General features: G+C 43.7%; 1 protein-coding gene across 4 annotated transcripts; it reads left to right on the top strand.

The window, feature by feature from the left end:
* The first annotated feature begins 21,155 nt into the window (after window positions 1–21,155).
* OGDH (oxoglutarate dehydrogenase) lies at window positions 21,156–98,413 on the top strand. Of its 4 annotated transcripts, none has more exons than XM_060250518.1 (24): window positions 21,156–21,284; window positions 29,869–30,117; window positions 46,002–46,190; window positions 56,458–56,560; window positions 64,125–64,169; window positions 67,791–67,906; window positions 73,813–73,967; window positions 76,928–77,074; window positions 77,433–77,523; window positions 78,283–78,462; window positions 78,700–78,828; window positions 81,468–81,647; window positions 82,558–82,710; window positions 84,069–84,171; window positions 84,889–85,017; window positions 85,774–85,924; window positions 86,450–86,577; window positions 86,677–86,855; window positions 88,837–88,908; window positions 89,577–89,699; window positions 91,881–91,953; window positions 93,496–93,659; window positions 94,633–94,787; window positions 95,765–98,413. In XM_060250518.1, the coding sequence occupies exons 2-24, from the start codon at window positions 29,896–29,898 to the stop codon at window positions 95,883–95,885; spliced, it is 3,108 nt and encodes a 1,035-aa protein (XP_060106501.1). In that variant the 5' UTR covers window positions 21,156–21,284; window positions 29,869–29,895; the 3' UTR covers window positions 95,886–98,413. The 4 variants fall into 4 exon arrangements, with proteins under 4 accessions (XP_060106501.1, XP_060106502.1, XP_060106503.1 ...); XM_060250519.1 differs by lacking the exon at window positions 56,458–56,560 and adding an exon at window positions 56,230–56,320; XM_060250520.1 differs by lacking the exon at window positions 64,125–64,169.
* The last annotated feature ends 19,483 nt before the right edge of the window (window positions 98,414–117,896 follow it).

Raw genomic sequence — 117,896 nt, 5'->3', positions numbered from 1 at the left:
TGTACCCATTTTTTCTCTGCATTTCCAACATTTTGGGGATAAACCTGAATTAAATTTAACTAACTGAACTGTTGTAATATACCACCTATGGAACATCTTTAATAGATTTTCTCTGAAGCTTACCGCCTTAGTAATCTTATAATTAGTCTGCCACATTTGTGCCCATTGTTCTAGGTCTATAGTTTTTCCAAAATTTTGTGACCATTTTACCATTACCTCTTTCACAATCTCATCTTCCAGCTTCAGTTGCATAAGACAGTTATAAAAATTTTTAATTAGTCTATCTTCCTTTGTCATTAACAATTTATCAATGTCAAAATTTCCTTTATTAAAACCAATTGTTTTATCTTTATTGAATTTTGCTTTAATCTGCGTTGTTAACCACCAATCCAGTTTTATACCTTGGTTTTCTAATTCCTCCTCCATTTTTAAAATATCCTCCTCATTTAACAAGTCTTGATATCTCACTATTTTTGTCATTTTAAACAATTGTGGTTGTATGGAGGCTTCACTGGGAGAAATCCATCTAGGAGTCTTGGTATATATAATTTTTTTTTACCTTTTCCCAAGAACATTGCAGTGATTTACGCATCAAGTGATTACTAAATTATCTATGTCCCTTACCAACATACCACATATCTGCATGCCAGCCTACTTTAAGATCATGTCCTTCTATTGCTAGAATTCTTTTATTCTCCAGATTCACCCATTCTTTTAACCACACCATCGCATTAGCAATATAATATGTTTCCCAATCTGGAAGTCCTCATTCAAAATATTTTTAAGCTTTCAAATCTCCAGTTCAGGAATTCTTTCTCTAATTTAAGCTCAATGGATTGGATCCAGACAGCTTTTTTTACCCAGTCTCCTCCTTACTACACCTCCCCACCATCCCACAACCATAGGCTGGCAACCATAGTGGGGAGGGTCAGTGGCTCAGTGGTAGAGCATCTACTTGATAAGCAGAAGGTCCCAGGTTCAATCCCCAGCATCTCCAACTAAAAAGGGTCCAGGCAAATAGGTGAGAAAAACCTCAGTTTCAGACCCTGCAGAGCTGCTGCCAGTCTGAGTAGACAATACTGACTTTGATGAACCAAGGGTCTGATTCAGTATAAGGCAGCTTCATATGTTCATATGTTCACATAGCTTTTGTCCATGCAGGTCCCGTGATCCCCAACACAGCAGGCAGTCAGCTGTAGGGAAATACCTGGAGACTTTGGGGTTTGGGGTGGAGGGACCTCAGCAGACTATGATATCATAAGAGTTCACCTTCTAAAGCAACCATTCTCTCCAGGGAAACCCATCTTGGTCATCTGGAGATCAACTGTAATAATTGGAGATATCGAAATGGTCGCCCATGTCTTACTTCGTTGCGATTTTTACGGGAAAGTGTGGGATAGAATAATCATGCCTATCCTGTCTGACCTTTATGGATTACCTGAGGCGAAGTTAATTTTCTTTCTATTATCTGACCAATGTTCCTATATTACAAACCTAGTTGCAAAGTACCTTTTGGCTGCCATAACAATTAGGGAGCAAAAGATTAGCTCTCCTTCTTGATGTTTGACTGGTTTTTATAACTGAATCTCCGTGTAAATTTGCCATGCTGTACTTTTTATTTCTATGCCAATAAAGGTCTTTGGATTGGATATTTGGATTGGAATTGGAGATATCCAGGTGCGACCTGGAGGCTGGCAACCATAGTCAGCTGAGACCCCTCCCTTTTTCCACCACCCTATGAATTCTGAACACCTCACAGACATCCACCCCTCAGTTACATCTTTCTGCAATGCACTCTACATGGACCGGTTTTTGTGCAACTGACTTGCATGTCTGTACTGGAATAGTAGCTAAGATTCAGCTTGGTTTCTCTGCTTGGACCTCACCATAAAGCTCCTCCATAATATGGCCTCCAAGTCACTATTCCTATTCTTCTGTTCCCCAAGAACTAATTGCTACCAACCTGGCAATTAATCCACAATTACATTGTGACACACTTAATATCTGGCAACAACTGGGACATCAAGTTTGGGCATTCATTTCTTCAAGTGGTTGTATCTTGCTCTTCCAAAACCAAGCCTGTCTGCTGCAAAAGTTCTGTTTGGAGGTGTCAAAAATTCCACAGAAGCCACTCCCAAAATACTTTAAAGACTTCTTTCCTTGTTTGGTCAATGCAGCATCCTTCCAGCATCAGTCCTTTACATTCAGAGCACCTAACTAGTACATGCTGGCTTACAGCTAGTCATTGCCAGGTTTGTTTGATTTACAATGCATCTGAGAAAGCTATATCACTTAAAAGTGTAGAAATCATCTATGTGTTTCAAATATTTTCTGTATAGCAAAATCTCCTAAAAACTTAATTTGTAGGCAGAAATTAATCATACAGCTCAGGGCTGTGTCAGGTGAAATATTACAAGAGCCAGATACAAAATACATGCATGCCACATCAACTATTTAGTGTATACATATATTTTTAGGTGCTTGTCCCTTTAAAAGATATCCGAGAGAGGGTTTGGGTTTTTTTAATGTATACTATATCCTAAAGGGTCAAGGGCCAAAACAATCCATGTGTTGTGTGTTTCACAGTTGATACACCTCACAATTGTTTTGTACATGGATATTGTGCCAGATTCCAAAAACACCACATATAAACCTGCTCGCTGAGCTTGGTCCAATTCATGCAATAATATATAGATAGATAGATGAATTTAGATGAATTTATTGTCATTGTTCTCAACAAAAAGAGAGCAACGAAATGAGGTGCTCTTCCACAAACATACCAACACATCAAACACACATATTCATAAACCATTTAAATACATCTGAAACCATTAAACCATTAAAACCATTTAAATACATCTAAAACGGATAAACATTCATAAAACCATTAAAACCATTTAAACCATTAAATAAACATTCATAAAACCATTAAACATTCATAAAACCATTTAAACCATTTAAACCATTAAATACATCTAAAACAGATAATCCTTCATAACCCTGCATTTAACCTAACCACAGCACTTGGATAGAAACTGTCCTTAAATCTGTTTGTCCTAGCCTTCAACACTCTATATCGTCTACCTGACGGTAAGATCTCAAAAAGCAAATGGCCCAGATGTGTATGGTCCCTTAGGATCATTTGTATCTTCCTTTTACATGCCATATTATACAGATCCACCAATGAGGGGAGAGAACATCCACAAATCTTTTGTGCTCTTCTCGTCACTCTTTGGAGCACCCTTCTCTCTGCTTCCGTGCAGCTCCCAAACCACGCGCAGAGGCAATAAGATAAAATGCTCTCAATGGAACTACGATAAAAGGCAACCAGCAGACTCCCTGACAGTTGTAGTGATCTTAAGAGTCTTAAGTAGTATAGTCGTTGCTGGGCCTTTTTCTCTAGAGCTAAAGTATTTGCCCCCCATGTTAGATCCTGTTTCATGGTAATTCCCAGAAACTTCCATTCTGTCACCTGTTCTACCATAACACCATCAATAAACAACGTCTGGGTGTCCAAACTACTCTTCCTGTAATCCACTATAATTTCCTTCGTCTTATTTATATTTAAAATATAAATGGGTGCCTTTTTATCCTGCCAAGGAACTACACATTACAGTGTTCCAAGGTCTTGTCAAGCAAACATGTACTGGGAGTTCCCAGTTAAAACATAAGACTGTTAAATGGCTGTTCTCAATCCAGGCTGACAAAAGATAATGTCAACTAAAGGATTCAAGTCTGTGTTTTTCAACTCTAATGAGCCAGTTTGGTGTAGTGGTTAAGTTCACGGACTCTTATCTGGGAGAACAGGGTTGATTCCTCACTCCTCCACTTACACCTGCTGAAATGGCCTTGGGTCAGCTATAGCTCTCATAGGAGTTGTCCTTGAAAGGACAGCTGCTGTGAGAGCTCTCTCTGCACCACCTACCTCACAGGGTGTCTGTTGTGGGGGGTGGGGTGGGAAGGTAAAGGAGATTGTGACCACTCTGAGACCCTAAGATTCAGAGTATAGGGCAGGATATAAATCCAATATCTTCTTCTTATAAAGCCAAAAATCTTGTTCAATATGCCTACCCCAATGCCTAGCAAAAATACACTCCGTCCACTCTTCCTTGCCAGATAGAAAGATGTAACAGACCCTGACTGGTTCCCACTGGCTCCCTAACTGGCTGGGAGATCTATATAATTTCTTCTAGGTCAGGCAATCTTCAGTCTTACAGTAGTGTACAGAGAGTAAGAAAATCTGAGCCCTTGGCAGCAAGAAACAAAATGGATTGCAGTAGTCATGCAATATATTTATAGTTATGAAAATGTTATCTGATTTTCAACATGGCCCCATATGTGGATACGACTCCAAAAACTGAGGCCATAGATGGACAAGATGGATCTTTCTACAAAGCTGGAAAAAGCCCCAGATTTGCAGAAAAATCTGAAAGCTTAAAAATATGATGGAGGGTAAAGTCCTCAAATGATAGAAGCAGCATCTGTAGCTTTAAGAAGTGAATGTCCTCTAAAAGTTATGTCTTGGAGTGAAATGGACAAACTTACAAGAATCTTAAAAGACTATGGGTTGGAGAAGTTTAAAATGGAGTGGGAGAAATTTCAAATCTACGTTGAAAAACATTGGAAAGTAAAGGGACATTTAGTGTTGTCTGAAAATAATTGAAGCTTTGTGGAACGGTGGGCTATAGTAATAATTATAAAGAAATGGAACTGTCTTTTTTTCTTTTTTTGGTTTTGGTTTTTATTGGACTACTAGTATCTTTTTTGATAAGGTTAAGAGGATAGAGTATAAGGGTTTTTTTTAGAGATATTACCTTGTATTTTCAGCAATTTAAGTAAACGGCGGGGGTCAAAATAAGGGGGATGGAAGGGGTGAAAAATGATGCATTGGTATTATTTTTGCTTTAGTGCCTTTTTTAGTGCTTTCTCTATAAATACTGTTACAATACATTGCAATAATAAAATTGGTTTGACAAAAAAGAAATGAATGCCCTCAGTAGCCATCGCTAGGCAATAACAACAGAATTGCCAGCCTTCAAGCTTTGTGGGGGGTTTTGTCAGTAAAAAGCAGAGGGGAGGTACATGACCCTTTCCAGGGCTATTTTGGCCTTTGAGGGAAGACTCATTGGGGGCAATTCTGGCAGCAACCAATAGGTGACATATTACCACACAACTTGCATGACTCCCCCAAGTAGGCTGCTTACTACTATTCAGCAGCAGACACCTCACAAAAGCCCAGCGGGATCTCATTTGCATATTAGGCCACACCCCCTGACATCACCATTGTTTGGTAGAAAAAGCCCAGCAGGAATTCATTTGCATGTTAGGCCACACACCCCACCACCAAGCCAGCCGGAATTGTGTTCCTGTGCGTTCCTGCTTTAAAAAAAGAAGAAGCAGCAGCCCTGGTTCCCTGCAAGCTTTTGTGGGTCCTCCATTTGTACTATCTACTGCAGGGGTCCCCAATCTTTTTGAGCCTGTGGTCACCTTTGGAATGCTGACATAACATTGTGGGTGCAGGAGGTGGAGCCAGTCACAAAATGGCTGCCATAGTTTATCTTCAGTCACACAGTGAAGATCCTTGTGCTGTGAAAGCAACGTTTTAAAAAATCTGCACAGCCAATGAAATATCCAGTGACCAATATGAAACCTGGTCCTAACCACATTCTAAAAATATTTAGAGGCCAATATTGGTGGGTGCCATGGCACCCACAGGGACCACACTGGGAATAGGGACCCTAATCTAATGTTTTCCTTTTGGAACAGCCACATTTTCAGGGTAATATATGAGAAACCAAATTTTGACTTGATGGGAGGCTGTATTGGCCCTGACTCCATCTTTGCTACATGCTGCTGCTTAGTTGCCCTGAGTCTTAGGAAAGGAGGAGAGTATTAGCTGCTCTCTGGGGACCTTTCTGCCTCTCCCACTTGGTTGCAATGCTTATCTTCAAGGCCTGCGTTGTTTCTTCCCCCCACTGCAAGCCAAGTGCAAGATGGCCTGGCTCATCTAAGTGTTTGGGATAACTTAATCAATCATCCTTTGACTCATAGCCAGCATTTAGGATATAAGATGCCTAATTTCAGTTATGCTGTTGGTCTCAAGGTTTAGCTAAGCTTTGCTCTCTCTGTGTGTAGCACTCTTGAGGCCAGCTGATTGCAGCTTAGCCTGCATCTGCTTTGATAACTTTATTGGGCTATTAAAGATCTCTTGGTTCGATTCTTTGGGAACTTCAGCAAACCTATGGAGCCCTGGCCAGGGTCCATAACAGAGGTTCAGTGAAGGCTGAAGGCTAAGCAGAGAGGTACTACTTCTAATGGGCTCTGTACATGCAGCCTAACACAGTACAACATATTTAGCCACAGAATACTGCCAAAGCAGCTGTGGAATAGGTTAACTGAAGACATGGTAATGCTGGTCAGCTGCTGCTGATCTGGACAACAGAAGCAAACATAATTTTTTTTGTATTTTTGCTTTCACACAGCAGCTCCACTGCAGAGCATCAACAACAGCCTGTCTGAGCAGTGAGATCTTAGAATAGCAGCTGCAATATCCAACCCCTTGTTTGACAAGGAATAACTCTTTTTATACACTTTAATTTTCTTACTTACAAGCAGGCCTCTGATTCAGTGGAAGCTCACAGGAGCACAGCTCCTGAACTTTTCTGAGAGTCTACCTCCTCCTTCTGAGAGTTCCACCTCCTTGTCCATTCAATAGTATGTGCAGCTGCATCACAATCCCTGGATGAGCTCCACCACCTATTTTTCTACAAAATGACCCCTGCTTACAAGTATGGTTGCCAATCCCCAGGTGGGAACAGGAGAGAACCGTGTTCTACTAAAGAATAAATTAGTTATGTGAAGTTGTTTCTGAACAATGCTGAAACCCTTTGCAGAATATACTTCTGAAAACTAGATGCAATAAATGCAGGATGTCTCATTATCTTCAGTGCTTAGCACTACATAGTTTATAATGTACAACAAACATTCTTGCCGTTTACAATATATATTTACATAAAGGCAATTGGCAATTTACAATTTAATGAAAGAGTCCACTCAGAACGAAGACTCCAAAAAGTGCAAAGTCCTGACAGATACGAAAAAGCCTCTCTAAATTAGTAATGACGTTGCCAACGAAGTCAAGGTTACTTTGCAGAAAATTAAGGCAATGTCTTTATACGTGTAGCTGATATGAAGTGCAGCTGAAAACACATTCCCTAGGTTTACAAAGCCGTGGTTTGGTGTCATCCTTCATCTGATCATTCACTTCATATTATCTGGAACCAATGCTCACAGCAGTATAAGTGCAGTTAGTCAGTTTTTCGAAAGGGCATTAGAGAACCAAAGATTTCAGGTTTTCACAGCTGGTAACATCATTAGGGTGTGTAGAATCTTTCGAGCTCAAGTGCCGTGTTCTACTGGAGAAAGTTTTTCTTCCAGACATTTCGTTCTCGGCTGCGGAGAACATCCTGCAGTGCTCCGGCTGCAACGCCCCTGAGGATGTTCTCCGCAGCCGAGAACGAAACGTCTGGAAGAAAAACTTTCTCCAGTAGAACACGGCACTTGAGCCCGAAGGATTCTGCAAACCCTAATCATTAGAGAACCGTTTGTTGTACATTACAGAACCGTTTGTTATACATTTTCAAAAGTATATTCTGCAAAGGATTTCAGCATTGTTCAGAAACAACTTCACATAACTAATTTATTCTTTAGTAGAACACAGTTCTCTCCTGTTCCTAACCTCACTGTGTTCATCCCTCTTGGTTTGCAAATCCCCAGGTGGGAGCAGGGGATCCCCTGGTTTGGAAGTCCTCCCCCTGCTTCTGGGTCATCAGAAAGCGGGGGGGGGGGGGGGAAATGTCTGCTGGGCACTCCATTATTCCCTAAGGAGACCAACTCCCATAGGCTATTATAGAGAATTAATCCGTGGGTATCTGAGGCTTGGGGGGGGCTGGTTTTTGAGCCAGAGGCACCAAATTTGCAACATAGCATCCGATGCCTCTCCTCACAACACCCTCCAAGTTTCAAAAGTACTGAACCAGGGGGTCCAATTGTATGTGCCCCAAAAGACAGTGCTCCTATCCTTCATTATTTCCAGTGGAAGGAAGGCATTTAAAAGGTGTGCGATCTCTTTATATGTGATGGCTAGAACTCCCTTTGGAGTACAATTGTGCTTGTCACAACTTTGCTCCTGGCTCCAACCCAAAGTCTCCAGGCTCCACCCCCAAAGTCCCCAGATATTTCTTGAATTGTATCTGGCAACCCTGCTTACAAGGAATAACTCTTTTTATACACTTTAATTTTCTTACTTACAAGGTACATGGTCCTTTCGGATCTGTGTGGTGTGAAGGCTCAGGGAGCAAGAGATGAAAAGTCGAGCACCTTGTAAGTACTTATGTCTGCCCCTTGATTAGAGTTTCCCCATACTGCGTATTTTGCTAGCTGAGAGGAAAACCCTCTTCTCTTTAGCAATGGTCCTTCATGCTAGTGAATTGTATTATGAAAGTGGCCCATCCCACAATGATCCAGCTAAGCAAGAATTATGGGAAACTTTGTCAAAACCTATGGTATATTCTGGCCCAGGCTAGCCTGATTTTTTCATGTCTAAGAAACAAAGCAAGGTTGGTCTTGGTTAATACCTGAACTGGACAAAGAAAAGAAAAAAGGAAGAAGAACATAAAGGGCTTCTGAGTTTCTCTACAACAAATATACTTTTGATTACAAAAATTTTCTTGCGTATATATTTAAAAAAAAAGAGCTCTCTCTTTTTGTTTCCCCTTAAACAAATTTCTTATCCAGAAAATCCACAAATAATCAAGCCATCTTTATCTTTTTCATGCAAAAAGCCAATCCTGAATAATTATCTTTAGCAATGGTCCTTCTTGGAAGGAATTATATTATTCATGATAGTAAATTATATTATGTAAATAGACATCCCAGAATGGTTTCTGCTATGCGAGAATTATGGGAAACTTTGCCAAAACCTACAATAGGCGAGCCTGATCTTGTCAGATCTGGAAACGAAGCAGGATCAGCCCGGGTTAATACCTGGATGGAAGACCACCAATGAAGTCCAGGGTCGCTACACAGAGGCAGGCAATGGCAAACCACCTCTGAACATCTCTTGTCTTGAAAACCCTATGCCATAAATGGACTATGACTCGATGGCACTTCCTACCACCAGTCATCTGGCTGGAAGGTGATTTGAGCAATAAGTTGTCTATTTTGTTATTAGGTGATCAGAAATTCCACATTTGAATTCTGTATTTTGGAGTCTCAGGTGAATGCCGTTTGGATCCAATGACTTGTACATTTTAAATTTGCTTTCCCCCAGCCTTTATCTGTTTGATTCAGTTCTGAAACTTTTCCTAAAAACAGGGACTCCAGCATGATAACCTTACGTTTCCTGCAAATTCTCTCTCTTCCTTTCACCTTTTCCTCTTATCTCTTTTAACAGGCTCACCGCCTCCTTGGCCAGTTTCTTGCTTCTGATGTACACAATTCTTATAGTATGTCTTATTGGTTTTAGCACCAAATTACATTTGTTTTGATTCCCCATTCCTCACTTGCACCTGCTGGAATGGCCTTGGGTCAGCCATAGCTTTCGTAGGAGTAGTCCTTGAAAGGTCAGCTGCTGTATGAGCTCTCTCAGCTCCGCCTACCTCACACCTGTTGTGGTGGGGGGGAGGTAAAGGAGATTGTGACCACTCTGAGACTCTGAGATTCAGAGTATAGGGGGGATATAAATCCAGTATCTTGTTCTTCTTTTACCAGAAACTGTGCTCTTTTTCATTTCATGGGCAAGGCTGTCTTTTTATGGCCTCTTTACTTTGTTCACTGGCCTCTTAAATTTTGATGGTACCTTTCTTGATCTGTGGTATGCTTTCAATCTGAGCTTCTGTTATGGTGGATTTAAACAGTTTCTGAACTGCCAAAAGGATATTACCTCTTACTTCAGCTTTCTTTTGACTGATCCGCTCATTTTAAAAGAAATTCCCTCTTCTGAAATCAAAATCTTCCAGTAAATGACAACTGTTGTCCATGGTCCATATTTCTATAATTTCCAAGTGACCGATCTAATGATCAAGCACAACAATCAGCAAAAGGCGGGGGTGTGGGATATGTTCTGGTACAAAGAAGACTTGGGTCCCAGCATGTACAGAAGATTCTGTCAGTAGGAAGTACCAGTACATGATAGCATCATTTTGGGAGCTGTATTTTGGCTGATATAAATGTCTCTGCATAAATATGACACTGAAGATGATGAATTGAAGCGTTAAACTTTATGACAGTCTCCACTACAAGTAGAAGCTAAAGAACATTTGCCAGTTTTAATTGGACTTGATTTTTATTCAAATCCAATCCATTTCCAATGATTTTTATTACTATTTGGGATTACTAGAGACTGTTGGGTTTGAAAATTGTTTCAGGCTCAAATAGACAAGGCACTGTGAATTCCATAAATAGAGCTCTCCACAGTGTTTTTACTCTAAAAATAAGACCTGATTCCTGTCAGGACCAGTGTTCCCTCTAAGCTGAATTAGTGTGAGCTAGCTCACAGTTTTTTCAGCTTCCGGCTCACACATTTTAGTCTTAGCTCAGGAAGGATGGCCCCAGAGCAAACTAATTTATGCAGTAGCTCACAACTTTAATACCAGTAGCTCACAAAGTAGAATTTTTACTCACAAGACTGCACAACTTAGGGGGAGCATTGGTCAAGACTGCAGCATAATGGGTAGGATGTGTGTGTAAACTTTGCCCTAATATGGATACCTATCTGTTTGCCCCACCTACGTCATATAGTGGAAACCTGGAAGCATTTCCATCTAGAAAAATGACATGATCTTGATCACCTTTAGGCCTCAGCACACCTGATATTCAGATGATAAATGCACCATTCCTGCCAATGTCTCATCTAGTAGACCCAGGATTTATTAACGATGGCAATTGCATGTTTGTCATTGGGTAATTAATACTCCATTCAAGATAACCAATTAGGGCATTTTCTTAGAGCAACCTGTTTGTGAGTATTGATCTCTCCGCAATATTGCAACAGAGAGGAAATGTGTCATCTGAATATGTCCAAAGAGAAGCAATTGTCTTGGATGTGGATTTCCAAGCTTAGAAAATGTCCATGTGGGAGAACCTACTTTTAAGGGTACTCTAATCTGGGAAACCACAGCCAAAGGGGGATATTATATTGGAGAGCTATTGCCAATCTGAGTAGACCAGGGCAGGGGGGAGAAGCTTGCAATGCCATTTCAGAGCATTTTATATTTTTAGTTTCTATTGCGATCCTTGTGCTTTTTCTTAATGTTTTATTTTAAAAACTGCATTACCAAATCCCACTATTCCCCCACCTTTCCATTTTAAACAAAATTTTGCAGATGTTTTAAGCATGCTAGTATTTTAAGTTCAAAATAATATCTTTAATTGTGTTTGTCTGTGTCCTTTATAAAGTTTATATCTCCACTACCTCACATTACATTTTATGACACACATGGCCCGGCCTCACAGTCCCATTTATGTCATATCCAGCCCTTCTAACAAATAAGTTCAACATCCCGAGTTAATCTTTTCTATGCTTGCACCAATTTTATTAATTTAGTTTCTTCTTCCTTCTTCCCAAGGGTTGCTCTTCTGAGGAAGACATATGTGTGCCTATAGGATGCTTGCGTATATCCTCAATAAGGTAAAAAGAGGCCCCAGGAGGGTATATGGAGGAGACTGTGAATATGGCACGGAAGGAAATAATCAATTTCCTTCCCTGTGCTGGCTGTGACCCAATTTCTCTCCACCCCCAGCAGCTATTTACCGTTTAATCTTTTCATCAGTGATCATCAATGGTTGTGCCCTAAGATGAGAATGACTACCACTCTGACCTGGATAACCTAGGCAAACCCAATCTTGTCATATCTCAGAAGCTCAGCAGGGCTGGCCCTGGCAAGGATGAGAGACTTCCAAGGAACACCAGGACTGGGAGGCAGGGGCAGGATTTATTTGGCCACCTCTCTGAGTATCCCTCATGCCCTCAGTAGGGGTTGCCAGAAGTCACCATGACTTTCAGGCTTCCAGGCATGCACACAAATTTAAAAAAAACAGAGAGAGAGAGAGAGAATATGGCTACCAAAGCTATGTTTTCTAGAGAGGACTGAGCATCAGCAAATGGTAGCATAACTCATGAGCCCCCCGGGAAAAGGGAGACTATAAATACTATAAATGAATAAGTGTGAAAATTAACCACAGATCCACTGAAGGTGAGGGCACTCCCACTTATTCACCACTGTGGAAATTTCCTTCTCCCCTGGTCACCACTATGGGCCTACGTAATATGGCTGTGCAGTGATTGGGTTGGATCCAAGCACCTGCCCCACTCAATATAACCCAATTCCCTTCTGTATTACAGCCTCCATCCCATATGGCTTTTGTACATGCAAGTCCCATGATTCTGCTCAGCACAACCTTTCTGAGTGGTCAAAGATGGCTTCTTTTTCTCCAGCAGAGAAGCTGGTTGGATCCAACCCAGTATCTGAGTGAAGCACTTTGAACACTGGAGGTGCTGGATAAATTACTGTAAGTTGAGTGGTCCCTTCAAAATGTTAGAAATATCCAGTGCAGAAGTTTTTTAAACTTTCTGAACTGGGACCTGCTTCTAACTTTTCAGGACCTTCTTGCAAAGTAGATCCATGTAACTTCCCTCTTTCCTGACATAAAACACAACAAATTCATATGAGTTAACACTGAACAAGCTTTATCTTTTTTTCATTTTTAGCTTGTAAAAAGAATATAGCGTTATTGAGCAAAGAGACATTTTCTGCATGTTCTGCAGAGGTGAAGCAAGATTTGCCTCTCCAAACTTCCTCTCCCAGCTCATCCTGTTCCACTTCCTCCCTCTTAACCTCACAACCTATCTGCAAAAGAATCGCATCCCACTTTGGGGTCCCAACTCCCAACCCACAACTTGAGAACCAGAGGTATTTGTTACAATCTACAATGAAGGAAGTGAGTGTCTGAGAGGGACTGGTCCATCTGATCTGCCTTACAAACTGAGCTGTTTCCATCTGATCTGCCTTATAATGGTTTATGACACACACAAAAAGTCTCACAAAATCCCATTTGTGTCAGATCCGTCCCTTCTAACAGATAAGTTCACCTTACAAACTGAGAGCCAGTTTGGTGCAGTGGTTAAGTGTGTGGACTCTTATCTGGGAGAACTGGGTTTGATTCCCCACTCCTCCACTTGCACCTGCTGGAATGGGTCAGCCATAATTTTCACAGGAGTTGTCCTTGAAAGGGTAGCTGCTGTAAAAAGCTCTCTCAGCCCCACCTACTTCACAGGGTGTCTGTTGGCGGGGGGAAGGTAGAGGAGATTGTGACCGCTCTGAGACTCTGAGATTCAGAATATAGGACGGGATATAAATCCAATATCTTCTTATTCTTCTTTTTTCTAGTGGCAAGCAGTAATTATGAAAATGTCTTATTCTGCATATCTATGGAATTTCATTGTTTTTTGTATATTCTGTGCACTGTAAGCCACATTGTATAGAGAAACGACAGTTAAAAGTGTCCTAAACACAATACAATGCAGTGGTAAGCAGACACGGTAAGGAAAATGCCATCGTCAAAGCCTCATAGGGAAGGGGTGGCCAACGGTAGCTCTCCAGATGTTTTTTTGCCTACAACTCCCATCAGCCCCAGCCAGCATGGCCAATGGCTGGGGCTGATGGGAGTTGTAGGCAAAAAACATCTGGAGAGCTAACATTGGCCACCCCCGCCATAGGGTTTTCAAGGCAAGAGTTGTTCAGAGGTGGTTTGCCATTGCCTGCCTCTGCATAGCAACCCTGGACTTCCTTGATGATCTCCCATCCCAGTACTAACCAAGACTGGCCCTGCTTAGCTTCTGAGATCTGGTGAGATTGAGCTAGCCTGGGCCACCCAGGTCACAGCTAAGCATGCATAAACCTACTGATTTCAGTGGGCCTAAGTACACTTAATATTAGCATATTGCAGCCTCCATCTTCTCTGCCAATTCAATTTAAAGGTCAGCGGCTCCTGTTTTTTATAACCTCATTTTGTTGAGGCCAGTGGGAAACAGCATGATCCAGAGAATCTCAGATATTACTTTGAACTGTCTTTTGTAGTCTGATCTCCCCCGCCCCCGCTTCCCAAAAGTTACTGCCTGACAAAAAATTGCTTCAGTTAGGGCTCTGGCATCCTAACAACAGCATTTGAAAGTCATACAGCAGTAACTTGTGCCCAAGTGGTCCTCTCACACCCTCTAGAGGATCAAAGTGGAAACAAAGAGTGGTTATTTTCATGCCTGTGGGTAAAGCGCCGGATTTATGGCAACCCCATAAGCCGGGGGTGTCAAACTTGTTTGTTATGAGGGCTGGATCTGACATAAATGAGACCTGGTTGGGCCGGGCCATGACAGGTTGGGCCAGGCCATGTGTATACCTATTTAAGATTAGGTAGCAGAGATATAAACTTTAATAAAGGACACAGACAAACACAATTAAATATTTGTGTATGTGTTCTTTATAAAGTTTATATCTTTGCTACCTAATCTTAAATAGGTATACACATGGCCTGGTCCGACATGGCTCGGCCCAACCTGACATGGCCCGGCCTAACAAGGTCTCATTTATGTCAGATCCAGCCCTCATAACAAATGAGTTTGACACCCCCGGCCTATGGGGTTGCCATAAATCAGGCACTTTACACACAAGCATGAAAATAACAACCATGTATAAAACCAATATGGGAAAGGTATACTTTTTACAGCTCCACAGTGTAGATTTCCAGGACATTTAAATTCAGTTAATATGACTGTTGGGTGATTTTCGTTGCTCTTCCAAATTGCTTCCATATTTTATCAGTTGCTTGCCTTAATTCAAGGCCTTACTTGTGCAACCTTTTTATCCTTGGGAAGACCAGATTAATGGCCACAGTGTTGTGGATGAAGTCTGCTTGAACACACAGGTTTTATTTATAGCGGGGGGAGGGACACAAAGGTATAGAACTGGGAGTTTTGGAACAAAACTGGGGACTTCTTAGAACAATCCAGTGCAAAGCATAGCTACTCCTAGGATTGCCAGCCCTCTTATGGTGCTCACGTGAAAGCAAATTACAAAAGCGCTACCTCGTTACAGGCAAGTAACTGAGTCAGGCATCTTCTCGTCAAGAGAGACTGGTCTAGATGTCCTCTGGATGCTGTCAGCAAGACTTGATAACAGAGGCCTTCCCCTGTTGCTTGTTTTCAGCATTCAGAGATAAGCATCTCCTGAATATAGAGGTCTTATCTGGTCAACCAGTGAATGTGAATGGCTGTGATGATCTTCCATCCTTTGCGAATTCTATAGGAATGTAAGGAGACATCTGGGCTTCTCTTGACCTTTCACTTCTCTGCTTCAGTCCATTGCTAAAGCTTGCTGCTTATGTTCTTAAACCTGATTCTTTATCAATAAGGATCATAGTAGCTTTGTTTCTCCCTTCCTCTTATTTCATTGATTACTGCACTACTTTTCTCTACTTCTCATTTTCATTTGCTTATTTCTGCTTCCTTGCTTTTCTTTCATCACCAAATTCCAAACACATCTTTCGCCATCACTTTCTCCACTGATCTTCCTTCAGCTATACCACCAACTTCACCTTGCATTGATCTTACTGTTTCCTATACATCCTTTCTTCTCTGTTTCTATGCTCATTTTAATTCCCTTCATCTGACTGTAGTTAAGCCTCTTCCTCTTTTCTGTTTTTCTTCCTATATAATCCAGTCACTCAGAGAAAAAAACAGTGATGTGATGGGGATTATCACTTGATCCTCTGATTTTATGTTCAAGTTTGTGTTTGAGAAATAGCAATTATGTGCAGGGCTAGTCTAGCTAGTTCAGGAGTAGAAATATGATGGTGTCTTCACCACTGTTCCCTCTAAGCTGAGTTAGTGTGAGCTAGCTCACAGTTTTTTAGCATCCAGCTCACACATTTTTGTCTTAGCTCAGGAAGGATAGCCCCAGAGCACACTAAGACAAATTTTCACACTAGCGCTTCATCTGGAGCTGCGAGTTGGCCTGCCACTTTTCCGTGGCAAGCAGAAACCACTTGTAAGAGGATCTTGCTTGCTGCAGAAAAGCAGTATGTTGGCTCACAGCTCTGGGGCAGCTTGTGTGAAAACCAAGAGAAGCCCTGGGAGCAAAAAGGCTCTCCACCCGGATCAAGCCTAGTACAAAATCGGTCTAATTTATGTAGTAGCCAGCTCTCTCACAACTTTAATGCCAGTAGCTCACAAAATAGAATTTTTGCTCACTAGATTTCACAATTTAGAGGGAGCATTGGTCTTCACATACATATCCCCTTTGTTTCCATAAGTATATTCCAAATGTATAATTTACCTGATCTTTGTTATCTGACTAAAGGGGACTCTCATCCACAGAGACCTAATTCACTCAAGAAATTACCTTTAATGAACGAATGCATATGGATCAGTATGGGAAGTGCCTTGGGCCAGTCACTTTCAACCAGGCCTTCCTCACAGGGTTATTGTGAATATACAATGGACATGGGAAAAATAATTTACTTGTATTTGGAGGAAGGGTAGGAATGTACTTAAAAAAAATTATTATGATGAAGAATGTGTGCAAAGCTGCTCTTAGGAGAGGCAGTCTCTGGTTCCTAGGATTGCCAGGTCTGTGTTGAACAATATCAGGAGACTTTGGAGGTGGATTTGGGAGAGGGCAGTGTTTGGGAAGGGGAAGGGCCTCAGCATGGTGCAATGCCATAGACTCCACCCTTCAAAGCAGCCATTTTCCCCAGGGGAGCTGATCTCTGCCAGTTGGAGATCAATTATAAATGCAGGAAATCTCCAGGCCCCACCTGAAGGCTGGCAACCCTACTGGGTCTGCCCTTTGGAGGAGCCCTGCCCATTGGCATTTTGTTAAACTGCTACAAAAAAGAAGTCTTCCTTTTGAGGAAAGGAGGTGGTAGCAGTTAGTTTAGAATTTTAAACTAAGTTAATAAGAGTTACATTTCCATACATGACACATCTCTTCCCCACAAGCATTCACTTTCTATACTAACGTTCACAGATTCACAAAATAGCATCAGGTATCTTTAAAAAAACAAAATCCCGCTGTGTCCCTTTTCACGATAAGGAACTCCATACAAGCTCAGAGGCTCACTGCCAGAGGCACTAGAATTTTTTGAAAACTAAACTTGGAAGGAACTCAGCACCCACAGTAATAAAGATTTTTGATAGGTTTCTGTGTAGTTAGTTTTCCTGTTTTGCAAGCCTGCGGTGCATTTCTAGGTGTTTTGTGGCTAAGATGAAGGCTGCTTGCTATCTTCCCATTCCTTAGTCTCACCCTTCTCCCAGGCTCAAGGCACTGTTCCCGTTCTCATTTGATCCTCACAATAATCCTGCGAGGTGAGTGAAACCAGCCCAAGGTGTGACTCTGAGCTTCATTATGGGAGAGCTGAACTCCATTTCCCCATCAGTTTACATTCCAAGCATGCTGTGACAACACAGCCCTCTCCCCCTGCCGTTTGCTACTTAAACTATTATTACTGTTGAAAAAGGATATCGAAGGGCCTAGAAATGGCAGCCTCCGGTTCTCAACACGTTCGAACCTCTTTGTGCTAACTGAAATTGACAAGCTAACGCAAATGGGAGCAGTTGCCTTAGCACTGGTTCCTAGTTTATTAATGCGGCCAGTGGAAGCCTGAATGAAGCACAACTACAGCCGATTTCATGTGTTGCTTCATGGTATCACCTGCGTCTGGAAAAAGTTATAAAGCACAGGAGTTGGTACCTCATCTTTCATTTTCAAGCATCCAGAGTGGATAAACATAAATGTTTATGAACTTTGGATGCAACAAAATGCTGAAGTTGTACTAATATGGTGAATGTGTGATGATAAATTTGTATTTACTGACATAGCATGAGTGCTTGCATACTTTAGCACAGCGGTTTCAGTTTTGAGAATCCCCAAGTGTGTGTCTTCTGGGCACTCCATTCCCTATGGAGACGGATTCCCATAGGGTTGATCCGTGGGTATCTGGGGCTCTGAGGGGCTGGGTTTTTTTGGTAGAGGCACCAGTTTTTCAGCATACCATCTAGTGCCTCTCCTCAACCCCCCCCCCCTCAAGTTTCAAAAAGATTGGACCAGGGGGGGTCCAATTCTATGAGCCCCAGAAAAAGGTGCCCCTATCCTGCTCCCTTCAGATGTGATTGCTAGAATTCCCATCGGAGTTCAACTGTGCTTGTCACACCCTCATTCCTGGCTCCACCCCCAAAATCCCCAGATATTTCTTGAGTCAGAGTTGGCAACTCTACACAGATGATGGGATCAGCTGTGGGAATGAGCCCATCTTTTCCGGCAGCAGGGGCTGGCAACCCGCCTGGAAGCAAAACCAGGCTAGACGGGTTGCCGTGCGAACTTGCGGCTGCACCTCCCCCAGCCAAGATGCCCAGGGGCAACGCCGGCTTGTAACCGGAGCCCTTCTGCCCGCGGGCTTGAGGAGCGGTCACGTGAGGAGCGGGCGCGTCCCGGGACAGAGCCGTGTCACGTGGCTCCCCGAGGCCCTGCTAGGATTGGCTAGGGCGGCAGTTCTTTTGTCTGCAGTTCGGGTTTCCAGGTTGCGTTGGAAGCTTTTGCTCTCTTCGGAGACCCACCAAGAGCTCCTCGCGGAAAACTGAAATAATTGATGGGTTTTGCGTGAGAAAAATCAGTGTGACGTAGCTTGTTATTTGTCGTTTGGCCTGCGCAGCAGATATGAAAACATCTTCATTAAGTTGTATTCTAATTTGTTGTTCACCCACGTAGAGGCATCTGCCTATATATATGAGCTGATGATGTCCATTTAAATGTATCTGAGGAAGGGTGTGCGCACACAAAAGGTCATACCTTGAATTAAACTTTGTTGGGCTTAAACCCACTTCAAATCAACATGGCTGCCCACCAGGATCTAAAAGATGCTCAGTGTGAGCCTGTGTAGTGAAATAGCTAGACTGTTTTGGGAGAATTGGGTTCAGACCTCCGCTGGTGGCCACTGGCGCTCTTTGGCAGCATTAGCTACTTTACAGGGTTGTGGTAGGAGAAAAGAGCTGTGTGCCACACCCTGACGGCCTTGCATTCCTGTTAAGTAGCTCAGTAGAACCACTATCTTTACATTGCAAATGGGTAAGGGTAAAGTAATAAGTGGCTTTTTGATAGGGAAGGGTAAAGTAATAAATGGCTTTTTGACACCTTTGAAGGGTACAGATAATTATCCCTCATGTTAATTAGGGATACTTCGGTGCGAAGGGCGGGGTATAAATCCCAATATAAATAAATAAATAAATAAATTATCCTCATGTTAAAGGCAGTGGGAATGACCTAGGATAACCCAAGTCTAACCTGTTGCTGTCAGATACACGGAGAATTCTGGGAAGTCCCTGTTTTTCAACAAGCTAAGTCAAATAGATGAATTGGTTCAGACATTCCACAGGACCCCCTCTCCCGGTTGACTTCAATCTAGACAGTAAATATCCCGAGATGGATAACCCCGGGGGTGGGGGGTGGATGTCAGCTCGCAGCCAGCTTATGGCCAGCCGGTAGGGCTTCCAAGGCAAGAGATTCAGAGATGGTTTGCCACTGTCTGCCTCTGGCTGCACTCACACAGGCTAAATAATGCAGTTTCAATCCACTCTCAATGCACTTTCCAACTGGTTTTTACTGTGTGGGCTGGCAAAATCCATTGGAAAGTGGGTTGAAACTCTATTATTATGCAACAACAACCCAGTGAAGTAGGTAATGCTGCCAAAGAGTGACAGTTCCATCCAAGTGCTGACCTTGGCTGATTCTGCTTAGCTTCTGAGGCCTGATAATAACACCAGACTATCTTGATTTAATGAGATCTACAAAACTAAGCAAGGGCAGCCTGGTTAGTACTTGGATGGAAGGTCACCATGGAAGTGCAAGGTTGCTATGCAGAGGCAAACCACTTCTGAACAGCCCTACTGAGTCGCTATAAGGTGGTTGTGACTTGAGGACTGAGGGAGGCTAGGAACTATCTTTGCAAAATCTGATCCTCACCTTTTATACTTGTTAAATTGTGAATGGGCCCTGTACTTTTCATGATTGTGTTTGAACCTGCCTTTCCATTTTACATTTATTTGCTGCATATCACGATCCCTTTCTCCTTGCATATAGTTTGGTTTTTTCCATGTAAAGTATTTGCATAGTTATCCAAAGAAGTGAGCTATATCCACAAAAATATATGCTGCAATAGCATTTAGTTGATGGTTAAGCGCTTTGAGAATAATGGATGGAAGTCTCTCTCATCACTCTCTAAAGACTCTCAAGCCATACAGTTAGATTGAAGTCCAGTATCATCTTAAGAGACCAAAAAGAACTTCAGGGTATATTAGCTTTCAAGAGTCAAAGCTCCCTTCATCAGATACAGTAGGGTTGAAATTGAAATCTCTTAGACTTTTTATCCCAGTCAGAAGATAGGAGCAGTGCTGCAAAGAATGCTGCTAGAACAAAGTTTGAGTCCAGTGGCACCTTTAAGACCAAACAAGTTTTATTCAAACTATGAGCTTTTGTGTGCAAGCACACTTCTTCAGATACAATGGAATGAAAATAGAAATAACAGTCATGCATGCTGGAGAAGACTCTTGAGAGTCCCTTGGACTGCAAGATCAAATCAGTCCTAAGGGAAATCAATCCAGACAGAAGGCAAAAGAAGAAGGGGATGGCAAAAGATGAGATGGCCGAACAGTGTTACTGATGTAACAAACACAAATTTGAGCAGACTTCGGAGGAGTGAAAGACAGGAGGGCCTGGCATGACTTTATCCATGGGGTCGCAAAGAGTCAGACTCGGCTGTGGGACTGAACAACAAAATATAAAGGGTGAATAGTCAATTAGCATACAGAATAATTAAGGTATTAAAAGAATAAGTAACTTAATAATATAGGGTTATTACGCTTTTAACGGTTGGAAAGGGATAATGCATATTATCCTCTTGATTAGAGCCCAGGGGAAATGCTTGGGGGCAGAAAATTAACATCTACCGCGTAACGAGCCATACCGGAAATCGAGAGACGTCTTTTTTTCTACCTCTATACCCGCCTGAAGGACACGAGGGCGCCTCGGTCACGTGACCGTTCGGGAAGCGGGTTGGTGTGTGTGCGCGATGACGCTACCGATGACGCAGGGCGGCGAGCGAAGAGGGCGTGGCCAGCGGGCGGCGCTGTCAAGCGGAGCTCAGCGTCGCGAGAGGGACGACTGTCCGGGCGCTGGCAGGTAAAGGGACGGCCTGAGGGGAGAACGGGGCGGGCCGCGCCGCGACTGAGCCGAGACCCCGAGGCGGCGTGGCCGGGGGAGCGCGGGGACCCCCGGCCGGGCCGGCGTCTGAGTGCCGGGGCTGGACTGGAGTGTCCTTGGGAGCGGGATGACGGGGGGAGGTGAGAGCCAGGAGGGCGGGCCAGTGGCCACATGCAGGCTGGCGCGGAGCCTGAACACCCACCAGCCCCGCGAGCTGCTTTCCCACGCCTTAGTGATGCCCTGGGGTTTCTTTCACCCGCTTTTTCAACAACAGCGATTAAGAACTGAGCTCGGCCGCCAGTTTACTAAGGGAGAGCTGTCCGCCAGGGCTGGGCATGAGAAGAGGGTGCTGCATCCGGCTTTGGTGACTAGAATCAGTTCCCACCTCTTCCCAGTTGCCATCAGCAAGGGGTTCCTGTCCTGTCCTCCTCCTCTTGTCCTATGTCTTCGTGGCATCAAGAAATCAGGTGCTGGGTTTCCAAGTAGTTCTATCTGGCTCTCGGGTTTTTAGGTCAAGTTAACATTTTTAAATGTTCCTTTTATATTGCTCTGCAGGTTTGAGAAACCTGGTACATAAATCTAGATGAGTACTGAATGGTGGAATTCACTTGATGTGCAAGAAAAGTATTCTGCATGTGGCTGGTGCTAAGAGTTCCTATGGCTGGGTGTGATTGTTCTATTTTCCTTTTGTTTCCCATTCTGTGCTTCTTCTGATATTTGCTTTCACTTCTCAAAATGAGGGTTCTTCTGTGTCCCTTTTTTTTCCCCCTGCTGGTGATGGAGCCGTTCTGATGCAAAGTAATTTTAAGCAAATAATGAAGAAAACGGAGCCTTTTGCACAGCTATGGCTTCTTTGTACAAAACCTCCCCTCCTCCATCCCCTTCAGTCTCAGTGCTTCCACTACATTCTTACAGTGTCTTTAGCAACATCTTGACTTCATCTTGAGAAATGGTGATGGGGGCAGGCAGGAGGCTGAAGGCTGTTAGGATAAGGAAATGTGATAAAAGAGAGAGTGTAAACAAAAGACCAAGAACTAAGGGACCTGAAAGGCCCAGAAGCAGAGGCAGTACATGAGTGCCAAGAAACACATTTGCACGTGCTGTTTCAGCCATGGGTAACACGTTGGGGATCACTTGTATAGTGTGCTAAGGATTGTAAATAATTACTGTGTTCTGAATTGAAGATCCTCCTTGGTTATTGTTGCTTGTCCTATATATGCACTCTTGCACCAGTTTTGTAGCGGTAGAGAGAAACCTGCAGACTGGAGATCTCGCTGCCCGTTTGTTCTGTGCTACTGTACAAGTTGCCAGCAAGCTTCCAAAATAGTTAATGCACACTCAGACCTACAGAGTTCTTTCTCATGCAAGCCTGTTCATCAGGATACTTTCCACCTTCAGCTGAAACATTCACTTCATCTCTGTGTGCGCATTCCTCTGCTAGAGTACACTTGGTTAATTTAGCAAGACTTATTTTAATGTCTGTCTTCTTCCTCTTATGTGGCTTCAGTTATTGCGTATAAACAAATGCAGAGCTCTCAGGAATGTTTCCTGGTAGCCTTCACATGTACCTAAAGATTAGAAATGATGATTATACAAAACTGAGCTAAGTTGTAGCTTGCAGGCAGTGTCCATTATATATAATGATTGTGTACAACTGGCCTATAATGACTCAGTTTAATGTGTACATCCTGCCTGAGCAGACATATCTGGACATGGAATGTTTAACTTGTGATGTAAGCAGTTATGCCCTGACCTGGATTTCATCAGATTTTGGAAGCTAAGAAGAGTTGGCCCTCTTTAGTATTTGGATGGGAGTACACCAAGGAAGTCCAAGGTTGCGATGTAGAGCTAGGCAATGGCAAACCACCTCGAAATGTCTCTTGCCTTAAAAACCCTTGCAGGGTCACCGTAAGTCAGCTGTGATTCGATGGCGAAGAAGATAAAGGCAGTTATACCATGTACTAAAATTTGCTCCAGATCAGTGATTGAGGTCATTCTTTAACATACTTAATGTGTCATCCAAGGTAAGTCCTCCCCCCTCATCATTTGATTACTAACAAAGGGGTGGTTAGCCCTCCTGTCCCCCTTCAAAGCACCTATGGGGCATAACTGGAGCTCAGAGCTACTTCTGTTTCTTTTATGGGAGGTTTCCCTGTAGTTTGTCTCTCTACAAATTTCATAGGCTCCCAGGTCTTGTTTCTATGACTTACATTTTATGAGATGAACTTGTGTTCTTTATATGCAGAGCTGTTGAAGTTCCTCGTATATGGAATACCTGCATTGTAAGACACGGTGGAAAGAACAATTGCTACTTATTGACATGTGGAAGAGCAATTAGTTGCAGATTGAATTGGGCACATCTCGAAGTAAAATCATAAATATATGAAGCTATATGTGAAGCATCCGGTTCTCTCTGTAGATGTGGTGCCTTACATTATGTACCGGTCACAGTTGCTGTGGCTATGTGTGTGTGTTTTTATGGCAGACGCTGAAGTGTGAACAACATATGAACATATGAAGCTGCCTTATACTGAATCAGACCCTTGGTCCATCAAAGTCAGTATTGTCTTCTCAGACTGGCAGCGGCTCTCCAGGGTCTCAAGCTGAGGTTTTTCACACCTATTTGCCTGGACCCTTTTTTGGAGATGCCAGGGATTGAACCTGGGACCTTCTGCTTCCCAAGCAGATGCTCTATCACTGAGCCATCGTCCCTCCCTGACATTTTATGGATGTTCATTTTTGTATATTGCTACTCAAAACTCCACTGTGCCCATAACAATTGTGCTTACTGAGCATATAAAGTCTGAAAAGGTTTCGTCTCCTCTATGAAGTGAATGTTTTTAAAAAATCAAAATCCACTGAATGCGTATGGTTGACTTTGTTCTTAAAAAGGGGAAGTGTAGCCTATGTAGGATGGCTTAAGGATTGTTCCTTAAAAGGATTCCCCATCTCCTTTCTCAGCTATGTGTTATTGATACTCAGGTAGTTTTTTTGGAATATATAAGTCGTGGAACTTTCTCTGCAGGACTTTCTGTACTAACAAACTACCTATTAATTCAATTGTAATTCTTTATTAATCTCTGTTTATTTGGTAGCTGTTAAAGTAATTCCCAATCAGTTGCTTCCATTAATGACTTTGCTGACCAGTTGTTCATCCTCTTCCAAAAAAGTGGCTGGATGAGAAACAGAGCTCAGATTACAAGAGGAAAGAGGTGGCTGTCTCCATGCTTTCTGTAATAGCCTTCAGGCAGTGCTGCTGGTAGTAGAAAGTGCTGTCAAGTCACTCCTGACTTACGGCAACCCAATAGGGTTTTCAAGGAAAGAAACGTTCAGAGGTAGTTTGCCATTACCTGACTCTGTGTCACAACCCGGGACTTCCTTGGTGGTCTCCCATCCACCAAGATCCACCAAACCTCCAAGATCAAATGAGGTTGAGCTAACCTGGGCAGCCTGATTTAGCTAACAGTAGCTAAATTGGATAGGAGCAGGAAAATTACGATTTCTCATTCAGTTACTGTTGAGAAATACATGTATATATTTGTTTACTGTAAAATGACCTGGTAAAAGAATGGCTGCTTCCATCTTTTGTGATGTGGCCTGAAGACAACTTAGGGTTGGGTTGTTTGTCAATAGATTGCTGGTTATTTGACCTTGCATAATAGCAGCTCCTCAGTGAAACCAAGGACACCCTTATGTAAGTGTCGGACTACTTTTTAAAAATTGCATTGGATGTCATCAGCTATAAATAACAAATGACACCCTCTTCCTCCCTAGGGCAACAGAAATCAGGTCCCACATGAGCTCTGCCATTTTTGTTTAGGAGCAGTGCAGGGTTCAGGAGGAAACCTGGAGCAACCATGTTGCTGCAGTACAGGTTACAAGTACCACCAAGTCAACTCAGCTCACAGGGTCCAAGAGGGGCTTCTGCATTATTTGGTGCTCGGTAATAGCTTTGAGGGATTGGCTGCTGAAGTCCACTAGAAGATACTGAATGTTGGCAACTGCGCTGGTTCATTCAAAACCAATCCAGACAGCAGCCATGCCATAATACTTGTATTATGATCATTTAAGTCTTAAAGTAATACACTTAGTTTTGGAGCTTTACCTGATGGCTCCTCAGGCTGGATATTAAATGAATTAGGAGAAACAACAAAAGTTTCGGTAAAAATTGAGTGAATCTGAAAGATGCAACAGTCCTAAAATGATGATGTGCAATGCTATTTGGATACTAGTTAAAGTAATTTGTGCCCAGATTGCAGGCTGAGATAAAGAAACAAGACTAGCTGTCTTTGGAAATTAAAAAAAAAATGCAACAGTTACGTGGTTCTGTCTTAAGTACTAATACTATTATACTACATTAATGATGAGTGTACCCTCTTTATTTTTATGAGCAAAATAGCACCTTTAAAATCAGTTGTTTTCCTGCATCAGGAATGACCAGCTGATAATCCGTGGCGCCGTGTTATTGTTGTTAATTATTGAATTCCCCTTGCCCAACTTGGAGTCTAAGGCAGCACTTTTTACCAGTTGCCCAGGTTTTTTGGAAAAGTCATTCCTCTACAGCAGTGGTGATGGGAGAGAGGGTTGTTTGCCAGGTTCCTGAGCCAAGAGGAACAGAACTATGATGTCATTGGGGAAAGAGCTCCAGGGTGAAGAAAATGGCCACTGGCTGCCAGAGCAGGCAATGTGCATTGTTCCAAAGAACCTTATGTCATGGTCTTAGCCGGGAAATTGCCATATAAGTAGTAATTAACAGTTTGGGACAGGATTGATTGCTTTACATTGAGGCAAGTTAAAACATTGTTTTAAACCAAATTTTCTTCTTTTTTTGTAATTCATAATTTTTAGAACAAACATGCTTGTTACTTAGTTGGTAAAATAGTGGTAGTGGGACAATATTAGCTTGCAACTAAATGGCACCTTTATGCAACCTAGGACTAAAATTCAAAATTTTGGTAATAGGACACATGCTTTATGTACTACAGAATTATAGACATCACAGAGCAAGACAGCAGTTGTGAAACAAATCTGTGTACATGAAGTCACCAAACAAATTACATACTTTAAGGCTAAGGACACAATTTAAGGGTTCTCCCTGATACACACAGTTCAGTTTACTTACAGAGAGAGAGAGAGAGAGATACAGAACATAAGAACATAAGAGAAACCATGTTGGATCACGCCAATGGCCCATCCAGTCCAACACTCTGTGTCACACAGTGGCCAATATATGTGTGTGTGCTTTATAATATTTCTGACACACCTCAAGTAGTGATTTTTGCTCACTCTTAAATAAGTCTGAAAGATAAATCAAGTGGTGGGATATGATTGCAGAAACTTCATAGATAGAAACTCTTAAATTGAGAGTTGTAGTAACCACTGGTGTGCCTATGAAGTGTGTTATGCTTGTAGGTTACTAAATTGACTTTCGAGTTTGCTTGTTTGCAAAAGTTCTAGTTCTTTTAGATATTGAATTGCCCTTTCAAAGAACTAGTTCTTTCCACCTGCTGATATTATTATTATTTATTAATGTTATAATCCGCCCTCCTTTGAAATGCTCAGGGTAGCATACATCATAGTAAACAATTAAAACAGTCAATAAAATTAGTAATAATTCAGCAAATAAAACAATATACAGTGTAACATACAGTACACAGTCAAGGGCATACAAATAACTTCACTCCCCCATAAGGTGGATCCCCTGTAGGGAGACTGATAAGACAAATAGAGGCCTTATCTAAATGGTCAGGAGCCATTGCTGTCCTCAGTCATAGGCCTGATGGAACATCTTTGTTTTGCATACCCTGTAGAACTGAGCAAGGTCCTGCAGGGCACAGATATTACTAGGTAGATCCATCAGGGCTGAAAAGGGCCCGGCCTTGGTTGAGGACAGCCAGACTTCTTTTGGGCCAGGGATCTCTAGTAAGTTTTGGTTATCTGAGTGTAGAACTCTTCAGGGGGCATACCAGGTGAGATTGTTCCACAGGTACCGTGATAGATATTGACACAGCATTGTATAAAGTGATTATAAAATTGTAAAGTGATTATAAAATCCTAATATTATTGCTATTTGTAGTAATAAGACTACTTACCGTACAATCCTAAACACCTACACCTGTATGAATCCACTGAAGTCAATGAGCTTTGAAAGGTATAGCTCTGATTATGACTACACTGTTAGTGGCATAATGAAGATCATTTAACCAGTTTTCAGACAGAAGCTTTTCAGATCCTTTTACCTCCCAGAAGGATCTCATGGGAGAGGCAGTCTCTAGTGGTCCTTTTATGTGTATACCTGCTGGTAGATCTTTCAGTTCTTTCAAGAATTTGAGGCATCCTCTCTTCTCTAATCCTTAGATGTTCCCCCCTAAAATTCCGCTTCTCCATCCTTTGACAGAAATCCTTACCATGCATATTTTCTATCATAGTGCTCTTTTTGGAAGACATTATGCAATAACGTCTTTTCATGTATGTAAGAAGTGGACTTTAAAGCTTAGACAAATTACCAGGTGGGATAAGTGAGCTGCAATTGTAATTGGCAGGGTCTAAGGTAGACTGATGCCTTTGATCTGATTCCTTTCATTGGGACCTTATCTCTGGTTAAAGCACAATTAAAGGCTTTCTGGTTTGGGAAGTATTCAGTCACACTCCAGTTTTCCTAGGAATCTGGACAAATTTGAGTGGGTGCTGTAGAATCCAGATTTGCAAGGAGGAAGCAAATACCATTTTGCCCTAGTGCTCGCTTTAGAACATTGTGGCACACTGGGGTTTCTGGACCCAGAAAGCCTTCAGTTGTATTACATCTATTGGGGGGAGGGACATCATATAAGCACAGCAAGAAGCCAGGTTCGTGTTCTTTGCAAACAGAGGTTTGTTTGTTTGTATCTGAATGCAGCTTTAACAAATAGTTCTTCTGTGGTCTGACTTAAAGAAAGGGATTTGATGGATCTACAGTTGCTAGACAGAATTAGGCCCTGTATAATTACTTTGCAGCCAGAATTGACTTTAAGGGAGGGAAAATGCTGTACTTGTTAATGTTTGCTCAATAGAAAAGACATAATAGGTAGTGTCTCCAAGACTGATTTATACAATTGAACTTACGTAAATCTTCCAGTGATATTGTGAAATGTTTTGAGCTTACTGGCTTCATCTAAGATAGGTCAGGAAGCTATGATTTATGGCATTGGAATTTTATGTTACTCATTTGTGCTCCAACTTTCCCAGACCCTAGTCCAGCACTCTAATCACTACCACACTGGCTCTAGGTTAGAATCTAGGCTCCAATAACCTTATAGGAAGTGGTTTTATTTTTATTCTATAAATTATTTGATTGGCGGTTTTGTTTTTCCAAAATCCTGTATTAGCATAACTTCAGTGCCAGAGGTACTTAAGGTACTATTCAAGGAAGATCACTGATAGAATAGCTTGGTTTCAGTTAAGTTTTTTAATTGCCTTGTATTACATGATCTAAAGTCTTGCATGATATCTGTTCTGTAGAAGCTATTAATGTAAATCTTTTGGGAGGGTGTAGAGAGCTTTCGTAGCTAATTTGCATCCAATTTTGACCTACTTTGACACTTTCAACCTCTACAACAATTGGAATATTTGGCTGTAGAAAAACCAGGCTTTGTCAGGAAGAAGGGACTGAGTTTTAAAGTAGTTGTTGGTTAAAGTATAATTCTGGTTAATCCTGTACTCCATGTACCTTAGCATACTTTAAACTAAAGAACGATTTGAAAAACTTACTACTGAAGTTGATTTTCCCAAGTGTGACATTTTAATAACTCTACTGGCTCATGCAGGGAATAATCATGCTTATGCTGTAGAATTGTATGCTATTTACATAGTAACTAGATCACCCTTTCTTTGCTGGAAAAATTAGACTAGTGCAGTGAGAAAAGACAACATTCAGTGGAAACTAATGCAGATGTTAACATGCTTCTACCATACTACAGTGATATATCCACCTGTGCAAAAGTTTTGAGTTCATTTCTTGGCAGCTCCAGCTAAGATGATCCTAGAATCATGTCTGCCTGCAACATAGAAGAACTGATGCCAATGAGACCAAACGGTACTGATTTATATTCAGAGAGGCAACATGATTGGCCTCTGTTGGAAAAAAAATGTGCTGACCTAGGACTTATCAAGTGGAGTTCATCTCAAGTTATACCTGGGCAGCATTTGCCACAGTTTTTTTCAAATGTAAATTAAATGTTATCATTTGGCTTTGTATTTTCTGGGTTTTGTCCTGGGCCATTGACTTCAATTAGTTTCACCGACAGTGTCTCCTTCACAATCTAGCAGTCAAAGTACTGAAGCGTTCACTGTATCATTTATTAGATACAGTTCAGAAGAACTCACTGGAATCAGTATGCTCAGCTGTGCAATAGACTGTGGCCATGCTTTTACTGCAGCATCAGGTTTTGACTTGATGTTTGACCAGCTACTGAGATAAGTGAGGTAGAAATAAGGGAGAAATTTAGTTACAGTGTTCCTTTGCAGATATGGAAGATTTGCAACTTTTCTTGAATAGTTAAATCATTCTTTCTTTCTTTCCCTACAGGAACCTGTCTGTTGCTGCAGAACAAAAATGTTTCACTTAAGGACTTGTGCTACTAAATTGAGGCCTCTTACAGCCTCACAGACTGTTAAGACAATTTCTCAAAACAAGCCAGCAGCACCAAGGACGTTTCAACAAATCAGGTGCTACAGTGCGCCTGTTGCTGCTGAGCCATTTTTGAGTGGGACTAGTTCGAACTATGTAGAGGAAATGTACTATGCTTGGTTGGAAAATCCCAAAAGTGTACATAAGGTAAGGAGCAGCCTCTCTACGGTACAGCTTTCTCTCTTCCATGCTGGTGTGCAAATATGAGCTCTGATTTTTCAGGTAAGTACAGGTGTTCTGAGAGTTGAGACCAGCTGGACAAAGATCCTGGAGTTGTTATGAATCCATCCTGCTTTGCAAAAGCTAAAAACATCTGACGCATGGAGGACAACACCCTCGACCCTGGAATGGATTTGGCAAATTTATAACTGCTTCCCCAGAGGAATGATTTCCTGGCTTCAACGTGGATACAAACAAAGAGGAGCTGCATCTCATCAGTCTCCATTGAAGAACTGCTGATGATGATCTTGTTTGCAGTAATTGGAGTAGGCCATTTTGGATAGGAAAGAGGCTGTAAGATCTGTTCTATCATTATGTAAATGCAAACGACGTTCAAAGTCTGGTAGCTTTGGGTCATGGGTTTATATTTTAACTTTGGTGATATCTGATTACATGCCATTTCTGAGTTTACAATAATCAGTAATGGCTTGTATTGCCCAGTGGTACTTGATGGTAGTATCATTGTTTTCTGCTATTATAAAGTTATATGTGACTGTTTATGCTGCAGTGAGTTTGAAACAACTGCTATGACCTGTAAGTCACTGTGCATTCAATCCCATTGAAGTCCTAAGCCTTAATATAGTATTTTTAGGTTCTTGGCCTAGCTCTGTATGGGAGTTTTCAAAATGGTAATGGAAAATATAAAGAATGGACTGGGTCAAGTTGACTGGTATTGAATTTGATTAGATGCAGAATCTGGTGCTAAGTACACCTCCCCTGTTTTTGCCCATGCATTGGAGAGACTCTGGAAGTTAGGAAGAAGATTTTAAAAGATGTATAACCAGTTATCAAGAGAAGATTCTCTCCTACTTGATGTATACTGGCCTTCTGCGTCAGCATCCATATTGGCAAAGGGCAGATAACATTCTGTTGGACTACCCATCACCTGCTGGTCCTATGATTTTTTTGTAAAGAATATTGGACTATGATGAATCCTGGTTTAGATCAGCAGGGCAAGTTGTTATGTGACAGGATAACAACATGGATTGTTCGAGTCTGGAGAGGGCCTAGTGTTCATTCTTGTTTTGTCAGTTCTTGCTCAAGACTGTATATAGATCCCAGTTGGGGGGGAAACAGTAGGTCATGCAGAACTGAAGATAACACACCCTTGCTTTAGTGTACTAAAGTATTAGTTATTTGCATGCCTGGTAAGACAGGGCGTCCGACTTCAGTTCAATGAACTGTATTGCTCAGAACCATAAACATGCATTTCTCTTAAACCATGGGCTATCACTGAGGGGTACTACTTGAACATTTCTGCCGTGGTAAGTGCCAGTACATTCTTATAAATGCACTTAGGATATATGGATATTTGGCAAAACAGAATCCTGGTTTAGTTCTGTGATGCGTACAGTGTCAACATATCTGGATAAATGTTTTATCTTAGAAGATAGCAGAGCGCTTTCCTCTGAGGAGGATGCCCTCCTATATTTCTTAGTCTGCACATCATGACCTCCTATCACAGTTAGATATGTGAAAGCAATAACTGAAAGTCCTCATTGTCATCTCCATAAATTGAAAGTCCTGAATAGTTTAAAAACAGCAAGAAGCCAACAACAGCCGGATTGCTGCAGAATGGGAAATGGCCGAAAAACAACAAGTGACAGCAGATTTTTGATTGCAAAGGAAACTCCTCCTTTTGTGATAAAGACTTTGTGTAATTCTCAAACAGAGAAGGGGCCATGCAGGTCTCCCTTAATGACTTTGGTAAATGTGACCCAACAGACATCTCATGGTTGCCATCTATCTTATCTCAGGAGACGGGGTGTACAAATAAAAGTCTTGAAGGATAATCTTAGCATGTAGGCAGGCTTGGGAAGGAGGAGGTGGCAGTTCTTTAGCTATCCCCAATCCAGACCTTCTAGCCTTGCTTCAGACATCAAAACCAGGACTTTGAATTTTTCTGAGAAACAAGCTGGAAGCCAGTGAAAACTTCATAGTATTTTGTGTCATGTGCTTATTAAGGTCGGGTTAATAAGCTAAATAATGTATTCTGAATTTTCCAAAGACCATGTCCAATAAATGTTCGAAATCTAGATGTTACTAGAACATGGGTGACTGAGGTAAGACCACTGCTTTCCAGGAGGAGCTGCAGCTAGCAAACCGGCTGAACCTGGAAGAAGGCACTCCACACTATATGGAAGTTGTTTGCGGAGTTAAAAGCAGTGCTAAATCTAGGAGCTTTCCAAAGCTTTTGCTACACAATCCAACAGTAAAAGAACTTTTCAAAACCAACCTGTTTAGAAAAATAGAATGCTAAATGCAAACAAGTTACAGTAGTTCTGCAGAAGTTTGCAGTTGCCCCAATCTGATTTCACTGCTCAGTTTGCAGGATGTTTCAGTGGGATCTATCTTGTATAGGTAGTCAGTATGCAAAGCTAGTATCTACATATGTTTTCTGTAGAGGTGAATGTGCAGATTTTGTATAATCATCAACTTTTCTCTTGTGAATAGAGCAAAAACACTAGGTAAGCTTATTTCAGCCTTACAAAGTCAATTTTTTTAGCAAACAGGGCCAAGCCTTATATTTGGAAAATGGCAAACATAAAGTAAACCAAGCTGACACTTGTGGAAATTGTGGGCAAATCTGCTGATCTGAGCCCAGAATCTATTGCGTAGACTTTTGAAAGAGTAAACTAAACGGTTTAGGGAAAGTAATGCAGCAGCTGGATTTTTTGGTTTGTTTTGGTGCTAAGGCTGCTTTGGCAGAAAATAAAGTAAGATCTGTTCATGTGGCAGCTACGAATTAAGAGCTGCGATCAGCTCTGGAACACAGATACTGTAATTCCTGACTATTTAGAGGTCTTTCCCATATTCCTTTTAGCTACATTAACCTTGACACACTGAGATTCTCAGATAGTAAAATTCTCCAGGTGAGATTCCACATAGATTCATATGAATACATGGTTCAAAGTACAAAGCTTTATTACAGCCTTTGAAAGCCATGAAAGTTTGTTTTGAAATATTTATGAAATTAAATGCAGAACTGGGCAGTATGACTACTGTGGGAAAGCATGACATTTTTACTGGTGTCTCCCACAAACCTGTGAAGCTTTCATGAACACAGATATTTAAGATGTATGTGCAATTATTTCAGAATCCAATGCAGCACGTGTGCTTTCTGTAGGAGTTTCTATGTACTGTGAATTCCTTTGTTTACTGGGATTCTGCCACCCCAAGGCAAGTGAGTGATATGGAGCAGATTAAGAAGAGCTCAGCCACACAGTTTTCAGGCGTTATTAGTCAAGGTACAAGCTGGAATTTATGCGCTATGCATTTTAACTCCAAATATAAAGCAGCTTGCAGTTGCATTTTGTTCTGTTTTCCCAAGCTATTTTCAAGCTCACTGAACTACTTGACTGCCATGCTTCCATGTGGCATTAAAGTTGTTCTAGTCCTTGTCCTTGAGCTACCTCCGACCTGGCTTTCTTCCAAACCTTCCTTCAACCTGATAAAAGGATGGTGTTGTCTTGGTAACTGTCCTGTCATAGCTAGTTCTGCCCCCACCCAGCTGATCGGGTTCATGTGCCAGTGTACACCGACCTTCACATGGTCACCTGGCTTTCACTTTTGTCTTATCTCAACATACTGGAGTTATTTCCCCTCAGAGAAGTTTAGAAGTGCTTTGTGCTGGTGCAGTTCTCCTGAGTTGTGAACTCTCAAAAGCTCAAAGTTCAGAAAGCTCAGGAGTCAACTGTTTAACCTAATTATGCTGTGACTTGCTACTCCTTGTATCCAAGGGTCTTTCCCAAAGATACGTTTCATTTCCTGAGCTTAAGGTTGATCTTCCTTGTTGTTTTAATGGAGTGCTGAAGCTAAGTAGCCCACCTAACCACTGTTACACCCTACTAAACCTATTGACTTCTGTGTTCTTAGACGAGTGTAATTCTGTGTCGGATTGCACTATAGATCAGCTTTGCAACTAAATGCAGAGGCAGCTGCAGCCTGTTATTACCAGCACACCTTGCTGTGTATACCTATAGCAGCTATAAATCTATAAATATTTCCGACTGTGATTGCTTGGAAAAAAACCTTACTCTCTTTACTTCAGCCAGTGTGGCATTGCAGTTGGTGTGTCAGACTAGGATTTGGAAGATCCCAGTTTGGTTCTTTGTTCTGCCAGGGAAGCTTGCCTGGTGACCGTGGTCCAGTCACACAGTCTCAACCTAATCTACTTTACAGGGTTATCAAGAGGATAAAATGGAGAAGAGGGGAATGATGCAAGTCACTTTGGGCCCCCACTGGGGAGAAGGGCAGAGGTGTAAAAGGAAGTAAATACAATTCTTACATAGCCTTTCTCACCTAGACTCAACGTGGATTACAAAATATTTTTTAAAAATCAGCATGAGCAATCCAATAAAATATACAGCAGAGCTAGAATGACAGAAGACAGAATTGGAAAACAATGCAATCAGAACACTGTCTTAAGGTGTGACATCTAGTGTAGAAAGTGGATTACAAAGGTATAAGACAATGCAGTAAAAACATAATGATACATACAATAAACTATGATAGACTGCAATTGTACTGTCTTATAAGTGACCACTTGAGCTATTCCGTTATACAACAGGTCTGTAGGCAAATATGCCTGTAAGTGTTTATGAAGCGGGCTCATAAAATAGAATACTAAACTGCCTGATTATCAACATAGATATATTCAGCTATAATCTAAGCCTACAGACTACAAAGAGAGCTGAAGATTTTGTTTGGCATTGCCTTTAAATTAAACTGGGGTGTCACTCAGTCTCATAGCTCGTTAAGGACTAAATGCCAGTCACTAAGAACAAGTTTAAACAGGTTGTTTGCAATTTAGTATTAGTTTCCTTGATTGTTTCATCTTCATACTGTGCAGCATGCAAAATCGTTAATGAAGAACTGTTGAATATGTATTTTTGTGCAACAGTGATAGGAAGAGATGGAACATGTACACAAAAAATATGCTAAGGTATCAGGGTTTGATAGTGTGATTTTTCCAATAGTATTAAATGCTTGGAGTTGTGTGAGATGCCAACACAAAATGATTTAATTCCATTGCAGTGGTGTTTATCAAATACTACTGGAACAGAGTGCCAAATGAAATCTCCAACCACCTGCTGAAAAAAAAATAAACATGGAACCTCTAACATACCCTAAGAAGATGTTAGCAGGTCCAGTGACTAAAAGGTTGCCCAAGGCTATCAGCACTTAACATGTGCAGCTAAGGGATCCAGTTAGGTTTGTAGATATACCATATAGTAAGGAATCTTATATTTAGAGCAAAGGTTTGCTTTCTGAGAATCTCCATACATTTTAAAGCAGGTTTATGTCCAGCCAAGATAAATGGAGTGAAAGCCTCAGGAAAAGAAAGAGGGAATATGAGGAAGATCTTTAAATGAATAATGTTATGACTGTGCAAGCCTGTCATTTAGTGCTGATTTGGGCGCAGGTAGGTCAAAAAATTGGCATAACTGCTACTGCTCCTTGAGGAAAAATGCTCGAGGATCTGTGCTGGTCAGACCAAGCTGCCTCTAACATGGAATGAGAGGAAGGTGTAAAAATTGGTGTTTGGAGTCAGCAAGTCACCCATCTCTGATTCAAACTTCCGTATTGATCATCACTGTAACCTAGCTGCTCTGCTGTTTTTCCTTTGACTTTACTACCACACTGTCAGAATCATTTGGGCCTGGTTTTCTGAAAGTTAAAATCAACTGCCTGGTTTTTTAATGGGGAAGTCAATCCAAAGAGGATATCAAAAGACAAGACTAGTCAGGCAAGGGGAATTGTCCACTGAAAAGGTCAGGAAAAGATTTCTTGATCACCACAGTGGAAATTTCCCCTTTTGACTTGCATCTACCTTGCTTTTCTTACATCCCTCCATATCTCTCTCTGTCCCCTGCCTGCAGAGGTGAGGCAGGTGGCAACCAGGAGAAGGGCTTTTTTGGTGGTGATGCCTCACCTTTGGAATGCTCTCCTGTATGAAACTCACCTGGCTCCCACCTTACTTTCCTTTAGGCACCAGGCCTAAATTATTCCTTTTAAGCCTTGCTAAGAGATTTCATTTTTTAGCTGGTCTGATTTTAGCTTTAAGATTGTTTAATGTACATTCACACAAATGTAATGTATCAGTGTAGATAAATCAATGTTTGTTTTATGCTTGTTTGGATTTATTTATCATTTTAGTTTGTCAGCCACAGGTCTTGGAAGAGGTGGTTATGAGGGATAGGAGGCTGCCTGCCCCTGAAGGGGAAAACAGCCACTCAGTTGAGCCTATGAGAGAGCTGCTCCAGCATCCAATCACCTTTCAGAAGGGGATGGAATGTTGGAGGGAAGCATAGCAGGAGTTCAGTTCAGGTCTGCTTCAAGGGGAGGGTAGAGGGAGTTGAGTTCTGCCGCAGGGAGAGAGCAATTAGAACTCAGGTCTGGCTCAGAAAAAGAGCAGAGTGAAGGGTAGTTCTGCCTGGTAGTGTGACAGAGTGGTTTAGTTCTACCTCTGAGAGAGAGTAGAGTACCTGATTGTTAGGCCTGTCTCTGGTATTGAGCAGACCTTGTACCATTTAGTCTGACCCTTGGGAAAGGGCAAGCTGGCGTGGGTGGACTCCTGTGTGCGTGTGAGGATCCAACTGAGTGACTAGTCAGTAAAAGCCTGTTTATGCCTGAAAGCATTGAAGAAAATTCAGACTGCTCTCTGAAGCCATAACTAGTTTAAAGCAGTGTGTCTCAGCTAGGTTTCTCCTTTGTCTACCTGAAGGCCTGTGCTGTTGATCAAAAGAGTTTCCGGCTCAGTGTTAGGAAGAACTTCCTGACCGCTAGAGTGCTTCCTTAGTGGAACAGGCTTCCTCAGGAGGTGGTGGGCTCTCCTTCCTTGGAGGTTTTTAAACAGAAACTAGATGGCCACTGACAGCAATGAAAATCCTATGGATTTAGGGGAAGATATTTGTGAGTTTCCTGCATTGTGCAGGGGGTTGGACTAGATGACCCTGTAGGTCCCTTCCAACTCTATGATTCTATGATCTGTTCTTTGAAGCCAACTTGTAAATAAACAGGTCTTCCCTGTTAATATACAATTCCTGCCTCAGTGATCTCTGTATTCTGTTTGGTCACCTCATGGCAGTGAACCCAAAGCCTATACACTTGCTGCCTTTAAAACACCTGGTAACTGAGGGGAAGGTTTAGAGTTTAAAACAAACCTAGTTCCCCCAAAATTATTGGACACTGTGTGGGTTCCCTCAATTTATAGAAAAGGCCTGTCACAGCAGCATTTACATTTTCTAAATAAATATACAAGAAAGAAGAAGAGATTGGATTTATACACTGCCCTTTACTACCCAAAGGAGTCTTAGCTGGTCACAGTCTCCTTTCCCTTCCCCTCCCCACAACAGATACTCTGTGAGGTACGTGGAGCTAAGAGAGCTTTCCCAGAACTGCCCTTGAGCAGAATAGCTCTCTGAGAACTCATGACTGACTCAAGGTCACATCAGCAGGTGCATGTGAAGGAGTAGGGAATCAAACCTGGTTCTCCCAGATAAGAGTCCGCGCTCTTAACCACTGCTCCAAACTGGCTCTTTTAATCACCACATTTGAAAGAAGAGCACAGTAATAGGGATTCCCCCCTCCCCCCCCCCCCCTTGCGAATGCCTCTTAAATGCAGAGATATTTTCCAGGTAATTTTGGATTTCATTTCTTCATTGCAACCTCAAGAGGAAGTCTACAGCTCTTATTTCAGGATGTTTTCCTTAATGCCAGCATGGCATTGTCTGTTACCTGTTGTTGAATGTCATGCCCACTTAGAGCCTGTATGGTGCCACCCTCATTGACTGCACATTTTCTTATGGGTTCAATTCAGCAGTACTGGTTTTAAGCAGTCACAGCCCGGAACCCACATATATGAAGCATTCTCCTCATGTGCCCTGCACTAATGGAGATTAGGGCAGCAAGTGGTTTTAACAATTCCAACAATCTACCAGGTAAGATCAATGGCAGCAAATAACATTTTGTTCATAGAGACCCTTCTCTTTGAAACAACCTTCCTGAGAGAGTGCATCCCTCTCGTCATTCTGCAAAGAGTGGGAGGAAGATGTTTTTATTTATTCTGGCAAGTATTTGGCATATAGGGTGGTAGATGATTATGTCATTGTTTTATTCATATACCTTGAATGGTTATTACCGCTGTATGACTTGCAAGATTGTGTTACGCTCGATGATTTCTGTTGTAAACCCTCGTTTGAGTGCAGAAAAGGTGAGATACTGTTTTCTTTAAATATACAGATCTGATTATTTCTTGATACTTTTTCAGTCAGTGTAGAACTTTAAGTTTATATGACACCAGATATATTTTTTAAAAAGTCCTTGAGCATTAGTGTATTTGAGCAGAACTTTGTGGGAGGGCAGATCCCAGTATATATTGAGGTAGAAGGTGATAGTAGAATAATAGCTGATAATTTTGTCTCCTGTACTTCAGTGATGGCATATTTTTGTTTATAGCTAAAGTTCGTTGTGCACATGTGCTTAGTCCACTTGAAACGCACTGGGAAACATTTGTTTCCAAATGTTTGCCAGCTGTCTCTTCCCAGAAGTCATGTTAGTCTGTTGCAGTGAAAATAAATAGAAATCTTATGTGTCCTTAAAAAATTATCCCAACAAAAGTTTATGTGAACTGGGCCAGTAGTGGTTTGTTTTGCAATCAAAGGATATTGCAATTAGTGGGATATGCTTTCAGATATAAACTGATGTGCTTAATTATAAGAATTTGATACTGGATGCTTACTACTTAGCTAAATCTTGTAGTTTAGTAAATGTTGAGCACTCACTCATGCAATTAAAAGGTATTTCTTATGGAAACTGATGGTATTGCAGGTTATAGTTGTGAAGGAGAGGTTTGCCTTGTTTGGCCACAGTGTCAGTACGTTGGACATGGACATCCAACGAGCTTTTCTGCTAGAGAAAAAGGAAGAAGATATCCTCTTTCACCAATCAGAAAGACTGTGCTGAGAATCATGAAACCTGTAGGCACAAAAGCCATGTGAGATGAAGGCTGTATTCTGGAAGAGAATTGGATGAAACTCAGCAGAAAAGCTGGTTGGAACCAAGCCAGTGTGTTCCCATGAAATCAGATATTCCTAGAAGTGAAGAACCTGAGTACATTTAATGCCACTATAGTCAATGAGAGAACCGTGTGGTGTAGGTTCAGTTGCTGGAAGCCAAAGTTTTTTCATTTGGTTTCCAGCCATGCTCAAATCAAGCAATTGATTATCACACAATTGCTAGTCTTATAACAACTATTTATGAGCAGTACTAGGAAAGTGGACTGCCCCATCTACTGAATGGAGATGCCACTGGGTAGCATCCACTATTACTGCTTTGCCTTCTCTGTAAATTATATGCGTCCCCTTGCCCAGATCGCCCAGGAATATGGGCTGGGTTGTCACCAGTATGCTGATGACACCCAGCTCTAACTATTGATGGGCGGCTGGGCTGCCGACGTCCCTTTAGATCTGGACCAGGCATTGCAAGCCGTGGCTGATTGGATCAAGCTGAGCGGGCTGAAATTGAATCCACTGAAGACAGAGGTCCTTTGCCTAGGTCGCAGCGGTCCAGAAGGAGGGATCCCCCTTCCAGCTTTCGACGGGGCGCCACTGGTACCAGTGCACGAAGTCAGGAGCTTGGGAGTGCTACTGGAGTCTTCCTTGACAATGGAGGCACAGATAGCTGCCACTGCCAAATCTGCCTTTCTTCATCTTAGACGGGCGAGGCAGTTGGCCCCCTTCTTGGAACGAGGCGACCTGGCAACAGTAATCCATGCGACGGTCACCTCGAGATTGGACTACTGTAATGCCCTCTACATGGGGCTGCCCCTGTACCGAACTCGGAAACTGCAGCTAGTGCAGAACGCAGCAGCCAGGCTGCTAGTGGGACTACCTCGGTGGGAACATGTGCGGCCTAGGCTGCAGGAACTGCACTGGCTGCCAATTGTATACTGGGTTTGTTACAAGGTGCTGGTTATCACCTTTAAAGCCTTATATGGCTGAGGACCTGCCTACCTTAGGGACCGCCTCTCTCCATATGTTCCCCAGAGAGCACTGCATTCCAGCTGACAAAATCTTTTGGAAATCCCTGGGCCTAAGGAGGCCAAACTTAAAACAACCAGGGAGCAGGCCTTCTCCATAAAAGCGTCCCAGTGGTGGAATCAGCTGCCGGAAGAGGTGCGGGCCCTACGGGATCTTAATCAATTCCGTAGGGCCTGCAAAACTGCCCTCTTCCGATTAGCCTTTTAAGATGGAACCAGAACTAATATCATGCTAGGGTTTGTAGAATCTTTCGGGATCAAGTGCTGTGTTCTACTGGAGAAAGTTTTCCTTCCAGACGTTTCGTTCTCAGCTGCGGAGAACATCCTCAGTGGCGTTGCAGCCAGAGCAGGCGCTCAGACCTTCTTGGCTGCTGTGCATTGAGTGGGGCCAGGGCTGCTGGAGAGCTGCTATTTGTAGGCTGGAGGGGGTGTGATGAAAGGGCAATTGGTTTGTGGATGTGCCCATTGTTTGGTGGGGCTTCCTGGAAGGGTAGTGATAAGGAAACTGGCTGTTGAATGTGACCATTGTTCTGTGTTAATTGCTTGGAACCAACCTTCCCAGCAACCTTCCAACCTTCCCAGCAACCTTCCAACCTTCCCAGCAATTAACACAGAACAATGGTCACATTCAACAGCCAGTTTCCTTATCACTACCCTTCCAGGAAGCCCCACCAAACAATGGGCACATCCACAAACCAATTGCCCTTTCATCACCCCCCCCCCTCCAGCCTACAAATAGCAGCTCTCCAGCAGCACTGGCCCCACTCAATGCACAGCAGCCAAGAAGGTTTGAGCGCCTGCTCCGGCTGCAACGCCACTGAGGATGTTCTCCGCAGCTGAGAATGAAACGTCTGGAAGGAAAACTTTCTCCAGTAGAACACAGCACTTGATCCCGAAAGATTCTACAAACCCTAATGATGTTACCAGCCGTGAAAACCTGAACTCTTTGATAATATCATGCTATCTTGAACAAACAGAAATTGTAGCACCATTGTATTGTTTTAGCTTAATTTTAATATTAATTTATATATTGTATTTATGCTGTTGTGGATTGATTTTATTATCTATTTATTGTTATACCATGATATTATATCATGCTTTGTAAGCCGCCCTGAGCCTGCCTCAGCGGAGAGGGCGGGGTAAAAATAAAAACTTATTATTATTATTATTATTATTATTATTATTATTATTATTGAGAGAGAGAGGCACACAGCTTTTTATAGCCGTTTATAAAATTAATCTTATCTGTGTATTCTAGATTTATGCCAGGGTCATGCAGGAGCCATCTCTGGCAAAGCAATTACTACATTTTTCATTAGAAATGTCTGTTTTCAGCCGCTGCCGTTCCTATCAGGCTTTTCCTCTCCTTCTGCAGGCTTTATTAGTACCAATTGCTTTATGTTTGTCCTTGAAGGAAAGTTTATGGCAGAGGAGGGAAATGAGATTTGGAGTCCTTATCTGCTGATCTTCAGCCTCAGTGTTTGTAATTAGGCCTTTATTTCAGTGATTTTAAAACCCCAGGATAATCCTTCAGGAGTATTATATGTAACTTTTATAGAGAAGCATTTTGTGGGAATGGTGTACTAAGTCATATACTAAGGGAATTAGACTTCTGTAGAACTACATTTTTTTCCTTTGAGTTATTTTCTAAATAGGCTACTGATGTGCTAAACACTAATGGTTGCCAAGGGTAAAGCCTTCACTAAAGGAGATGTGGGTGGTATATCAGGAAAGATTTAGCCAAGCTTGTTAGAAGGATGGGCCAGCATCCAAGGAACTGTGAAAGTATTTCCATGATCCAAAGAGGGGTTTTATTTAGATTTGTCTGTTCTTGAACAGTAGCCCCTTATAGAAAACTGGATTTTGTTTAGAGTTGCTACTTAAAAAAAAGAAAAAGAAACACAGGGGTATTTCAAAAGCATAGAATGGTTCAGGGGCTGCTTAGAGAAGAACAATTAGAAATTCTATTTTGCTAGCACAAATGCCCTGTGTACGCATGAAGAGGTCTCCAGAATCCAGCCACAGGAATGAATCTATTTGAAAATTTCAATGCAATGCCCATAAGAAGTTTGCTTTCATTACATTCAGTACTGGAAGTGACCTGTAAAGAAAATTGCTGAATAATTTCCTTGTATCGCTCAGTTGTGAGATTTCAACTGGTAATAACTAGGTTTAGTTATTCTCTGGCTTTTACTGCTGCTGCAAGTATAGCACAGTGAAGGTGGACCTCAACATTTAGCAGCTGGCAAAGGATTCCCAATCCCATGTTTGGCTTTCAGCGTCCCAAAAAAGTGTGGCATTGACAAGTGAGAAACAGTGGTCGAGGGGGCTTCACCCTTCTTATCTATTGCTTTTATGTTACAGCCCTGCCCCTTTCCCCACTGAGTTTTCTAGTCATGTGTGATGGGCAAGTAGGGGGAAACAGATGGGAAGAGGAATGGCAGAAGAAAAGCAGTAGATGGGATAAGAGTAAAGTGGTAAACGCAGTAATAAAACTGTTCGAAGCTGCAGTTGGTGCGCTTAACTCTATAGGGTTTTTGTTCCTTTGAATATCTGTCAGTTTGAGTCAACAAAAATACTCCTCACTATATCAAAATGTATTTATTATTATTATAGGAGAGTGAGGACAGGGAACAGTCTTTTTGCAACAGGATTTCTTCTTGCCATCGCAGTCCATTACATGGGAACAGGATAGCTATACTACTGTGATGGGATGAGGCTACTATTTGTGTGACACTGAGAATGAAATTGTCTCAGATCCCTAGGAACCCAGTCTGATTTGGGAGCTCCTAGGGCAACTGTGTATATTTGTGTAAGGGGGAAAATGGCAGCCTGCTGGATTGCATTTGAATGGAACAGAACTTGGGTCATTGGTTTTTGGCTTTGATTTGCTTTATTATATCTACTACTGTTAACGATTTTTTGCAGTTTTTCAGTTTGCTAACATGCAGTGGTTGAGAACTGTACATTAGCTGTATTAAATGCCATTAATTGGAACTATGGAAGCTCCTGCCTTTGTGTGCACTCTAGACACAGGTTTGTTTGTTGGTTGGGGTTGGGCGGGTGGTGGCTCTTTGTGAATGTTCTACCAAGTGAGTCAGCCTTTCCCATAGCTTTTGAAAATTTGGCAGCTGTGTAGAGAACTCTCCATTGATGACGAAGTAAATTTTCAGTTATCTTAATTTTTGTGCAATTGGTTGAAAATGCCCTTCTGTATCCTGGCATGTATACTATCATGAAATCATTGGATTTATTTTATCCAAAAAAGGGCACAGATCATACCAGTTCTCTCCTGAGAATTATCGATTACCTGTCATGTGGCCTCCAAGTGTATTTTAAATCAGCAGTGAGAGCAAACATACATAAACAACCTAGCTCATATCCATGAAACTTCGTAACAGCTGAGCATGGTCTGTGGCCACAGGGTGCTCCCATTAACACTCCTTGCTTGCTTCAGGCGTCTTTTGTATAGCACTGCTATCACCAGTTTAACAAACCAGAAAAGACTGTCTTCTGTTCACACAATGAGTGCTGTGTTAACTGTGTTTTATAAAGCTAATCGTGGCTTGACTTCTAAATGAGTGAGGATAAAATACTAGGAGATGGGGGGAGAGGCTTATTGGCAGGAGTGGGGAGAAATCTTTGCCCTCGTATGCTTATCAGTGCTGCTTATCAGGTATTACCACATTAGCTCTGTGCAGCAGGGAACTGTATTGGTCAAAATAGAGCTAAGGCTTTTGGGTCTTGGGCTTTTGGGACTTTACCTGACAAAGAAATAAGGTGGGTTTTTTTTAATGTGGTGTTTATTATTTTGATAGATGTTGTGAATTGTTTTAAAAGTTAGCCACGTGCAAGATCAAAGATGTAATTTCAAGACCTTGGGTGTGCTCCCTGCAATGGCTGACTTCTTCCTTTCTGCAGCAGATACATACCCTGCTGCCTGCCATATTGCAAACTGCCTGTTACAAAATACGTCGGGGCAACAGGGCTTTGTGTCCAGGCCTGTTCTGAGGCATTTTTATTTTAGGCCTGTTCCTCAGTCTCATCGTGCGGCTTCCAGTTGACATAAATAGGAAATGCTAGAAATAGTTGCAGTAGCATGTGACCAGGATTGATATTAGCACAGTAGCACATGATGTGAGTTCACAAGGTGCACTTCCCTGTGTCCGAAGACTTTTTTGTTTTCCTATAGGAGCTGTAGAACTAGAGTGTTTTATCAAGGTTTGTTCTGTACTTTCCATTCTTCAAGAGTACAGAGCATTTCACATACATTATGCTATCTTTACAGCCTGTATGGTAGTATTAATATCGCCAAGGTGCAGATACAGGTGGGGGAAGCAGAAACTAGCTTTAAATGAGGGATTTCCTGGTTCATAGCTCAGTCTGTAAATCACTATAGCAGATTTGCTTACACCTTGTTAAAAACTGCTATAACCTGTTCACTGTGGGCCTTGTATACATCTCTTTAGAAACAGGTACCTCCAATAATGACATAGTATTCTTGCTTGGAGCAGATTATCTGTTTTGATCATAGGGTAAAAGTGCTGTTTGCTGATTCATTGAGAGATATAAGCTTGAAGGGTGGGGGAGAGAATTGATTACATAGTATGATGCCTTTGGCTTCTAGGTCACTGAAGTGGGAGGTGCTAACCATAATCCTATGGTTCATTATTTGCCTGTTTTTTTCACTTACATCTCTAGGCTCCTAGTCACCTCTGCTTATTGCTTTGTCCAGAGCTGCTGTACATGCTGCATGGCATCAGTAGTAGTCTAGCCAACCCTTCAGTCTACATAGTCTTGAGAATTCAAGTGCAGGTCTCCTTTAAGCGTCAGACTTTTCCTTGTGGCCAAACATAAAGATGATGATGATGTTGATTTATCTCCTGCCTTATACTCAGAGTCTCAGAGTGGTCACAATCTGCTTTACGTTCCCCACTCCCACAACAGACACCTTGTGAGGTGGGTGGGGCTGAGAGAGCTCTTGGAGCAGCTGCCCTTTCAAGGACAACTCTGCGAGAGCTATGGCTGACCCAAGGCCATTACAGCAGCTGCAAATGGAGGAGTGGGAAATCAAACCCGGGTCTCCCAGATAAGGTTAACTACAGGGTTATAATTGGCCGATATTACAGTTAATTGCTTATTGAATTAGTTTCAAATTATGTAGGTATAGTGGGACAAACTTTGCTAAAATTCCACTAAACCATGTCCGCAGTACTGTTGCCACTTCCTAAGTAGCTACAATTAGAACAAGGTCAGTGGGAAAAAATCATGTTTCCTTTGTTTCCTACCCATTGCTCTTTCTCCTGGACCAGTGTGTGTGTATATACCTGTGCTTTGGTGGCTTTGCTTCTGTGTACACAGGAGCCAAACCAATCAATTTATATTTGATGTGATGTATTTCTCCATGTCAGAAGCAAGACTGAGAGTGGGGGTGGGGGTGGGGGGTGGAATCAAAGATGCTTGACCAGAAAGGTACTGAAAAACTTGGTGGTGGTGCATGGTAATTTAGAGGGCTTTTTTCACCACCCTTCATCTCAGGGGTATCTGAATATAAGGTAGTGATTAGCAGTACAGGGGAGAGAATACAAGACTTCTGCTGGAGATGTCTCTGCATTTTTAATCATTCTAGCTTTCTGTATAAGATAACATTTAGTTGCGATAGAAGAAAACCTCGAGCTGCTGTTGACAATGTTGGAAAGCAGATACTGAAGTGGAATGACTTGGTGATTTCCCTGTTAGCAAACTTTTATTTTTTGTTTTTATTTTTTAGTCATGGGATATATTCTTTCGCAATGCCAATGCTGGAGCTGCTCCAGGTACTGCTTACCAAAGCCCCCCTCCATTAAGTACCAGCCTGTCGACTCTGACACACGCACAGTCTTTGCTTCAAGCACAGCCAAATGTAGATAAACTGGTGGAAGATCATCTTGCAGTCCAATCGCTTATTAGAGCGTATCAGGTAAGGCTACCTTTGCTTTCCTTTTGGCTATGGATGGGGGAACACTGTCCATTCCTTTCATCCACTGCAATTCTAGAGAAACTGGTTCTTTCTTTCCTTACCGAGCACAGCACCAGAGGCAGTTTAGTGCTTTATATCAGTTGCTGGGGAGCACGAACAGCAGGACACTGTTGCAGATAATCCTGTTGGTGGGATTCCTAAAGGCAACCAGTTGGCCCCTGTGTGAACAGGATGTTGACCTTGATGGGTCTTTGGTCTGATCCAGCAGGGCTGTCCTTATGTTCAAGCCTGAATCAGCTGTTAAAGAGTTAAAAAAATTAGTAGGGGGGAGGACTAGACTAAGATTACAGTAGACAACTTCCAGCATTTGGCATCCAACTCATTTGATCTGAATGGTTGGAGAGATGGGTTGAAATGCTGAGTGGAGTTCATCTGGCCCATCTCATGGTTCCACAAGCTTAATTGCTTGCACCATTGCACAGGGTGAAGGCATTCTCAATTGGGTGTTTAAGCAACATGGACCACTCTTAATCTAATTCAGGGCATGCAAGAAGTCTCCCTCATTAGTGTGTGTCACTTGGAATTCTAGACATAACAAATCAACACACACACTGCCTTTTAACTACTAGCAATTCTTAGAATTTAACAACATTGTTGAAACATCCATGAACATTCTGCCATCTTTCGTGTATTTAATGTATTTGTCCAAAACTTAAAGTAGGTTTTTTGGTTTGCCAGCATATCTGTTATATCATTTTGGCTAATTAAATGCCCATGTGGTTTCAGATACAAAAATTAGCCTAGTCTACAGCAGCGCCATCTGATGGCATGTGAGACTGGAGTTTCAAGAAAAATCTCATGCTGACTTCAAATTGGTTTAATTGCTGGAAAATAAATCTCAGCAGTGTCTTCATGTATATTCACGCAAACTAAAAACTGATTTAAACTTTGTTAATCTGTTTCCGAAAAATTATGTCAGGATGGGGGAGGACAGCTGCCTGGCCCATAGCCATCTGTTGTCTTTAAGATGGGGTGAAAGTAACAGACTTCTATTACCATCTTTATTGGGAATCTCAAAGCAGAAGATGGGAGCTGCCACTTCAATCACTTCCTCACTGGTGCTTTGTACCAGCCTGTACTGGCTTACTTTCATCCCTGTGTTTGAGAACTTTTGCAAAAAGAATTAAAATTGCATCCATTTTCAAAATAGAATTTAACCCTTGAGAACCACTTAGAATGTCCCCCCGTTGATTTCCCTGGGTCCCTAAGGACAAGGAACCAAGGTTTGAGTGGTGGTCATTGTCCTGAAAACTTGACATAACCTTTAAGAGTTTTAATTCTCTTGCTGCAAATGGGCTTCCTGCTTTTAGGTTATCACAAAATCATGTGTGCATGTTTGTTTACTGATATGCCTGAAGGAGAAGGGAATGTACTAGTGGAAGGAATCCAGTGAAAAGATTGCATCCTTCACAGGATTATACCCTGGCCCCTGGGGTACCTCTGCTCATTGTAACCTCTTTATTTTAACCCTTTGCATGTTTATAGCACTTCAACTGTAAAACAAACTGGTAAGTCAGAATGCCTTCAGTGTATAGATACTACAATGTTATTATCTTCAACATAAATTAATACTTCAGCCCAGGTAGTCATTTTTTTTAATTGTAGGAAAACTGGAGGAACAGAAAAGAAGAGGGAGAAAGTTATACTACATAATTACATTTGTCAATCATATAGTACCTAATGTATAGGACAGAGAATATTTTCCCTTTCATCCTCTTAATTATATTTTTAAGATATTATCTATAAAATACAATAAGTCTTATTTCTGTGAGGTACAATTGTATCCATCATTTAAGTTTCATACTTCATAACTAATCTGTTTTGACTGCACCACTGGTTTTGTTCATTATTACATATTCAAATGGCTTGAGGGACATATTGCTGGATGAACAATTCTGGTGCTACTGAGGATAAATTAATAGGACTTTTTTTTTTTAGCATGCCGCCTTGACAACTATTGTGCAAACGCCAAGCTTTTAAAGATGAGCGTATCTGTTCATAATTTAATGTATAACTGATGTTGAAGATTCTTCATCATAGCCAGGGACAATAGCCTAACCATAAAAACAAACAGTCCTGTTGCACATTGATGGCATACTACAAGTTTCAAGTTTATTTCAATTTATATTCCGCCCTTCCCACCGAAGTGGCTCAGGGCGGCTCACAGCACATAAACTCTTAACATAAAAATATTGAATTTAAAACATCTTACACAGTTAAAACAGTAAAATAAAACATATAACAGCGGTCTATTAAAACTACACTCAGTTTCCAATGGCAGTTAGTTATAAGCCAGCCGGAAGAGGGCTTGTCTGCCCTAGTACAACATACTAGGAAATTGCGTGCATTGGCATCTGAGATTTTTAGCATAAGTTGCATTGATAGTAGAGGTATTAACAAAATAGGAAATCGAGAGCTGGAGGTTTCAAGAAAATCTGGGAGTGAGTTGTATTCTTCTGTTGCATTCCCCAACCAGTAGGCCTTTGAAACAGACTCTACAAAAGGCTTATCCAAGTCTGCAAACAAGAATAGGTATCACCCCACCCAACAACATGGCCCATCACACTTGGCCTTTTCTACACAAAAGAGGCATTTTGGTTTTTATCAGGAACCTGAATGCTATTATCTTCATCGTGGTCTCTGAGCAGTCCCAGACATGGGTTATCCGCCAGGATCAATCCCAACCTCGAAGAATTCAAAGCAATCTTAGAGTGTTAATTTTGGTGCGCACTTCCTCTCATCCCGGGGAGGAGGCATCCACTGCGCATGCCTAGACGAGAGGGTGGCACTTCACCCACCCAGTTTCTTCTTTACTGCCGCCCAGGATACACCTACCTCACTGAGTCTCCTCTATTCACTGCGATCTTCACCTGTTTTTCCTGCATTTTTCTCCTCACCGTTTGTTTTCGTCTTCTCCAACTTCACCGGTATCATTAAAAAATATATATCTTTCTACCCTCTTTCTACCTTCGTCCCTTTCCTCCCCCCCCCCCACTCCCCCAGGCGGATGGAAGAGAAAGACAAAGACAAAATCACTTTTAAGAAGTGTGTTTGGTGTGCCTCAAAAATCCCATCCACAGATGGACATTCTTTATGTCTTTTTTGTCTGGGTGAGGCCCATCGCACCGACACTTGCCTGCATTGTAGTCAATTTGGAAAGCAAGCAAGAAAAAACCGCACAGCTAGACTCAGAAGTCATTTGTTGGAGTTGTCACTGCGCCCTACTATGTCGCATACTTCGGGATCCCAAACCTCGCCATCTTCCCTATCTACTCAAAAGGAAGTGGCGCGACTGGCAGCTTCCGTGGCTTCGGTTTCCAGCAAGCTTAAGTCCGGGAAGCACTCAAAAAAGTCTGATGATTCTAGAAAGAAACATCGCACAGAATTGACTTCTAAAGACCCTTTGGTTTTGACATCACTGAAGACCAAATCTAAGACGGGCCATAGGTCCTCGGATTCGAAGTCTCCCACCATGACTTCTACATCGCACCCGACGGTCAGTACCTCAGCCTTGATACAGACAGCACCGACTTCATTGGAGGTCTCAGCGTTCATCGATACCGTACCTCTCAAGGTCGTCCATATCCATTCTTGGTCCCAATCACTTCATGGGTCTTTGCCAGAAAATATCCTCGACACCAAATCTCCAGAATCACGCAGAAGTCAGCATGCTAACCTTCTCGCTGCACGTTCCTTCTGGGAAGTTTCGCTGCCTAGTAGACAGACGCCTAGCAAGCAACAGATAGCGACACCCACATCTCCACTCCTAAGAGAACCCTCGACACCGAGAGAGCCATCCACTTGGGTCCGAGCCAAGAGATCTTGAAGTCATCATAGGAAATGCTATTACTACTATAGCCCATCGCAGTCCAGATCACCATCTCCTCGCAGGTACCGATGATATTATAGATCACCTTCCTCAGATTCCCATCGGTACCGTGAGGTGCTTTATCATCCTACACATCGGGAGCACGCTTACCGTGAGGATCGTCCTCAGTACCATGAGGACGTGTCTTGTCGACCGCGTAAAAGTCCCTATTGACGCCCTAAGCATTACACTATGGTATCAAAGCCATTGTATCCAGCTAGATGGACTTCGGTGTGCTCGGGCTCTCCTAAGCAACAGGTGGAACAGCCTCCCCTGCTGACCAAACAGATATCAATGCCTAGCAAGCTCATTGATACACCCATTGAAACTCAGGAAGAATCTGAAGCGGAACAATCAGATTCCTCCCATTCTACAGCCTCAACTGCTCCTTCACCAGCCTCCAACATCATCAAACCTGCTGACTTCTCGCCCTCAGAGGGTTCTAAATCTTACCTAGCTTTACTATCCAACATGGCAAATTCACTCAATATTAAACTGATTACTGACGCAGCTAGAGTTTCAGATTTGGTACATGCAGACCTGCCAGCAGGCTCTTTTCTCCCGATGCTTCCAGTTCACTTGGAAACCGTGAAAGAGGCATGGGACAAACCCGCTTCAGTGCCACCGACACCTAAACGAGTTGAAACCCTCTACAAAATTCATGCTCCTGAATCAAAATTTCTCATCAATCATCCGGCACCAAATTCCATGATCGTGCATTTGTCCTCAAAATCCAAACAAACACGACACCCGGTCCCACCTGAAAAGGAAGGAAAGAAAGATCTATTCACTTACCACTGCTACTTCCAAAATTCACAATTATTTGGCCTATTTTTTGGCATATGCTTTCAATCTGACCTCCCAACTTAATACTTTGGTCCTCTCCCTACCAGATGCAGCACAGAAGCAAGCTTCGCACATCCTTCAGGAGCTCTCTCTTGTCAACAAGCAACAAATTAATACAGTGCGTCATGCTGTTGCATGCTCATCTAGGACTATGGCTACATCAATTGCTCTATGCCATCATGCCTGGCTCAGGTCCTCGTCACTGCAACCTGACATCAAATTCAAGATAGAGGACTTACCTTTCGACGGACAGGGTCTCTTTAATGCCACCACAGATGATATTTTAACTACTGTTGATGACAGTAGGAAAAGGGCAAAAAGATTGGGAGTTACTCAACAGCAATCCCAACCTAATTGGCAGAGAACCTGGCAATCGTCATGCTACAAACGTTCCCGATCTCCCTGACAAGCTGAATTCTGGAAACGTAAGGCTCCTCTGGCAAAACAACCATTTCAGCAAAGAGCACGTCCACAAACCTCAAAGAAGACAACGTCTGCTCCAAAGCAGTCTCTTTGACTCCTCTCATCTACCTCTCAATCAGTTACAACACCATTCAGACACCACCAGACTACGACCATTCTACCCCATGTGGGAATCCATAACATCGGATTCATGGGTCTTGGCGATCATCCACAGAGGCTACATCATAGAGTTTGATTTGACTCCAAAACTCCACAGGTTCATACCTACACCCCCATCTGTTCCACTTCAAACAGAAATCGCCGCCTTGCTGGACAAGAGAGCTATAGAACCAGTTCCACCGCAGTTCCATCACATGAGATTTTACTCCCATTATTTTCTGGTTCCAAAGAGGGACAGGGGGCAGCACCCTATACTGGATCTTCGAAAACTCAACCTCCATATTTGCTACAAAAAAATTCCACATGATTACTCTGCAATCTCTCCTACCACTGATTCCAGAGCAGGCCTGGCATCGATAGACCTACAAGATGCCTACTTCCATCTCACCATCAATCACCATCACAGAAGATTCCTCAGGTTTGCTATCGGAGATCAACACTATCAATTCCGCGCTCTCCCCTTCGGTCTTTCGACAGCACCAAGAGTTTTCACGAAATGTATGGCAGTGGTGGCAGCAGTACTCCAGCAATAACAGATCTCCATTTACCCTTATATAGACGATTGGCTGGTCGTATCTCAAACAAAAGAACAACTTCAGAAGGATATTTCGTCCACTCTGTCCCTCCTGTCTGCACTAGGTCTTCAGGTCAATCATACAATATCCAACCTGAATCCCACTCAGAACATACAATTTATAGGGGCATGTCTGTCAACGATATCACACAAGGCCTACCTTCCAGCAGACAGAGTGCATCATATCCAATCCGTGGCCAATACCATAATCGCGCACCGTACACAAACAGCCTTCATCTTTCAATGGATGTTAGGTCTCATGGCGGCCACCACCGCCGTCCTCTGTTTTGCAAGACTTCATATGCGACCTTTTCAACTGTGGTTTGTCCGGACATTTCATCCACACCGGCAACACCAAATGACTTTACTTACAGTCCCATCTCACATTAACCCATCTCTGAAATGGTGGGTGATGGATCATCATCTCCTGGCAGGAATGCCGTTCGTATGAACACCGCCCTCTTTGATTGTCACGACCGACGCCTCCAAGTGGGGATGGGGAGCCCACTTGGGAACGTTGACAGTTCAGGGCCCGATTACAAGAGTTCCCTTCACATCAATTGCCTAGAGCTCCTGGCGGTCCACAGCGCTCTGAGATCCTTTCTACCGTCTCTTCACAATTGCCACATTCAGGTCACCTCCAACCATGTAGCCACTGTTTTCTACATCAATCGGCAGGGAGGCACAGCCTCTGTTCGTCTGTGCAAACGAGCCCTATCCTTATGGCATGGCATTTTCCTGACAGCAGTACATCTACCAGGAGTTCAAAACGTCCAAGCAGACACACTGAGTCGTCATCTAGTCAACGACCACGAATGGGCCCTCAACCGTCGTTACCTGCACACAGTGTTTGAGACCTTCAGAGTTCCGAAAATAGATGTATTTGCATCTCCAGACAACGCCCAGTGTCCGCACTTTTACACTTGGGGTCCTCCATCCCCACTATCTGCGGGGGATGCCTTCCTACATCAATGGTCCAGGACGCTACATTATCTATTTCCACCAATTCCTCTCATTGCAAGAGTATTGCAAAAGATAAAGCTAGATCGGACCAATTGCATCCTGATTACACCGTGGTGGCCCCGTCAACCTTGGTTCACCACTCCTCCTCCTCTTGGACAGCAAGTTCCTCCGACTTCCTCAAGTTCAGGACTTGATTTCCCAACAAGAAAGTAAGGTTTTGCACCACAATCCAGGACTTCTACGACTGACTGACTGGAAAATCAGTTTCTGAATTTTCCTTCGGACGTGCGTCATGTCTTACTCAACACCAAAAAACCTGCCACCAGAAAATCTTATTCTTTAAAATGGAAACGTTTTTCGGCATATGCTGTTCTACATAATTTCAAGCCTGAACTCTCCACTATAGCTCAGATCCTGACCTACACCTTATCCCTCTCTAACTCAGGACTGTTGTACTCTTTTCTGAAGGCCCACTTAGCGGCCATCTCTGCATTCCATCCACACATCGAAGGGTGCACTGTTTTCTCCCACTATGCTACTAAAGCCTTTATGAAAGGGATCCTCCACCTTCATCCTCCAATCCGTCAGCTTCATCCCACCTGGAGTTTGTCTCTTGTGCTGAGCCAACTAATTAAGCCACCTTTTGAGCCCATGGCATCCATCCCTATGCATCTCCTGTCCTGGAAGACAGCTTTACTGGTAGCACTTACTTTTGGCAGAAGAACCAGCGACATCTGCGCTTTCAGAGCAGACCCGCCATACACTATTTTCCATCATGACAGAGTTATTTTACGGTCTGACCCTTCTTTTCTACCCAAGGTAGTCTCACCATTTCAGCTAGGAAAGTCGTGTACTTTACCTGCCTTTTTTCAACATCCTGCCGACGCAGGTCAACAGACTTTACACAACCTGGACGTATGTAGGATGTACTTTTACATTGAGAGGACACATCCATTTCAAAAAGACACTAGACTCTTTGTAGCATATGCAACCCACAACCAGGGCACTAAAATCTCAACACAGAGATTTTCAAAATGGATTGTGGCTGCTATTACATTATGCTATCAACTGGCTAAACAGCCTGTACCTGAACATTTACGAGCTCATTCTACTAGAGCCGTTGCCACTTCATCAGCTTTCTGTAAGGGCGTTCCGATGGAAGACATCTGTGCCGCTGCGGTCTGGTCGTCTCCATCTACGTTTGCCTCGCACTACGCTTTAGACATCCATGCTCAGCGTGACGCATCCTTCGGATAGGCTGTACTACAATCCATTTTCGACTGATATCTCCAGTCGTCTACACTGTAAGTACACTATTGCTTCTTATATGCATACTTAACTTTGTCCTTTGGTTACAGATCCAGCACCCGCCTCCGGACAGATTAGCTTGCCAGTCGCCCATGTGTGGGACTGCACAGAGACCACGATGAAGATAAACAGGTTTCTTACCTGTAACTGATGATCTTCGAGTGGTCATCTGTGCAGTCACACACGCCCGCCCAACCTTCCCCGCTTCTGGTTCCTTGTTCCTATTTCAAAATTTTCCTCCTATACGGCGGCGGGAAGAAACTGGGTGGGTGAAGCGCTTCCCTATCATCTAGGCATGCGCAGTGGAGGCCTCCTCCCCGGGATGAGAGGAAGTACGTGCCAAAATTAACGCTCTAAGATTGCTTTGAATTCTCCGAGGTCGGGATCGATCCTGGCAGATAACCCATGTGTGTGAATGCACAGATGACCACTCGAAGATCATCAGTTACAGGTAAGAAACCTGTTTTTTTAAGCTGCCTCCAGTAATCTCACCTTCATATAGGAAATGTAAACATTGTTTTGGCTTATAAATGATGAGAAGCTTAAATCCTTAGAAAACAATCTGTTTTGTGTTCTGTTTTTAAACCTGGAAATAAAGATCACACTTGAACATAAAAATTAAAGTGACAGCGCTCGAAAACGATCTCTTGAAAAATGTACTGTACCTTAGTACAGAGTAAGGTTGAGCATTTGATCTGTCAAAAGAGATTTGATCATGTGATTGCAGTTAACACTTTTTTTGAAACAGAAATAAAGCCAAATAACAGCAACTATTAAAAACAAAGGTTTATTTTTAAAGACTGTTGTGCTAAGAAGGCAGTAGATCCATTCTCCTTGTTTAAAGAGGCCTGAAATAAGGCTGAACTCCTGAACTCACTTACTAAATCCCATTGAGTTCAGCTGGAGTGGCTTCTTAGTGAATATGCTTAGAATTATGTTGTAAATTTGCTGCTGGACTGCAGGGCAGCCCTCACGTGCTAACAAATGGACAGCGTAATCAATTTTTAAAAATAAGCTATCACCCTACAGTGGTATTCTCAGATCTGTGGAATTTTTAAATATGACTTCAGTTAAACAATATGTGGTCACTTGACCAGCATAAAACTCTGATGCAGGGGATTCTTAAGTCCCAGAAGCCACAGGTTGGTATGGATACATTCCAGAACAGAAATCCATGTAGATTAATGTCTAAGTTTGCAGTTTTGACTGGCCTGTAAGTTTGCATGCCCTGAGCTGAACACACAACCTAGGCTATAGAAGCAGTCCTTGTCTGGCTGGGGAAACCTGTATATCTGAACAGCTAAGGATACTGGAGCATTTCACAAGCATGTGTTATCTCATGGGCAGTAAGACAAATTAAAGACATTAAAATCTATCAAGCACAATGTCACAAAAATTGAAGTCATGGAGTCTAAAGTAAAGAAAAGCTGCATTCTTCTGTAGGAAGCTGTTCCTGAGGAATTTGTTGACTAAACGCTCAACAGATGTATATAGGTGTACTAACACAGCATTGGAAGACACTGCTAGTAAGAACCTCTATAAAGCAAAATGATTTGTTGGTGCCCTTGGCCCATTTTTAAATGCATCTTGAATGTATTTACAGTGAGTCTCATTTCCCCAAGAGTTTGTAGTGGGAAATATTTTTACTAAGTTAAAATGACCTGGATAATAAGATAAAATTAGTTTGATTTCTAACTTGCAATGCAGGCCAGGATGAGTGTTTAGAGTGAAGCAGTGCTGATTGACAGGAACTTGATACCCTGAACTTATAAAAACGCTGCAGCATTAAGATGCTTGTTAACCAACTTTGTGCTGACTAATTCTGTTGTTACTTCTAGGTCAGGGGTCACCACCATGCCAAGCTTGATCCTCTCGGCATTAGTTGTGTAAATTTTGATGATTCGGCAGTATCCGATTCTCCAAACGTCGGTGAGAATTACTCTGCAAATTAATTCTAATGTAATTTTAATTTTTATATCCCTTTCCTTTCTGCCCACCCCACCCCACCCCTTCCCTTCTTTCTTTTGGTGTCCTCTTTCTCCTTTCACTCCTGGCCCATTTCATAGATTCGAGGGCATCATGTAGCACAGTTGGATCCACTGGGCATCTTGGATGCTGATCTGGACTCTTCCGTTCCAGCCGATATTATCACTTCTGCAGACAAACTGGGTGAGGGCTCCGAGAGCAGTTAGTGCCGCATCGCTTGAGCTCCTCTCTCACTTTCACAGCTTCTAGGTAGATTGCTTCACTAAAGCCCGAAGGGAAAGGTCTTAAGTTTCCTTAATAATGATCACTTTTTCAAAACAAAAATTGAATGGCAGCAACAATAGCCTGTCCTTTTTACTAGTGTAGCCAGAAGTCGTTGTTTTATATGTATATATTCACACACGCCATACAAAACAGCTCTTCTCTTATCAATTCTTGTTTATTTGAGTTCAGTTGAAAATGATTTTAAGTGGGCTGGTAATGAAAATGATTTGCCTTCCTGGGAAAAATGTCTGGGTTGCAAAATGCTCAGACTTTCTTCCTTCTAACATTCCTTGATGGCGCACACACACTACCCATCATTCTAAAGACCAGTGGGGCTTTTGCTTAGGATGATGGTGATTTGCTTCACCACATGAAGCTCTACAATTATGCCTGGGGTGGGGGGGGGTGCGATATACAAATGCCTCCAGGCAAGTCTGAGTGGCATTTCCTCAGATCAGTTCAGTTAAATTCCTGAGTTATGGAGCTTGCCTTAGTATCCCAAGAGGAGTTGACTACCTAGTTTAAATCCTAGCAAATGACAGTTGGTGATCATGACAAGGAAGCTTTGGAATGCATTCCCACATCTAATCGAGAGGCTGAAGTTACAGGGCCTTTGGCTGGAAAGTACGTGTGTGTGTATGTGTATTCCAGTGAGGGCGTGTGCGGTTGTGTTTGTAATTCAGTTTTCTAGTGTAGGTCAGTGTGCTCCTAACTGTGATCACTGTAGCATTTTCAAGTGTAGAACAAGGTTATGGTGGCTGAGCTCTATCGATTGCTGGTGCTTTCCACAGGTTAATGAACCTGGCTCTGCAAGTGCTTCTAAGTAGCATGCTTCTAACTTAGAATAGAGCAATAATAATGACCACTAACAAGGTTGAAATGTGATTAGAATGTTTGTGCATGAAATGTATGCAAATAAGGGTGTTCGGTATTGATATGCAAATAGAATGTCTTTGGGTGCAGTGAAGGGCAAAGAAAGACAATGAAATAACTGTGATGGTTCTTTTTCCTTGAAGCACCTCTTTCATAAGGTGTCTGAGAACATCTCTCAGGGCACTTGTCACCTGTACATTGTATGGCATTAAAATGGCTATATTTGACACAGCGGGAATTCTGGATTTTTTGCCCCTTCTCTATCAGGGATCTGTTAGCAGAGCAGAGCTGTTAAATACAAAGCTGAGGAATGTGACCAGGCCCTTTAAAGATCCCCTCTTTGGATGTGCAGACTCCTTTCCCCACTCATGTTCTGCATTGCATGTGTCAAGTCTGCTTGTCAAACCACTAGGCCATTCTTTGTAAACATGTGAGACATAGTAATACTCAGGGCTTTTTTTTTTACAGGAACACACAGGAACGCATTTCCGGCTGACTTGGTGTCAGGGGTGTGGCCTAATATGCAAATGAGTTCCTGCTGTGCTTTTTCTACCAAAAAAGCTCTGGTTAATACTGTTATAGTATGATGTACTGAAATAAGGATGGTAATGATTAAAGCTAAAACTGCCCTTTTTTACTTAAGAGATAGGGCAGAGAATTCCACCTTGTAATCCATCTGAGTTTGTGGCCCCCAGCAGAACAGTTACTGTATTGCTGCTAAACAAAGTGCGAGTCCAGTGGCACATTAAGAACTCAAACTTTGTTCTGCTGCATCAGACCAATGCAGCTACCTACCTGAATCTATGTTGCTGTTAGTAATCAGTCACCATTACCTCACCTAGGCAGCAAGGTAGTAACTTAGAAAACCAGATATGATATAAATTCTCATCTCTCAACACTCATATGTGAGATTCATAAGATTGTAAACAGTAGAGCCTTGTATAAAGTCAGTATCTGCTGCTGAATGTTTCTAATCAAGAGAGATCTTAATGTTCCGAAATTGAGGCTATGATAAATAAACCCATTTTTTAAAAAGATGGTATTTTTACTAATGAGAATTCTTGTGTCATCTGATATCAGTATTTTATTGTGGCTGTTTTTATTATATTTTGATACGCTGTAATCTACCGTGGCTGTAGGCTGAATTGAAAAGTGGGTTCTAAATGTTTTCTTCCTGGGCTCTCAGAACAGTATTCAGTCTATGGCATTGGTAATCCCAGCTCAGGTATGTTTTGAGAAGTGCTTGGCACATATTGCTGTTGAACAATGATGATGGGACGATGTTTGAGTTCAGTGGCTCCATTAAAGACCAACACTTCTGAAAGCTTATACCCAAACTTTGTTGTGCTGCTTCAGACCAACAAGGCTACCCACCTAAATAATGATGGAAGTGCTTTATTATATACCCTGTGGCATTGTCTTTTTCTATGTGGAAAAGCCAGGGCTATGAATGCTTTGTGGTGCTAAAAATAAATAAAAGCAGTGTTCGCAAAAGTAACTGAAATCCTGGATCCAGAAAAGCTGGTGTCTGCAACCTGTGTACATTACACAAATTTTAAAAATTCCATGTCTGTTGCAGAGCACACAAATGCATGCATTATTTCACTTTGACAGTGATTATCCAGGCCCTACTGGCACTGCCCAACCATCTTCTCCACCGATCTACTCCACTGCAGCTTGTGAGGTTCACTGGGCAGTAGCCATCTCCTTACCAGCTTACTTTTGCTGCCATGAGGGCATTAGGCAACTAAAAATTGGAACAAATGGTCTCATGATGCAGCGTAATTCTGGATAAAATCTTTATGCCTGGACCATACAGGCAATGGAGTATACAGCTCTGGGAATATGTACCATTTTCTGTTCTCCCTAGTGTGGTCTTGACTCCATTGTACTGAATCAAAGCTGGACATTACAGAAGATTTGCTGCTCTTAACGTGAAAGTCTCTTGCTATTTCAGTTGTTTGAAGGATTTTATTGAATGTTTGTTAAAGCAGTCCTTTGATTTGGAAGAAGTTAAAATGCAGTTTTGCTAGCTTTGAGGTAGGCACAGCAAAGGGCTTTGAATCTGTCAGCCACATCAGGTTAATTCTTAACACTGAAGATAGAACATTGGTAACACTGGAGATAGTTATCCAGGATGCTATTACTGCATTCATGGTTAGGTTTTCTCTCAATCTGCAGAACTGCTGAACTGCTAAAATACATGAGTATTATAGTAGGATAAAGCTAGCTATAAGAATTTCTGTCAGTAATATCACTGCTGAATTCCTGTAGGGGTGCCCTTTTGACAGATCTAAGAGAAGCTCCTCGGTTATATATATTACACATGTATTGTGCCAAATATCACCCATATACTCCCTCTCTATAGCTTGTATGTGTTTGGAGTAGAGATGCAACAAGTAATGTGCTTGTATATATCATTTATATTTATGATGCACTATGTGCATGTTTGGCATTAGGTATGTATCCACGTCAGGGAATACAAAAAGTAAGAAGCCATTCCCAGAGACTAAGCATCAATTCGAAAAAGATGTTCCACTGTTGAAGGTTCCCAAGGTGTGCTGTGAGGAATCAAAACTTAGCAAATCTAGTTTAGAGGGAGTCACTTCCCAGTAGTTAATAGGGTTTGGGGAGGGAATTTTTTGCAGAGAACTGTTTTGACTAGAGCAATACAGTAGAGGTTTGATGCCTTATATCTCATAAACACACAACAAGCTAGTCACACAGGGCATCAACACCAGCTGATTTTCCTGATAGATGTCCTGTGAATAGTTGTACACTCTGAATTTCACTCCAGTATATTGGGGATCTGCAGGCTGTGCTTCATTTTCATGAGAATGAATACCTTTGAATGTTTGCCTGCTTCGGGTGTATGTGTCACTTGAGACATCAGCCCAGCATCAAACTTAGCTTCTAACTCAGTAATGTGTTTAGAACAACACGAACTAGATTTGAATTTTACATCAGGATAAAGGTCAAATGCATGGTCTTATTGAGGAGTGATGCTGGAGTAACTGGAGCCCCTTTTCTGCTGATTAGAAATGCTGAAAGAATGAATTAAAATTGCAGGAGTCCTCTAACATTGGTAAATGCTGAGCTTGTGTGTGAGCGTTATGCTGAACATGGTGTTTTCTACTGAAAGCTGGATGATACCTGCTTGCTGTTTAAGAGTTAATAGAGGCTTCAGTGAAAGAGGCTGTTGTGAAGTACAGTTTCTTATCTTAGCAATAAACTCTATGTTTGCCACAGATAGTCCCATAGTTTGCTTTCAGAGCTAATTGTTCGAATAGATATGGACTTATTACATCCCTGGATATGAAAATGTCAGCTGAGGACACCAGACAAGAATCACAGTGATACAAGGGGTTAGATAATCAGCTTAGAATGTCACTCACATTTCACTAGGAAATGGTACGTTTTATATCAGGGGTGGCCAAACTTGCTTAATGTGAGAACCACATAGAATAAACATCAGATATTTGAGAACCACAAGACATGAGTGTCAGATGTTTGAGAACTGGAAGGAAGGAAGGAAATAGATGGGGGCGGAGAGGTGAAAAGAAGGCAACTTTAACTTTAAATCCATTCTCCAAGCTGCCATCTGGCTTGGCTTGAAGAAGTGATTTTAAAAAGAGAAATGCCTTCTCCAGGCAGGCCTTCAAGAGCCACACAATATGTGTGAAAGTGCCACATGTGACTCCCAAGCCACAGTTTGGCCACCCCTGTTTTATGTAATTAGCAGCCAGACTTTAGTTGTGACTCTTAACATACAGTTTTTATGCAGTGTTTCTTTTAGTCCTTGCATACAAGTCTTTAAGATTAGCAAATCCATTTCTACACATTCATACCCATTTAAATTGATTGCGTTAGCATGTTTACTTTCTGTGTTCACACTTCCTGTTCGGTGGTCTTTTTCATTAACCCTGACTGTACAGAGATCCTGCTCAGGTCCTGATCTCCGAGAACACATTCCTGCTTCCACAAAAATGTGCATGAACTTGGTACACTCTTTAGATCAGAGGTACTCCTTTCACAGCTCACAGAGAGCCATGTTCACAATTACCATCAACCCAAAGGGCCAAATTTACTTCCATCCTTGGCATGATACCACAATCCATTTTGAAAATCTCTGTGTTGAGATTTTAGTGCCTTGGTTGTGGGTTGCATATGCTACAAAGAGGCTCTCTATTTACCCGTTCTTCCATCAGCGGCTATTTCAAGGTGGGAACTACTTGTAGGCCACAAGTCATGCCATGCTATGGCCTTGCTCACTCTCCTGGAACATAGGGCATGTGCCACAGTGGGGATCAATGATCAGAAAAGCCCCATGTGGATCCTGAGCCATTGAGTATCAGATATTCACAAGTGCTATTCCAAAAAAGGATCATATCTCTCTCATGCTTGCATGAGGCTTCTGAGATCCACCTTATAGACATCTTTCATCTATACAGTAGTTGGCAGATTCTCTCAGCAAGCCTCAAGGCTTAGCAACAGTTCTGCAGCTGGAGTACATAGTATGAGGAGCACATGGGGAGGGTGAGGCCTCAATCCCCAGAGGCAAGTAATCTTAGTCTTAAAATGCAGAGACAGCATCCTTCTATAAATTAAGGTTGCCTTTTTCAGTGCCATTAGAAGGATTAGCCTTCTGTCTGGATGCTCTTCTGTCTGTCTAGTCCAGTTAAGCATAGTTCAAAAGATTATCTTTTGGCTGTATCCTGACCTTCATACTCAAGGTGATTTCCCTGTTTGTTTAATCATCTCAAGATCTAGTGCTGCCATCATCCCTAGGGTAAACTCCAATCCACTCTACAGTGTGGGCAGAAACTTTGTAAGCCCTCCAGTCCAGGCTTCATGGAAAGGAGATATCCAGAAGATATCCAAAATAGCATTTGAGCATTACTCTTCTGTCAGGCTGTACAGGATAAAACCCTTGTCGCAACCAAGGTTGCATTTGGATCTAGACTGTTCTAAGCTAGCTAAACTAAATTTATGGATTCCTTGGGAGTCCATTATGGGACTACTAAGAGTAACGTCCGTTGTGAAGAAAAATACAGCGGGCTCTAGAAGGAGGCTGTAGGCAAGGGGCCACCACCCTTGCTGTCTTCCCACCCATCCAAGTGAAGACATTGACTCACCTCCACCTCAAGGGGAGCTATGTCTGCCTTTTAGAGAGCAGTTGTGAGCAGCACCTGAGACAATCTGAAGAAAAGTCGACTAAGAAGTCACTTGTTAGTTGCTCGTTTCAGTGTCTCTCAGGTACCACCCATCTGCAGCAACCACAAGAGCAGAAGAAGGGGAAAAACCACTATGTGTGCCATGAGGTTGAGGGGTTGAGGTCTGCCTTGACCTCATGAAGTATTTTCTGAGGATATTGCTTATCTCAGTGTTGTGCTTTTGGGATTTAAAAATGTCACATTTGTTATTTCATGCTCTGGGTTTGCCCATCGCAGAGACATTGGCCAGGGATCCAGTGATAGGAGGAGAATCCATCAACAGTATCTGAGGTTCTCCATTTCTTCACAATGTTGATCTTAGTTTGTCAAGTTCAGTGTATGCAGGAAATAATGGTTAGCATGGGATGTTTTGAAAGTACTCCTTTGGGAGACTGCAAAGTATTCCTAGAGACATCTCTAATCAGTTATCGTTACACAGTCATAAACTCAGGAGTAGAACAGTCTTATGAAATTGCATCTGAGAGAATCTGAAAAGGAGAACCTCATGGTGAGTACAAAGTTAGCTGGATTTGTTTTGCAATAAGGTCTGTTTCAGCTGAGAGATCAGTAGTGTAACTGCTGTCCAGTGGTTGACAAAGTCTTCCCAGTAAATTGTCCCTCCTTAGCAGCATTTATAACCAAAAGTCATAGCACGGCCAATGACCGGACAGTTTCCTGCCTTGATAAACTTAACTCTGAAGATAAGAACAGAAGAAACAGTGGTTATGATAGTGGATTATACGGAATTGTGCTTGGCCATTAAATAGACTGGCTCTGTACAGTTCACATTCTTCCAATCTAATCTTCACAGAAAGGATACAAGGAGATAACTTTATTTTTGTTGTTCTGTGCTTCATGGCAGAAGAGTCTGACAAAATTTGTGATAAATAACTAAATCTTAAATCATGTCATTTGTAATCGCGCTGAGAGACCCTGTATTAAGATTTTCATTTCTTTTCAACTGTGACATATCTTGAAATTTGAGATGTATGATGGTTTATTACTTTCCATATGGTTTTCTGTGCTATTTTCATTGGACTATTTCAGCTGAGGAAACAAAGAGGAGATCTCAAACTATGTAGCTTAACTGCTGTCCAGTGTGTAACCTTCATGCCTTTTACTCTCTACAACTGTCCATTTTGGCTGGCTCTGAATGATTCCCATGAAGATTTCTTTGTCTTTTAATAGTTCAGTCATCCTCCCCTCTAACCCTCTCCCCTATGGTGGTTTTGACAATGTGATAATACTTTTTTCTTTTCTGTTTTTTTTTTAAAGTTAGCTTTCTCTTTAGATGACTACATTCAAAATACTTTGGGTTTAAAAGAAAAAAAACTAACTTTGACTGGGTCTCTCTGTCTTCTCCTTTCTGTGCATCCCACCTTTCCCTCCTTCCTCAGACCTTGCAGTATTCAAGGAGCGGCTGAGAGTGCTAACAGTAGGAGGTATGCAAACAATGGGCTTTTAACCCTTCTGGAGATTAGGACTCTCCTCTGAATAGTTGACTCTGGGCACGTAGAGGTTTGGTAAAGCTAAAGTTTGCCCATATTATATACAATGGGTTTTCCTGCCCTCACCCCGTCCTCCCGTTTTTCCCCAGCATGATTCTAAATGTTGCAAGTGAAATGGAGCCTTGTGTTCAAAGTGCTTCATCAGTCATGCTCTTAAGATTTTGTATTGAGAGTGGGTAGCCATTTTCCTTATTGTTTGCTTGCTCTGGTTTTATTTGTAGTGGTTTTATTGCGTTCTGTACTTTATTTTGGTTGTGAGCTGCACTGGACAGTTTAGTTTGAAAAAGCTGGGTAGAAACATTTTGAGTGAATGGATGAATAAACATGATTATTGCACTGAGGAGTTTAAAAAACAGGCTAACACAACTGTGATTGGATGTTCCTCTGTACACACACTCAGGTGCCAATGAACTTTAGGCCCAGTTGTGTGAGTTAATTTGTTTTATTTTGTACAAGTCAAAATTGTTCCATCTTGAATTTCTAATTTTATTTAGGCAACAGCATCGTGGTATCCATAACAGTGGGCTGAAGTTCAATCCTAAACAGAGTTACACCCTCCCAAGCCCATTGAAGCCACTGTGCTCCAAAAGGGGTAACAATGCTTAGGACTGAATGGTGATTTTTCTGCACTGCTATGCAATTAGTATCACTCATGTAGTCTTACACAGAGCCTTTTTTAAAAAGCTGGATAATTAACAGCCAGAATTCTTAACTACATTTTTCAGCTAGGAAATCTGGAATGAGTTTAACGCTGTGAATGAAAGGGGTAGTATTAGGAGAAAATAATGCCCTTATAGGAAACAAGGATCCTGAGCACAATCTGTAATGCATAAAATTTAACATCTGTTAGGCTAGCTATGTTGTAATAGACATAGCTCTTCAATGGGAAGCAAAGGACATTACAGTAATTCTTCCTTGATGCACCCCTGAGAATGAATAGTCTTCATATTTAATACTGCCCCATAAGCCTCATCTGGTTTGGCAGTGTGAGATCTCAGCAGCTCGTCTGCTCACCCAGTAATTTGGGTTCTGATGTCCCTTATTACCGCGCTTCTGAAGATTTTGAACATAACATATGATCTGGGGGTTTAAAACAATGTCTGAAATCCGATCATAGAGGACTTCTGCAGTCTGGCAGCCACCAGAAAATTCGAGTTAAATGAAGAGCAGGAGGCTGCTGGAAAACAGATTGCTGCTGCTGCAGCAGCTCTTTTGTGCAGATTGTGCCTCCGCTCATTCTATCTACCTTCTCTAAGCTTGGATAGTTAATTTTTTTTTAAAAAAAACCCAAAAAACTCTACAAACTTTTCCCCCCTTGCTGTCTGGACATCTTTAGCACAGGGGGATTGACTGACACACTGTTGAATGAGAGCAACAACATTTGCCTTCACCTTAGCCTAACCTTCTGCCTTTGGCATTAGTAAAGTGACATTTCTTTCCAAAGTTTGTTGCTTTGCAGCATGAATTAAATGTACCTGAGCAAGAGCTTAAAGAAAAACACGCAATCTTGCACCAGTCTGTGAGAGGCTGCAAAGAGACCACCACATTTGACTTGTTCATGCTAAGTAGCTCAGGAGAAATCCAGTAAGGGGTACACTAACAGATTGTGTAGTTAATAAAGAGTTAATGCTTGAAGAACTATCTGCCTTCTTGTGGAGTCTGAGAGGAAGAACAATCAGGACACTTCAAAGATCTTTGGACTCAATTTATTTTTATATTTTATATGCAATGTATTAAAAGAAACAGTCTGGTTTCCTTCATAAGAGGCTGGGGTCTGTTCTTTGGGGAACCAGGAGGACATTGCTGAAGTCCATTACAAATGCAAGCTCTGAGTCAACCACAAGTGGTGTGTGTTTGTTTTGTTCTGTTTTTTTGCTGCAGCCTGTGTCTAGGAACTCAAATTGTTGCACACTTAACTTTCACTCTTCAGGAATTATAAAAACCCTTGTGAAGTGCAACATGAGCGTGCTTTTGTTATGGATCCATGCACAGAATTTTCTAAAGGATTAGGACTCCTTTTAAGTAATAGTTTCTAGTATGTGTATCCTCCCATTAAGATGAATTTAAAGTCCTATAATTCTCCATTAAAAGATTTTAAAGGACATTCATTAACCTTGAGAATAAAATGCAAGAGAGGCCAGCAGAGTCAATTAGCACAATATATTCCAACTCTAAAAAGGAAACAGGAGGAATTAAGTTTCTAATAATAATGTTTGGCTTTTTGGTGCCAAAACTCTGCATCATGGAAGAATTTGTGCTCTAGATTAAAGCATATTTTAAATACATAGCCCACCACTCCTCACAAAAACAGGAGGGGACTTTTGACAAAAGTCTAGTCTCAGGCTGAGTTTGTCCTCTTCCCACACTGTTTATTCAGACTTTCCCCTATCCCCCCCCCCCCTTTTCATATAATTGCTGCTGAGGGAGTATGGGAATAAAATGAAATGTCTGACTAAACAATATGGGCTAAGTTGAAATGCTCATTGTGGGGTTGCAGTTTTTGACAGATGCTGTATGGAGTTCTGTCTCTACATATTTCAAAAGCACGCCGTTGTGCCCTTCAGTAAGGAACAGAGTTTCCAAAGCAAAATTATTTTTGTGTGTGTGAAAGCGTGTGCAGTCGGGTTGCTATAAGTAACAGAATGCCCATATGGCATTGGTCTATATCAGCTGACAGAATTTGCTAGATGTCAAGCAAATATCTGCCAAGAAGGCTGTCCTGAATGTTGCAAAGTTCTTGTCCAGGTGCTGTGTTGTCTCCCCATTCGTGCCAGCTATTGTAGCTCTTTATAGAAACTATTTTTGCCCTCCAAGCTGCGTTGTTGCCTTCAGCTGAAGTATGCTTATTTATTACTGTATTTGAGCATCATCTGGTGGAATATTGGCAACATGAAGTTGCTGGTGTGTCATCTTGTGCAGTAAATGTGGCCCTAGAAATAAGGTTGAAATATTTGTTGGACAGTTTTGAGGAATTAACCCTTTGCCAGGCTGTAGAATGCGCTTTGTTATAGGCAGAGAGTCTAATTTTATTATACATCTTAGTTCCCTGGGATGAGCTATTCAGGAGAGTCCTCTGCAGAACCCTGAACCCCCCTCTGCCTGCTTTTCTAGCTTTGGATCTGGGAATTGGTCATTTCTTATTTCTTGCTTCAGTTTTACTTTTAATTCTGAACATATGGAAATGTGGTGAAATGTATGTTCTCTGTACTTTTTTTTTGTTTCTGTTTTTCTCCTCATATTCTGGTTTGTCTGTATGTGGGTCTGAAATTTTTATTGATTCCTCCATCAGATTTAATTATCAGTTTTCATGGCAAAGTGTATTTATTTGTGTTTATATCCTGCGTGCCTCATAAATAACCTTTTTTGTTCTTGCTTTACCTGTTCATTGTTTAATTGCTGCTTGGTTTTAATTCATGTAAACCTTCCCCATGCTTATTTTGTGCTGCTTTCTCATCCCTCCCCCTCCTCACAAAAACCTGGTTCCTGTACTGCTGTCTGCATTCAACACCCTCCCCTGCTCCTTTTCTGCTTCTCCTACCCACAAAAATCCTGCAGGGTTTTATGGACTGGCTGAATCGGACCTCGACAAGGTCTTTCATTTGCCTACTACCACTTTCATTGGAGGAAATGAGTCTGCTCTTCCACTGCGGGAAATCATCCACCGTTTAGAGGTAAGAGAACTGCAAGGAGTACTGGAGAACTGCCTGGGGTGTTGAGAAGGACTAGAAGGAAGCTACCTAGAAGCTCACTCTCGATCTCACTATGAGTTGGAATATGAGTGGGTTATATCCAAAGAGCCCCGCCCCCCCAATCAGAAGCAAAGCTGTTCTTGAATCCTAAACCACATTTTTTTTCTAGCTTGGCTACTGGCGGGGGTGGGGGAGGTTTTAACGTGTTATTTTTTAAAAGCCAGAAAACTTTCTTCAACAAAAATACATGGGCTATAAATTCTTGTTCATGTAGAGACGAAGAAAAAAACTGAAGACTGTGATTATGTGAAACTGATCTACATAAAGGTCAAGTGTCCATCACCACTTGCACCTTATTACCCAAGTTCTGCCATGCATGTACTTCCCACATAGATTGCTTTTGAGAACAACAAGTATGGAGCTCCTCTCAGTGAGGCACATTATGAAGCAATGCTGCAGTCATTAGAAACAAGATTTCCATCAGTTGTGTTGACTAATTCTCCTTTGGCCTATGAGCCCAGGCAAGTTGATGCACAAGTTGTTCCAAGAGCAGTTTGCTGTGAGCCCTTTATAGGGGTTAAAAAAAGCCAAACAGGCATTGATGGCAGTGCTGCTGCTGGTGACAGGTGCTGCTTCTGGAGGCTGTGATGGAGGCAGGCTTCTGTAGGAGCAAGCTGCTCAGGGAAGGCTGTGGAAGCCCACAGACAGATGCAGTTCCAGATTTATATGCTCTCTTAATCTGAAATACAACATTCACTTAACTTGAGCTTCAAAACTTATGCAGATTATTTTTAAGGAAGGCAGGTAAGGTACCATCATCATGCATGGCTTGTCTCTTAGAAGCTCTTTCAGAGAAACACTGTGGTGGAGAATGGAGTCCCAGGGCCAGTCATCACTGTGCAGCTGTTGGAAATCCTGTTTTCCTGGGAAGGAGTAATTGCAGTCTGTGCTTGAGTAGAGGCATTGGGCCACCCAGGGAAGACTTGCCCACCCGTCCTCCCTTGGCATAAAAATAATAAGTTGTAACTGACTTATGACAACCGCTCATGGGGCAAGAGATGAGCAGAGGTGGTTTGCCATTGCTTTCCACTGCATGGCCTCCCATCCAAGTACTAAACTTGAGTTGACTTCCAGGCTCTGATGAGATTGGGCTAGTCTGGGCCATTTAGGCTTCCACCTTCCCTTGGCATGCACAGCACCCATTTGAGAAAGAGATGGTGGCTCCTCCACCACATAGTCTGAAGACAAGGAGTGGGCTGCTGCAAGTTACCCAAACAGTGGCAATCAGGAGCCAGTACTTGCTTGCCTTTCTCTGTCTCTCTGTGTTAAAACTGTGTCCACAGGGCAGCATCTTGCCAAGGCCTCCCAGAACCTAAAACTGACCTTGTTTCAAAAGGGAATTGAAACAGCCCTGTACTTAAGGGGAAGAATGGGAGTAATGAGCCAGTACCTGCAGAATTCTAGAAAGTATATAAATACAGAAGCTAAAGTTTTTGTGGCCATTCCTAACAGGTGCAGAAGTCTCCTTTTCCCAGCAGCCATGTCGTTTCTTTAGCCACTGTGGTTGCATCATGCTCAGCAATGCAGAAAAACAGGTGCTGCTGACTCAAAAAGGTGGGAGGACAGAACAAAATCTCAAGGGCACTGAAAACACTGTCCAACCTTTGCTGTAGCTCTGTCACTTAGACCGGAAGCAGAGAACCCAACAAACTGGGAGCAGCTTCTCACCCCCCACCCCGTCTGTCTTGACATCTCAGCATTGTTTTTTCTTTTACTGCCAGCTGCCTTTTAGGCTTAACAACCTTTGTCAATGACAAGGTTCTAATCCACATGCTTTAACGCCACTTTCATTCTGGTAAAGGAAATGGAATTTTGTGTCCTCTGCCTTCATTGGCTCAGAGTGTCATTACTATGTCTAAAAATAATTCCCAGCAAGGCTGCTTAAAGGCCAGCCTTGCCACCCTTTGCCAAACATTCTTTTTCTGCTCCACTTAAATCTCCTGCAGTCCCCTCATTTGGGTTTAGAATCTGAACATGAGTGATCATAACACACAGCTAGTATGATTGTTTCTATGAAGTCTTTGTTCAGCGGCTTTGTCTTCAGGGAACACTTTCCACATTAACCCTTCTCCCCATCCCCATCCCCTGCATGCACATCCTGCAGTGTGGAGCAGGGGTCCCCAGTGTGGTGCCCATGGGAACAGTGGCATCTGCCAATATCTTTCCTGGAACCCCACCAAAAGCTTTCAGAAAGTAGGAGGGGTGTTTCTCAGCAGGGCTTCTGATTGACTGCGCAAATTTAAAAGCATTCTATTAAGCAGAACTTCTGCCTGAAACATCAACGAGTCACTATTAGAGTTATTTTGTGGTTGGCTTCACCTTCTGTGGCAGCCATTTTGTGACTGTGCCCACCACGTCAGAATTCCAAAGGTGTCCACAGGAACAAAAAGTTCAGGGGTCAGTGGTATTTAGGGTTGCCAAGTCCAATTCCAGAAATATCTGGGGACTTTGGGGGTGGAGCCAGGAGACTTTGGGGGTGGAGCCAGGAGACACTGGGGTGGAGCTAGGAGCAAGGGTGTGACAAGCCTAATTGAACTCCAAAGGGAGTTCTGGCCATTACATCTAAAGGGACGGTACACCTTTTAAAATGTCTTCATTCCCTCCACCAGGCGCTCTCCTGGGCCTCGAAAGCGGCGGCCTCGGCGTGGTGGGGGTGGTGGCCGAGCTGCTGCAGTCTGGGCTGGCGGAGGCGCGGCGGCGGCGGCTGGGGGTGGCAGGAGGCGGCCAGCTGCTTCATCATCAGGGCGGCATTCTGGTGCTGCTGCTGCTGCATAGCCGCTTGGTGCTCGGTGGGGGGCTGCAAGGGAGGCGGCTGGGGGAAGCCGTCGGGGCCCGGGGGCGTGAAGTCTTGGCAGGCCGGAGTAGGCCGGCGGCGAGAGGTGGCTGTCCAGGGCGGCGGCGTGCATGGTCCCTCCACCGCCACTCCAGGAGTCGAAGCGGGGCCTCTTGGCCACCGTCATGGAGGAGGAGGAGGAGGCGGCGACGGGGGGCCCCTCGAAGTGCTGCAGCCGCTGGCTGCCCAGGGACGGCAGGTGGTGGTGATGGTGGTGGGGGGCGCTAAAGACGGGCTCGCCGGCGGTAGGGGGGGTGCTGCGGCGGTGGCTGCTGCAGGCTTGCCACGCTCCTGGCCTGCCTCCACCCTCCCCTTCTCTGATTTCACCTCAGAGGCGGAGCAGGTGACGCCGCTGCACTGCCTCCTCTTCTTCGCTTCACCATAGCTGCTCCTCCAAGATGGGTTCAGGCTGCCAATAAGATTGTTAGAGCTTCCTTCTTGGAGAACATTTTCTTATCGTAAAGATGAAGATATTGGATTTATACCCCACCCTCCACCCCAAATTTCAGAGTCTCAGAGTGGCTCATAATCTCCTTTACCTCCCCCACCCCCACAACAGACACCTTGTGAGGTGGGTGGGCTGAGAGAGCTCTCCCAGGAGCTGCCCTTTCAAGGACAACCACCTCTGCAAGAGCTATGGCTGACCCAAGACCATCCCAGCAGGTGCAAGTGGAGGAGTGGAGAATCAAACCTAGTTTTCCCAGATAAGAGTCCATGCACTTAACCACTACACCAAAGTGGCCTTACTCTTATTGAACAAATCCAAGCGGGTCTCTACACAGAATCTACAGTGCATTAATGCTCCCATCGGGTTAGAAACGAGCCGGAGAGTCCAGGAGCTCCTGAAAGACTACCGCAATTTATAGTAGGCCAGGAGCTGCCAAGAATCCCTGCTCCTTCTTCAGATACACTGAGCTGGCTGCTCTCACTTTCGTTAGTCTTGGAGGTGCCCTTGGATCCTGACTCTTCCCCACTGCTGCAGACAGCCTAACCCAGCGACTAAGGCTCCCTCCATCACATCTAGGCTTGGAAGGGATGTTTTGGTCCCTTCCTGCGGTTGGGAGCGCAGACGGAAGACGCCTAAATGCAGGAGGCGAATCTCTGGGGTCTGCAAGTGCAGCGGCGCTTTCCGAAGGGCAAGGTACCTGCCTGGCACAAAGGTGTCACAGCGTCGGTCGTAGAGCATCCCCAGGTGCAGCGGGCGGCCCAGGGCCGGCAGCTCGTTGTCCTACGTGGCCTGGAAGGGCATGGCCGCCGCGCCGTCCAATGAACCCGGGAGCAGAGCCGGCGGCAGGGAGGGGGTCCGACGAGTCCCGCCCAAGGGCCGGCAAGGGGATCGAGGCCACCAGCCGTCTGCGCTGGGCGGGGGGCTCTCCCCGGGCGACAGAAAGGCCAGCAAGTCCCGTCAGCTCAGCTCGGCTCTCCTCTGGCCCGGGCCGGCCAGGAGGCAAGCAGGGAGGCGGCCCGGGGGAGGGGGTGGGCGGGCAGCCGCCCCTTCCTTCCTTGCTCCTCCCGCGCCCGTCGGAAGCGGGACCAGGTTTTGGGAAAGGCCGCCCTAAGCTGGCAGCCGCGCCTCCCCTCCTCTCTTTGGAGGAGGACAGTGGCTCCTAACCGCCCACCCCCGGCAAGGAAGGCTGCAGTGGTCTTGCCCTGGGACCCGCTCGCGGAAGAGGCAGGACCCAGCTCCCCCCCCCCCCCCGCTTTTCAGAGGAACTTGCGCCCCCCCCCCAAAGCCCTCTTTTTTTAGGGGAGAGGAGGTCGTCGCCCCCCCCCAATACCGTCACGCCCAGCGACAACAGCCTGGAGGAGCAGCTACGGTGAGATGGGGTGGCTCGCCACGCTCCTTGGCGCTGTTCCCCCCTACCCCCGGTTCCATTTTCTTGGGGAGCGGGGGAAGAGGCTGGAAAACCTGGAGTCCCCCGGCAGAGCGGGAGGGTTGGGAAGCCTAGTGGTATTGAGTATTTAAAGTGCACACTCAAGGCACTGCCCAGAAAAAGTCCCAAGTCCCTTGCAGCAGCTGCAATGGAGTCCCATGCTGAAAAGAGAAGTGGGTAGTGAGGGTCAGGGCATCTTTCACGAAGGCTTAGCTGCTGTTTCTTGTCTTACTGAGGAAAACCAGATTATTCTTCAATGGCAGTTTTTCCTGAAACATATTGGAACATCGCTACCCTTAATGGAAGACTTCAGTGGTACAAGACTGTTTTTCAGTCTCAGAATTGGGTTCAGGTGCATGGAGAGACTGAAAGTGACTCATGGCCTCAATATAACCCCATCTTTGTGTGGAACTAAGCCTTGTTGACATTAGTGGAACTTATTTCCACATAAACATAGTTATGACTAAGCAGCAAGTAACTGCAAGAACAAGCATGATGCAGTGGATAATGGTTTGGGTGTGTATTGATGATCAAGAGATTTAAATCTTTGCTCATCCAAGGCTTATTAAGATGGCTTTTATAAAGCTGATTGGGCTCTATAATAACAAAATGGCTTAAGAGGGCACTTTTATGAAAGGAATGGGACTGTAAGCTATACCACTGTGTATAGTATGTATTATGTTTACTTATACGTATTATGCTCTCAGTGCTGTGTTAGTTATAGTTTAGTTTTATATAATACTATTTTCTGCGTTAACATATTGTGGCTAATTCTTTATATGCTTTGTTTCAGACTTATGTAATTCTCGTCCTAATACACTGCTTATTATATGTCTCATCCTATTAATTGCATTTACTTGAACTGTATAATCTGCCTTGAGTCGCAGTGAGAAAGGCAATTATAAATAAATAAATGGCTTTAGGCCCCTCTCTCCACCTTGTCCACTTCTGAATAGAATGGGATAAACCAGTGTGTGTTGTCCTGTAGCGTGTGGCGGAAGGGCAAGATAAATCAAGCATGACACATTTTTTACTATTGGCTCATACAACTACATGTTTGTGTTTGCAGATGATCACATTTTTAGCTTAATCTTGTGTCCTTATTGTCTGTGTTTAAATAGATGGCATACTGCCAGCACATCGGTGTAGAATTCATGTTTATCAATGACCTGGAGCAGTGCCAATGGATAAGACAGAAATTTGAGACCCCCGGCGTCATGCAGTTCACTAATGAGGAGAAACGCACCCTGCTGGCTAGACTAGTCCGGTCAACCAGGTACTTCGTATTTCTTCAGCCTGGTCCAGTGTAGTTTGTTAGCATTTTCAGCAGCGTGTACGGTGCCTCTGTGTGTTAATAGCATTTGGCTTTCATAGATGTAGGGGTTCTTCTTGACCCATCTGTGTCTTTTTTACATATGCTGCTATGAAGCTTTAAGACTAAGAGCCTTAAGCTTTATAGCAACATATCTAAAAAAGACACAGATAAAGCGGAAATAGGGAGCCAAGGTTCATGGTCCCAAAAGGGCTATCTCTAATAAACCCTGTATTAGAGATTTGGTGCTCTCAACTGATTAGGGTGCAGAGGTGCAGGTCCAAACTACCTGTATTGGCTCCCCGGAAGAATGCCACTGCTTTGTACAGCATGTGTCTTTTTCTGCTTAAGCAACTAACCATGCCTCCTCCCAAGCAGAGAGTGTGTGTGTGTTTTAGTTAAAAGGAACACCCAAAAGTCCCATGTTGTGTTGAGCTTTGCATGTGACTGGTGGTTAAATGTGCTTTTTCACACATTCATCATGTTACGTGAAAGTTTCAGCTTTGCTAGCAGCCGCTCCACTGTTCTTTTTCTGGCAGCTGCCTTTTTCTGACTGCATGAACTGGGACTTGTTAGAGTCTTCTGCTCGACCTATGCCACCTTCAGTATATAATTAATATGGCAAAATGGTCCTAATCTTGTCCCACACAGTGTGGGTGGTGGGGATGTTACAAAGAGGCCAGTTCAAAGCAAGGTCCAATCTAAAGAGTAGTCAGCTCACTTAGAGAGGGTGTGAGACACTTCCTGCCGTTGATAGGCGAAATGTAGAACTTAGTTCAGGATGAGATAAACAAATGCAGTAGAAGTGCATGTGTGCATGTTATCTTCAAAAACATGTGCGATGGAGCCAGCAAGGTTGCACTGTATTTTTACTTATATATATGGGAGATAAGATTAGTCACTGCTGGACTGAATTTTGGCTAATGCGAGTGGGAAGCCCACATTTAAAAATGTATTCAGGGAAGCCATGAGGTGTTGGCTTGTCCCAACTTGCAGACGTACAAATGTCATAATCTGTTGTCTCCTATTCATCTCTAGAGATGACTTGTAGAATTCCATGTGTTCATATTCTGGCCTCCCTCCTGCTTCCTCCAGGCTATTTTGAGATACGCAGAAGGATATAATCTTGCCTTGCAAACCCTGCAAGGTTGCCGTAAGTCAGCTGTGACTTGACAGCAAAAAATAAAATAAAAAGATGCTCTTTTGATGCTCTTTTTCTTAAACGCGGATTCTTTTAAAAATGCAGCTTGCTGTGCCATGTCCAGGTGCTGCTACTTCCTTTTGAGACTGATACTTTTTCATCGCTCTAGCCAGTCCAGCAGATATTCTTCCTTCCTTGTTCTTTGCCATGTGTTGAATACATGTGTGTCCGCATTCGTAATGCTCCAACTGGTCCATAAGAGAGACCTGTACATCTTCCTCTCTGATCAAGGAGGAAGGGTCATGAAGACACCTTTAGCAAACACCCCCTCACATTGTCTTATGGGCTGTGATAGAAAATATAGGAAAAGTCAGGATTTGAATACAGCCTTCTACCTAAGAGGTACAGGAGATGGATCAACTGTCCCTGGCATCTGATTTGCTCATGAATTTAAGGAGAACATTGGAATAAATGTTTGTGCTATTAGGGTAGAGGAATTTCAGAGCAGCCTCAAATCTTTTGCAAGAGATACTGTGATGGGGAGGAGGTGGATGTGATATTCTCCTGTCTCCCATCTTGGATCTTATTTCTCCTTTTTCTTTTCATATAAGTAGTGTTGCAGTGTCCTTTCTGAATTGATCTTTCAGGGTTCTATCATGGCTCCTTGAATTCCTTTTGAAATCTCTTCTGCTATGATTCCTTTCAGGAATGTAATCAGCTGGTGTTGACTTGTTAAGAGAAGAGTCAAGCATCTTTTTATTGTTATTTTATTTTTGCCATCAAGTCACAGCTGATTTGTGGCAACCCTGTAGGGTTTTCAAGGCAAGAGATGTTCAGAAGTGACTTGCTGTTGCCTGCCTCTGTGTCATGACTCTGGTATTCTTTGGAGGGCTACCATTCAAACAGTGGCCAGTCCCGACCCTGCTTAGTTTCTGAGATCTGATGAGATTGGGCTAGCCTGGGCTATCTAGGTCAGGGCAAACATTTATATTAAATCACTTAAATATTGGTACACACATTTTTATCTGGATGTTCCTACCAGGGATTGGCACGGAACATGAAAATGGTGGCTCATTTTGTTTTGTGGTTCGTTGGTTTGCCCGAATCAGTGGTTCAGTTCATTTTGTGTTTTTTTTTTCATTTTCTAAATAAATTGTGGTTCTTTGGTTCATTTGGTTCAGGAGAGCTAGAAAGTGCTGGCGCGCCACAAACATGCCCAGCATGATGACATCACCCAGAACTGACATCATCACTCCAGGCACATTGCTGTGTGTGAGGAAGATCCCCCACTGATAACAACACTGACAAACCACCAGAAGCCAAGCAACTTCATTTTGCAAGTCTTGCATAGCACAAGTACATAAGAGAAGCCATGTTGGATCAGGCCAATGGCCCATCCAGTCCACCCTTTGGGTGAAGAAGACTTCCTTTTATCTGTTCTAACCCGACTGCTCATCAATTTCGTTGAATGTCCACGAGTTCTCATATTGTCAGAAAGGGAGAAAAGTACTTATTTCTCTACCTTTTCTATCCCATGCATAATCTACCCGAACTGATTCAGAATGAACTTTGAATAGGCTATTTTAGACACAAATCATGATTCATACTCTAATTCATGTGCATCTCTAGTTCCTACATTTCTGTCCTGTTGAATTAGGCATTCAGCAGCATTAGCGACTTTATTATAGCATATTGATTTATATAACTTGTGGAATTTTTCAAGACCCTTGTGAGTTCTTTGGCAGTTGTTGTCCTTCAAATGGCTTTTATATCTGCCTTTCAGATTTGAAGAGTTCCTTCATAGGAAATGGTCTTCTGAAAAACGATTTGGATTGGAAGGGTGTGAGGTGCTGATACCTGCCTTAAAGACAATAATTGACAAGTCAAGTGAGAAGGGAGTGGATTATGTTATCATGGGGATGCCGCACAGGTAATTTTGTTCTTGGAAAAAACTGATTAACAGAAGGGGTGAGGTTTGTAGGAATACTAAGAACTACTGGATAGAGAGCTGTACTTGTGTCTAAGCAGGACTGGATAGGACATTCCCCTCTGACAATGACTTCTTACTGTGTAACCTTAGCAAAGTCCCTTTTCTCTCAGCATCAGTATCCCATTCTTAAATTGGGAAACAATAAGTCATTAGCCTGTGGATACAAAGACTGAGAAGTGAATTATAAGCAGCTTCAGTTTTTTAACAGAAAATGCCATAATTGTTCTTTACTGCAAAAGAGGAGGAATTTAAACTAGACTGGCCTAGACTGTTTCTTGCTAAATGTAATTATTTTCAGGGGGCGTCTGAACGTTCTTGCCAACGTGATCAGGAAGGAGTTAGAGCAAATTTTCTGCCAGTTTGATTCCAAGCTGGAGGCTGCAGATGAGGTGAGTTATTTAACAGGTTTGGGACAGGATTATGTTTTCCTGTTTCACAGAATTATTGTTCACCAAATGGCAATTACCCTGTGATATTCTTTCTCACTCAGCCCATCCGCCTTTTGAACATCTATTTTAAGAGTTCATCCTGTGTGACTCAAAAGCTTGCTTCCAGCATTTTTGGTCCTGTGTGCCCGACTTGGTGGTTTCATTAATGTTGTTCAGAGTTCAGTAGGTTTTCCTCAGGGGCGAAGTCGTGGCATGCTCTTTTCTTCTTGTAACTGGACTTCTGGGTAAAATTCCCAGTAGCACTTTCCCTTCCATATGAACCTAAACTTCAGGAAAGGATAGAAATTTTAAGATGCCATATTTCTTCCCTTCCTATATGGCAGTGTCTTTAATCAGATCAAGTTGCATGTGATTTTCCACCATCTTCAGGTGGTTCACAATAGCTGTTGAGTTCAGCTGTGATATAAAATCACAGCAATCCTTCACAGTAGCTTTTGGGGCCATCTGCATTTGGGGCGGAGGTGCTAATACGGTGTATTTTGAAATCTCATATCTGGATCAGTCACCTCTAAAGGCCTGCAACCTCTTCCTACACCAGCAGGAATATAAAGTCAAGAAGGGATGAAATCAAGCCAAGTTGTAAGCAGCAGCACTGTTTTTTTCTGCCTCCTTGTTTTGCATTTTGGCAACTCAAGTGTGAAAGTTAGTTGGTCATCTTGAGGCTCTGAAAATTAAGTTAATCTGAATCTCTTTCCTCAGGGCTCAGGAGATGTGAAATACCATTTGGGAATGTACCACCGGAGGATAAATCGTGTCACTGACAGGACCATCACTCTTTCCTTGGTTGCAAACCCATCCCACTTGGAGGCTGCTGATCCTGTGGTTCAGGGCAAGACGAAGGCCGAGCAGTTTTATTGCGGAGACACTGAAGGGAAGAAAGTAAGCAGACATGCAGTCTGTATAGATCACTGATCATGTTTCTCCACAGTTGTTTGCACATGGTTAGTCAAAGGGAAGAATATTTTTCATCTCCATGTCAGGAAGTACATCTAGCACAGGCTGTTCTTTCTGTGGCCAATAATCTGTCCTTTACTGGCGTTGCTACTGCTGTTTCTGACCCTCTGGTGTTCCCACATTCCTGAGAAGCATTTTGTGTTGTTGTTTTTCCCCTTCAAGGTGATGTCCATTCTTTTGCATGGTGATGCTGCTTTTGCTGGGCAAGGTATAGTTTATGAGACGTTCCATTTGAGTGACCTGCCTTCCTATACAACACACGGGACTGTTCATGTAGTGATGAACAACCAGGTAATATGTGAATCATTTTGCTACAATGTCGGATGTTTTCTCTCTATCCTTTGTTACTTACCATAATCTACCAAAAGTACCTAACTGAAGTTTCGCTTCTTAGTTCTTGCAAGAACTCCGGTACCGTTTTGATTTTGAAGCTTTCAGTTGCAACTGTGTACTGATGTTGAGTCTGATTTCTTGGTACTATTCTTGGAAAAATGTCTGGATAGGCTGATTTAAAGGGCATGCAGGAGACTGTACAAGTGATGCTGTCTGAAATGTAGTGAGTTCTTATACTGATCTTTTAAATTGATCATTAAACTTTGCGCTAACTCATTGAAATAATAATCCAGCTTGTTAGTATAACCCTCAAGCCTTGAATTCAGCAGGAGCTGAATTCTGAGGGTTTCCCCTCTTGTAACTGGACTTCTGGGTAAAATTCCCAGTAGCACTTTCCCTTCCATATGAACCTAAACTTCAGGAAAGGGTTTCTGAAGGTTTCCCCTCTTCCTCCCCACCTACCTTGTCCATTGAATAGCAGGTGCGGTTGCATAGCAATCCCTGGATTAGAAGAGCGGGCAGCCAGCCCAGCCACCGGAGTTTTGCCGCACCCCCAACAGCCTTATCAATCCCTGGAGAAGCCCACTCCACTCTTTTTCCACTTTTTATGTGATTTTTGGGCAGTGGATAGCTTGCTGGCCTTTGGACTTGGGGGGGGGGGGCAAGGAGAGCCCCAGGTCAGCAAGGCCTGCTTGGGCTGGATGAATCTCTAGCCAGCCCAAACAGGCCTCGCTAGCCCAGGGCTCTCCTTTCTTGCCTCAGGTGCTTTGGGCTAGTGGGGGGGGCAGCATATGCTAATGAGTTATGCTAGTGAGCTCCATCACCTATTTTTCTACAAAACGACCCTGATAACCCTCATGTTAGTATTAGCTGGGCTGGTTCTTTTGAGAAGCCACTGAGAAAGGGGAACTTCTGGAGCTGTTGGCCATCTTACTGAATTAGTTTGGTTTCTATCTCATCTCCCACATGTGCACTCTTCAAAAACTCTTTCCCATTCTCTTTTAAAAGGCAGTAGCCATCATGTTGCTTGTTTCTTTTTGCTTCCCTCTCTACTGATTCATCGGACAAAGAATTGAAGCCAAATTCAGAAACAATGCTGAGCTTCTATCTGTTGAATAACTAGGGCTCCTTTTATTAACCTTTCCCACCATATTATCAACCTTAAACTCAGAGAAATTATTAAATAGCTGGGGATTGAATAAAAAAATTAAACCTTGTCTGATAAAAAACTATTTTCTAGTTATTAGACTAAGAGAACTTATTTCTACTTGCCTGTTGGGTTGCTCGGGCAGGGGTCCCCCATGGACAGACACTATGCCACTCACTGACGCCTTTCCTGGCACCCACCAAGAGTTTTGAAAAAGTGAGCAGAACCTGGTGGAGCATCTGCCCAGCAAGGCTTCTGATTGGCTATTGGAGATTTGATTGGCTTTGCGGATTTTTAAAAAAGGTTGCTTCACGGCACAAAGGTCTTCAGTGTGTGACTGAAGATAAGATGCAGCGGCTATTCTGTGACTGGCTCTCTTTAAGGTTGCCATGCCCTTCCTGGCCACCGGCAGGGGATGAAGTAGGGTAGGGTTGCCAGATCCAGATTATGAAACTCCTGAAGATTTGGGGACGGAACCTGGGGAGGATAGGGACCACAGCGGAGTACATTTCCACAGAGTCCACTTTCCAATTACCTATTTTTTCCAAGGGACCTAAACTGTAGTCTGGAGATGAGCTGTAATTCTGGAGGATCTCCAGGAAGTTGACATCCCTACTCTGCTTCCTATGGCAGCCATTTTGTGGCTGTGCCCACCAAGCTGTGTCAGAATTTCAAATACGTCCATATGTTCAAAAAGTTTGACGATCACTGTGCTAGGGGAGCTTAATACTAGTGGTTCCAATGCACATTACTAATGGGCCTACCACCTACGTCTATGGTTTTCATTTTTTTATTTACTTTGTTTATAGCCTGCTTTACAGAATTAGAAAACAGTGTGTTGTGTTCTGTGTTCCTCTACTAGTTTTAGACCAGACTCTTGGCACTCTGTTCAGTCATCACAGTTCCTATTTATTTATTTATTATTTGCATTTATACTCCGCCCTCCCCAGTTGGCCTCAGGGCGGCTAACAACAAGTAAAACAGTAAAAACAATTATTACAATAAAATTATTAATTTAATGTTCAATTATTACAATAAAATTATTAATATAAAGCATTATTAAAAATATGACAATATAAATTAAGATATAATTTGTGGTTCCAAGATGGCAATAGCGCTAGTTGTTAAAATTCTTTGATGTTTTAAGCGCTTTATTTTTCTGTCTGGCTCGGAAGAAAAGTTTTTGCTGTGGGATGATGGGTACTAAGTGCCGCTGTCAGATGTTAAAATGCCTCCGGTTAGACATTAAAGGCCTGTCTAAACAGGTATGTCTTACAGACCCTGTGGAATTGTGGCAAGTCCCACAGGGCCCTGACCTCTTCAGGGAGGGCATTCCAGAGGAATCATTGCTTAAGCCATTAGCTGCATTTGTGTTCCATCCAGTGGTAAGAATGCATGTAGTCTCCTTATTTGTGGTCATTATTAAGTGGCTTCTGATTATGTTCTCCAGATTGGATTCACTACCGACCCTCGTATGGCTCGTTCATCTCCATACCCAACAGATGTGGCCCGTGTGGTGAATGCACCCATTTTCCATGTGAATGCTGATGACCCGGAGGCAGTGGTTTATGTATGCAATGTGGCAGCTGAATGGCGAAGTACTTTCCACAAAGATGTAGTGGTGGACCTGGTAGGTGGTTCTGTTGGAGATATAGGTATATCTCTGTGACTGCAACTCAGAGAAAATGCGTCAGAGGGTGCAGTTTATAGTAAGCCCTGTGCTAAACCTCTCAGTCTACAAGACATTGGCTCCTTTCACACACACTAAATAACACATTTTCAGTGCACTTTGCAGCTGTGTGAAATGGCAAAATACACTTGCAAACAGTCGCTGAAGTAGATTGAAGTTGCATTATTCAGCATGTGTGAAAGCACCTATTGTTTCTTCATTAACATTTCCTGCTTTATCCAAGGACACAAGGAAGTCACTAGGTTCCAGTGAATCTTGCTTCTAGCTTATGCTGCTATGAGGTCCTAATTAGTTCCTCTGAATTTCTTGAGCATCTCCTTAATAGCAAGCATCTTGGAAGACCCATCACCATTATATTTTGTTTTGTCCCCTCTTATCAGGAACCTAGATCCAAATTTCTCACAATAATCTTGGCTCATCTAAATCCATGTTCCATTCTGGAGAAAATAACTGATCTGATGTTGACCACCACATAACTCACACATGGCATCTTTGCATGCCCAGGCTGCCAAGGAAATTCATGCTGAAGTTATGCTTGATGTTCAAGTTATTGTTTCTTTTGCTGCTCTTATAAGGTTTGCAAACTGCGAACTTAGTTCTTTTTAACTAGTTTTTATCATTGTTATTATTATCACTGTTTTCTGTTAACATTTGCATTTCATGTGAAATATAAGTTTAAAATTTTAACAGCCTCTGGCCATTTGCAATGAACTACTACTACAAGAAGCATCTTTCAATATTTAATAAGAGCCACTTAGAGAAGGGGTTTTCCCCCTCCCTTAGCATTTTGCTGTAAAAGATGGAATATGTAGGTTAACTTAAGTGCGTTTTCCCCCTTCAAATGTGTTAGGTGTGCTACAGACGAAATGGACACAACGAAATGGATGAGCCAATGTTCACTCAGCCGTTAATGTACAAGCAGATCCGAAAGCAGAAGCCTGTGCTGCAGAAATATGCTGAGACACTGATCTCTCAAGGGGTGGTAAATCAGCCTGAGTATGAGGTACTGTAATTTCTGGTTGACAGTCAATCTGTAGCTAGTGACCTGTTACAACCTATAGAAATGCCTTTATAAACCTCTTTTCTGGGAAATGATTAAATGTGGGAACTTAGGCCAGAAACTGTGCAAGCTGAAACTTACATTCAGCTGCATAAAGATGAAGATGTCTTCTGGTTCTGGTGTGTGGCAAGATCATCTGTCACTGCACACGAGGGGGCATGTGTAGCATTCAAAAGATTACCTGATACAAGATCAGGGATAAATAGAGCTTTGGCAATTAAAACTTAATTCAATTCAAAGGCTTTCACGGCTGGAGTTCATCAGTTGTTATAGATTTTCCAGGCTGTATGGCCGTGGTCTTGGCATAGTAGTACCTGACATTTCACCAGCAGCTGTGACCATCATCCTCACTGGTATAACACAGAAAGATAGAGTTCTGTGTCAAAGAGAGACCTGTGAAGATGCTGGTCATAGCTGCTGGTGAAACGTCAGTTACTACTATACCAAGACCACGACCATGCAGCCCAGAAATTCAGTTTCATACTGTGAAGTCTCACATACAACAGCTCCTGCTGTTTCAGACTGTCTTTTACTAAGAGAAGGACAGTTCTGGTGTTTTCTAATTGATGGAGAACAGTGTAGCGTGAAACATATTACGCTGAGCCACCACTTTTGCCAACTTGGCATTCTAAGCTTTGGGAATATTTTGTTTTAGATAAGCTGGCAGATATTAATGATACTGTGGAAAAATCCAGAAGGTATTCATTACTGGACAAATGGTTGCCCTTCTTGAATTACATGTTGGGTAAAGAGTTTGTGTCTGGCCATGATTTGCATCTAGATCATACTATGTTATCAGTATTGACGTTCCATTAATTGTCAGCTTTTTGGTCATCAATTGTTTCATCTGTAAATTAGATGTGTTAATTCTGTAATTATTTATCAATAAATCTACTAAGTTTAAAAAAAAGCGTATTAAGAAAAGTTGTAATAATGTTCCTGGAAAGCAGTTGCCTTCATTTGCAATGTGAAAAGCACCTTTTCCAGTATCTTCCTTGGAACTTCTCTACAGCCTTTAAGAAGGCTTCAGTGGTGATTCCTTTTCAGAAAGTTCTTTGTTTGGAAAATGGCTTTTTTGAGCACAGTCTTTGTTAATTAGCAGCAGCCCTCAGTTCAGTACAATAATAAGAGCATTGTTTCGGCTGATAAATTGTGAGTGTTATATAAAAATACCTGGAGGGAATGGAGACAGGATGTTCCCTAGGACTCTGTTTACCTATCATGAGCTGGTGTTCAGGTTCACCTTGTGCTTAGGCTCACCAATTATCACACTTGACTTGTCCTGGTACTCTGCCCTTCAGGAGGAAATTTCCAAGTATGATAAGATCTGCGAAGAGGCCCATGCCCGATCCAAGGACGAAAAAATCCTTCATATCAAGCACTGGCTCGATTCTCCCTGGCCTGGTGAGTTGGAGTGGAGCCATGGCTCAATGGGGAGCACCTTCTTGGCCTCTGGAAGGTCCCAGACTCAGTCCCTAGCACTTCTAGTTAAAACGATCAGGCAGGTGAAAGGAAAAACCTTGACCTGAAGACCTTGGAGAGGCACTGCCAGCCGGACTAATCAGTGCTGAGCTTGATAGAGCAAAGGCAGGGCCGGCCCTGCCACTAGGCAAACTAGGCAATTGCCTAGGGTGCTGGCCCTCTGGGGGTGCCAAATTGGACACTTCCCATGTGTTATCAGTGCGGGGGGTGGGGTTTGCCAGAAGTTAGCCAGGCCTAGGGTGCCAGTCTAGGGGCTGGCCCTGACCAAAGGTCTGGCTCAGGATAAGGCAGTTTTAGGTGCAGTATTCATGTGGACTGGCAGCTTCCCAGCTTAAAAGAATTTCCATTGCCAGTAGATTACAGCTGTTAGTAAAAGAGCCAATGCATGTCACCCGCTTGGTAAATAAAATGCCTCTTTAATTAAGAGAAAGGCCCTTGACGAATGAGGCCTGCTGCAGATGCTCTGGCAGGGCATGTTGTTTTCAGTAGCTTTGCTTAGTGTTGTTTCTGCCAGGTTTTCTACTTGCAATGAAGATGGTGATGCGTTTGTGTTACTACTTATTCCATTAGCTAGAGCTAACATCAGTGGGCCTGTAAACATCAGGCTTCCTTAATGCGCGCTCTCCTTTATTCCCCCAGGTTTCTTCACTCTGGATGGCCAGCCCAGGAGCATGACTTGCCCTTCCACTGGTGTGAATGAAGAAGATTTGGTCCATATAGGAAAAGTGGCAAGCTCAGTACCTGTTGAGAACTTTACCATTCATGGCGGTATGATTTTCTAGCTCAGCAACTGGATTTTGTCCTTTGGGGGGGGGGGGTTCATTTTTAATACAGAAGCAGGCTTGCACTAGAAAAGGCAACAGTGGACTTGTTGGAGTAATAAACTTTGAGACCACGGAATCTAGCAGGAATTGAGAATGTGTAGGCTTCAAGATGAATTGTGGAGAAAACTTACTTATGAAGTTGCTGTTAGATGAGCCAGCAAGCTGATCAGCTTGCATGGGAAAGACCACTTTTGTACTGTGAGGCAGAGAAGAGATCATGGTGTTTTTCATAGTGTGTTTTCCTTAATTCAAAACATGACCCACAGTTGCCTAACTACTGAAATTATTATTAATTTCTGAGAGCCCCAAGTTCATAATATCCTTTGTGCAGTTTGTTGAAGTTCTTTCTCGATTCAGGTTTCACACCTGTTTGGCTCATCAGTTATTCCCTCTGTCATTTAGGTTTTCTTAAACATGTAGAAATTCCACAAAGAATAGATCCCAGACCATTTTTTAAAAAAAAGTGTAAAGGAATCTTTGAGCTCTTCAGTTTTGGTTTGCCTCCGTGACTGTTTCGCATTTTGGCACCGTGAGCTCAGTCATATCCTTCCTCTTCACCATCCCATGTGTTCTCTGGAGTGAAATTTTTAAAAGGTCTCTAGGGTCATGAGTTTGAGAGTGATGCTGTCCTGAGTCTTCTGGCATCATGCTACACTGCAGCTTTTTTGAATCAAGCTATAAGCTTTGTTTATCTCTGCAGGTTTAAGTCGGATTCTGAAAACTCGTGGAGAGATGGTTACTAACCGGACAGTAGATTGGGCCCTAGCTGAATACATGTCATTTGGCTCTCTCCTTAAGGAGGGAATCCACATCCGACTGAGTGGGCAGGATGTTGAGAGAGGAACATTCAGGTATGTTGTTCACTTTCTTGTATGCAGCTAGCGTTTCTACACGTGCCAAAAATGTACAAGTTTACATGACATTTCAAAGTACCAATGCATCTTGGTCTGCCGCTAGTACTTAAGGAGATGACATTCTAAAGCTACTGACAAAAACATTGTGATCAGAGTAGTGTAAATGTATTAAAGTTGCGTTCTTGTGTAGGATTAGGGGCATGGAAGCCCTTTGATCTCACTGATCTTAGGCACACCTAACTCAGCACAGGATGTTCAACCCTAGGTTTGTAACAGCCACTTATTTGATCACCTGTGATGAGAGACAGTTGTCTGCATGTAACCAAGCTGTTGCAAGAAGAAAGCGAATTGATTGTTTTTATCTTGTAACTAGCTTATGCAAGTATTTGTGGATAGACAGGTCTAGCAAAGGTTTAAAAAAAAAAAGATTAGGAACTTTTGAAGACTTATCTGGAAGGTTGTTGTGACCAATTCCATTGCATAGCCCTTGGGTAACATTTACTGCTGTCACTATTCTTCCAGTCATCGGCACCACGTCTTGCATGATCAGAATGTAGACAAGCGGACTTGTATCCCCATGAACCACCTGTGGCCTAACCAGGCACCGTACACAGTGTGCAACAGCTCGCTCTCCGAGTATGGAGTCCTTGGTGAGTATGTTACTGTTCCCTGCAAATATTAAGGCGGTTGCTGTGATGTCTCTGATACCATTCCAGAAGAGTGCATGTTCTAATTTGTTGTCTTTGCAGGATTTGAGCTGGGCTTTGCTATGGCCAGCCCTAACGCTTTAGTTCTGTGGGAAGCCCAGTTTGGCGACTTCCACAATACAGCGCAGTGCATTATTGACCAGTTCATCTGCTCCGGACAGGCCAAGTGGGTGAGACAAAATGGCATTGTACTGCTGCTTCCTCACGGCATGGAAGGCATGGTAAGGGCACCATTGTTTTTCTCTTCTGTTGAGCCTTGCTGGGTGGTGGTATGGGGGTGCAGAGCCTAAGGAACAGAACAAATAAAACCTGCTTCTAACTTCGAAATTTTAAAAGGCCATCTGAGAGATGAGACGTGGGCAGCCACAAACTTTGCTAAAATCGTGCTTTAAGGTAACATCTGGTCTTTATCCAAGTGGGCAGCCGTGTTGGTCTGAAGCAGTAGAACAAAGTAGGAGTCAAGTTTCACCTCTAAGACCAACAAAGTTTTATTCAGAATGTTTATTCAGAAAGGGCTTTATGTTGAAATTGCTGAATGGAAGTACTGGAGCCTTTGTCATTCACGGATGACCAGCCCCTGTATTCTCAAGGGATATTCTATGTCAGTGATCCAAGTGGAGAAATAGATTTTGTTGTGCGTCCTTGAACCCTTGATCTTCATAATCAGAGCTGCGTGTACTTAATGTTGAGAATAAATTTATTTCACATGCATATTCCGGAAAAATGAAGAGCTTTTGCCAGTCCGCTTCTTGTGGGGATGCTGATTTGTTTCTCAGCTTTCCGCCAATCAAGGCCTGATACTGCTCCATAACAATGAAAACCTGGCACTGCCAACTAGTACCAGATTTACTCTCTGGAGGGCTGCATGCCTGTTGAAGTGGTGCAGGATTATGGAAGAAGTGCAAAATGGTGAATTTAGCATAGAATCCAGATTCTTAGGAATCACAGCTCTCACTAAATAAGCAAATTTATATGACTGTGCAGTTCTGCCTGAAAGTGTTTAGACTTCAACTGGGATACCTCAGGGCCCTAAAACAGATTTTACCCACCGTCCATGCTTGTTTTATGGCATCCAAGGCACATCATTGTCCTGGTGGGGGCAGCTGTAAATAAGTAGTTTCTTACTACTTATGTAGAAAATGGGTTTGAATTGGGGGCAGCAGGGTGCCGGCTGGATATTGGAAAGGGTTTTTTTGCAGTGGGAGTTGTTCAGCGGTGGAGTTGGCTGCCTGGGGAGGTGATGGGCTCCCCTTCACTGGCAGTCTTCAGGTAGCAGCTGGACAAGCACTTGTCGGGGATGCTCTGGGCTGGTCCTGAGAGCCAGTTTGGTGTAGTGGTTAAGTGTGCGGACCCTTTTCTGGGAGAACTGGGTTTGATTCCCCACGCCTCCTCTTGCACCTGCTGGCAAGGCCTTGGGTCAGCCATAGCTCTGGCAAAGGTTGTCCTTGAAAGGGCAACTGCTGTGAGAGTCCTCTCAGCCGCACCCACCTCACAGGGTGTCTGTTGTGGGGGAGGAAGAGAAAGGAGATTGTGAGCCACTTTCGAGATTTGGAGTAGAGGGTGGGATATAAATCCAATATTTCCTTCTTCATCTTCTTCTATGTTGTGTGGGGGTGGGGTTTGGACTGGATAGCCTGTGTGGCTCCTTCCAGCTCTGTGATTCTATGGTTCATCTGGATAGTCTTTATTTCATTTATACTCCACCTCTCTTCCCAATGGGGTCCAAAAGCAGCTTACATTGTTTTCCTCTCCTCCGTTTTATCTTCACAACTGTCCTGTGAGTTAGGTTAGGCTGAGTGTATGTGACTGGCCCAAGGTCACCCAGCAAACTTCCATGGCAGAGAGGTGATTTGAACCTGGATTGACCAGATGCTGTAGCCACTATGTCACACCAGCTCAAGTTTCTGTGGGGGTGGGGAGCACACCTACTTCCATTGCAGGTTGAGTGTAGCCAATCAGAAAATGAGGAGGAACAAAAAACTTTGGTGTTCAGGACTCCATTGGCAAGTTCTGAGTTGCATGTTTTAAATTTAGGTTTTTGTATTTAATGTACAAGTGCTATTATATCCTAGTATAAGGGAGCCAAGTGCCAAATTTTTGTTCCTAAAAATGCTGGCTCCTAAATGCCTGTTAGTATACTGTACTGTTTAGTTAAGGGAACAAAACTAATTCAGATCCCTGAACGGTCTTATTTGTTCGCAGGGCCCCGAACATTCATCTGCCCGACCAGAGCGATTCCTGCAAATGTGTAATGATGATCCAGATGTCTTCCCGGTGAGTTGTGTGGCTGTGAAGAAGGGCTCTCTGCCTCTTTTCAGTATCCTGTCATTCCTCTAAACATTAAAAATGTCTGGCTGTGATGAAAGGTAGAAGACCAACAAACAAGAAGGGGATTTGTACATACTTGGGTTCCCCAGGAATACAGAAAAAAAATGACTCTGTAAAGCTAACTGACACAAAAACAACAAAGGGGGAGAAAGCCTGTTCCACAAGGACAGGATATTGAGTGGTAGGTTACTGGAAATTGGTAGTAAGTTACTGGAAAAATTAAGGGTGGGTTGGTTGGAATTGGTTTGTTCAAGCCCTTGATAGAATCCTTGAGTGGAAGATGAAGGGGGATTCCCAAATTGGTCTCCCTCCAGTTCTTTGCAGGCCCTTGGCTTGTTTCTGAGAAGTGGTTTCTGAAACATTCTCATCAAATGAGACAATAGCATGTGGAGTGGTTGCCAAGCACAAGAGAAGCCATACCCAGAACTCTCAGAGAGATTCTTAGTGAGGGAAGACAGTAGTTGGGCTATGATTTGACTCTCTAGCAGCAGTCAAGGAAGGGTGTGGCACAATGCTGTACTGTGCCACTGATTTTATGCTTTGATATTTTGGTACTGTGCATTTGCACGCCTCTTTTTCAACTGTTTCAAAACTGCCTGCCTCCCCTTCTGCAGAAATTAGACGACTTCGATGTGCGCCAGCTGTATGACTGTAACTGGATTGTTGTGAACTGCTCAACTCCAGCAAATTTTTTCCACGTTGTGCGGAGGCAGTTACTTCTCCCCTTCCGGAAGCCGGTCAGTATGAAGAACGACTTCCTCTTCCTCGGCACAGAGCAGGCGTGTCCTTACCCCTCCCCCTCCCCCCTGCCACTGCAGCCTCATAGCTGTAATTAAGAACTAAAACCAGGCTGAGGACAACACACCAGAGGAGGAAATGACTCTGCACATGCAGGGCCTCTTTTTCCCCCTGACGTTCCATTTTGTCCATGCACCACACAAACACAAAACTGCAGTATGGGGGGAAAAATTCACAGAACAATGGTACCCATTTATCAGTGACTGGAATCAAACGTACAGATTACATAATGTTCAGCAAGAAAATTTTACTTTGTGCTTAATGTAGCCAGTACTCTTTATACTTGAGGTTTTTTTCTCTCTCCATCCCTATTGAAATAAGATGACTGTACATTTTTGTACGTAATTTATATATTTTTAAATCAAGAATATTTTTTTAAAAAATGTAGAAAACAATTGTAGAACACAACTTGGAGACAGGAGAACATAAGAGAAGCCATGTTGGATCAGGGCAATGGCACATCCAGTCCAACACTCTGTGTCACACAGTGGCCAAAAAAACCAAGCGCCATCAGGAGGTCCATCAGTGGGGCCAGGACTAGAAGCCCTCCCATTGTGCCCCCCCAAGCACCAAGAATACAGAGCATCATTGCCCCATACAAAGAGTTCCAACAATATGCTGTGGCTAATAGCCACTGAAGGACCTCTGCTCCACATGCTTATCCAATGCTTGTAGCCGCTGCCACCTGTGGCAGTGAAAGTAGGAGCAAAGTTTTAGTTGGCTTCGCAACACTGAAAAAATACTGATCATTCGGCAAAGAGCTCTTACTTGGTCCTGCAGAGCATGCCGTCCAGTAGAGATTCCATTTCCGATTGTTAAACACCTGTGGATGGAATCATGACTTCCTCTCCAAGCTGCACACCTTGAGCTGCTTCCTTTGGTAAATATTAGCGCGGCTCCTACGTGTTCAGTTCCTTCGGAAAGGCCAAGTCAGCAGCTGAACCATGTACTTCTTGGAGAGAGGCCAGGCTGTGCCAAGTCCAGCTGCCAGGTCAGATTGAGGATTTCCTGACTACCAGTACTAAAGCCTCCCCTTGACTTATATGCTAGCTCTGCTCTCTTCTGCACAAGAGTTCCTCACATAGAGCCTTCTGTGGGCAAGCCTGCCCCAAAAACATTGGCTGTCCTACTTAGCAGCCCTTCATTACGAGCAACACTGCAAAGGATCAAAACCTCAGATTTGGCACAGCCATGCACAGCCCCCAAGATTTTCACCCTAACATCATCTGCAGTGTCATAAAGGACCCTAAGGTGCACCTCTGGAATCATGTGCTGTTTCACTGGCAGCCCTCCCCCCCAAATTTACCATCTGAAGGGAACATTTCAATTGGATTTGGAGAGCCAGTTTGGTGTAGTGGTTAAGTGTGCAGACTCTTATCTGGGAAAACTGGGTTTGATTCCCCACTCTTCCATTTGCAGTTGCTGGAATGGCCTTGGGTCAGCCATAGCTCTTGCACAGTTGTCCTTGAAAGGGAAGCGTCTGTGAGAGCTCTCTCAGCCCCACCCACTTCACAAGTTGTCTGTTGTGGGGGGAGAAGATTTGTAAGCCACTCAGACTGATTCAGAGAGAAGAGCGGGGTATAAATCTATGGTCTTTTTCTTCTTCTGCAATTGGGTTAGCCTGTATATTTCTCCTTTTTTTTCCTTTTAGCCCTTTGTATGCTGTGGTTTTGTCATTTAAAAGATATTTATCCTGACTCCACTGGGTGGCTGAAAGACAATAATGACTCAGGCTGTTCTGTCGGAGTTCTATAACTGGGGCACCTCCAGAAAGAAGGCCTGGTCTTTAGAAGCCACCTCCAAAGGCAGGGGCATCTTAAAAAGAGCAACTGATGGACGGGTTCATAGGACATTCAATATGAATAATGCGGTTAATTCAAGTAAAATAATTGTGAATTGAACTTACCTGTATTTGGAATCATAAGCTGATTTCCCCCACCCCCACTCACCCAAATCTTGGGTCAGATTCTGCCTGCTTAAAACGAAGCCCTTGTTGTGACTTTGATTGGGCTTTGTTGAGTCATGAGTACAAGTGACTCAGCACTTACGCAAAAACTTTTTCCATCCCTCATGGTATGTAACACTGGCTGTATTTATTTTTACTTCTTTTTTATATTTAGCTGATTGTCTTCACTCCAAAGTCACTGTTGCGTCACCCTGAAGCTCGGTCCAGCTTTGATGAGATGCTGCCAGGTATGGAAAGTTTGGGGAGGAAGTTCATACTCAGCTGCCAAGAGGATGGTACAAAACTTGATCGTCAGGGTTGTAAATGGCATCCTTCAGTGTGGAGGCAGCTGTGCCCTTTGGACAAACTTCACCCAGTTGGGAATGGGGTTTTTTTGTTTGTTTGTTTGTTTCTGATGTCATAAGATAGCAGGTTTGCTGACTGACTGCTAAATTTTAACAGGTCTCCCCTCCCTCCAATTTCCAATCCTCTGTACTACTTATGTGGTAGCTAGAAACAGCAGGGCACATATTCCAAAAACTGTTGCCTCATAAGACTATCATAGGATCTTCTTTGTAATGCAGTGTGAAAGGCTTCGCCCTGCTTTCTGTCTCACCCTGCTGGAAGAATATAGAAGGATGAAAAGTGAAGTGACAGTAAATGAGAGCATGAGAAGAGCCCTGCTGGATCAGATGAAAGGCCCATCTAGTCCATTCTGCTCACTCAGTGGCCGATCAGCTGCCTCTAGGGAGCCCACGAGCAGAATGACTGAAGCAGCATCCCCCCATCTGCTCCCCGGCAACTGCTTACAAAGAGGCATATGGCCTTTGGTACTGGAGGGAGCTGATATCCATCCTGGCTAGTAGCCATTGGTAGCCCTGTCCTCCATGAATTTGTCTACTCCCCTTTTAAAGCCTTGCAAGTTGGCGGCCATTACCACATTCCAGGGAGTTCCACTATTTAACTATGTGCAGTGTGAAGAAGTATTTCCTGTTGTTTGTCCTGAACCTCCCACCACCTTTCAGGTTCAGCGGATGACTTAATTATAAGAGAGGGAGAAAGATTTCTCCTTGTCCACTCTCTCCACACCATGCATAATTTTACAGAATTCTGTTATGTCTTCCATTACTCATCTTTTTTCTATGCTAAACAGCCCAGTGGCCTTTGTATTTTAGGGAGCACTACATGCAGGGCTTTTTTGTGAGCAGGAGCACACAGGAATGCAGTTCCGGCTGACTTGGTGTTAGAGAGTGTGATCTAATATGCAAATGAGTTCCTGCTGAGCTTTTTCTGCTAAAAAGCCCTAAGCATCTGATGCCATATTCCTTTGCACTGGACATTGGTCTCAGTAGTAGGATGCTCAGCTTGCCCTGCTAAGGGTGACATGCACAAGAAGCAATTGTAGTGCTTGCATAGCTCAGACATGTGAGTGTCTCCTCGAAGAAAGGAAGGAAGGAAGATGTAGAGGATCAGTCCCTCTGCTTAGTTCCTCCTCCAGCAGAGCAGAATGCTTCAGGGAAGTTCATTCTTGCAGCCCTTTGTTTCTTACCAGAAACGTTCTCTGAAGAACACAAGCCAGGGATCTGCTACTTGTCTGCTGTTCTCTCAAGTTTTATTGGAAAGGCTGCTTAGCTTTGCAGCAGTATTGGTGTTTGGGGGGGGGGGGGTGTTTTAAATTCAGCCATGTCATTTGTGCAACTGTTACGGCCTTGAGGAAGTGCATGAGCCAAATCTGCTGTCCTTTTGAGAAAGCAGCCTCTGCATTAACCATAATCTGTGTTCCTCTCCAGGCACACATTTCCAGCGCATCATCCCAGAGAGTGGCCCTGCAGCCCAGAATCCAGAGGGAGTCAAGCGAGTTCTTTTCTGCACTGGCAAAGTCTATTATGAACTTACTCGAGAGCGCAAGTCCCAGCAGATGGAAACCGATGTGGCTATTACAAGGGTGGAGCAGGTAGAATTATTTCTGTGACCCAGCACTCTTGCCATATGTGTGTGTATATAATCTGACTCCAGAGCCTCAGTATTTCTGATCCAAGGTTTGAAAATGGAAGAGATTTTCAGAAGGAATACTCCACCAGATTTCAAATGGGTACTCCAGATTCATTACAGCTCTACAAACCAAGACTAACCTTCCCATTGCTTGCCTGGGCTGACAGTGAAGGCATCTCAGGGGATATGTTAGCACTTTGGCTGAACTGCACAGACTGAAGTGGAATCCTTTCTACATTCTGCAGTTCTGTTAACAATCAGTGCCCTGATTGTGCTGAGCAGTACTTCAAAGAATACTGGGGACTTAAAGTCAGCAGAGGTTTATGCAGCTATGAACAATTTCCATTTAGCTTTGCAGGTTTGCCAGCATCTTTGTTCATACATGAAGCAGAAATGTCAAAGGCTTGCAATTCACCTTTACTTACAGAGGAATGGGATTCCTGCTGTGCAAACTGAAACCCTCTTTGGGGCTTGGATACATAAACAGACTTAGACTGTTTGTCCATCTGGTTCAGCATTGTCTGCTCTGGCAGCAGCTCTCCAGGCAGACTTAATACTTGCTACTCAAGATAGGTCCAGGTGGGTAGCTGTGTTGGTCTGAAGCTGTCCTTTGGCCACCTTGATACCTGGGGCTTGAAGCAGGGATTGCTTGCATGCAAATCGCATGCTCAACCCCTGAACTACAACCCCGCCCCTCCTTACAGTTTTGCAGTTAGATAATCTTAGTCTCCAAATGGCATCATAATTCTGGGAACAACATATTTCTTCTAGGATGTAAGGTCTTCACTTGGATAAAAAACCGCTTCCCTGTTTCCCACTACATGGAATTTAAGGACCAAAGTTAGTATTCTTGCCCAATGCAGTTTGTCTGTCTGGCATCTGCTGTTCCCAGGGCTGATAGTTATCTAACCAAGGGTCTTCTCCATTGCTTGTAGCTGTCTCCATTCCCTTTTGACCTCCTACTAAAAGAATTCCATAAATACCCAAATGCTGACCTGGTCTGGTGTCAGGAGGAGCACAAAAACCAAGGATATTATGACTACGTGAAGCCCAGACTCCGCACAACCATCGACCGTGCAAAGCCCGTGTGGTAAGCTTCTCCCTCTCGGCGGGCAGTGGGCGAAGGCCTTGTTTTGCATGCCTCGCTCTGGGAAGGCATGGATTGTGGGCCTGCATACCTTTGCTCAGTGCTCAGCTGCCGCTCAGTGATGGCTCACCAGCATTGTGCCGAGAAGATCTCCCTGTTTTCACGGGGATGTAAGACTAGGGAAACTGCTCAGCCACAAAGATCACTCAGTGATCGTGGACCAGGCCCTCTGCAGCCCTGTTTGCCTCACAGGGTGCTGGTGGGGAAATTCCACAAGCTGCACTCTGAGCTCCTTGGTGAAAGGGAGGGTTATAGGCATGATTCGTCATAATAGGGAGAGGTGCACTGGCTTTCACACTCAGCATGACAGTCGTCAGTCAAGGCCTGAGTTTGTCAGATAAGCACTGCAAAAACAGACAGCTTTTGTTGCATCACAGCAAGTTTGCATTCCTATTTGGGTAGCAGGGCCAGCACGCCTGGCATAAGGGATGGTAAAAAAAAAATTGAGAGACACCAAAGTTAGGGTGATCTTCAGGCAGGTAGCCAGGTTGGTCTGCAGAAGAAGAGCAAGAGTCAAGTCCAGTGGCACCTTAAACCAAGAAGATTGTCTGAGGTATGACCTTTTGAAAGACAGCAAAGGTAGCTGCAAGGTGTGTCTTTCGCCAACCCCGGACAGAAGCTTTGACTCTTGCAAGTTTATATCCTGGTGCTGCTGGACTTGAGTGTTGCTCCTCTTCAGGCTTGCGTATATTTGCCTTGCTGCACATCTGGCCTGAGATTAGTCCCAAAGAGCACAAATCTGCAGTGGAACTGGCTTTATCACGAAGCAGGGTGGGGTGGCAGATTCCAGCCTCCAAGTGGCCAAATTCTTCTTTCTTTTAGCGGGTGTCCTCTGAAACTCCTGCCTTAGGAACCAGTTGGTCTTGGGTTGACCCTTAATCAAAGCCTGAATCTCTTTTCCCCTCCATCTCTGCTTTCAGGTATGCTGGACGTGAACCTGCTGCTGCACCAGCCACAGGCAACAAAAAGAACCACCTGACTGAACTGCAGCGCTTATTGGACACTGCCTTCAACCTTGACTCCTTCAAGGGCTTGTCTTAGATACACTTGGAAATGGTTCTGCAGCACACTGCGTGTGTGTGTGCGTGTGTGTTTGTCTGCTCACCTCCTTTCTGTGTCCTTAACTATAGACCTTGTAATCCTAACTTAAGGCCCCTGTTATTAACTTCTTGTTTTGCTCCTGAGGAACTGCCTCTTAAATCACCCTTCTCCAGGATGCTGGCGTTTCCTTCCATGTACTCACAAGCTCAGACCTTAGGAACAATGTAGTGTCACTCCAACACAATTGCAACATCCTTTCCAAACCCCTCCCCATCCTTCCATCCCAGCCTGCATTAGCCCTCTCCACTCCTTCAGAATGGAGAGTCTCAGGAAGCCTGGTACTTGCCTTCCAAATGAGACTGACAGTTCCAGGGAATGCACGCGTCATTCCCAGCCTGAAAATATGCTGGAAGCAGACACTGCTTTCAAATCTGAAACACACATGTGCCCAGTTTTGAAGGGCAAGAGGTATGTCCTTCACATTTCTGTTGTCTGGTTAAAGACTTCTAGACTTCTAGGACTTGAATTGAGGGACACAATTCCCTTTCTTTAAGCACCACTGAAGATCCTGAAATAACACCCTCAACCACCTCCCCGGCCTTCTGAGGGTTTGTGTTGCCCTTAGAGAAATTAGCTGAACATGTGCACCTCAAATCCAGGCCCATTCTTCTTCAAAGGATTCTTGACTTCCTCAGATGAAAATGGTGGACTGTCCTCACCAGGCACTGATCTGCTTTCTGCATCCCTTTGTAGATCCGACAAGCATCACAGCTCGCCATGGAATCTGCCGACAGTCCTCACAGCCATATCTAAAAAGGGCCTTGAGTTTGCTTAGTTCCGTTCCCCAATGCCGTGGGCTATGAACATTATGAACATTCACAGGGTTTCCGCCGATCAATACAGTCTGCAAGGAGACACTTAGATCTGTCTCTGTCCTTGATTGCAATTCCGTAGCAGGAGTAACAGTCTCATTGGACTGCATTTGTTGCATCACTTAAGGAGGGTAGCTTTTTTACAAAAATTATTTTGTAGCTCATAGTCTGGTTGCACATATTTTTCCTGAATGTCAGGCAGATGCTGCCCATCTTTGTCTCACTCTTTGTTTTCCTTCCATAATGATTATTGACATTTCACTGGATCAGTTATGCTTTGAAAGAAGGAATGTTTGTGTGCATGGAATCAGGTTTTTCAAAAGCCAAAGATCCACTTTTCTGTCCATGGGAAACTTCCACGGAGATCTGGAGCGGATCTCCCAATACTGGTATTTCTGTAACGGCTTCTTCATGAGGGCCCACCTCTCCCCGTTGTGCTACCCTGGAGCTGGTGCACCTTCCCTCCTTGTTCTCCAGGTGGTCTTTTAACAGTTTTAACAGCAAATGGTTCTGTGTTCAAGATGTACATGGAATGAGGCAAGAAAGAGCACTAAGTATTCTAGCTCCTGGGTGAGGCACCAGAGAGACAAAGGTTTGCCCCAGGTCCAACTTCCTCACCTCATGGCAGAGCCAGCAGTTACAAAGAACATCCTCTGCATAGCTTCCTATCCAGATACATCCTCTGTTGCTAGGTAGAAGGGCAGCTTCCTCTGTCTCCAAGGGCTCAGACAGTAAGGAGAAGTAGGACTGTGCACCCGGTTTGATTGCAGGAATCATTCATACCTCCTTCACAGTGGCTTCCTCCTGAATTTGCACAGCTTCACGCATATGTTTCAAGTAGCTTGACACTGATTATCAAAAGAGATAGTACATTACTGTGGTTTTAAGGATAACGTTTCCAAACTTTGTCCTTTCTGAGGGCCCTTTTTCTCGCTTGTGGCCTTAGTTCTGCACCAAAAGAATTCCTGGTCATTTTTCTGGCCAAGGTTCCAAGTGGATTGCATCTCAACACCAAGTGTTCAGGGTTTTGACCTTAATGAGGCGTAGTGTTTCTGCATGATTGCTCTTATGCCCACCAGAATAGGTTTCCTGACCTTAGCAGTGCTGATGACCCACGTACTACCTCCAAAACCTACAGGCTCAAAAGCAACAACAGCCCCAAACTTTTTGGCTTTTATGCCAGGGACAGGCCCAGTACCTGGCTTCTTTTTCCTGTTGGTGGCAATGGCTTCTAATCACAGGAATTACTTGGTAATCTTTGGGTAGCAACCTGAGAGTGCACTTGGGTTCTTTCCCTCGCACTGAACAGTTGGCCCAATGTGGTGGCTGCAGCAGCGATGTAAGATTGCTTCCCACCCCCATTAGAGCCCACCTTCCCTTGACAGCACATGCAGAGATCCCCTTCTCCATCAGTCTGCATCTATTCTGTGTCCATCTCCTGAGTTCCTGAATGAGGCCTGTACATGCTGCCTGCCCATATTGGAGCCCAGCGTCTCATCCCAAAAAATCTAAAAGGTCCAGCTCTGTATCTGCCCAGCTTCCAGCTACTGATGGGAGAAGTACTGGTTCCTTTTGTCCACCCTGGCTTATCTTCTGTGTGTGCTGCCAGCCATACAAAAAGTGTGTGCCATCTTGTGAATAAAGATTTTTCTATAATACGTGAATCTGCGCTGTTTCAGTAGAGGGAACAGCATGCTTGAAGAGTGATGCCCACTGGAACGGGTAGGCTGTTGTAAACTGGGGCATTATTGGTGACTCCCGAGTGGGCACTGATTTTTTTTTTCTTCATCTCTGCAGAGGAAGAATCCCAGTGTCTAACCTTTGCCAAAGCCAGGGGCCATTCGGAGAGGGAAAGTGCCTGTTTGAGCTAGCACACTACCCAGGGGCTCTCTGCAAACTCAGACTTATTTATTTTGGTTCTAAAAACACAGTGCAACTGAGATGTGTCTGGCTTAATCAATAAAGCCTGATCTTCTGACCAAGTGTGTCAAGCTTGCTCAGTTCTCTGAGGTTTTGTTCAGCTTGCAGCTTAGCACACTACTGTGAAAATATATGGTAAAAAGCTCAGCAAGCTGATTCTCAGTCAGTATACCGTCCTTCTCCAAACAGCATAACTACCAAAGGTATCAGTAGTCCCTTTAGTTGCCTGTGGTGATGTCGCTTTGCAAGGTGGTTCTGCAGAGTGTGAAAGTGGTGTCGCTGTCTCTCAGTGGTCTCTGGAAATCCAGAGGGTTGACCACGAGTTCTTTCAGAAGGCCGTGGACTTTGGTTGCAAATGCACTTGCATTTAGCAATTTCATAATGAGAAGGCAGAGCGTATTGCAAGGTAAGTACAGTAGCGCACCCCACCACCCACCCCTTCACTGCAGTTCAATTTGGCCTGACTTGTTTATTTTTGTAATTTTAATTCCGAAATTTTATATTGTGCCCTTTCCCGTGAGGGCTCGGGGCGAATTCCAACATAATAAAACCGTTAAAACCAACAATAAAACATCAGTACAATGAATTAAAACCACAAATCAAAATTAATTTAGAACGGCCTGAATGATGTAAGCACATAAGGCATAATTAATGTAGGCAACTTAGATTGCCCAAAGCTATCAGTATCGGCCCCAGTCAGGTGGCAGTCATTGCTGGGAGGCTAGTCAGATGGTGTAATAAGATGATGAGAACACGTCCAGCATAGGATGCCGAAGGAAATTGCTTTTACGTTTCTCTCTAACTGCCCTTTGACTAACAGGTGTCTAGGGTAACATTCCATGTTTTGCAAGCCCTACAATAGTTTTAAAAGGAGATGAGGCCCATAAATGGCTATATGTCATGATTTAAAAGGAAACCTCCACAGCCAGAGGCAGTATACCTCCAAATGCTAAGAGGGAAGAGCAGGGGGTGTCTTGGCACTCCAGGGCATCTAGTCCGTCTGAAGCAGGATACTGGAGAGAACCTGAAATATCCATTGAATTAGATGGTAGTTGCTACTGTAGCAACCTCTGGTGAAGAGTAGTAAGACACTGCATGTATTGGAGTTTGCTAGGGAGGGGCAAATTCTCTAGCCTCATCCAACATGTCTGTCAAGGTTAAGCCGACTGTTCCCGTTTTCTGCAAGTCAAGTTGCTTTCCTGAGGGTGTAACGACACAGTAGGTCTAGTAAGCCACATCTGGACTCGTGGTCAGGCATACATCAGGAGGGAATGTGGACCTGGAGAAAAGGTAAAAAGCTCCTCTGCTGCTCTTTTTGCTGATAAAAGCACGGTGGAAGGGAAAATGGAAGCTTCTCCCCCTTACAGCACCAAGCAGTGCTCTTCAAGGTGCATTCCCCTGATGTCTTTTTGAGTGGGAGTCCAGTTGCCCACTTGTGACCCAGCACATATTGGGTGCAACAGGTAACTTGGCCCTGAATCTCACATATGAAAAGCATGAACCTTGAGGCCTCTCAACGCTAATTGCTATTGATGGAACAGTTCCCAGTCAAGAATCATAGCTATTTATTTGAGCTCTTTGATTGGCTCACAGAGTTTGGATGCTGGGCTACGGTTGCCAGCACAGAGTTGGGAAATACCTTGAGATTTTGGATTGGCAGAGCCTGGGGAGAGGAAGGACCTCAGCAGTGTAGGAGCCATTTTCTCCAGGGGAACTGATATCTGTAGTGTGGAGATCAATTGTAATACTGGGAGATCTCCAGGCCCCACCTGGAGGGTAAGCAAACAAGTGAGTGAATGGGGGGGGGGGTAAATGGAAGGAAAATGTGTGTTTGCTCAGCTTGTCAAACAATGGTGTTTTGCTAGTCTTGGGGAGCCATTGGAGGGGGTGCTGCTCCTCAGAAGTCCCCCCCTTGGTTCCATGGCCTGTTTTTGAATAGCACAGGAGGCTCCTGGGTGGAGATTTGTAGAGAAGAATAGAGAGCAAGTCTGTGGTGCCTTTTCTGTCTGATACAACTTTCAATATTTTAGTGATTCTTCAGTACAGTTCTGACCAGAACTAGGATGTAGGCCAAAGATTCTCAGTCTTACTCAGCTTTTTTTGGAGTTTTGAGAAAAGGTGGCCGACAAAATGCCACCAGTTGCTGCTGCCATGGTGTGTGTGCAGCCCATGACAAAATGGCTGCCATGGAAGCAAGGTTCAATCAAAACGTTAGGCAACTCCAAATTAAGCACCCTTCTATAATAGAGGCAGATATTTCTGAATGCCCACTCCCTGCAGACACAAAGGTGACTTCTGGATGCTAATCAAGCAACTCCTACCCCAGGGAGATAGCAATAACTGGCCCTTTGTTTTAGGGCAGAAGGAAGCAGGTACCAGGAAACACTGGTGTCACGGGGGCATCATATTGGGCTTCAATAATGGAGGCAAACTAACCAGAACTTACAGGGTTGTACGGACTGCAGAAGTTATTCAGTTGGTAGCAACAGTCATCCCATAGGAAGGGATAATAAAACAGCAGAAGGTTCTGAAACTGGTCTATTCACAATGAGCAGGGTGCGCTTTTTAAAATCTGTAAGACAGAGTGTGCAAGGGGGAAAAGAGAGTCATTATCTTGTTCTCTGTTCTGGAACAAAACAGCAGCTGAGACTTAATTGCCATTTCACTAGCAGGACAAATAGTCCAGAAATTAATTACTTTACTACTTAAGAGAGAAGTAGACGGAGGGGGCTGTTTTTTTTGGGGGGGGAGTAAGCATTAATTCTCCTTTGGTTGGCATGCCAGGATCTGTCAGCCTATAGAACAAAGAGGCCTGGACACTTCAGATCTGCTTGTTCATGAAGGCTTAGAGCTGAGGTACTATAATGCATTCTGTGTGGGTTTTACCAGAGTACCTCTCCTGGCATAAGCTTGGCGATTGAAATCTAGATATTTGTCCCTGTGGTGATTCCATATCCACTGCCTGCATCTAGATCTCTATCAAGAATTTACAAGCTGTAGCTGCTTTCTGGGGGAAATGGCCAGCAATTTTGCCAAGTCAACTATGCAGGGGAAACTTGCAGTATTCTAGGGTTGCCAGTCTCCAGGTGGGGCCAAGAGATCTCCTAGTATTATGATTGATTTCCAGACTGTAAATATCAGTTCCCTTGGAGAAAATGGCTCCTTTGGAGAGCAGACTCTATGGAACAGTACCCCACTGAGGTCCCTCCCTTCTCAAGTCTCACCCTCCCCAGACTCCATTTTTCAAATCTCTCAGTATTTTGCAACCCAATGACCCAAAGAAGCACTTAAAATGACTTGAGGTCTATAGATATAAAAGATCACCTGCCTTATACCCCATGATTATATTTCAAGTTGCCTGAGAGTCTTCTGTAACTGAAGACTTGGGGCAGATTAGAGGCTTGAAATCTTAAGGAAATGTCCCTCCAGACTATTAAGAAATGAGTGGAAAGGGGTTTTTTTTGTTTTTTAACTGTTTTATCAAAGACACCACTAGATGGCAGCAAAATATTAACCTAGGGATGAAGCATTGTTAGCCCTAAGGGAACTTCCAAGAGGTAGCAAGCTTTTTCGTTTTACAACTCTGTACAGTACAACAAAATGGTACTCTAAGGCCCTTTGTGTGTCAGGTATGGTTTAAACATGTAAGATGAAAGGATTGTTTTCCTTTTCCCAAGTTGGATTGATTTGCGTGCAGTGTTTGCCCACCAGCCGTGTGTCCCTCTGGCCTTTACATAGAGTTGTCAGCTCTGGGTTGTGAAATACCTGAAGATTTTGAGGGTGGAACCTGAGATTTAGGGAGGGGAGATACCTCAGCTGGGCATACTGCCATAGAATTCACCCTCCAAAGCAGCCATTTTCTCCAGGGGAACCAATCTCTGTAGTCTGGAGATCCATTGTAAAAGCAGGAAATCTCCAGGCCCCACCTGGAGGTTGGCCGTTCTAGCTCTACACTACAGTTTTCTGAGGTGCAATTATTGTACATGTAGTGGCCCAATTAACAATTTGAACAATGCAGCAGGTGCATACAAATCACACAGGTAAGTCCTGTCCCACCAGCATCACCTTTGAATCAGGCCTCAGACTAATTCTTTCACCTCAACTGAGGGAAGAATGTCCTGTTGAGGACAGGAAAAGTTGAGGAGGCCTGCTTTGTATGGGACTTCTAGAAAAGGAGGCTGAAAGTCAAGACTTCGTTCAGAATAAGTTAGGCAGACTAGCTCCAGAAGTTCTGTGAGTTTCGTGGCAGAGGGGGGATTTCAGCCCCTGCCCCTGCCTCTCCCTACTGCAACACTAACTGTATGCTATTTTTAAAGGTGCAAGGCCTGGCTGCCTTTTGTAAAAACAGAAGGAATTCTCAAGATGATATCTACCAAGTCTGCTGAAGTATGAATACCATTGTAGTCTTATTGGGATGTCCTGGCTGCATATGTTAAGGCTATGGTATGTGTCCAGGGAGCATTCACTGGAGAAGATCCTGATGCTGGGAAAGACAGACTGCAAAATAAGAAGGAAACAGCAAAAAATGAGATGGTTGGACAGCATTACTGATGTAACAAACATGAATTTGAGCAGACTTCAGAGGATGGTGGAAGACAGGAGGGCCTAGCATGACTTTGTCCACGGGGTCGCAAAGAGTCGGACTCGACTGTGCGACTGAACAACAACAAATGTGTTTGCACATGCCTTGTGATTTCTGAGGCAGATTGGACAAGTTTTATCTGACCACCTATGCAAGTACTCCAGAAAAAATTGCCTGCACTCTTAACCCTATTTTTTTGGACAGGGTAGAAATGGCTAACTTCCTGAAGAAAATGAGAGGCTTTTGGCTGAATGGGTGCTGTTGGGAAAAAAGTGGCTACTACTTTTTAGGAAAGGAAGGATGCCACCTAGCTAGTTTTAAGCCAGCTTGTTAGATCAACCAGTGGTATTTGAAATAAGACCAAAAACTTGGTTGTAAACTGTTTAAAGAACCCCAGTGACTGCTGGCCCATTTCTATGCAACCAATCTAGTTGTCCATAGGGAGCCCACTCCTATAGTAAGGTAACAAATGAGGATGCTAATTGTCATTCCTGGTGTGGTGAGGTGGAAGATAATCATTGCTCAAACTCATCATTTATTACCTGTTAAATCATGATAGCTCATGGAACCAATTTAGTGCTGAAATCCCCAAAATGCGCAGAGGGGAATTTATAGTTTGTCAGCTACTCCACTATTTGCAACCAATCTAGTTGTCCATAGGGAGCCCATAGAAAGTGTTTTATTCTTGGCTCCACCCTCTCAGTGAGCCATTTTGTAGCTGGCTTCAGCTGTTGGATCCTTTAGCTCTGGCAAAGGGAGGGGGGAGTGATACTCCCCCACCCCAAAGCTGCAATCTTGACCACTCCCTGACCTAAGTGTTTGAACTTGGGTCAGGGCTGACACTACCCAGTAGGCCAGGTAGGTGGCTGCCTAAGGTGCCATCTGGCCACAGGGGTATCAGGTCCAGGGAGATCTGATGGCGAGGTCTTGACTAGGGCACCAAAAAGCCTGGTTCCGGCCCTGACTCTGGTGAATGGGCAAACACTACTAGGTGAGCTCCTTTTCAGGGAGAAGGGGAGTGGGGATCCTTGGAAGGGTGATTAAGAACTGAGCAACTAGCACCTTCTCAGCCAAGAATGAGTGATTCTTAGTGGCTCCGTCAAAGCTTCCTTTGCCGCATGGTGATGTCACCAGGGTGGTGGGCAGCCTGTGTGGCTTAGTGTGAATGACAGGGGTTTGAATCCTGACTCAGCCAGGAAAGAACTGATGAGGGGACTGCAGCTTGGGCAATTCCCAATTTCCAGTCTGGGATCAGAGAACTGAGGTGACTGAATGGATTAAACTATTGCAAGCTTTGGCTTCCACCTCGAAATGCTCCTTTTGGGGGAGAAGGGGAACATTTTCATGCAAATAAAGACTGAATATAACAGGAAGTAATCCCCCTCAGTATTTTGTTCCCCCACCCCCACCCTTTGCAGGCAGTTTTTATCAGGATCCTTCCTCACTGGGATCCTCCACCTCCAGTCTGAAGCTGCTCAGTTCACCCTTGCATGTGTGAAACAGGGAGGGCTGTCAAGTCCTACCCACCCCGGCCACTGGTGGGTGATGGATGGGGTAGGGTTGCCAGATCCAGGTTGGGACACTCCTGGAGATTTGGTTATGGAGCCCAGGGGAGACAGGGACCTCAGTGGGGTACAATGCTGTAGAGTTCACCCTCCAAAGCGTCCATTTCCTCCAGGGGAACTGATCTCCATAGTCTAGAGATGAGCTGTAATTTCAGGGGATCTTCAGGTCCCACCTGGAGGTTGGCAGTGCTTGAAGCAGGCTTAATAGCAAGACAAAAATTTTGAAGAAAAGAGGGGAACCCCTTAATCATGCACTATAGCAGTGCATGATTTAAAGTCTGCAGTCATCTTTGGAATTCTGATGCAGCATGCAAGACAAGACACAGCCACAAAATGGCTGCTGCAAGCAGTGGAGCCACACAATGGTTACTGCATCTTGCCTTCATTCATATGGTGAAAATCCTCCTCCTATAGTGACCAAAGCCACATTTTTTAAATCTGGGCAGCCGATCAGAATCCTTGCTGGTCAAAAGCCCACCTGGCCCCATCCGCTTTCTAAAAACACTTGTCAGTTATCAGGAAAGATACTGGTGGGGGTCACGTTGCCCCCAGATACCATATTGAGAGGCCCTGTGCTATACTGTCTTTCATGCATATTAAGATGCTTGATCCACTAATGACAAAATGGCAATCGTGTCCAAAGGGTAAAGCAGGAACTGTTCACAGCTCTATCTGTGCTATGGCTGCTTGGGATTAGCTGCACATAGGAATAGGTTTCACCCATAGCTGCAAGTGTCAAGAGAATGGCATGGCCCACATTCTGCAGGGGGCAGGGCTGTGAAAACAAACACAGTGAATTTTTCAACCCAAATTTGGCCAGTTAGAACTTGCAACAATGGATGCCTTCAAGTCTCTCATGCACATGCAGTTTGTACTAGGGTTGCCAAGTCCAATTCAAGAAATATCTGGGGACTTTGGGGGTGGAGCCAAGATCAAGGCTGTGACAAGCATAATTGAACTCCAAAGAGAGTTCTGGCCCTCACATTTAAAGGGATGTCACACCTTTTCAATTCCTTCCATAGGAAATAATGGAAGGATAGGGGCACCTTCTTTTGAGGCTCATAGAATTGGACCCCCTGGTCCAATCTTTTTGAAACTTAGGGGGGGAGTATTTTGGGGAGAGGTTCTAGATGCTATACTGAAAATTTGGTGCCTCTACCCCAAAAAACAGCCCCCACCCCAGATACCCGTGGATCAATTCTCCATGATTTTCTATGGGAATAAATCTCCATAGGGAATAACAGAGTCCCCAGCAGACATTTCCCTCCCCTCCCCCCGCTTTCTGACGACCTGAAGCGGGGGGAGGGCCTCCAACCCGGGGGATCCCCTGCCCCCACCTGGTGTTTGGCAACCCTAGTTTGTACTGAAGGCTTGATGGTGTGAGGGTGGGATCAGCTGGGGAGGGGGTGCTCTTTGGAAGCAGAAGCTGTGTGACTCAGGATCATCATATCCCCCTTGGTTCTGCGTGCCCAGCAGGGCCCCCCTAGTGTGCATCTGTTCCATTTCCTTGCTTGAATCCCCCCCCCAAAAAAAAAGCTACTACAGAATGCCTTTATTAAGACCCACCAAAATGGCACAAAGCAGTGTGCAATCATCCAGAAATGCTTAAACACAGCAATGTTGGGAGAGTGAGACATATTTCGAGCTGGAATATTAAGGCCTCTGTGCAGCCCACTGGATGCTGAACTGCAAGGCTTTTTTGGCAGAAAAAGCTCAGCAGGAACTCATTTGCATATTAGGCCACACCCCCTGACACCAAGCCAGCTGGAACTGCGTTCCTGCTCATAAAAAAAGCCCTGCTGAACTGGATAGATTTGCAGCCTCTTGCTTGCATGTGGGAACCTCTGCTTTGACCAAAAATAGGGGGTTGCTCATCCACTCAACAGCCCTAGGCAATTGCCAGGTGGGGAGGGGTGCCATCCAGCCTTGCTGCCCACCAATGGCATCAAGATCTGCTCCAGGAGCCACCCCCAGCTGTGACTGGCAGGAAATCTGCTCCCTTTTTCCTTCCCTCCATTGGGGAGGAAGGGCAGCCCCCCTTCCTCTATGGAGTGAAGAGGCAAGAGATGGCTTCTCAGCGCAGGTGGGGAGGGTAAGTACCACCTATCTGCAGCACGGAGGGGGATGAGGATGTCCCCCCCAGTTTAGCTTTCTACTGAGCTCAGTAACAAACCAGGAGTTGAAGTCGAGTAGCAAGAATGGGTTGTGCAGGTCCCTCCTCCCCATCGCCATTACCACTGGCACCTCCACATGCCTTTCCAGCCTTCTCAAAAAGGACATGCATCATCCTGACAAGAATGCTTTCCAAAGAGCCTGTTTAGCCAACGCAGACAATTGGGCCTCTGCATCATTTATTTTGGCAGCATCAGTAGGTTGCACTCGTTGAATGTCAGGGCTTTAATGCAGGATATGAACATCTGCATTCAAGAGCCAACATGACAAATGATGCAGGAATTTCATGTGGGAAGCCCTGTGTGTGTAATTTGACCCTAAAAAGCTGCTGTGGAGGGTCCTTGGGTAACCCTGGCCCATGGCACCGAAGAAGGAGTTTAGCCTTCCTTCGCCTGCCAGTTTTCCTCATTGGACACCACCACTACCACCCCCCACCCGCCCTGCCCAGTTCCTCTGCTTTAATCTCCAGTGGGGCAAAAAGACAGGCTGTTTTCTTTGTTTTAGTAGATTTCCATTCTGCTCTTTTCGGGACCATGTACACTGTTCCGTGCTTCTCCCTTTTGTCCTCCCAACAACACTGTGAGGAAGCATCTTCATAGTTTCTGTGCTTTTCTTTACACTAGAACTGTGCTGGCCAGCTGTGGCAGAAACAGATGCACAGTCGATCTCTGCCAACCTATTTCCCCTTACTTTGTCTGCTTTAAGCCCCAGTAGCCATGGTGGGGGGAGCAGCAGAGGAGACAGAATTTTTGACCTAAGAAACAGCACAACATGGATCAGTTAACCCTCTTCCCTTTCCCCAGCATTGTTGCTACCTAAGGTAAAAGGACACATCTGGTGTTCGCTCCCAGAACTCTGTTTGGCCCTAAGATCATATGCCAGGGGTGGCCAAACTATGGCTAGGGAGCTACATGTGGCTCTCTCACACATATTGTGTGGCTCTTGAAGCCCCCATTGCCCTGTCGGCCAGGTTGGAGAAGGCATTTCTCTCTTTAAATAACTTCTCCAAGCCAAGCTAGACAGTGACTTGGAGAGTGCATTTAAAGTTAAAAGTTGCGTTCTTTCTGCCCCTCCTCCCTCCCCCATCTACTTCTTCCTTCCTCTCTTCCTCCCTCCCTCATCTGATGTTTGTGTCTTATGGCTCTCAACCATCTGAGATTTATTCTGTGTGGCTCTTACATTAAGCAAGTTTGGCCACCCCTGTCATATGCCAAGCATATTTGCCCTTTTCTGAGCCTTATCAAATACTCAGCTCCTCCCAGCCTCTACAATGAAAGGAAGTGGTGTGTTTGCTGCCAGTTAAGAGAGTTTCATTTCAGCAACGGCCCAAGCCAGTCCTCTTTGGATGGCACAGGGGAAGTTGGTTCTTTGGGAAGGGCTTGCTCTTCCCTTGGCACTTTGCTGTGTGATGCAGCACAGCAGGCAGGGACGGCCTTGAGACTGTGTGTGATGCTGCCTGTGCCCTTGGAGTGGAGTGCTTGTGGGCAAGGCTCCAAGTGGCATTCTTCTTCCTACAGACAGGGCACAGACAGGACTGTCTAAGACAGCCTGGCACCGCCTCTCCTGCACACTAAACAAACTGCAGCTGCCATCAGCCTGTGGGGTGGCATCTGTCTTGATTATGCCCGGTTTTCAGGTGGCACTGAGCCCTTTCCCGCTCATGCTGTCACCCACCTCTCTCCTCGGATTCCTCCCTACATATCTAGGCAGCAATGGGTATTCTTTCTCCCAAAGGAGGTAAACAGAGATGAAAACAGCCTCTACTTACCTCCCCCACTGTGGTTTGGAGAACATTTTTCTCTTTTTAGCAAGGATCACAGTTGCCACTGGTTCCCAGTGTTCCCCTTGCAAAGTTTAGGAAGATAGGGTTGCCAAACTCCAGGTGATGGCTGGAGATTATAACTGATCTCCAAGCAACAGATATCAGTTCACCTGGAGAAAATGGCTGCTTTGGAAGGTGGCCTCTATGGCACTATATCCCACTGAAGACCCTCCTCTCCCTAAACCCTACCCTCTTCAGGCTCTACCCACAAAATCTTCAAGAATTTCCCATCCCAGATTTAGCAATCCTAAGGAAGCACCAAAGGAAGGGGTTGCTGTGTACTGAAGGGGGACACTCCTTTGGAACAAAAACTGAGTGTGATGCACAAAAGATGGCGCTAAACCCTGCCTGGCCCTCGTTCAACAATTGTCAGTGTCCCACAGTCTCCTGGTCGTCACACTTAGGCCACCATCTCATATTCCTGGATATTGTGCTGGCACTGGGCTATAGCTACCATTCTCAACAGTTTTATCCACACCAGGAAAATCCAGTTGTAAATTATTAGGAGGGGTGGTGTTGCATTGAACAGCATTGCACCAAAACCACAGCATTGTTTCCAGTGCAAAACTCTATGGATTTCAGGTGATTCCTGGAGTGTTGGACCAGCCATGATATCACTTCTGGGTTCACATCACAGTGCTGATCCCCTCCTCAGATTTCTCCTTGCTTTTCAATCAAGCAGCACTGCAGCAGGAGCAGTAAGACACGGTACTGGAGGTTCTCCACCAGAAGGAGACCTGGGGTCCTTAGTTCTATAGTGCAATATCCAACAATGTAGGGATGCAATCTTTTTTTGCAAGGAGATTCTTAGTGTGGGATGGTGTGTCTAGAAGTAAGTACATTATTTTGGTCTTCAAAGAAAAATGTAGATAACTTTACAACTTTTTTTTTTTTAAGTAAGAACAATAAAATGTTACAAAATAACAAGTGCAAACTTCCAGATTCCTCAGAAGTCTTCCTGAGCTGAGCTATTTAAAGGAGGCAGGTCAAAAAAAGTTTGAGGGCAGGGAATATGTCCTTGTATTACAGTCAAAGATGTTAAAGCCAATGACAGGCGCCTTTAGTATGCCTTGAAATATGTTTCATCCCAGCTGATGAAGCATGCTAAGGAACTCAGAAGTTTGCACTTGCTAATTTGTCATATTTTAATTTGTCCTAATGAAAACATATTTTGCCACTGTATTTTATGGATATAACGCTGTATAAATCAGCTCAGTTGGGTCATATGATAATAATCTTGTGATGCACTGGGAAAGGGACTGTTGCTCAGTGCTGAAGTGTGTGCTTTGCATGATGACGCTCCTAGGTTCAGTCTCTGACACTGCTAGATAAACTATCACAGGGAGCAAGAAGGACTTTTCTCTGCTGCAAGTGAAAACTGAACTAGATGGGCCAAGTTTCAGATGGTAGCCCTGCTGGTCTGCAGTAAAACAGCTAGATTAGAGTGAGTTTAGTAGCACCTTAGAAGAGTTCCAGGGTATGCGCTTTCAAGATTCAAAGCCCCCTTCATCACACATGAATAGAAATGGAGATCTCTCGGAGTCCTTTTATTCTAGTCAGAAGGTGTGAGGGATGTTGTAAAGAATGCTTTGTAAAGGATGCAAAGGTACCATGCATAGCTTGATTAGAGCAGAAGGGAAATGCCTGGGGATAGAAAATTAGCAACTGTAATGAGATAGGAATTCTATGTCCCTATTCAGCCCTGGCCCAGTACTCTAACTTGGTATGGCAGTTTCATATATTCAAAAAGGGAAGTGATAGAGCATTCAGCAGCCTGATCAATTATTAGTGAAAAGCATTAAGAGGTCAGCCAAGTAAGCAATCAACTTTGTGAATGAAACATTATGCTGTTTTTTGCTGGGAGTTTGTTTTTTTTTAACTCCCAACCATTTCTGCAATGAGTGTACTGTAAAGCCAGCCTGGTGTCCTGGTTAGAGTGTCAGATGGAGACCCAGGTGTGAATCCCCATCTTGTCATGGAAGCTGGCTGAGTGATCTTGAGCCAGTCACACACATACAACCTACTACCTCACAATGTTGCTGCAAGAATAAAGAAAGAGGATAGGAGAATGATGTAAGCTATTTTGGTTCCCCATTGGGGAGAAGGACAGGGTATAAATGAAGTTAATAAATAAATACTACCAGATTGCGCCTACTTGTATATAGTAGGGCTTCCAATGGCATTGAAATACTAAAGATTTGGATAATTTTGAGTTTCAGAATTCTCTTAGGTGCATAAAATTGTAAACATCTGAGAAATGACTATACCAGACAGCCTCCAGGTGGGATCAGGAGACCCTCTGGAATTACAGCTTATCTCCAGACTACAGAGAGCAGTTCCTCTGGAGAGCACAGATGCTTTGGATGGTGACATTATACCCCATATGTCATTATGCCCCATTGAGGTCCCTGTCCTCCCCGGGCTCCACCCCCAAATCTCCAGGGATTTCCTAACCTGGAGTTGGTAACCCTCCCCCGCACCAGTTGCTGGGATGGGCCTGGCAACCTAAGGGCAGGACATGAGAATTTGTAACAGACAGTTACTAACAGTATATTCAGTATACTGTATGTATATTCAGTTTCCTGCAGTTTCTCCACCTTGCACTACTACGTAACTATCCTGTAGGATAGCTTATAACAGGGCGGCCAAACTTGCTTAATGTAAGAGCCACATAGAAATCAACATCAGATGTTTGAGAGCAGGAAGGAAGGAAGGAAGGAAGGAAGGAAGGAAGGAAGGAGAGAGAGAGAAGTGGAAAGAGCATTTTCCAAGCTGCCTGATGGCTTGGCTTGGAGAAGTGATTTAAAGAGACAAATGCCTTCTCCAAGGCAGCCAGGGTGACAAGGGCTTTGAGAGCCACATACTATGTGTGAAAGAGCCACAGTTTGGCCACCCCTGGCTATAATAAGATTACATTCACAACAAACAGGCATAATGCTTAGCTGCTGGTGTCCGTTCACAGCAGTCAACACAAGTAAGCGGGCTATTGTAGGACAAATGGGCCTGGAAAAAATGCCCGCAAAAATCTTTTCCTGAGTCCTGCCCAGGAAGGCATAATGTGCCCATGTGTGTGTAGGAATATCAGATATGTATTTGCATGCAGAAATAAAGTAATCAGCATGAAAGTTGCCACATGTTGTATGTGTTATTGTTGTTGTTATAAGAGTGACCACATCTGGGGATGGATGTCCAAAAGACAGTGTTATGTGTCAGCCTCTTTTAGACAGGCATTTGTGTCTCCAAAAGCTATTAAAGCCAAACTTTACCTGACATTGGTGTTCCAGGACTGGAGCTTTAGGAGTGTAATTTGGCCCCAAGAAGAGGAAGGCAGCTGACTGGGACTGCAAGATTGGAGCATCACTTTCAGGATGGCCAACAACCATTTTTCTCCCCTTCCCTTCCCTCCCCTTCTTTATCTTGGTATAACTATATGGTGGGCAGGCTGTGCCCCTTGCCAAATTTTTGCCTTTCCATCTAGGCATTGGCATCCTTAGCAGTTTCACTGATCAAAATGTTCCCCCAAGTTTCTTTAACTCAGCCAGTGGGGGAAAGGTAAGTACCTGCTACTGTGTCTTTATCCCCACACTGTGTGAATGAACCCTCATTTTGCCACAGGCACATGCAGAGTGATCTTGGGCTAATACAGGAACTTGCAAGGTCAGGAAACAGAGCTAATGATCAGCCACCCAGGAACCTGGCAGCCCCTCAGTCCGCTCGTCATCTCGGGCTAGACCTCAGCCTACTGTATCAGGTGCACTTGGCTGGCTGATCACTACAAGCAGGCTGGGCTTCAGACACCCTTAAGGCTGCTTTGATAAGGAGTGCGTCAGGGCCTAGGACAAGGAAAGGCCCTGCAGTCGCCCTGCTGTTGCCATAGCAACAGCCTGCAGGGAGGGAAAGGGGAGGCCGCCATGCACTCAGAAGGCACTCATCTTTGCTCCCTCCATTCCCAGTTCTGTGCTCTCACCTTCTAACAAAATCAATGTGTGTCAACTGAACTCAAGACAGGCAAATAACCCTTCAAGGGCAAATACAATCTGTCCCTGTCTATCAGCAATATTATTAGTATATAGGGCTGCCAATCCCCAGGTGGGGCAGGGGATCCCCCATTTTGGAGGCACTCCCACTGCTTCAGGGTCATCAGAAAGCAGGGGGGGAGGGAAATGTCTGCTGGGCACTCCGTTATTCCCTATGGAGACCAATTCCCATAGGGTATAATGGAGAATTGATCCAGCAGTATCTGGGGCTCTGGGGGGCTGTGTTTTGAGGCAGAGGCACCAAATTTGCGGCATAGCATCTGGTGCCTGCCCTCAAAAGACCCTCCACGTTACAAAAATATTAGACTAGGGCGTCTAATTCTATGAGCCCCAAAAGAAGGTGCCCCTATCCTTCATTATTTCCAACGGAGGGGAGGAATTTAAAAGGTGTACAGTCCCTTTAAATGTGATGGCCAGAACTCCTTTTGGAGTTCAATTATGCTTGTCACAACCTCCTGGCTCCACCTCAATGTCTCCTGGCTCCACTCCCAAAGTCCCCAGATATTTCTTCAATTGGACCTGGCAACCTTATATGTATAGGATGATATAGTATTTTAAAGAATCGTTTTAATACAGTCTACACCTTTTTGCTTTCATACTAATCTTTTGCAGGTGGGGAACTGAGGCAAGGAGGGGTATCCTTCCTAAAGCCTTTGAGTGCAAGTCTACCACACAGCTGAAGAGGGATTTGAGCCCAGCTATTCACATCTCAATGGCAAATGGGTTTGTTTCAATCCTTCCTCGTGACCTTTAAAAATCCATATATCAAGATCAGAAATGGGTGAATTCAAGCTTCCACATGGGAGGTAATTCTTTAAGGAAAATGTATGCTAATTATATACAAGTCATCTGTGACAGTGTGAATATTATATATTGCCAATATAGTCTCTATGGCTGATTGCCTTGATTGCTTTTAGCTTTGAAGAATTTGTTTGGGAAGTCTGTTTTGATCCCATCTGTCATTTTATTGCTTGCAGCAATAGCCTGAGAGCCATCTTAATACAGTTATTTTATTTATATAAAATATTTATATGCTTGCCTCTCTTATGACCACTCACAACCCAAGGCAGGTAACAACAACAATATACAATAAAGACGCACAATTAGTTAACAGTATTAAAACAATACATGTATTAAAGCTACATTAAAATAACCAATCTAAAGATTGGGAACACAGTGAGTTTGGCTCCAAAGAGCTGTGCTCATCACACTCCATTATAGGAAGCCCCATATGTAAAATGGGAATAAAAGACAAATGGCAATGTTGCAGGGTAGGTTAGACTGTGTAACTGGCCAAAGGTTACCCAATAAGCCTGGGTTTCCCAGCCTCTAATCTGACACTAACTGCTATGCCACACAGGCTGGGAAATGCCAGGGTCTGACCCTGAAGACTTCCACACGTACAGCATGTGCTCAGCTGACAACTCCCCCCTACCCTGTTTTAAGCCTTTTTAAAAAAATCAGACATCTGTCCTTGCTGCTGAAGGCAAGGATAGTAGTAAAAGTGTAAAATAGGAGGCCCTTGAAGATATATAAGGGCTCCCCAAGCTCAAGCAGTACAGCTAAATTAGGGCTGGCCCATTTTGATTATGTTGCACTTTCCCTCCTTTCCTCTTTTCTTCCCCCATCTTGCGTCTCCTCCTCCATTTGCAGCAAACTGAAGAGATGAGTCAGCACAAGGTGCCGCTACAACCTCCATCCTCTTCTTTTCCCTCCACATCATGCGCCAATGTACACAACCATGCTGTTCCTGCCAGTGCCTCTCTCTCCATCAGACTCCGCAGCCTATTCTGGCCCAAAGCCATCTCCAAAGGATATGTCAATAACCCTTCTTACCCCTAGGGTAGATGAAGCCAGAGTTGAGAATGGTTATGGGAAAGCTAAACAGGTTCTCAGTACCCAGGACAGAGTGGCTTCCCTAGTCCTTTCTAGTGTTGAAATTGGTGTCTGCAGCAGTCTCTGGGGAAAACAGCACTAGCAGCACAAGATTTCAGGTTCTGCGCCATATGTGCCCTGACTTGCACAACAGCAGTCATTGTTCTTCAGCGCACAGTGTTACCATGCTCACTGCACACACAGAGAGAATGGTATTCCGGAATGGATGGTGTATGTCATTCACTGCCCTACCCCTGCGAGCCAGCTGTGCTTAAAAGCAAGTACACACAAGCCTAAACATGTTCAGCACTCAGCAGCCCATGGGTTCCTGCTGCCACACTGCCATTGATTCTGTGGCAAATTGCTGCTCTGTCATATAATCCAGTCTGCTTGCAGACATTTCCCTCCTCTGACTCCTTTTCGGCCCCTCCTTTCCCCCTTTGATTCTCTCTCATCCTTGCCACTGCAGTGGAAGCCATGGCTCTGTGTTTTCCTGGAACTGCTTAAGGGGGGTAGGGGGGTGGGAAGAATTCCTCTTTCATTTGCCATCAGGAACAGTCTTTGGAACAATATGCAGCTTCTTTCTGATGCAACCTGTGGTTGTCAGAAGCTGATTTTCCTCCATCTTTCCCATCCCATCCCAGCCCTGCCCCCCCACCCCCTGGACAGCTAGCTGGTTCAGAAAGTGTTCTCACTACTCATAGGTGCCTGGATATAGCAGCAGGAGCCATGGGAGGCAGTCAGCAGCAGATTGCTCAGCAGGCTTCACAGGATTAAAACCACAGGGTGCATCCCCTGCCTAACCAAGGAGGTGGCAACATTTGCCAGGGGATGCAGAAGTTTCTCTCTGAACCTCCCACAGCCGTTCTGTTGACAAGTACAGCTAGCCACATCACCTTGGAGCCATTGCATTGTGTGTGACTAAACATTCCCCATCTGACTTTTTTCCGGCTGTATGCCTTGTACCTAATGTGTGGAATTCTGATAAGCTGGTAAATGTTTCCTAGGAACTTTAAAAAAAAAACTTAGAGCTACAAGGTTTGCTTTCCTCTTAACAAAGTCTTCTTAGGCAATAAGAATTTGTTTTAGTTATATTTGAGGAGGCTCAATTTTTTTATGGATACAGAGAAACCTATGCAATATTTTAGTGATATGCTTTTCTTCCCCAAGCGGCTGGCTTGTATTGTTTTCTCCTCCTCCATTTTACCTTCTCAGCAACAGCTTTGTAAAGTAGGTTCGGTGGACAGTGACTAGCCCAAGGTCACCCAGCAAGCTTTCATAGCAGAGTGAGCATTTGAACCTAGGTCACACTGATTCTAGTCTGACATTTTAACCACTGTGCCACACTTGCTATCTCGAGAACTCTTATACCTGTCATTGTCCTTTCTGCTTTTGTCCTGGATGGGGGGGACCCTTCCCCATGGAAGACCCTCCCTCAGTAAAGAGGCTGGACTAGAAAGATAACCTTTAAAGCAGGCTGCTGCATAAATGTAGGGAACGAAGGGAAGAAAGCTATCTCTTTATGAGAGTCTGGAAGCTGCCTTGCCAAGAGCATGAAGAACACTTGTGCTAATAAAACACATACATAACAGGGAAATTACTTGGGAGAGAAGAAAATGTAATTAGAGGACACAGTAAAATGACAACTGTTTGAGCTAACAGGGTATGACAGGGATTAGCACTGTTTAGGATCTGGAAGGCCCTGATTCAAGCCCTCCTCCTCAGCTGTGACACTCACTGGATGACCTCCGACCACTCTCTCTCTCACCATTTTGGTGTAGTGGTTAAAGAGTGGCAGACTAATCTGAAGAACCAGGTTTGACTCCCCACTCCTCCACATGAAGCCTGCTGGGTGACCTTGGGTCAGTCACAGTTTCAGTCACAGTTCTCTCAGAGCTCTCTCAGTTCCACAGGGTGTCTGTTGTGGGGAGAGGAAAGGAAGGCGATTGTAAAGCCACTCTGAGTGAAAGGCAGGGTATAAATCCAACTCTTCTTCTTACAGCCTAAGATGCCTTACAGAAGTTTTGTGGGGGTAAAATAGAGAAAGATAGAACTATGTACACTGCTGTGGGCTGCTTGGAAGAAGAGTAGGATGATACAGAGATTAAGCAAAGGGTATTAATATGTTGCTCTGGCAGGGGACGGGGGAACCAAAAACTGTAGCAATTTATTCTAAAAGTGATATACCACTGCTCCAGAGACTTGTACAAGGTAGCTCACAAAGTAAATGCAATATAATGAAAAAATAAAAATCTTCAGAATTAAAACAAACCATAACATTATTTGTATAGTTACTTCATTTATACCTCTTTTCCCCCCACTGGAGACCCGAAGTGGCTTTACTTTCCTCCATTTTATCCTCATAACAGCCCTGTGAGGTAAGTTTGGCTGAAAAAAACAGAAGTGTAAAAACAGGGGTGGGGGAGAATTCAGCTGCCTAAAACGATAACCATAAAACTGTCCTCAAGCTACAAGACCATAAAAACAACTAGACCAAACAGAACCCCTCAGATAAAAGCATATGTAAAAAAGACAAGTTTTGGTCTAGCCTCAGGACAGCAGGGTAGGTACCAGGTGAGCTTCAAGAACCAGTCAAACTGTCATAAAACAGTAAACAAGTTTTTGAGTTCCCAGGACTCTTCATGAGGGTGGATGCTCAGGATTAAAAAACAAGAGGGAGGAGAAGAGAAAATGTTTCAGGGTATGACAGAAAAGCCTCAAGGCTGAGGCTTGCAGATGGCGCCCAGGATAAGTTGCTGGCTGGCGCTGAGTGCGAATCAGGTTTCAAGCTGCACCAAAGATTATTGGGAGAAAGAAGCTCTTTGAAATTATATCAGCCTGCCTACATCTTGACCATGCCTAATAAATCCTGAGCTCATCAGGATTTCTAATCAATTCTAAACCAATAGTCTTTTCTAGACCTGGACACCACTGACTGAGAGGCAGGCATGTTACATTGGAGTCATGTGACAGGAAGAAGACGCTTGACTCAAGAGTTAGGCCTTGCTAATAAGGTCAGAATTGTGGGCAGTAGACCAAGAGAGCTGAGGACAGGAAGCAAAAGCCAAGCACCAGGGGATGCCCCATAGTAAAAAAACAAAAACAAAAAACCAAAGTGGAGGGTCGTGGACCAGTTTCCTCCACCACTGATGTTGATTTGCAGTCC

Source organism: Heteronotia binoei, chromosome 12, assembly GCF_032191835.1.
Source record: "Heteronotia binoei isolate CCM8104 ecotype False Entrance Well chromosome 12, APGP_CSIRO_Hbin_v1, whole genome shotgun sequence".
NCBI lineage: Eukaryota > Metazoa > Chordata > Lepidosauria > Squamata > Gekkonidae > Heteronotia > Heteronotia binoei.
Note: the sequence above shows the minus strand (reverse complement) of the source record. Positions and strands in the feature narration are given on the sequence as shown.

What these genes read in the sequence shown, in the direction of transcription:
- OGDH (XM_060250518.1), top strand. Translation starts at nt 29,896, where the DNA reads ATGTTTCACTTAAGGACTTGTGCTACTAAATTGAGGCCTCTTACAGCC. An exon ending in AAATCATCCACCGTTTAGAG is followed by an intron (nt 67,907 to 73,812) that starts GTAAGAGAACTG and finishes GTGTTTAAATAG; the next exon opens with ATGGCATACTGCCAGCACAT. An exon ending in GAACTTTACCATTCATGGCG is followed by an intron (nt 85,018 to 85,773) that starts GTATGATTTTCT and finishes TTATCTCTGCAG; the next exon opens with GTTTAAGTCGGATTCTGAAA.